At 37.9% G+C, this 137440-nt stretch overlaps 7 protein-coding genes and 2 long non-coding RNA genes across 10 annotated transcripts; 2 read left to right on the top strand and 7 right to left on the bottom strand.

Moving 5' to 3' along the window:
• Nucleotides 1–15443: 15443 nt before the first annotated feature.
• On the bottom strand, nt 15444–16250 carry LOC133849356 (titin). Its single transcript, XM_062285421.1, has 3 exons — nt 16146–16250; nt 15883–16077; nt 15444–15810 (listed from the first exon to the last, which is right to left on the bottom strand). Exons 1-3 carry the CDS (start codon nt 16182–16184, stop codon nt 15544–15546), a joined length of 501 nt encoding a protein of 166 aa, XP_062141405.1. The 5' UTR covers nt 16185–16250; the 3' UTR covers nt 15444–15543.
• A 613-nt stretch (nt 16251–16863) lies between these two features.
• On the bottom strand, nt 16864–41532 carry LOC133849286 (uncharacterized). Its single transcript, XM_062285302.1, is given in 24 exon segments — nt 16864–17078; nt 17142–17832; nt 17891–18091; nt 18160–18719; nt 18783–18881; nt 18952–19109; nt 19534–21799; nt 21868–22059; nt 22061–22487; nt 23182–24722; nt 24988–25146; nt 25218–26351; nt 26353–26391; nt 26393–27170; nt 27248–27606; nt 27672–27882; nt 27946–28289; nt 28351–30065; nt 30150–30982; nt 31051–31294; nt 31357–31516; nt 31573–32303; nt 32366–32515; nt 41433–41532. Coding segments are annotated over 23 exon segments (12966 nt in total). The 5' UTR covers nt 32439–32515; nt 41433–41532; the 3' UTR covers nt 16864–17027.
• Nucleotides 41533–64884: 23352 nt separating this feature from the next.
• On the top strand, nt 64885–66156 carry LOC133850341 (uncharacterized). Its single transcript, XR_009895623.1, has 2 exons — nt 64885–65213; nt 65267–66156. It is a non-coding gene; the product is annotated as an uncharacterized LOC133850341 (long non-coding RNA).
• A 12471-nt stretch (nt 66157–78627) lies between these two features.
• LOC133842554 (galactosylgalactosylxylosylprotein 3-beta-glucuronosyltransferase S) lies at nt 78628–88175 on the bottom strand. 2 transcript variants are annotated; one of them, XM_062275700.1, is made up of 5 exons: nt 87132–88175; nt 80623–80895; nt 80277–80539; nt 79857–80208; nt 78628–79785 (listed from the first exon to the last, which is right to left on the bottom strand). In XM_062275700.1, the coding sequence occupies exons 1-5, from the start codon at nt 87568–87570 to the stop codon at nt 79724–79726; spliced, it is 1389 nt and encodes a 462-aa protein (XP_062131684.1). In that variant the 5' UTR covers nt 87571–88175; the 3' UTR covers nt 78628–79723. The 2 variants fall into 2 exon arrangements, with proteins under 2 accessions (XP_062131684.1, XP_062131689.1); XM_062275705.1 differs by having other exon boundaries at nt 78630–79785; nt 87210–88174.
• Nucleotides 88176–90901: 2726 nt separating this feature from the next.
• LOC133845237 (thioredoxin-2) lies at nt 90902–94354 on the bottom strand. The gene is made up of 3 exons (XM_062279640.1): nt 94194–94354; nt 91587–91733; nt 90902–91521 (listed from the first exon to the last, which is right to left on the bottom strand). Exons 1-3 carry the CDS (start codon nt 94215–94217, stop codon nt 91372–91374), a joined length of 321 nt encoding a protein of 106 aa, XP_062135624.1. The 5' UTR covers nt 94218–94354; the 3' UTR covers nt 90902–91371.
• Nucleotides 94355–95524: 1170 nt separating this feature from the next.
• On the bottom strand, nt 95525–101362 carry LOC133850743 (transcription factor glial cells missing 2). The gene is made up of 4 exons (XM_062286922.1): nt 100995–101362; nt 96869–97649; nt 96728–96818; nt 95525–96673 (listed from the first exon to the last, which is right to left on the bottom strand). Exons 1-4 carry the CDS (start codon nt 101003–101005, stop codon nt 95679–95681), a joined length of 1878 nt encoding a protein of 625 aa, XP_062142906.1. The 5' UTR covers nt 101006–101362; the 3' UTR covers nt 95525–95678.
• A 10024-nt stretch (nt 101363–111386) lies between these two features.
• On the top strand, nt 111387–113376 carry LOC133842973 (carboxylic ester hydrolase). The gene is made up of 3 exons (XM_062276306.1): nt 111387–112321; nt 112383–112596; nt 112653–113376. Exons 1-3 carry the CDS (start codon nt 111416–111418, stop codon nt 113291–113293), a joined length of 1761 nt encoding a protein of 586 aa, XP_062132290.1. The 5' UTR covers nt 111387–111415; the 3' UTR covers nt 113294–113376.
• An 8001-nt stretch (nt 113377–121377) lies between these two features.
• Nucleotides 121378–127971, bottom strand: LOC133850467 (uncharacterized). Its single transcript, XR_009895633.1, has 3 exons — nt 126430–127971; nt 121882–122148; nt 121378–121783 (listed from the first exon to the last, which is right to left on the bottom strand). It is a non-coding gene; the product is annotated as an uncharacterized LOC133850467 (long non-coding RNA).
• Nucleotides 127972–129018: 1047 nt separating this feature from the next.
• On the bottom strand, nt 129019–131933 carry LOC133846460 (esterase E4). Its single transcript, XM_062281459.1, has 3 exons — nt 130541–131933; nt 130034–130484; nt 129019–129976 (listed from the first exon to the last, which is right to left on the bottom strand). The coding sequence occupies exons 1-3, from the start codon at nt 131670–131672 to the stop codon at nt 129751–129753; spliced, it is 1809 nt and encodes a 602-aa protein (XP_062137443.1). The 5' UTR covers nt 131673–131933; the 3' UTR covers nt 129019–129750.
• Nucleotides 131934–137440: the final 5507 nt, after the last annotated feature.

Below are 137440 nucleotides of genomic sequence, written 5' to 3' on the forward strand. Positions count from 1 at the left end.
TGCTCCGACTCCCTTTCATCCATAAACTCCATCCGCAACATCAACAACAATAATCTATATCCCTCAACTATCAGAACCCTATTGACCAAATCCGCCCCCAAACTAAAAATACTATGGATACCAAGTCATTGTGGAATTGTAGGCAACGAACTAGCCGACAATGCGGCTAAAAACACATTAAAAATGCCCCTACACTACACTCCCAACCTTAACACAACAGACATTAACAGATTCCTTTCTACAGAGCTAAACAACAAAATAAAACATAACATATTACTCTGCAACACATGGTACCAACAACTCAACACCAACCAAATACACACAAACACCTACTTAAAAAATGTAAATCAAATCAATATCACTCGCAGAGACCAAATTAAAATCCTTCGTCTTAGACTTGGTCACACAAGATTCTCATTGCAACACTACTATAACCCTGATAACATACTGCCTTGCCCTAACTGCCACTCAACAAATGATCTTACCATCCCACACATCCTTACAAACTGCACAGCAACCTCACATCTCAAAAACAACATCTTTCAAAACCTACAACCTATATCCATCCTCCAAAACCCAACCCCAGAAAATATAATTAAAATGGTTGAATTCCTTATAAAATCTAATACATATCAGCTTCTCTAACAATAACATTAATAATAACAAATAAACAAATGTAATTATGTAAATATGTAATTATGTAAATATGTAAATACTAAGCTGAAGGCCTTTGCTGCCATTGCTTTAATAATAGTGTTAGTATTAATTTTAATTATAGCTAACATTTATATAATAATAATAATCATTAGGTATATTTTTAGTATTTTTGCAGTATAATTGGTATATTTTGAGAAAAATACCGCAAAATATATTTCTTTTATTCAAAATGGGTAGCGGGTATCTCACAGTCGAGTACACTCGACTGTAGCTTTCTTACTTGTTGTATATGGTAAAGTTAATTGTTGCAATGACTTCAATTATTATACTAAGTATTACTAAGTAGCCTCTGTTATGGCCTCTCTTAGTCATCCTTCTAGTTTCTTTCATATTCTGGTTTGCTTTTATACCCATTATCCATAGGGTAAAAGTGTATTATAACTTGGTGCCTGCAGAAAATGTATGTAAGAGGCAGAAAGAGTTATGTCCGACCCCATATGGATCTTAGTTGCTTTGGCTGACAATCTAGTATATTTGGAATGTAGTACTGCATAAGTATACAAAATATACTATACAGCATGTTTTCAGTATATTTGTGACATATTAATTGGTATATTTATTGAAAATGGCTTTCTATAGCTTTCTTACTTGTTTTAAAGTTATACATAGTAATATACTTAATATAACCTTCGTTATATTTTATTATTTTTGCGTTATATTAATACCGTAATTTATTGCTCTTATTCAAAATATTTAGCGGGTATCTCACAGTCGAACATACTTGACTGTAACTTTCTTACGTGTTTTTCATATTCTGGTTTATTTTATTTTGTTAAACTACTTGTCGCCATTATTACCCCATCAACATACAGTATATACAAATAGAATCCCTCAGAGCAGCCAGTTATATTTTCTGTTGATAACTTAACGCTGTTGACAGATCTGTTTGTCCTTGCGTTTTTGTATTAGTTTTCATGGCGCCAAAACTCATAAAAAATTATTATTAGAAATTTCCACAGCCAGTCGAAAAAGTTTGCCAAAAATAAAATCCTCAAGCTTAGGATGGAGAAAGTAAAGAAATATGTATATTATTGCTGTGTTAGTCTCCCATTGCGCTCGTTTTGGCCCAATATCAATTACCAAGAGCAGAATCCTGCCGCGTGAAGTCCAGCGAGGCTGGGAAAACCATAAAAGAGTAGCAGGACGAATGGCTTTAGTTTATCTCATTTTTCTTCTCTACTCTCTAAATGGTGATGCAATAGATTGGTGTGTGTAGTATGAGTTGTCGAAAATACGACAATGGAATTGTTGTTTGGTCTAAAAGCATAATAGACAGCAAGAGCAGCTCTTCGGCCGAGGACAGACATCTTTCTTCAATTCTTATTCAATTGCGCGTATGCAAAATCAATTTAGCAATCAATTTGAACTCAAATCAATCATCGATTGTGTGCGCTATTTGAATCCCTTCCGATTCAAGCAACATGTAAGGTCAAAAACAACGTTCAACATCAATTAGGAAATCAATTTTGTGGTTTTCTTGTGTCAGCGCAGTCAGTTCACAATTAGATCCCAGTAACAACATTCAAGGTGCTTGTGCTAGGTAGGTCAACTTACCATGTGCACAGGCTATAGAATTTGTATTTGTCTGCTGGATAGACAAAGGGAAAATTGAGATTTAGAACTCACTTGATTTACAATCATCATTGAAATATTTCATTTAAATTCCGATTGCAATTTATTGAAACAGAAGGGGAATTCGGCGAGCAACTTGCCGTTGCGAAGGACATTGAAACCAAATTACCAAAACTTTTTGCAACAAAAACAATTGCAAAAATTAATTAAATATTTTAGAAGGTCTTTCTGCAGTGTTTCCGTTATTTTTTCGTCTCTCTCTCTCTCTCGCTCTGTCTGACTTTCATAGAAGGACATTTATGGCTATGCGCAAAATATATTTGTGGTAAGCCAAGGGTATTAAAAGGCTATAATTTATGAATGTTAAACTTATTTGCAAAGGTTAACAGGACTGATTAAAGCATATACAAAAGCCACACAGTACATATGTATGTATACCAAGGTTTATATGCATAAAAAACTAAACGCACAAAGACAGAACTGTACAGAGTATGAGGTTAAACAGGCTCTCGTTCTTATACATTATTTAACTGAAAACCACATGTTGTGTGGGTAAGTCCGACTCTTTGACATATGTGTGTATGTGCATAAACAATATGCTAAAAGGAAATCGCTTTACCTTTGATATTTACTATTAACTTGTTGATTTAAGTGTACTTAAGGTTAATTATTGATAGATAAATGAGCAAATCTTTATGCGAGTGCTAAAAGATTTATTTCAATATTCCAACCATGTATGTCTTTAGGTTTTCTAATTTGTATTGAATTGGCGGGTGATACTAGACTTAAGCGGTGTAAATTGTATCAGAAATAAACCGAATCAAGGGAGAAAGCTGCAGTTTATTTGGATAGCCTTCAAAAGACGCAAATGCCAATAAGTTCCTTGTAACTATTTCAGTCGGATTCTTTTGGTTGAATGCCAATGCCAATGATGTGAATGTTGCTTATTTTAAAGCCACAAAGCTGCGAAGCGTCTATAAGCAAAAAAAAAAGAAAAATAAGCAAAACTTAGCATACTTTTAAGCGGGTGGCAGCGTTGCGTATACGCAGCGTGCAATTTATGACACTGACTGTGGCAGTTGTTCAAGTACCAGCTACACTGTGTACATAAACATACTATGTGTATGATTATAAATATATATAACATTCGTGTGTGTATATAAATTTGTTCGTACACGCTTGCAAAAGTATTTGAAATATACACACACAAATACACACACACGGACGCGTGAAGTAAATGTGCGTGCCAGCAAGTAGCTCAGCTATGGCACGTACTAAAACGAGCGTGTAACTAGCAGGCGAGTGTAGGATGTGTGATTTGTATGAGTGCTTGTATATGTGGATGTGTGTCTGTATGGGTGAATGGTAAGTGGGAGTGCAAGCGTGTGTATGGGAGCTGCCAAATCAACAGCAAAGCAAAGAAATGCCAAGCACAAAACGCGGCAACAGCTACGAAAGGCGACTGGCAAAGGTCACGAACACAACCTTTTGATAGCTGTGACTGCAGCAAAATCACCAGCAACAGCAACAGCAACGGCAACAACAGCAGCAGCAGCAGTGGAAAAATATATTTCTCTTACTCGCTGGCTTTTTTTCTCCTTGCATCAGCGATTTTCACTCATCGCTGATAGTTGAAACGCCTGACTGGCTCACTGGAGGCTGCTGATGAAGGTAAACTGCCTCAGCACCCCACAGCCAAACAGAACCCCTGCTGAAGGTCACAAAAACGACAGCGGAGAACATTTTAAAGAGCCAAAACTTTGGCTCTTGTGGTTTATTTTTTGCTGCTTCGTTGCCTTCTTCTCATTTATAGAAGGCAAAATCATAAGCATTGATTAGTTACGCACTGGCGAAGGCCCAAGGGAGAGGAGGAGGCGGACACAGTTCAGCTTGGCCCGACACAAAGCGAAGCGCATAAAAATAAGTTCAGCATTTTTATTATTTTTTTTGTCATCAGAGCTAAGAGCATAAAACCAAAATGTCGGTAATGAATGTGACCGAGCCCCTCTCTAACAGTTTCTTATTATTTGTTTAGTTCTTTCAAGGAATTATCTCAGTCTTAAAACTTACGTTTCGTAAGTAACAACACAAGACAAGTTAAAGACGAGTTGCTCTTGGAAACAAAATAAACTACTATTTATAATATTTTGGAAAGCATTCATTCTGAATATGAAAGCAACGTAGTATATTTTTCACATGTAGACATGCAAACTAATGAAGTCCTCTAAAATTCTTACTAATAGTTTAAATTAAATATCTCTTTATTATACCCATTACCCCTGGAATTGAACGGTATTATAACTTTGTGCGAAACTATAAGAGGTAGGCTTTTTTTTTTCGCCAGCACTTTTATGTTTGCACGCAGATAAAACTTGTATACAATTTTTTCACGCTCACTTCCGTCAATCAAATCAAAAAATAAACGTATAACAAGCGTAATTTTAAGCTCAGAGAAGCTGGGTCCAGTGATTTGAGATATTCAAAAAAAAATTGGTGCCCATTGCTTTAAATCGTTTGCCCATGTTTGCCCAGGAAAAATTTTTTTTTGCCCACCCTTAGTTTCGAAATTATGAAAAAAATTTTTTTTTCGAAAATTCAAAAATTTTTTTTTTCAAAATTTTTTTGCGGAAATCGCTTTAAAATCGTTTGCCCATGTTTGCCCATCTTTTAGTTTTTCGAAAAAATTTTTCGTTTTCGAAATTTTGAATTTTGAAAAATTTTGACATTTTTTCGGCATGAATGACTCAAACTCGATCGCCCACACCTCGAAATTATGAAAACTAAAACTCTACAACGGTAGCCTCAAGTGTTTTCAAGTCTGCCCATATCTCAAATTTCAAAATTTTGAAAAATTTGAAGGTTTTCAACTTTTTTGATTGCTCATACAAATTCATCGTTTGCCCAACTTTCAAAGTCTCAAATTTTTGCCAAATTTCAAAATTTTTCAAATTTTTTTGACTTTTTCAGACTGCCCATTCGCTATTTTCGTTTGCCCACCCTTTAGAATTTCAAAATTTTGCCGAATTCCAAAAATTTTCATACTTTTTTGATTTCAGCCTATGGCCCATACAAATTCATCGTTTACCCAATTTTCAAAGTCTCAAATTTTTGCCAAATTTCAAAATTTTTCAAATTTTTTTGACTTTTTCAGACTGCCCATTCGCTATTTTCGTTTGCCCACCCTTTAGAATTTCAAAATTTTGCTTAATTTAAAAAATTTTCATACTTTTTTGATTTCAGCCTATGGCCCATACAAATTCATCGTTTGCCCAACTTTCAAAGTCTCAAATTTTTGCCAAATTTCAAAATTTTTCAAATTTTTTTGACTTTTTCAGATTGCTCATTCGCTATTTTCGTTTGCCCACCCTTTAGAATTTCGAAATTTTGCCGAAATCCAAAATTTTCATACTTTTTTGATTTCAGCCTATGGCCCTAAAATTCATCGTTTACCCAATTTTCAAAGTCTCAAATTTTTGCCAAATTTCAAAATTTTTCAAATTTTTTGACTTTTTCGACTGCCCATTCGCTATTTTCGTTTGCCCACCCTTTAAATTTCAAAATTTTGCCGAATTCCAAAAATTTTCATACTTTTTGATTTCAGCCTATGGCCCATACAAATTCATCGTTTACCCAATTTTCAAAGTCTCAAATTTTGCCAAATTTCAAATTTTTCAAATTTTTTGACTTTTCAGACTGCCCATTCGCTATTTTCGTTTGCCCACCCTTTAGAATTTCAAAATTTTGCTTAATTTAAAAAATTTTCATACTTTTGTGATTTCAGCCTATGGCCCATACAAATTCATCGTTTGCCCAACTTTCAAAGTCTCAAATTTTTGCCAAATTTCAAAATTTTTCAAATTTTTTTGACTTTTTCAGACTGCCCATTCGCTATTTTCGTTTGCCCACCCTTTAGATTTTCAAAATTTCGCATAATTCAAAAAATTTTCACACTTTCAAATATGGGCAAACGATGAATTTGTATGGGCCATAGGCTGAAATCAAGAATGTATGAAAATTTTTGGAATTCGGCAAAATTTTGAAATTCTAAAGGGTGGGCAAACGAAAATAGCGAATGGGCAATCTGAAGAATTCAAAAAAATTTGAAAAATTTTGAAATTTGGCAAAAATTTGAGACTTTGAAAGTTGGGCAAACGATGAATTTGTATGGGCCATAGGCTAAAATCAAAAAAGTATGAAAATTTTTGGAATTAAGCAAAATTTTGAAATTCTAAAGGGTGGGCAAACGAAAATAGCGAATGGGCAGTCTGAAAAGTCAAAAATTTGAAAAATTTTGAAATTTGGCAAAAATTTGAGACTTTGAAAATTGGGTAAACGATGAATTTGTATGGGCCATAGGCTGAAATCAAAAAAGTATGAAAATTTTTGGAATTCGGCAAAATTTTGAAATTCTAAAGGGTGGGCAAACGAAAATAGCGAATGGGCAGTCTGAAAAAGTCAAAAAATTTGAAAAATTTTGAAATTTGGCAAAAATTTGAGACTTTGAAAGTTGGGCAAACGATGAATTTGTATGAGCAATCAAAAAAGTTGAAAACCTTCAAATTTTTCAAAATTTTGAAATTCTGAGATATGGGCAGACTTGAAAACACTTGAGGCTACCGTTGTAGAGTTTTAGTTTTCATAATTTCGAGGTGTGGGCGATCGAGTTTGAGTCATTCATGCCGAAAAAAATGTCAAAATTTTTCAAAATTCAAAATTTCGAAAACGAAAAATTTTTTCGAAAAACTAAAAGATGGGCAAACATGGGCAAACGATTTTAAAGCGATTTCCGCAAAAAAATTTTGAAAAAAAAAATTTTTGAATTTTCGAAAAAAAAAATTTTTTCATAATTTCGAAACTAAGGGTGGGCAAAAAAAAATTTTTCCTGGGCAAACATGGGCAAACGATTTAAAGCAATGGGCACCAATTTTTTTTTGAATATCTCAAATCACTGGACCCAGCTTCTCTGAGCTGTAATTTTAATGTAAGAGTTGCGACAATAAAATACTATGGTATCTATGATTATTATTATTATTATTATTTAAGAAATACTTTTGTGTGGTCAAAAACACCTACAGAATTTTTAAGGGTCTTTGTTTCTTTTGTATATTTTGCACTCTATGATATATTTTAATTGGTATTATACCAATAGACAAAAAAACATAGCCATTGGTATATTTAAATATTTTTGCGTTATATTTTAGTGATATATTTTAGGAATAATACCGCAATTTCTTGGTATCGAGTAGCTCACACTCGAGCACACTAAACTCTTGCTGTCTTACTTAATATAACATAAATTGATTTAATATATAATTAAATTTTTACAATACAAAATTTCTTAAGAATAAATCTTTTGTGAAAGTGAAAAGCAAATACAGGTCATAATTCGAGTTTGAGTTCATTGCTCGAAAAACCTGAAGATAGGCGTAGTGAAAGTTGGTTAGACGTTAAATTGAACGCCATTCCGGACGCAAGTATTTACTAGTGACTGGAAAGTTTTAACCCAGAAAAAAACCGCAAGACTCGGTTTTGCCTTTAACATCTATATATATTTAAACCGCATGCAAGGGCTGCGTGTCATTATGGCTCACATTTATCTTGTGCCGAATAAACGAAGATACGAAGATACGAATACGTGTCTGGCATTTTCAAGGTTGCATTTTAATTCCATCGCACCATGGCAACAAGCATACGCACATCTAATTTGGCTCACACGCACATGCAGACGCAGAATACATATACTTCATATGCAAATATCTAAATGATAATACCGCACTTCATATTGGAGGCCCTTGATGTGGTTGAAATGGGATATGAAGGTCTTATGTGCCCTTCATATAACAGCATATTTAAATATGGCAAACACGTAGTTTGCCAAACCCTAACGTATTAAGCAAATACATGCAAAGGACAAATAATAATGATAAAATGCAAAACAGAAACAGAAACCGAAAAAGAAAGGAATCAGAAATGGAAAGGGAAATGAAAGTAGAGTCGTTTTGACAACAGACAACAGTAACGTGGCGCCAGATTTTCAACAAGGAACTGAGTGGGCTTTTGAAAAACTTCGAGCGAAAAACAAGTTTGGTAAATGTCCTAAAAGATAATAATTTATAGATGCGTAACACAGACACTACAAATAACATGTGAGTTCTAGTCTCTAAAAACTTTTGGAAATCCATAATATTGTTCTATAAATCGGTGTAACTGTCCAATTATTTTATAACAAGTGAGAAATCTACCGTCGAGTGTGCTTGACTGTGGGATACCCGCTACCGGTTGTCAATAAAAGCAAATCAGTACGGAATTAATTTTACAATATACCAAATTAATATACAATACCACAAAAATATTAAAATATACCAAAGTCTATATTTGGAATATTTATATAGTACTTCATTCAAAATATACCAGATTGTCACCCAAAGCAACTAAGACACGTGGTAATTAGGCTTTTTGCCCATTCAACAAGCCCGTGCTTGGTATCGCTGGGCCACTTGATGGTACTGCCGTTAGTACGTCAACGTCCAAATAAATAAATAAATAAACAAATAAATAAAAGTATTTCTGAAATAACTTACATTTATTTGATCACATTCAAATTTTTAGAAATCTTAATAGCTTTATTTATTATTGTAAGTACGATTTGCGGGACGAAAGTGGACGTGGCAAACATTTTATCTGCGTGCAAACATAACAAATGCTGTGGTTTCTAAGATGTTGAAGACATTGACTGTTGACGCTGATCAATAATATATATATACTTTCTGAGGTATATATATATTATTGCTTGTAACGTACTTTTCCTGGAGACACACAGTGTGAATACCTTTCTACCCTATTGGCAGATGGAACCATGCTTATTAAAATCATGTTAGCTTATAAATGATGACCAACCATTTAGATGAAGAAGTAGTTCATTGCATACAATCATCTATCTGCTCATACTATCTACATACATATTGCGATATATGTATATAGTATTATACGCATAAGATATGTATTTCATATGCAGAAACGAGACTCAAACATTTTATCCGCCGCTTCTAGTGGCTTTATCCATTTCAGTTTATGACGTATTTATTGTAATAAGTATACGGAAAGGAAACCATTTCGAATCGCATTAAAAAAAAGCATTGCTTAATTCTAGCCTTTATGGTGGGCTATGCTTGCAGTTGTTTTCGCTTGGCATAATTTCAATAAATACTGTCCAACTTTTCCAACGATGTGCCAATGATAAAGTGCCAAATGGGAAATGGGCGTTGGGGCGTAGACACATATACACAGATATATATTTTGTTTATCCAAGGGCTCAAGAGCCTTTGCCTTTGTTCTGCGACTGCACCTTCGTTGCTGTCTTTGTTGCTGTTATTTTTCTTTTTATCGAAAAACTCTCGTAATGATTACGAGCCAGCCAGCTGTTTGCCATGCCACGCGCCATGCCCGAAAATTTTTATCTTTTGCTCTGTTGGGTGTTTTTTCTCTTTTCTTCCCTTTAGATGGCGTGTTGGGCGTTAGGCGTTAGACGTTTGGCGTTGACTGTGAGGCATTGTGTGCTGGGAATCGAGCCGATTCGAGTCGAGTCGAGTCGAGCTTTGGGCGGCTTCAACGGCTGTTGAGCAATTTTGGGTCTTAACCTTGACTCGCTTACGGCATACACGAGCGCGCACACTCAATGTGGGCGTGGGAGCGCCATCTTGACGAATGCTGCCTGTTGTCACTGGGCTTCGACGTCTAATCTTATCTGTTACACTGGGTTCCAGCTGCCTACTGTTTGTCTCTCAATGTGTATACCCAAACGCCGTTTAAGGTCGCCTTCTGAAAGTCATTTAAAATTATGTACATCAAGTGAAAGCAGGAAGAAAAAGCTAGAGCTTCTGCCCCGCCAGAAAGTCCACCTCCAAAAAAAATTATTTCTAATTTAGTCCACGCGACTTTTATGACTTTAATGGCCTACCACTTTTGGCATCTTTCATACTTGAAGGCTCCCTTCGCCTGTTGACTGTCGCCTGGGGATTTGTCATTAGGTATTATTGTTGTTATTCTTACTCTTCCTCATTCTTGGGGCCTGTCGCTGATTCGTGCTTAGGATCTAGTAACTTGTCCGACTGCCTTCGAACCACCGCATAAATATTTGCACATTTTTATGGTGCTTCTTGATGTGCTTTAAGCTGCAACATCGTGGCTATTTATAGTTTGTTTTTTATGACAACATAAGGAAATGGCTTCAACTTTTTATACCCGCTACCCATAGGGTAGAAGGGTATTATAACTTTGTGCCGGCAGGAAATGTATGTAACAGGTAGAACGAGGCATCTCTGACCCTATAAAGTATATATATTCTTGATCAGCGTCAACAGTCGAGAAGATCTAGCCATGTCAGTCTGCCCGCCTGTGTGTCCGTCCGTCCGTATGAAACACTGGATCTCAGAGAGTATACGAGATAGAGCTATAATTTTTTTTTTCGACAGCATTTGTTATGTTTGCACGCAGATCAAGTTACCATTTGGTATATTTTTAGTATTTTTGCAGTATATTCGGTATATTTAAAGTAAAATACCGCAAAATATATTTCTTTTATTCAAAATGGGTAGCGGGTCGAGTACACTCGACTGTAGCTTTCTTACTTGTTTTACAGTGGCGCAAAGAATTTTCTTTAGCATAATAAAAAGTTTGATCAACAAAAGTATGATTTATCAAAAAAAGTCTGGCTCCGAGGCAATGTAGAGATTGACTTAGAAAAAACAACATATTCAAATTCATAAAAAAAGGATTACTCACACAAAAATGCAATGAAATAACTGTAGAATTCAAATTAAAATGAACATGAATTAACATTTACCATATCATCCTGAAATTAGCTATATTTTATACGAGTATAAGATATATATTATATAATAAAATAAAAATCAATAAATAAAATGTTGATTATTGAAATGTATAAGGCATACATAGAAATTTGTTTATCATAACGAACTGACACCCCGATCCATGACTTACCAATCTAACACACACGCTTTCAAGATTGTAAGAAAAGTCTAAAGAGAAATAAATTGGAAATTTCACAAAATATTTTACGAAATGTTATCTCGCTACACATAACTCAAGCTCAAACTATTCATAAGAGATACTTTTAAGCAAGAACTAATGATTGTGTCCGATGCTAAAAAAATAATTAAATACCTCCTGAGGAATTTGATTTCTCTTGATTAGCAAATTAATATTGACATTGTTTACAAAATATATGTATTTATTTTTTTTAATGATATGATGATATGATATGTCATATAGATACATATATACATTAATGGTCATAATTTAATATTTATTATTTTAATAATGATTGAAAAGAAATTTATATACAAAAACATTTGTTATTTACTTTATTCGTTAAATATAATATTCAAATAATTATAAAAATTTAGAAAAATTGTGATTCTCAAACACTTTTTTAAAACCACTCAAAATAAGGTGAATTATTCGTGGTCACTAAAATAGATAACTTTAGGCATTTTAATTTTTTATATATAAAAGTTTTAATTTCTAATTTTAATTTTTGGTTGATATTGATATTTTGGAAACAAAATAATTTCTTTAATGAGTACTGCCTCCTTTGTTAGTAATAACTTCATATATTCTCATATATATTATACTACATATATGTATATTTTATAGCTTCAGTTAATTGTTCCTTATCTTCGTCTTGTTTTCCTCCTTAGCATATCTTCCTTATTAGCCAACCAAACATTTTCAATTACGCTACGATCTTGCGAAAACGGTGGCAATGCCATGATATTAACGTTCAGACTCGAATAAGCGGAGTAAAAGACAGATTTTCAACGCAATTCGGTTCAATTTGTACAATGATTTGAATTTTGGAATTATTCTTAAATAGTTAATCTCCCGTATCAGTTTTCTAGTTACTACAAATATTTGCGCACAACACCTTATGTATTTATTCGCCAATAATTCAGGCAAAATTAAGGAAAGAATTCCAGGCATTCACAATACATTTTTAGTGTATGTCAAGATTATAAAATTATGTTTTCATACGAATATTGAATGTTGAGTAGAGAAAAAAGTGCACAATTATGGAAGCAAAGGGAATCGATAATTTGAAATGCCATAAGAGAACAACTTCAAGTCGGTGAATGTGAAGAGGATGGTGGGAGTAGAAAGAGCAATCGCTGCCCATCAAAGGACTTTTTGCATTCACACCACTTTACAGTTCATTAGGCAGCCGACGCGTACGAACTGTATCTTAAATCTAGGCGAATGAGTATCTGTGAGTTGGTCGACAAGGTAGGAAGCGGAAGGATGGGAGAGCGAGGGAGGTGTCGTGTGTCTTTGTGTGAGATGATGTCGCTTTGACATGTTTAAAAATAGTATTGGAAAAATATGTAGGTATGAAAAAGGAATATTGTTGAGCGAAAGATTTCTAGGGAAAAAAGTGAAACATAATAATTAATACGCTTAACTCAATGAGCAATTAATTAATTTAGCGTTAATAATATTTAGCGATATTGCTGCTAGCTAGCAACGTGGAAGGCGACTGGTTTAGGTAGAATACATTACCATGCACAGTATATTGCTATTTTTATCAATAGCAGGAACAACAACAATGTCAACAACACGAGCAACAGCAACGACATCCATATTCGTCTTGTGCCATCTCCTTCAAGGAAGTTTATCAAAGTTGAGACTGTGCTTGGTCTCAACTTAAGGAGAGCCTGTGTCTACCTGGCAGGCAGTTGACACATATGGCATACCCACACTATACAAATCCATATTGTGTTTGTGTAAGTGAGTGTATACATGAATAGCTGGAGAAAGAAATTTACTTCATTACAGTTCAACACACAACGCAATCATGTTCTGCTGTCTGTTTGCCTGCCCCTCCGTTTGTCTTCCTAGCTGCCACTTGCTGTCGATACGTTTGACTATTTGACTGGCAAGCTTCCGTTTCACTTTGCTGTTCTTATCTATCAGACTCGCAGTTTCCTGCTGGAAAAGTTCCACAACCGTCATAAATTTCAGTGGAATGGCGCGTGCAAAGCTTCTGGCACAAAATCAATTAACTTAAATTAATTCCACGAATTATTTGCGTTGTAAAAAGTTTTGCCCAAATAAACATGTGCCACAAATTTCTCATCTCATATCGCTTTCTGTGTTTTTTTCCTGTGACTCGTAATTTTTCCCCAAGAGCTTAGTATTGTAAATCTGTTTGCTAGACTTGCCACTGAGGCATAAGCTCATTGGCTGAGAGCTTTTGCGAGTCCTGTAATAGAAAATGGTCTGACAATTTAATTTGTACTTTACGTACACCTCAATCTCACCTCAAAATCACAGCCTGACCCTATCTATCTGCAATGTGAAAGGCAAATTAGAACAGCTGGTTTAGGGTATATTATTATTATTATTATTATTATTATTATTATTATTATTATTATTATTATTATTATTATTATTATTATTATTATTATTATTATTATTATTATTATTATTATTATTATTATTATTATTATTATTATTATTATTATTATTATTATTAAACTTACATTAACAAAACAATACATAATTTGAGAGTTTCACTTTAAGAAATCTGCTCTCGCTAATTATCTTAAATCTCGATAAAACTAAAATAAGGATAATTACATTTTTTTTTTTTTTAGATATAAGGCGAAATGTTCTGGCATAAGAGCACCATGTGTCACTTTTATAAAAACGGCTGATGGCTACACTTCCACAACTGTTTGGCAGTTACCGTTACCGACCATAAATTGTGGCCTTAAATTTAAGCCTCGTGATACACCTCAATTTTTTTTGATGAAATGGAGAAGTCCAAAAAATTTATTGAACGAATGATAACAAATTTATTAAAAAAATTCGGATTTCTAAACGAGCATGCATTATTTTACATCTAGGTCAAAATGAAATCCAAATTTAATGAATTTGTTGATTTTGCATATATGTTTCACAAGGCGTTACAAAAATATTTGATATGCCATATCATCAAAGAAAATGCTTTTATTGCTTAGTGGCTGTGTATTAATATACATTTTTATTTATATATTAAAATAAAATAAAATTCAAAATTGTGCCAACTTTTATACTCAATTATAAATAAACTCGAGTGCATCCAAAATATGCTACATTGCCAAAACTTCATGAATTTATTAGTGTACTTAATGTTTGTAACTTATTTTGTGTTTCTTCAGGTGAATGACTTAAAAATTTAATTTTAAAGCACGTAGGCAAATATAGCGGATGCAGAATATTGCTTAAGTATATTGAGCGTTGGAAAATGTGTATAGATTCCATAGATTGCATTAAGCATTATGAAGACTGAAATTACAAGATTATACATATACCTATGAAGCATGGCTCCCATTTTACGGAGATGAAAACATCGCGCAATTGTTTAGATTGAAAACAATAAACGATTCGCAGTCATCATCAAGGACATAAGGGATATTTAACATAGCTGCACAAGTTAAGGTAGAGAGAAGTGTGAGGAATCTCGGGGGCTCGGTTGAGTGTGCGCACATTTCAAGCACGTCATCGGTTAAAGGAAAACATAGCTGTAGCCATGGATGAGGTAGGCAGTTGGACAGTGAAACAGTCAGAACGTCAATCTGCCAGGATTTAACAAAGTTTAACGAACCTGCCAGTACACGCCTATGTATGCGGGTGTACTCGTATCTGTGAGGGTGAGTTTCGGAGAGTGTAAGCACCTTGGCGCACCGTTGCTTGCCACTGTCTTGTGGTAATGCCTTCATTGAAAATATCCCCTCACAACTTTTATTATCCGATTTTCCACGGCTATTGAAGCTTGAAAGCACTTTGCAAAGCTTTTTCGTTAAGTTTCGGTTACTGCTATATGGTTTGTGTATTGACTTTGCTATGAGGGACTTTTTTACACGAGCAATATTTTTTAGATGGTGTTGTCAAGTTGGGTATGGAAATACATGTGCATGCACGCGTACAATATATGGACATTTAAGAGCTCGATTCGAGAAAGTTTAATGCAGTTTAAAAGTTGCAAAATATTGTTAAAATCATTTCTCAGTTCATCTAGTGTTATCATTAACCTAGAATAAATGTTAGATTCAGCAACTTCTGTGAGCAAGAATTTTTTAAAAATCCCATTAAAACAAGTGTACATTTTGCTTTAATAATACAACGAATTTAATACTTGTTAAACGTAACTAGTTATATATAAATCTTTATGCTCTTGCTCACCAATTTGAAACTTTACCAGCCATGCTGCTTATGTAGGACATGCTTGTAAATAGTAAAGGGCACGGGATAAGGTTTTGGCACTGGTATCTTAATGTGCTTAATAACTTCGACTGGATAAGGTTTCTCAATTTCCACGGGGTATGGCTTTTCAACGGTGTATGGTATTTTGCGCTCCGTTATTTCGGGTACTATTTTGTAGACGGGAACTTGTATTTCCTGCTGGACAGGCACATGCACCGCATAGGGTTCGGGGATTGTGAGTTTTATCACATTGGGTACCTTAACGTTAAGTTGGAATAGAAATCTTATATTTGGATTTCACGTGACGGCAACCGAATTAATTCACATTACCTGAACTGCCACTGGATGGGGGATTGGCAGTGGCACTTTTTCAATCACATGGACCGGCACATGCTTCGATATTTCTGAGTATGTGGTAGGTGTTTCGTGGTGTTGCTGATGATAATTTCCTGCGCCTCCACCTTCGTAGTGGCCTTCACCGGAGTGCTCTGAAGCGTAGCTCAGGGTCAAGCTGCAGATCAACATCTAGACATATGAATCGCAAATTTAAGAGTCTGTCATGCTAGGCAGAAGATAGATTCAATTGCACTTACAAGTAACAGCATTTTAGTTGACGATAATTTATGATTCATTAATGTTTAGGTCCTCTCGCAATGGGTTTCCGTTGAGCAATGCAAGTGGTTGCAATCTGTCAGCTAGCTTTTATAGTCACCTACAGTTTGACCAAAAGTGAAAGATTTCGCAATTGCAATTGGTCAGTTGATGTAACCATAACATTGAAATAGAAAGTATTGCATTACCAATGGAATCGCATAATTTCCATTGTGCTTTTCCAAGCAAATGTTATAACAACAAATCGGGCTCAAGTGGGATATCAAGTGTAGCCCGCTGTTTGCTGTCTGCAGTCTGCAGTCCGCAACCTGCTGTTTGCCGACTGTTGACTGTTTACTGCTGTCTGCCCATTGCAGGCAAAGTGAATGGGCCTGGCCTAGCTTTGGGGTTAAGGTTGTAACACGTACTTGAGTTCTGCTATCGCTTCCGTCAACCGTAGCCCGCGCAGGCGAAAAAAGTGATAGTCGGTAACGCTCCAGCTCCACTGCAGCCAGTCGGACCACTTTTAATGTTCGTCGAGATTTGCGCAAACGAGCTTAAGACATGCCTAAGATATGGGTGGTACTTGTATCCAAGCCATGGGCTGGGTCGTAGGCACAACAAACAATCAAAAACAGGTTAGCTCTGCCCTGTCACACTGTGCTCAAGAGACTAAAATTGCGGCAATACCGAACATAGAATTAGTTATGAAGTGCAATTTCCGCTTTAATGACGAAATAGCTTTTTGATCTCCTCTTATGGCTTTCGATTAATATTTATTTATACAAAATGTGATTCAAATTATTTAGAAAAGACTTTACATTTCGTTGGAGATGACTTAACTAACTAACTAATTGCATCTAAACTAAACTCATGCAATATGCTTAGGCTTCCTTGTCTAGTTCATCATCTCCTTCCCAGTTGTCGAAATCATCCTGGAAGTGAACATCATTTAAATCTCATATGTACTTTAAATAGTTGTATAATTCTTCACTTACGTATTCGTCCTGGCTGCCCCTCTCTTCGGGTACATCTGGGGGGGAGCACACCAAGTAAGACACTCCTGAGTTGTGGCCAGAACACTCACAGGTCTGCGCGCTTATGGGCGTAGCACTTTGGGCCACACGCTTGGCAAATATGGTGGCAAAACGCAGAATAGGATATTTGCGCTCTGGCGACAATTTGCGGGCACTGAATACAGATCCATTTGTTTCCAAGGCCAGAGGCGTGCAGCGTCCCAAATTGCTCCTAGACATGTGCGCTTGCGTTCGTGCCTCGGCATTGCCCTCGGGGAAGCGCTTGGAGTAGACGACATGCTTATCCATGCCAAAGAAGTGACGCAGTTTCTTTTCGCGCTCAAAATCGAATTCGGTGTCAGCCAGAATGTGCAGATTGACGCCTTCCTCCTTCATGAACTGCAGAATGGAATTGTAATCGAACCGCGTGTCCTTTGCTGCACAATTGCTGCATGAAAGCAGAATAAAGGTCTTCGACACGCCTGGACGGAAATTCAAGCGTGATGCCTTTGATATGGCAGTAAGAATATCATTGCTGCTGCCATTGCCTGTATTGATGTGATCGAAGTAACTGGCCAACTGATCAGGCTTCGATGTGAACACATTCCGTTCAAAGAATATACTGCGGGGTTTGTCAAAGGGCTCAACGCCACCAAAAGCCATCACAGCATAGCTAAAATACGATTAGAATTAGAAGAGCCTTGCACTTAAATTATCACATTTATACCTACCGATTATTAGTCAGCTTGGCTGCCTGCAGTTGTTCCTCAATGCTGGAAACAACACTCATTATGCTCTTGGACACCTTGAGATTGGCATTACAAGGCTTGGCCTCCACAATGAAGACGACGTCGCTGCTGTTCGGAATATCTGAGCCATTTAGATTAATGAATTGACCCTCTGGTACGTAGGATCCATTGCTCAGTTGGCAGCTAAAAATGGAAGCAATATTATAATTTGAATTGACTGGCATAGAAAAATCGAGTAATTATTCACTTACAACACACACTGATCCGGAACTCGCATTGGCACCTTAAGCGCAGTGCAAGCCTCGATATAGGCCAATGCAGCTGAACATGCACCTTTCACAGCAGGATGACCAGGCCGAATGCTCTGCGACTTGCTACCCAGGTCAAGACACATTTCGTAAAATGGTGTTGGATCTACGACAGCACTGCAAGCGGACAAAATTCTCGTTCGGAAGAAGTTGTTGCACGTTGAGGTCACATCTGAGGTAATCTTTTGAATTGGAGGCAACTGCTTGGGTTTGCAGTGTTGCAGACTCCAAGAGTCTGTGAACTCTTGTGTCTGATTCGTAATGAGCCGGTTCGACATTGTGTACTCATCATAGGGTTCGTTGTTGAGCGTGCCCAGCAGACCAGCCGTCCTGGCAAAATACCAACCACTGACTTCGAACCAGCAGAGATCGAACTGAACATTACAGTGCAGACTGAACTGTGTATCTGAGACAATCGATAGTATATCCAGGTCTCGGTAGATGGTAACCGCGTCTAGTTTCAGTGGCAAAATCGGCTGTGGATTGCCATTAACACTGATGTTCTGTGAATGAAATAAATTATTAATTGTTTGCATGCATAAGTATATCGAGGGAGGTCTACTTACATCGGTAGCCAGATCGATTTCAATGAGTTGTTTATTGGCAATGAAGGTCAGCTTACGTGCGGGAAGAAGACCAGTGTCGCGGCTTGACTTCGATTGTGTCTAAACATAAATGGGCGTGCATTTAATTTAAAGAATGCTCATAGGGTCTGGTTAACAAAAATGTACTTACCGAAGGCTCCAGAAGCAGCGTGAAGTTGCGCTTGAAAAAGTCGTGGGCCAACAAATAACTACATTGCGCTTGAGAGAGTTGATCCATATTCAGATTAAGTCCTACAAATCGCTGATCAAAGGTCATATAATGCCTGGAATCAATGAGCAGAGCTCGAGCTGCAAAATAGGTGTGTAGAATTAGACTCAACAAAATAATAATGTATGATGATTGTCCTATCATAAATATTCTCACACGCATGAGATCACAATTTGAAATGCGTCTGATGCTCGAGATGGCTTTTCAACCTTACTACTAGAATCAATCGACTGCTTGATGAGATGGTTAAAGTATAGTTATATCTATTTTATTTTATTGTAAGGATGGAAAGTAACTAACACCGGGGAACGTAAATTTTTCGTTTTTTTTTAGTAGTCATCAATGGATAATATCTGTTTAAATATATTTATAATACTTATAAGAATATATTCTGCATTTTCAAGACGCTAGGAAATCATCTAGGCAAATAACTGTACGTTGCGAAATGTGACATAAAAGTGTTTCTGAGATTTCTTGGAGTTTTAAATAAATGAGCATACTTACAGTAATAAGGCGGCAACCAGGTCTTGGGATCCAAGTGAGCTCGCATGTTGTACAACTTCATGATAATTGTAGAATTGGTCTCGCTTAGGAAGCTTTGGATCTTTGAGAGCATTTTATATTCGGGAATCTCCTCGAATTTGGGCGTCTCATTGAATGCATGCCAGGACATAGGCAGCTTTTGCTCCAAATCAATAATACCAACCTCTGGATCAAAAATAAACTTGGTCTTTGCTTCTCTGTACATATCCGCAGTTTCTAGAGCATTCAGAGCATAGTTGCGGAGTTTATTGCGCAACAATCCGTAGAGTTGATGGATGCGATATTCAAGTTGCAGTTCATCGGCTATCCATTCCAAACGCGCTACAATTTCGTTGTATTTCTGAAGGACAATTTGCACATTCTCGATCTTTTCTAGTTGCTTGATCTCGTTCCAAATTTCGGTGAGCACTTCGTTAAGTTCAGCACCAAACGGCACCAGCTTAAAATATTTCTCCTTAATGAAGTTCCATGCCAACGTAGAGTATTTCTTAATATTAGTTATGGCATCGTTAGCTTGGAAATCTCTATACAATCGCTCGGCATCTGCTGTAAAGCTAGAGACCTTATTGAAGTAAGGAGACTCGGCCAATTCGTTTGTGCGTTTGTAAATGAAATCAAAAACCTCCTTGCTTAGATCCCATGCGGTGGTCTCCATAAAACTTATGATCTTGAACAAATGCGGCTCGAAGCGTTTGAGGACATTCTTCCAGTAGGTTTCAGCCAGATGCCAGGACTTGTGCCACAAGTTCTCAATGTATTTAATAAACTTGATGTGCAGATCCTTGACAAACTTGTCATACTTCTCTATACCCTTCTCCATTAACGATGAAATGTAAGTTAAGCTTTCGCCATGGAAAAAACGACTGATCGCATCGAGAACATTGTTGTACGTCTTTTTAATGGTATCTATTAGCCAGACAATGCTTTCGCGTAGCGCTTTTCCAGAGTCGCCCATGGCCTGCCATAGCTCAGAAAAGATTTTGGGCAAAGACTCAATGTGATCTCTGATCGCTAGTTCATCTAATATGGTCAGTGTAAAGTTAACTACATTTTTGATATAGAAATCATTGGCCTCGTACGACTGATTGACAAAAAGTCGCAGGTCGTTCAGATCATCTTCCAATACGCTTAATTCGCTGATATCGTCAATAAATCTACTATTATATTCCTTCGCCGTTCTCCAAATGACGCCTATCGATTCCGTAGACTCGGTGTAAACAGATTTGATCCAGAAATCAATGCCATCGGAGAAGGAGCCATAGATCGCGTTACCGAAGCCATTGATCTTTGTGCGGATATCATTTTTGATTTCGGGACGCCAGTGGAAACGACCCGTAATTAGGCGTGAGTGATTCATTTTCAAATAGGAGCTAACATCAATGATGCGTATCTCCTCATAGTTCCGCCAGATGTCCAGGTAACCACTACGCGTGTCGGGTATATAGCCGACCATTTGCAGATTCTGACTGGCATCCTCGGTGAGATTGAAGTCCATACGAGCAAGACGCCTGGCGATGTCCACGTAAATGTAGCCCGTGTGATTCGTATCGGGCGTATCCCAAATTGTGGCATTAAGACCATAAATGGGATACTTCGTGGTAGGCAGCAGCCAGAGACGCGATGTGTGATATGGCGATTGGCGCTCGTACTCCAGCTCCCGTTTGTTGAGATCCAGCAGGGCAAGGAACTTACCATATCGGGGCGAATAATCACGTTTATAATGCGCCGTTGATTCAGTTTTGTAATACGAGGGACGCGCGGCCAAGGTGCCGTTTAGTTCGATATCCAGTTCCGAGGCTGGATGATATCCATAGAACTTAAATGTATAATTCGTATGACCCAGTTCAGAGTATAAATCCTTTAGCTGGGTACCTAGCGTAATCAGTTGCTCGGGACTGTCTGAGTAGTCGATGGTTAGATGAGTTCTAAGCAATTCCTTTGTGCCGCGATAATAGACAGCTTTGCAATTTATATCTTTCTCTAGATATGGATGTGTCACTCTTAGGCCAAATGTTTGATGATCGCGATCTCCTGCTTGCAATGGCTCTAATGCCCATCGGAAGTTACTTGCAATATTTCTGGACCCATCCTTGGAGTTTGTGCCAGCCCATTTAAATGCCAAATCAGCATTAAAGTTATTGTCCGTGAGGTAATAGCAGCCAGAGGTGGTCAGATTGCGATTTGGATAGAAGAGTTCTAGGGCAAAGCGCTGCGACTCATTGGCATGCTGTGGTTATAGAATTAGTTTAGAACCTTAGCAGATAATCAGAAAAAAAAAGAAAGAAAAGTACTTACCGTACTGAAGTTGCCCAGTTCTAAGTTATAGCCTATCCATGCCGTTTCGGATAACTCGATCTTGGCGTGCTGACGAACAACCCTTGGACTGACATCTTCGAACTTCGTAGTAAAGACAACAGCGCGATTAGGATGAATAACCACCATCTTGAGCTCCTGGGCCGTTCGAGTGCTCAGAGCATGCAGCTCCCCCGGTCAGATTGAAGTTTTTCGTGTTGCGCAACTCAAAGACTTCGATGTGTTTAATGTCTCGTACTCCAAGCGGATTACTCATATCCTGCGTGTTCACATAATGAATCCCAAGTGGCTTCATATCGTTCTCCAGTGTAATGTCCGTGGTCTCCTTGTTAAAGGGATGCTTCTTTTGCTCCACACGTTTGTACTTGCCATCGAGAACCTGCAGCTTGTTGTATATAACCTTCAAGTTACCGGAATCCAAATTGGGACGCTTCTGCAGTCCATAGGAAACATCAGCGCGATGGCGAGATGTCAATGGAACTTCAATTTCGATTATGCCATTCAGATTGTGTTTGGTATCGTCGCTATTGTAGTTGCTATCCAGCTTGAAGAAGGCACTGTCCTTAGGCCAATTGCAGTTTATAAACCGATAGCTGCGACCACTGTATTAGGAAGAGTCAGCAAAGAAATAAGGATGAGTCTAAAATAAAATAGGGTCGCAGTATGCACAAGTATTAAAGCTACAGTTCGCCGTCGTCGACATGATGGAAATATTACCAAGATATACGATATTAGAAACCTATTTAATGACACCAAAATAAATGTATGAAATTCACCTTACTTGTAAAGTCGGAAAACAATAAATCTGCAAACGAGTGTGGTGGCGAGTCAGTTTTACAACACTCATTTTTAATAAAAGCAAAACTGTGCGACTGCGGCATTATAGTTAAAATAAACCAAATCCCGGATAAATACTCAAATATACCAAAAGCTATATGTGGTTTAATGTTATACTGTTGCATTCAAAATATACAGTAGAGAACAAAATATACCAAGTTTTTAAATGTGTATCTGATCGCAACCAAATTGTGGGTTGGTATTGTGTAAACATAAAATCTTTGCATTTTTTTTGTTCAATTCAATTTCAATGTCGATATCGAAATATAAGATAAAACATGATGAGTTCGTGGTTTGACATAAGCCACATTAAAGAACGTATGTATGCCATTCAATGAAATAAGCGAAAATATCAATTTTGATGAAGATGACAATGATATATAATATATATTTTGTGGACAGAAAAGGAACTCCTCCATCCACTGTTTAGTTATTGTATAATTTGTATGTAAAACGTACTTTTTGGTGGAGAAATCAAAGTCTGTTTTGAACCAGGTCAGATTCAGGAAAGGTGTACTTGTATTGACAGCACCATGCATATTGGTGTGGGAGTTAAAAGAAACATCCAAATCGGCGATGCGGCGACTCTCCGGATAATCAAGAACACACACCAGATTGTAGAAGTCAGAGTTGGGCTTGTCGAAGTTTCCTCTTAGCTTCAGTGTATGCTCCTCTTTGAACTGAGGCGTTTTCAACTTGGCCAGGAACTCCCTGCGTCGTCCTTGTTTGTTTTCCATTACAAAGTCTCCTTCGATAACAGAAAGATTCTGTTTTTTTCCCCATTCGAGATGGCCCAAAGCATTTAGATTGTTTGTGACATTGCGGTAAGACAGACGCGATAACAGCTTGTTCTCGGCCTCCAGAGTCTCGTAGCCGATCTCAATGAAAAAGTTGGGTGTTTGCAGCTGTTTGCTTACAAGGTTGCCACGATAATTACAATTCACTTCATGCCTGTCGCCCACTGGCAGCGGCAACTGAGTGACCAAAGCAAACTCCACGTCATCCGAAGATTTTTTATGGAGGCTGCTATTAAAATCGAAAGTCCATTTGGAGTCGACACTCACATGTCCAGCTGATTGTAGTTGGAGGAAGTTTTTGCCAGGATTCAGGTATTTGGCACTGGCCAGCAGAGTGCGTGGCTGAGCGCCAGGTCGCTCCATGTAGGTGTCCAGCTCCATTTGCCAGGTCTCTGCCAAAAGCGGGGACCAGCTAAAGCTGCTGCGACCAGTGTGATTGCCAAATCGGTATGATCCACTGACCTTGGATCCCTCAGCACGCAGACCCAGCTCAGAATGCAGATGAACTGAGTCAATGCCCAGCTTCCTCCACGGAGTCACCAGATTTACATCGCCCACCAGACGTCCCTGGTCTATAGGTTTAAGATTACCATAGAAATTTATATGAGAAATTTCCGGCACGGAGCTCTCCACGAGGACAGAGAAGTCCATGGCATTATTGCTGCCTATGCTGTATCCACCAGAAATCTGACACCGTTTACCGCTTTCAATGGCATCGAAGGAGAAGCGCAGCTTCTTAGCATCCGCCTCCTGTATATTCAACTCAATTACGCCATCCGCTCCTCCGGCTTTGGGCTCAACACGCAACTTAGTTTGCATCGGTATGCCATCGGTCATCAGTATGGCACCCGAGATGCCATAGGTGGCCATGTTGCGGTACAAGTTGCCAGATACATCATATCGCCTTGGATCTCTTGCGCTGCGTACAACTGTGCCGTGCATCGAGATGTTTCTGTAGTTCTGCAAGGGCGTCCAAACTTCAATGTTGAACACATCATTCCTCTTGTTGGCTCGTGTACCGTAGGCGATGGTCTCGCCTTCCTGATTCAGGAAAGTAAGATCAAAATTTAGCTGGGGATTAGGTCCTTTTGTTGCCAACGCCGAAGTGGATGCCAGTTTCAATGGCAGCATAGTAGTTAATACTTTGCCATTAATGTTGAAATAATTCTCCGGATTTGTGTGCCAGTCCGTTTCAATGTGCAACTATTAAGATAACAACAAAATAAAAATAGTATTTATTATAAAAAAAAAAACTATTACATTTTTTCGAAATTTTCAAAGAATTTCTATTATTATTTAATACAAAAATTCATTGAATTGGATTTGTAATCCAAAAGTTGCGCATTATTTTTTCCTTTCAATTTCTATTTCACAAAATAAAAAACAAAGAAGAAAAACAGCTAAGAATCATTATTTATATTATTAGATATTAGAAATTTAAAAATATAAATAAAAATATAAATCTTACGTGATTGAGGTTTCCATTGTCGTCGACTTCAAATCTAATGTCGACAACGTTATCTACGGCCGAATAGTCCTTCTTAAAGTACAAATTGCAGGCATAATGAGGTACGACGTGTGTATCCAGCAAGAAGCCCACAGAGGTTTCCAGGAAGTTGTCCTCATTCTGCATGACAAAAAAATATAAATTTACTATTAAAATAAAATTTTGATCAGCACAGCAATCTTTTTACAAACCTCCACTGATGCAGCTATCGATAAATGAGTATGAGCTGTTGTTGAGCTGATGTTTCCCTTATACGTGTTCTTGTCATCCATCTCGATGTGAGCTCGAAGTTGGATCTCAGGTAACTGTGCATAGGGCGTGATGAGCGTCAGTTCCACGTTATGAGCCTGTGGCCTTACATTATCTACGACTTTAGTATAGTTGAGCTCAACTCCCAATTCAGTAGTTACCGCTAATTTATCGCGGACCATAAACTCTATGCGGTTATAAAAGAAATTAAAGTACAAATCGACGTGGTACTCAACAATGCACTTTAAGTCCTTGGCGATGGCAAAGGGAGAGGTCACTGTGAGCACATTTAGAATATTGATATAGTCTGGATAGTACAAGCGATCCCTGAACTCAACTCTGCCCTGAGGCAGATCCACATTGCCCACAATGAAATACATATCAAGATTCTCCTGTACGTCAACCTTTCCCACAATAGTTGGCCATACCAAAGAGTCCAATTCGAAAGTAGTCAAGGAGGACAGGTACTCTTCATCGTCTTCTTCCTCAATTCTTGGTGGCTGGAAGTCATCATCGAAGTGCATGTCAAGCTGCATCTTCTGGCTGCTCAGCTGATTGACCAGCTTCAACTTGGGCTGCTTATTGAGCTTAATTCCGAGCTTGTAGTTCGATAGCTTTCCATGCATCTGCACAATCAAGGACTCCCTATACAAAATCTGCAATATGAAGCCATTCTCTTCGAAGCCAGCCAGCGGTGTGAACACCAGATACGAATATTGAAAATCGGTCAAATTATTCATGTACCAGACTCCTGTGAAGCCCAGTGTGGAATTGTTCCAGATGCCACGCATGTCAACTCGATCTGTGTGGAACTTGGCTAGGACGGCTGCTTGCTGGAAAGTCTCAATGGGCGTGGCAATGCTTAGCTTGACATCAAAGTCCAGCAGACTCTTAATATCAGCCAGAGCTTCTACGCCTAATGCGACTGTCGGCGCTCGGACCTCTGCGACAGCATGACGCTTCTTCTCATTGAGGCCGAAGCGACCATGAATAGATTGGAACTTCTCCAGAGGCGTTGTTATGTTGATAGTTAGCATATTGTCCGTTACTTTCCTCACATAGCCATCCATGGTTAGGGGTAAACTCACGAATGTCGAACGCAAGGGAAGCAGCTCCCCTGCACCTCTCGTTTGTCATTCAGCATAAACATGGCCACCAGACCTCCCTTGCGATAGCCTTCGAAAGGACTAACGAGAGACATTGTGCCGGAGACATTGTGATAGCCCTGAGTGCGTACTACATCCCAGTTGGACTTGATGCTATACGTGTTGAAGGTCTCGTTCTGCTTGTAACGCAAATATAAATCGGTGTCGTATTTCTTGACATCCTGCGAATGCTGCACCTTTATGTTAATTGTGGGAATATCTTTGATGGTACTGTTGATGCCAAGCCGCACATCGAAGCTAATCAGCTGGTCTCGTATGTCGTGATCACTCTTAAATCCCAGCTCCAGCAACTGATCGTCAGCCCAGGCAAGCGTTGAGTTGATCAGAATCAAATTATTCAAATTATAGACTCCTGTGCGCAAACTGTTGGAACGCCAGCCATTAAAGGGAGTATTTAGCTCAGCGTGTACCCAATTGTGGAGCGTCTTACCGGGCATAATGCCCGCATCATAGCTGAGCTCAATAACTTCTGTGATGCTCCAGGAGATGTGCCCCTTGCCATAATATTTAGGACCACCGGTAAATGCGCTAAAGCCACAGTTAATTGTGCGTTCCGGGTAGGTTACCATGAGGTTGCCATCATAGTGCTTATTGCCCGGACTATTGTACTCGAGTAATAGACCCAAGCGTTGGCTGGGATCACGGTTAGCATCCCATTTCAGCTCCAGCGACAGTTCCTTGCGCCTGTTAATGTTCAGTAGTCCCAATTGAATGTGAATGTCACGAATTCTAAACAGAAGTTCAGAGGAAATGCAGTTTAGCTTATTGAAATTTCAGAATATTAATATCAACTCGACTGTACTTACTTGTCAATGTGCATCTCGAGCTGCAATAGCTTGGGTTGCTCAGAAAGCAGTTTGGAAGTGATCCAATAGTCCTTCTCCTTGATTTTTAAGCGCACTTCAGCATTGGAGTTGCGATTTTGCTCGTTGGATTGGTATTGCATAGTCAAGCCATATGGATCCTTGCCGTACTTGGCCTGAACATCGTAGAAGATCACCAATTGATTTCGTCTATATACGATATTAAGTTGGGTTGCGTCAAATGATGGACTCTCCACGATCAGTTTAAGGTGATGCAAAGCTTGAAGTTGAGTGCTACGGTCCTTGTAGTTACCCTTGATTGCTATTGAATGACCCGTGAACCAAGAGCCATTGACATATATCTAAGAAAAGAAGAGTGTCATTAAAGGCGTAGGGTAGAGTTTACTAATTATGGAGTTAAATTAACCATATAATCCTTAGTGGCCTTTTCGTTGACCCTTAAACTGAAAGTACATGAATTAAAGTCCGGCACGGATACATTCATATAGGCGTCGACAGCAAAGAGATTTCTATGGGGCAAATGTACTGAGAACAAACCCGTTATCTCCTTATCGGGCGCATACTTGAGTCCCACAATGAAAGTCTGTTCAGGTCCATTTTTATTGCGTTCGTCATGGCTGTGAAAGCCAAACGAAAAAAATAAGTTTTCAAGTTACAGCATCGATTATTTAGATACTTACTTGACCATAATGCGATAGTCAATCTTCGATCTGGGCAACTTTAGCTCAAGGCTAGCACGGGTCTGCGTTTCTCCTAAAGTGAAGTCATCGGAGTGGGAGCGTGCAAAGACTACTCTGACCAGGCTTGTGTAATTGGGGTTACTATAGTCCGGTGCATTATTATACGTGATAGCTCCTTCAGTATGACCCTGCAAGCTGAGCCATGTGACATTCGAGGCAAAGTTCAGTTTTGGATACGCCGTTGTCCTCAGTTTCATGTTGCCTCGGTACTCGGTTTTCGAGTTGACACCATGATTCATCAAGCGTCCGGCAAAGTTGATTGTCTCGGGTTTGTTCGCCTCAAACTAAACAAAATGGGTAATAAGTAAACTTAAATCAATTGCATATAAGTTATCGTTCACATACCATGTAATTGATTGTAATATTAGTTGAGGTCGTCACTTCTGTCTGTATAATGTTGCCCTTGATCAGAGCTTGCAGCTTCTTCGTCTCAAAAGAGAGATCTACGTCGTGCTGCTTCACACCATTCTTCTCATTGATTTTGATCACACCAATCAAGCCAGTAATGTTCACTCCATTAACTGACAGAAGCATGCGTGGCCTAAATAGCACGGCTGTATTATCCTGGAAGCGTCGTAGCTCCATTGCCAAGTCAAGTGATCGATTGCGATTATTGTCGAGATAGACATCGAGGCGTCTATAGTCAGGATTGCCATCATAGCTAAGCCCTGCGGAGGTGCGGCTTTCACCACGTTCAAATGCTACCGACGCGTTGAAAGCACCGGGAACGCTGGTCATGTTGGCAACCAGGAGTCGAGGCACTTTTGAGCCCGGTGTGTTGAATACCATAGTAAAATTGTTATTGTCCGGCTCCTCCTGATCCCAGTTGTACTCGAACACAAACCTCTTGGCCGACAGATCGGATTTTTTTAGTATCAGACTCAGATTAAGTGGGCCAGTCAACAATAAACTGGGATAAGCCTCTGTAGCATTGCTCAAATCCGGCACACTATAGTGCGAGCACATCTGCAGTCCAATTGCCTGGTCCAGCACTTCCCAAGTACAGGTAGAATTAGCACTGCGTTTCTCAATGCCTGCCTGGGGCAACTCTGTATCTCGTTTGACTACGATTAACTCGGAGCGTGCGCTAAAGATTTCGTTCTTGTCTTGTGGCAGGTTGAAGGAGAATGAAATAAGATTGCGACCGCGCATCTTTAGGTTGGCTTCCACCTCCGAGTTAGAATACAAATTACTCTTGACTTTGATACCCGACTGGCCCCAAAACATATCCGTCTGCATAGTTGTTATGACGTCCACCGACACTGAGGGCTTGAACCGCCCCTGCACATCAAAATGCCAGTCGGCATCGAGTTTGTCCAGATTGCCAGCAATGCTCAGGTCAACGGAAGAGGCACCGAAAGCATGTATAGCCAACGGCATACCCACCGCCAGGGGTACACTGTAAGATGCATCGAGAAACAGGCTCGACTTGCTGTAACTGAATGGCTTACCGGATAGCAACTTCTTTGCCTGCTGGAGGGGACTCAACTGTGTGGCCAGCAGTACCACCTCGGCCATGGACTCCACATTATAATATCGCAAGTCGTTGCCAAAGATCCGCATTCCAAACTGGGCCCGAGGATTGTTGTAGTCATAGTTCAGCTTATAGCCCAATTGGTCAACGTTGCGATCGATTGTTTGTTTCCTTGTTTTTGCAGTTGTTTCAGCATTACGCTTAGAACGCTGGGATCGCTCGCCTTCAGATTCGTCCTCTTCGAATACATATTCTGTATCTTCCTCATCTTGAGTGGTGTCCACAACTTTACGCTTCAGCCGCAGATTGTCAAGACTGAGCAGATTCTCCAAGGTGTCATCTTTCTCCGCGCTCTCATTACCCAACCAACGATTAAGGAACGATAACTTCTTTTGTAGTAAATCACTATTTAACGGACCCTTGGGACCGAAGACACTGCCGACCAATTCCTCGAAGCCTTCGGCACGCGCATTAAATTCGAAGAAGTTGACAGATTGGCCGAAAAGATCAGCGGTGAAATTAAGGCTCACATGGCGTGGCAGATACGAATCGGTGCCGAATATCAGATTAGCATCAGTTGTGGTTCCTAATAATAAAAAAACATAACGTAAAATATAATTATAATATTATTAATGCAGTTAAATACGAAATCTAAAACAAGATTACATACCAAAATTGTATTCGTCAAAGAACAAGCTGTGTTCATAATTGCGGGAGAACTTGCGTATGTCCATCTTGAACTTTTCCGATAATTCATCGTTTAGCAGCAGACCCTGAGCTTCAATCCGCACTGGCGAATTGGACTTTGCCAAATTTGTAAGATGCGACCAAACAAAGGAACCAACCTGATTGATTTCCTCGCTCTCGAGTATGGATTTAATTTGAGCTACAGATATGTAGTCAGGACAGCGCATCGTCTGCAGATAACTGAAAATACGCAACTCCGAGTTACGAGTGTAGTCTCCATAGTAATCCAAGAAGAACTTGCGATGTCTTTGGCAATTGACCCGTCTAAAGGAGAATATGCTCTGCAATCGAATGTTTATTGGTACCGCATTATCGTTGATGATCGACTGGAGCTGTATGGCGAAGTCATTGGTCATTATGCCAATGTTCCCCAATCCTTTGAGCAGTACTGTCAAACGTTCATGTTGTTTCCGGTCGCCGCGATACCTTTTGAACTGGCTGAGAAATTCAGTTTCCAGCAGATTTATGATCTTTGCGATCCTGAGATTCTCCTCGCAATTCTCGTGATGCCTGCAATAGCTGTGTACCACAGCCGTGGATCCCAAAGTGTACTCAGGATCTAGTTTGTTTCGCGCATAGTCAAGAATAGTGTAAAAAGTCTCCAGCGTCTGCTCATCGGGACGTGTAATGAAAGACAGTGATGCCATCCAGTTGTGCGCCATTTGCTTTGAAAGTTTTTCATTGACGATTTGATCGCGCATTACTTGATACGAGGCAGTGCTTCCAATGTAGGGCAGCGATTCAAGCACGTGATTTCTGCAGTTGATAAGCAGAGGTGAAGAAGCTTATTAGATGTCCTTTAATAAGTTCATTGCACTACTTACTTGCCCTGAGTGCAAATACCAGCTGAACGCTGCAGTAGCACCGTCAGTGTCTTGTAGTCCAGGCTCTTTGTAGCTTGCAGAAAGTTTGTGAACGCATCGATGAACTCTCGCTTTATATTGCGTAGCCCAAGAGCACACATATTCTTTAACAGTTCATGGGCAGCCGTTATCTGATCATGAGTAGGCTTCACAAGTGGCGTATGGTCAAAGATGAGCGGTGAACGACGTTCGACCATCTCGACATCTACAGAACGTAATCAGAACATTGTCATCAAGGAAGAAAGTCAACCAAATCCCAATACTTACTCTGCTCAAGAAACTCGCTAATGCTATAGTCGTTGCTGCCTGTGAGTAGCAGGGTGCTTTGCGAGGTGGTCAAGGCGCCGGAGCTGCCGTTTGAGAAGGGGACAAGTAAATGTGTCTCAAGGCAGCTGATCTTTTGGTACACACTCTTGTCGATAGTCAGCTGCAATAGAGAAACCAATTCAGACTGTTGTAGAACTAAGAGATAAACTAACTTACATTGCAGTAACTCTGCGAATTCAAAATTGGCAAAATGGTCTTGTCATCGCGGAAGGTGTACGGCGTTGTCTGCAGCACAGACTGTGTGGAATAACGACGTCGGCAAGTGGCAATGTCCTTGGTCTTTCTTATCGTCACATAGACGCTGTCCGTGTTCTCCAACTCATACTGTACACGACATTCGCCGGATACATCCGTTTCAGTGGTGTTGAAGTCTACATCGAAACGCAACATTGTATTTTGGAAGCTTGACAATATGCCCTTCTTGAAATTAAGAACCCAAGACGTTTCCTGCTCGGTGGGACACACCTCGCCTATCAGTCCATCGTGAAAGGCAAAGCGCAGAAGGTTCTTTGTCAAGTCAGCTGACATTTCGTTGGACTTTGGATGCAAATTCTCAAATTCTGAAACTTCACTCGAACTACTGGGCAAATTGTCATAGTAATCATATTCATCTTTTGTTTGGCTCCCGCTGCCGGATTCGTTAGATTCTTGAATCGTGTCGTAAAGTTTAACACCATTAATACGCAGATAGCCTTCACAGTCCTTGGGAAAGAATATCTCCACATCGGCTTTTAAGAACAGATCAGAGGTATTATCTCCAGAGCCTGCGAATTCTGTGCGCAACGACACCTCATAATCATATTTATATAATTTAGAACCATAATCGAATTTCGTGGATGACGTATCACATTGTGGGCGACCGCAGACTCGTGGATCTTTTAGTGGATCTGTGTGTAAAACATATTCGTGGAATTGTGCAGAATTATAACTATATATAACTTTTACTTACTTTCCCGTGCCGCCTCATTTTGTGCTATGATCAGTACAAGGAGCAGCCACAAGGCTGATAAAACTGGATTCATGGTTCTTATGCTGGTCTTGGCTGATCAGTATAGTCAAGACTTCGATGATATAGGAAAAAAGCCAAGCATAGCTCGAACTATAAATATTAAAAAATTCTACAATTATTTAAAAAATTTTGCTATATTGCATAGAATCTGTTTCGTAATTAAATTGCATTAATGAGTTATAAAATTACGGTCTAAATTGCAAATGTCGTTGCTAAAGAGTTAATTTTATGGATTCGCCTTTAATTACTTAAAATTGTGCAATTGATTCGTCAAAGCTATGCGGTAACCAAATTAAACAAAAGCCACTACTGACTTTGCTGACAAAGCCAGAGATTTGGAATTCTAGTCACAAATTTAGCAGTGTGGAATATATTAAAATCATTGCTCTTTTTGTAATATTTGCAAAATGATTTTGCGCTCAAATAAGTTTTATACTTGTTGGACTTGGCTGTGGCTTGGCCAAGTTGCAATGTCGATGGCTTCTTTGAAGCTTAACATATGCATGCGGGAAAGGGAGTGACAGTGGGAGTTTTCCAAGTGAGCGAAAAGCAAGAGGGGAAAGCATTCGCCCATTATGGTAACGCCTTTTGCGTATTCCCCTTTTTGCCACAGCAAAGCCACAGCAAATCAATTGAATTTCCACTTGATTCAACATAAAATACACACACAGAAGAAAGCAAAAGGAAAAAAAAAACTAAGAAATCCCTGAAACAAACAAGTAAAATTCAAACCAAAACCGAAACCCATACAACGAGCAGCGAGCAGTTCTCCCATCATTAATTCCAGCAATAAAGTGGGAACAGATCGGCATGTTTGACTGAAGGGAAATGGAGGGGAAGTGCGAGGTGGGTCGTAGCATTACGATTGATGCCAACTGTTGTTTGCATTTGCATTTGATTTTAGAACAGGAAAAAATAGTTAACGCTTTTTTTCGCTTCTCTCTCGGTCTTTCATTGCTTTTGTTTTGTTCTCTGCACTTTGCATTGCATATAAATCGCTGCTGCAGTTGTGGTTGGGTCTGAGCCTGACTCTGGCTCTGGATACGGCTCTGAATCTGGTTCCGGTTACTGCTTGCTTCTGGGTATTTGCTGACAATGATTACCGGCGCTGCAAGGAGCAGCAAAAGCACTTAACACTTTTTTGCGCGCTCGGGGTGCAAATACACAAGAAACACAGATGCAGATACAAATACATATACATATGTATGTATGTATATGCGACATTTACACGTTTGGGTGGGCAAGTGTGAGTGCTAGTGCCTGTTTATAACACATATCAATTGTTTCTTGCTTGGAGCGGGTCAGGGAATCCTGTCAAAATGCTTTGTTCGGCTGTCACAAATTGAATTGCATTTGGTTCGCTCTCATTCCGAGGGGTAAATAATGATTGCAAATCATGCTGGTGACGCATTTGACACCAAATTGCTTTTCCGTGTTTGTTTTATGGTTAGAATGATAATGATAGCTTGTCGTAGAGTTCAAGAAAATTTTATTAGGTAAGCTAGTCACTTGGCTTTTGATTTTATAGGTGTAAGATTAGATTGTGCGTATAATCAAGAGACACTATATGTGACTAAAAAAGGGATGAAAAACTTTTTTGTTGTAATGTTACTTAAAACTCTGTACACAGATTGAATACAATCAATTTAAGAAGTATTTACACATTGATTTCATCAAATTCAAAGGAACAAGAGTGAGTTAAATGCATTTTACCTTCCTTGAATTCTTCATGTTGTTTCAGATCTCAAAAGTTGTACAATAGCAAAACAAACTAATCTATTTTTAATGCGTCAATTAATTTTGAAGGTGCTTTGTTTTTTTTAATTACGGTACATGTAAAGTGAAAGATGCGAAATGTGCAATACTGATTGCAATGAAAACTGAATAAGTTGACTAACTATCACAAATATGACCAAATTCCCCAAAAAGCAATGCAAACGTTCAGTGCGATAACTAATTCATTTGCAAACACCTACATTCATATATGTCATATATGCTAATCAAACGCTAGAGTTTTACAGTGTTTCGAATTGTGCTTTGAAGTGATAAGCTTGCCTCACTTGCAGATAGTGTTGTAAAAGAATATTAGTCTGACCTGCTTATTACGACTACTTTTACTTCTTGAAAATGTGTAATTACAAATGTGTTTAATGTTAGTAATGAAATAAACAACTGGCAACTTACGTGTAAATAAAAGGATGCCGGCGGCATTTTGTTGTAGAACAAACTATTAATTAAATGTGTGTGCAATAGTGAAGTGCCTTTTTTTATTGCACTACAGAAAAACGTAATATGAAAACAATATTACTAAGACGCTATTGTTTCTATTGTCTATTGCATTATCTGCCTGCTGTCAGGGACCCCAATACAGGTTACGCCTTCCACCTGCCGCTCCCCCCATAGTACAAAGCCGATAAGCAGCTTAACCAACGCGCGTGCATTCAGCCATAGTATTGTATGTGTGTGTGTATGTGATTTGAGCACAGTGCCGATGGTCACCACCAATTTCAAATTTGCTGAGGGCTTAATACACTCTTCATGCAATTATCATGGCGGCGTGCTTTGAGTATGTGGTCTATTATTCTCTTCGATATTTTATTTATCGATGACGATAAGAGTTCTTTCTTTCGCACGTCTTGTTTTGACGATTACTCGTTACTTGCATGCCAAGCACTCGGCCTAACCCAAAAATATCTCTTTGATTTGTTGTCCTTCTGATATTTAGTATGGGATTAGCATCGGCTTAAGTGCCGTTCTCAATGATTTATGGTTAAGTCGGTCTTACTAAAAGTAATCAATAAGAACAAGACTTAAACAAAAATCGTAACGTACTAAGCTCCGATCGAACCTGGTCGCTTTTAATGAAACTCAAATATATAAGTTTGCCTTTGGGCCAAGTCAAAAGCCCAACCGGCATTTGTTTTCATATTTCTCGGTGCTATACTTTCACACATTCAAACATTTTTCCGACCAGGCACACATCTTTGTATAAAATGCAATTTTCAAGTGAAGGTGAAGTTGATGTTGAGCTGCGAACTGCGAGTTGTTTGCTTGCTTCGGGGAAGGAAGGTAACGAAGGCACTCGAAGGATGGGGCCAACTCTAAAGTTCACACAGGTAAGAACTTTACCAGATTGTTAGCGATTCTAAAAACAAGAAGAATAAGTGCAAGATGCACAGACACCGCTCTCGAAATACGCTACAATAAATTTTGTAAGTGTACTATAAATTCTATTCTTACTTATCATATACATACTATATTTCAAAGGCAACGTATAAAACTGCTTCGTTCTGTACTATATATGTTATTAAGAACGTATGTACATTCAAAAATTAAAATATTTTCTTGATGTCTTGTTGAAATTTGTGTCGAATCATGATGCCTTTTAGTCAACATCCGCCATCGAAAGAGTATGAAAATGTAAAAATTTTTATAGTAACATAAATTCTGAACTAAATGCAATTACGTTTGCTCCAAGAACTTGCAATGTGGTGAGAGGGGAAATGCAATATGGGGAGTTTACCACAATGGCGAACCATTAAAGATTTTTCTTGAATATCAAGAGAGTCACATACTCGTGTAGCTTCCAGATGTCGTGACCTTAGTGACGGCACTCAAATCTAATAACAAGGTATGCGAATAGAGTTACACACATAGTCGTATGCAAACAACATCGGCATCGGTTCCCAATCAAATTTTAGTTGTGAAGCTCCAAGAAGTTGAGCAAGCATTGCTGCATTAGATCTTTCTAGCTTTATCTCTATGTTAACGCCTATTGAAAATTAAAGTGCTATAGCAACAGAAGCAACAAAAGCAATGCCAACACGCATTTTATTGCATACATTTGCGAAGTTGTTGGTGCAACACTGAACCTCCATTCTCCAACTTATTTCTTTTGCACTGTTGAAGGCGCAGTAACAACACTATAAAAAATAGTGAAAAATAGGCTAGCGATGTGCGTCTGGAGCGGTTTCTATTACTTTTTCAGAATATTCTGTTATTGGTAGCAGCCTGTTTCCCCCTTCGATGGTGCGCCTTGTTATTGTTGGCGCTACACATTTGTTTTCGTTGGTTCTCCACTACAGATGACTGGCTGAATGGCTGACTGGCTGGTTGGCCCTAATGGCTTCCAAATGGGCGCCATGTTTGGTCACTGCCTCCGCTTACTTTCCCAGCCCTAACCCCCTCTCTCTTTCCCCAGTTCTACCTTAACAGCGCCTGCATGTATGCAATGCATTTTTTCATGTTCGATAAAGACAAAAGGCTCTAGGGCGTAATTTTAGGTGCATATGTGTGTGTCGATATATGTGTGTGTGTGAATAAGAACAATGAACGTTGCAGGAGCGGCAGAGCGTATGGCATCGCATTCCCGCTACCCAGGCGAGAAATTGCAAAATTGAAAATTATGTGTATCACTTGAAAAATGGCTAATAAACGAGATTAAAATTGCCAGCAGCGTGATTTTCAGCTGCTGTTTCAGCTTGCAAGCGAATACGAATGCATCCAATGCGAAATTGCCAAGAGAGTGAAAGAAATGCTTCTGAGTTACGAAGCATAGTGCAACGCATTTCGCATTGGCATCTGTGTCCAATTACAGTTAAGAAACTGACATTACGGCAGACACTTTAGTACCATACTTACAGTAGACGTCTGCAGCGAGTCGGTTTCTAACAGATTCTTTTGTTATAATCCAATTACCTAAATGGGCTCGAGTTTCAATACAATTGAAAGTGAATTATGGGAAGCAGTTCTGGCAAGGAGGGTAGGTGATACTGCCAATAATAACAGACTTAAAATGGGAATTAATCTTTATCAGATTTGAGAGATCACTGCAAAATATTCCCATATTATTTTTTTATAATTTTTCAAAAATGTATTTCATTTTATTTTTGCTTAAGTTGTTTTTTTAATTAAAGAAATTCCTATTTCATTTACTTTAAGTCTGCACTTGCATTATTTCAATTAGGATGTGGAACAATTGAAAAAGTTAAGTATAAATGGAGCAACTGTAATTTGGGCTTATAGTTTTGTTAATTACAATAGCAATGAGAATTAAACTACCATACCAAACGTGCGGTAAGGACTGAGAGACAAACACAAACCACATGAAACTAAAGGAGCAAAAATGCTTTAAATATCTAAAAAAGTAAGCAGACGAACGACAACAAGAGCGCAACATGGTGAAAAGGCAGGTAGTTTGGGACGATTTAAGCCAAATAAAAGCCAGCACCGAGCCAGACAAACTGCTAGACCCCAAGGAGAAAAAGGAAGAGAAATTGAGAAAAAGAGCTACAAGGCGGTAGTGCGAGTAAAGTCGAGAGGAAGCAGAAGTTAGCCAAAGTGGTGTAAAAAGTGCACACTAAATGTTTGGGAACACCTTGGCCCAGGCGCCAAGAGGCAAGAGCAAGAGTTCTTCTGGCCAACTGCATGTCCCAAATGGGAAGCAATGTCAGAAGAGAACTTTTTAGTTCTCAAATAAATTTACATACCAGCTTTATTACCTTTTTCTCGATTTCTTCGTGTGGTTGCTGATCGCTGCAAATGTGTGAAGGAAACTTGGCATCGAAATCTAAGTGTGCATTGCAAAATTATGCAAATGTTGACTTTCTATGATTGTACTGCGTTTAACAACAGTGCGTATGTGAATTGTGTGAGTTGTGGAAAGTGTTGAAGGGGCACAGGCAAAGAACTCCCTTGCCGCAATGAACTATGCACAACTAAGCCATTGCCTTGTTAGCTAATTACACTCCAGAGTGTATATCTTTCTCAGTCTCTTAGTAGGTGCAGTTTAGTTTAATCATATGTTCAGACTTATTATAGTAACTGGTATCAGCCTTAAGCTCATTTTCAGTCAAGTGTTAAGCAAGCATATGAAATTGAGTTAATGTCTGTGCAAATTTGCAAAATTTAAAGGATTTAATAGGTTATTTGAACCAGACATTTCGTTTGTTAAGGCTTTTACATAACTTATTTATGGCTATGTCTCCATATGTAATTATGTTGCACATAAACTTGTACATTTTACATAGCTAACAAATAATTGTGTGGTTTGTAAAAGGAATATGGAATAGGGAAACCGAAATATAGATAAACAACAAATTCAGAATTGTAAACTTTTATAGAAATTTGTCGAGCGAGGTTATAAAAACCGAGTCGTTTTTGGTATAAATTCATTTTTAGTTTAATCCATAATATAAAGTTATATTATTAAGTTAGAGATTCCAAATTTTCCTTGTTTTTGGACTCTTTAAAGCACTTATATCATTATCCTTGAGGCTCACGCATGGTGTCTTTAAGAGTCTCTTTAGTTTCGGGCATGCGGCTCAAATCAAACGTGACAATAATCGCTTTGCAATAAATCCGCAACTCAGCTGGTTTGAGCTCAGATTCCTGCTCCACATCTCTATCTCACGTCCTTTTAGTAAATTCACAGTTAAGTCCATCATTCTGTCTTCCCTAAGCATATTTTTATATGCCACAGAAGTGTTGCCAATATCCAGCTAGCTCACTCTCCCTTACTCTCAGTCTGCTTAGCGAAGATTGATGTGCTTAGAGCTGACAACATTGTCGAGGTGCGACAACCGCAAATTATGTCAGAGGTCGACGAAAAAAGTGTGAAAAAATTACAGCAAATGGGATGACTTTTGGGTAAAATGGAAAGTAACTGATCAACAATTTTCTCTGTTGCTCATGATATTAAATAGCTTAAACACACGAAAATAAGGAATGTTGCATATTTCTGTTTCTTGGGGTGCTAGTTTTTGTATCTTTGGCTGACATTTTGCATTTGTCCCAAAGCAAGTGTACTAAAAACACTCACTTGGGAGTCAGAGTAATCGTTTGAAATAAGAAAACGAAGAACGTTGTGTGCAATACAATTGTAAGTTTAACAATCATATGCAGCGTAGAAGGAGAAACGTGAGAAAATTGATGCTAAGACAGAAGTTCTGGAGGTTCTGTTGTTTTGTCTCCATTTGCGCGTACATTTTTTTTTCAAACTTACATAAAGTGAACGAGTTTCTCAAATAGATATAGTTTGCTGACAAATATATGTATGTAGACTGCAGTTGACAGGAGCTTAAAAGGGTGCAAAGTATTTTGGCAGAAACTATCTTCCTCGCAAGCTGCTATCATAACTTATGGGTGGCACGTGTAATTTTGAAAACTGTTGAAGTTTAGTTGGTGAAATCATATTATATAAGGCATGTCGACATATTTATTAACAGTAAGTAAACGCAACTCCATTTATTCTTAAAAATGTATCCTTTTAAAAGAGTCTGTATCATGAAGTACATATCTCAGGAAATAATTTATGTACTTTGTTTGTCTAAATATACTTGACAATTTATAATCGAGTAAAATTTATTTTAAAATTCAAACAACAAAATGAAACAAGTAAGAAAGCTAAGAAAAAATCCAACCCACTTGACTGTGAGATACAGTACAAAACAGTACGTTATTATTTTTAAAATATACCAAATTCATTTATCGCAAAAATACTAAATATATAATATAATTATATATTTTTGGTATATCGATATAGTACAACATTTAAAATATACCAGATTGGAAGCCTAAGTATTAGTTTTTGACCGAACGTGTATTACATAACAATATTTTCCATTTTTTATCGCAATCAAAAATTGCATCGCTTGTTATTTGATTTTTATGAAAAAAGAAGAATATGTCTCTTAGTCTTTGCAATCTAGGTGTTCATATGGACGGGCACACATGGATATATCGTCTCGTCTATTGACGATTATCAAGAATATATACCCTATAGGTCGAAGATGCCTACTTCCGCCTGTTCCATTCGTACAATTTTTGAGGCACCCTGTGGTTAGCTGGCATAAAAAACCTAATTTCTCGAACAAATGTAAAGAATAAAAAATATACGAAAATAATCCAAGTAAACAATAGAAAAAAAATAAATCATTTTTTATATTAACAATAATTGTATATTATTAGCAATTTTGCCATTGCTTGTATTGCAGTAAACTTTTCACAGAATAAATTCTATATATTTATATAATAAGGATTATACAAATAAATTAAGTGTTTTATTTGCAAAAAGTTTCTAGAAATCAATGAATATAATCCGAGTATAATTCAATATTTTTGAATAGCAATAATATCAGTATTCGCATTAAAATGTTTAATAGCGCAGCAATATTATTTTATATATTTCACTTAGCTGATTTTGCGTATATACAAGACAGATTCCTTATCACATAAAACATTAGCACGTTTCCCAGTTTACTCGCGTTTCAGTTGACAGTGCAGATAAAAGACAATTCACAATAACATTTGAATGAAATATTCTCTTTTTGCACATGATTATAAAAAAAATGTAAAATTGTTGCAAGAGATAATTGAATATTTAATCATATTCCTGTCTGTGTCTCACTCTCACTCGTTGGTTTGCATACACAGACAATTTCTTATCACACACTGAGAAGACGCATAACGACTAAACTGAGATTGATAATTTTATTTTTATAAAACTTGTTGAACTTATGAACTCTCTTATCAGCAGCCTTAGATTTTTTCCAACACGTACACGTTGAATCTTTTTAAAAAATGAATTTTAGTTTCACAAGTGGCACGTTTTTTCTCAATATTTGAGGTTAATTTCCACTATTTTCTAGAAGTATCCTCCATTTTGTTATACATTCTTATGTATTTTGTTGAACTTATTCATTTGAGTAACTTCAGTTCACACAATTTCAGAGCACAACACTCTTAAGCAGGCTTCGCCAATTATTTCACTTTCGAATGCATTTTGTAAGAGATGCAAAAAGGCAAAATGCTCTAATGGGGATTGAAAGCACTTCCGCTACATTTGGTACACGATTGTGATTGTTATGGATCTGGTGCCATTTTGAATGGATGCCAGGTAACAGTTAACGGTTACACGTAAACTGTTGGCACTCGTCGTTGGTTGTTACGAACAATGCGACGGCGCAACAGGATAAAATACTAGAACGCAATTGCAAATTATCCTTACTTCCGGTTGACGCGACGCAAGCCCCTTGTTGACTTCTTAACTCTTTTATAAAATCTGAACTACAACCGCTCGGTACGAAGCGGCAAACACGAATGAGACTCTGGTTTTCCTCAGCGATAGCGGATGCTGTCACTGAGCATCGTCCGTAGCCGTGTCGATGTCGATTTGTGCCGAGCCGAGCCGAGCCGAGCTAAGTTGAGCTGAGGCGAGCTCCAAGCTCATGGTCGGCATATATAGTAGTAGAGATAACAGTTCTCAACTCTTGACAGTCGATGTCCATGGTCGAGCATCTTTTTGGTTTCGGCTTTCATTTTCGTACTGGGCTTCGGTTTCAGTTTCAGTTCAGTTTACATGGCGCCTCGTCGTGAATGAACAAAACTAAAGTGAAGAGCTGCAGCCTCTTGTGTGAGTATGAATGAAAATGGCTGTGCGTATATCAAATGCATGCCATGTGCCATTCTAATGGCTGTCAGTTCGTATTATCACTGACTTTTCCCATATCTACATATATCTCTCTCTGGCCATGCCCAGCAGCTGTCCATATATCAAAGAGTGCCACAAGCAGCAGTAGCAGTATCTGTTGAGGCTGCTGCGCGGCTTCTATATTTTGATTTGATTTGATTTCGTTCGGTTTCGGTTTCGCCTTGTTTTTGTTGTGCGTCAACTGACGTCCGTTTTTGCTTATCAGTTTTGGACTTTATGCTATTTGATTTACTCAGTCTAGTCTCTGTCCCTCCGTGCTATGCACGTATTTATTTTGTAGTAAAATCAACAATCATTCACTCAACCAACCACAGATTAAAGCCAGGCAGTACTGGCACATCTACAATGATAAATAGAGTTATATTCGCATATGAGGCTAACAAACTATTGCGGAAACTAATTTTGTCAGAGTAAATCAGTTTGGAAATTAATATTTTCCTAACACTTTCAGACTAATGCTAAGGAGAAGATAAGCTATTACATATATGTATACGTATGTATATTCAGGAAATTAACTTAATAACTTAATGATTTTTTAAGATATCTTTTAAATACAAATTAAGAAGATGGCAATTTTATTATTTTTCGAATATTTCAATTGTGTTGTTATTAAAATTGAAAGTTATTCAGTTGGTAGTCAGTTTAAAACAAGACATTTTTGGGTGATTTACAAATGTATTGCTCTAAAATCTATGAATGAATATATGTTGTTTTAAATTTATATTGTAATATGTGTAATTTGTTCGTTGGCCTATTATTTTTATATTTTTTGACCATAACAGCAGATTGATTTTCAGTCAGACTATTGATAAACCTCACTTTCCTCGCAGCCTAACAAAATAACGCAATCAGCACAAATTTCTTATTTATAATAGTGACACGACGTTTTTTGTGGTGCTGGCGAACATAAATAAAAACTATTCGTATCGAATATAGAGTTACATTTAGTTCTAAAGCAAAAACAAAGAGTGGCAACCCGACTTTCTGTTGACATGAATAGAAAAACGTACCAAAAATATAAAACGAATATTAGATCCGAATAAGGACAACATGAACAGCTGTTACTAGGAGGGGAGAAGGAAAAGTCACCAGGTTCTTCCTCTTGTTGTTGATGATATCCCTTGTAACGGCTGTCGTAACCTTTTGTTTTTGCTTTGTTCCATTGATTCTGACTGCTTTAAAAACAACTTACATTATTTCAGTATTCAATAAAAACACGCATAAATTGAATGTATGACGAATAAAAAATATACTCTACAAAAAAAATTATTGTGATGTGAAATGAAATGTTCATTGGAGTTCGAGAGCCGTTTGCAAAAAACGTAATTATTTTAACTCAATTTTTGTAAATTATCCACCTTTCAAGTGTTGATGTCGTAGGGTATCTATTTAAATAAAAACTGTTGTCCTTGCACAAAACCAACCAGATTATTGATTATAAAAAAATGTGACTCAATGACTCATAGAACTTTGGCCTTAGATCTATCTTCAGTTTATTTTATTTATTTATTTTTTATTTGATATGTAAATAAGTTGTGGAAAAAGTTGCACAAATTTAAAATGGATTTCTTGGGTCAGGTGTAAGAGAGTCCTCTGTCTTCATTCTTGAATGTTGGCTGTCGACTTACGAGTGAGAAGTAACTGTCTGATGTCTGATTCTGAGCAACTGTTTTGTTGCACTTAAGTCAATAACATAAATGCTTAAGAATTTTCCCCTGTGTTGTCGGTTGCACATTTCAAGCATATATGTATGTATGTATATGTATAAATGGCAGAAAGTTGGAAAGAAATCTTTTGCCTTTCTTTAAACTCATACACCCAGGGCATCTTGTAAAGTTGTAAAATATATCGCTTGGCTTGATTTTCGGGGAGAAAGTTTAACTCGAGTGTGATGAGTTCAGTTGCGGGTAGCGACATTTGCCTCAAGTGATTGTAAACTTTAGAATAGACTTTCAAAGCAGATCAACAAATGCTTTGCAAAATTACTGGAAATGTTACTATAACGTACTTTGTAGAATACAAATCAGTAGTAATAATCGAATGTAAAATATTCAATATAATAATAAATGAGAATGTAATGTAATGTAATGTAATAACAATAGCTAATATTTTTAAAATAATGAAAACAATACATATTATCTTGAACAAATTGCACTGGGTTTTGATGCACAAAAGATATATACATACTATATATGTATCTTAGATAGCATTGTATATAATCTAATATATTTAGTAAATTAACATTATTGGTTTATCGCTGGCCTTCAACGACTTTGAGCATGTCTATTAAAATGGAGCTCTTCTTACCAAACATCAAGTTACCCAAGTAGAAAATTGGCTGCAGCAAATTGCCAACTGCTCATAATATTTTTGCAGAATTTTCTCATTTGTGGTAGGACAAGCGACATCAGTAGGAGAGGAAAGCGTAAACCAACATGGCAATAATTAAAACACAGCAACACCAACCACAACAGCAACAACAAATACTCCGAAAAGAGAACAACTATTTATCTAGCCAACGTCGTCGTCGTCGTCGCAGTCGCAGTCGCAGTTGCTGTTGCAGTCGCCATGTGCTGTCATAATAAAACACGCAGCAGAAACCGCCACCGACAAAAATTGCAAACAATTTAAGCAACTACAGAAAAACTATATAAAAAAAAAAGATGCCACTAAATAAATAACTGGAAAATAAACGCGAAGGGTAAAAAATGTTAACCGCTTCAAAACATACAAAAAATGAAGAAAAAATCGAGAAGAGCAGAAAATATAGTTGAAAAATCGCAGCACTTGTAATGAAAGAAGTTTTAAGCTCGGCACTGTGAGCTGAGAGCTGGGTGCCAGCCGAATAATAGAGCAGCGAAAAAATAATAAACTCATAAATAGTGTGACAAGCTGAAGAAGAAAACGAAATGAAAGGAGAGAACGACCAACAAAATGAAAGGACGAGGACAAATTACTGCAACAGCTGTGACAGCTTTTCGGCAGCGCGAGGAGGGCAGCGATGAAAGGAATAAACGCCGGATCAGAGGCAACTGATGAAAGATTTACGAAAGCTTCTCCAATAAGAGCAAAATACAAAATGCAACTCTAAGCTTGTGACTGCATGACTTCGGAATACTCTGCAACTTACAAATGAATACAAATAATTAAATATAATAAAGATAGTTTACAGTCTGACATATTCATTGTATTATTCTCCAACAATACCCATTTTGCATGAAAATGAAACATTTATAAGACTAAAAGGAAAAATCGAATTAGCCTGATAAATATACCTAAATATAAATAAACTTAAAAAAAAAGTGATAGCTAACATATATTTAGTTGATTCTGATATACATATGTATATTTCGTAGATGCTGTATGGAAATACAATTCCTGTTGGTACAAAGCTGTAGTACCTTTATAATCTGTGGGTCTCGAGTATAAAAATTGTAAAAGAACAGGGAATAGCCAAGGATAGGACGATGAGGATTTGAAAAATTAATATGGCTGCCGCTTAGGCGTGCTGCCAACTTATTTTCGGGTATATCGAGAGAAACTCTAATCAACGCCAACGCAACAAATTGTTGCATCAAAGTCGCTGACATTGTTTTAATTTGTGAAAATTCACTTCGTCTGCTCTTTTCTAGTATCAAATGTCAAACTTTCAGGAGTATCTAGGTTTTTGAGGGTTTACAGCCTGTCTCTGTTTCTTTTTATTACGAATGTGCAGCTTCAGCTTCCGAGCATTTGACTCGCAAAACTTTCAGCTTGGAAATCTTTTTTGTTACATTTTCTCCTTTTTAGATGTTGCGGTTGAGATCCTTGGTGCAGTTTTTGACAATTGAAAAGTTTTGCATTGGTACGTGTTGCTTTTGGACAAAAACTTTTTTAATGAATATGCGAAAGAAGGCGTACACTGTGGAGAATATTTATTTGTAGACCTTTACAAGTATGAACAAATAAAAACGTCAATTAATTTATCATAACCTAAAAGTAACAGGCAGATGGATGTAACATATCTTCGAGCCCAGTGAGAAAAAAAATTGTATACCCGAAACCCATAGGAGGAGAAGGGTATTATAACCTTGTTCCTACAAGAAATTTATGTAACAGACAGAAGGATTTAATTATGGTAACCGTCGTCGCATGCAGACGTGTATTTATTGTGCTCCGGGAAAAAATATTCAATAAGATCACATAAGTGCAGTGACTGGTTTAAAAAATCTACAATATCGCGAAAAGACGCTCTTTGCGATGAAATCGCTAATGTTTATATTGATTGATTAATTAATTAATATAAATCATAACAATTAAAACTCTAATTAATCAATCTCGATTACAATGAGTCAAAACGACATTCGTGCACAACGTCACCGTGAGCAAGACGAGAGACGGCTCTCACAACAACGAAACAACGCGTACTTCTCTTTTAAAGCGACCGAATATAATGCAAGCTCTGATCAAGTGCGGTCAATTACCCCCAACTCGACCGAATTCTTAAACGTAGAGAGTAATAGAGCGCGCTCATGCTCTCCCTCGCTACCATCGATGTCTCTGCAGCCTAAGAGCGCAGTAACCAGCACCGCAATTTCGCTGACAACGTCAACCGTAACAACAACAACAACCGCAACTGTATCGACAGCGCGTTTAACGACATCATCAGCTAGCAGCGCAAACATTACTAAGTCTGTCGCTGCGCTGCCCGAAAAAAAGAACAAAAACAATGAACCTATTAAGCCGGCTGTGCAGACTGGTATGGATCGCTACATTCAAATTAAAAGAAAGATGAGCCCTCTAAATTCTCAACGCAAAATAACCCGTGGCAATGCTAGCCTAGCTGCAATAGAAACGGACATGAACTCGAACCGATTCAAAATCTTGGCAGACGCCTATGAGGTTGAGGCGGCCGAATCTACTGAAGTCGAGAAAAGGAAGCCAAAGCCTCCGCCTATTTATATACGAGAAAAAAGTTCCAATGTTCTCGTCAACAAAATTATTGAGCTTATTGGCAAGGATAACTTCCACATAATACCCCTTGTAAAGGGCAACATTCACGAAACAAAAGTTCAAATGAAGTCTGAAGATAATTACAGAGTATTATCGAAATATCTTACCGATAATAAAAAGAACTTTTACACGTATCAGCTTAAAAGCAGCAAGGGTTTGCAAGTCGTACTCAAGGGTATAGAATCTGAAGTAACGCCTGCAGAGATAACAAAGGCACTACAAGAGAAGGGATTTAGCGCAAAGACAGTCTTCAATATCCTTAACAGGGATAGAAAGCCGCAACCACTCTTTAAGGTTGAGCTCGAGCCAGACAATAAGCCCCTGAAGAAATACGAAGTGCACCCTATATACAATCTTCAGTTCCTGCTGCATCGCCGAATTACAGTTGAGGAACCGCACAAACGCAATGGTCCGGTACAATGTGCGAACTGCCAAGAATATGGTCATACAAGGTCATACTGTAAACTGCGCCCGGTGTGTGTAGTTTGTGGAGAGCTTCATGACTCCGCACACTGCCCAGCGAGCAAAGATGACTGCAACTCGAAAAGTGCGGCAACTGCGGTGGCAATCACACTGCTAACTATAGAGGTTGCCCAGTTTATAAGGATCTGAAAAGCCGCATTCATCAAAAAGGAATTACCGCCCGAACCCAAAATAAAACGTTGAAAGTCTCCAGATCAAACCCTGAAGTCTTCTTCTCGACTGCAGCCAGATCCTCACTAGGACCTATTAACTCTGACAAAGTGTGACATACGCAAGCGCTTTAAAATCAGGACCGGCTATCCCTGCCTCAAAAGTTCATTTCTGCAATCAGCATACCAAGAACCGAACATGGCTCAGCAACATCAATCGCCGGAGCAGTCAAAAAGCAACTTCGAAGCTATGATATGCAGCTTACAACAAAGCCTTACAGAATTTATGTCATTTATGCGCACAACTATGCAAGATTTAATGCGAAACCAAAATCTATTGATTGAAATGCTGGTTTCACAACAATCCAAATAATGACTCCCCTACGGATCTCTACGTGGAACGCTAACGGCGTTTCACAGCATAAACTTGAGTTAGCTCAATTCCTACTCGACAATCAAATCGACGTAATGCTGCTTTCAGAAACACACCTTACAAACAAATACAATTTTCATCTTCGAGGATATACTTTCTACGGAACAAATCATCCAGACGGTAAAGCACATGGTGGGACTGGAATTCTAATCAGAAGCCGTATTAAGCACTACTATCATAACAAATTTGCTAAAAACTACCTACAGGCCACATCTATAAATATAAAACTAAATACCGGCAACGAACTTACACTAGCCGCCGTATACTGCCCCCTCGCTTCACTATAGCTGAAGATGAGTTTATGCAGTTTTTCAACTCACTAGGAGACCACTTCATAGCAGCAGGAGACTACAATGCCAAGCACACACACTGGGGATCTCGTCTCGTGACTCCAAAAGGAAAGCAGCTCTACAATGCCATTATCAACGCCAAGAACAAGCTCGACTATGCTTCTCCTGGCACACCAACATACTGGCCGGCAGACCCAAAGAAACTGCCCGATTTAATAGACTTTGCGATTACCAAAAACATTCCAAAAATCTGATAAGCGCCGAATGCCTTTCGGATCTTTCATCTGACCACTCGCCTATACTGTTTATTCTACTCCGGCATCCAGGAACATTGGAACAATCACTAAAATTGACCTCACAGAAAACTAATTGGATTAAGTACAGAAAGTATATAAGCTCACACATTGAGCTAAGTCCCCATCTCAATAATGAAGCCGACGTAGACAGCTTTGTTAATTCACTGGAGTCTGTACTTGTCTCTGCAGCCCAAGCTTCAACACCTCAAACCATAAATACACAAAGCAATCAAAAGAAGACAAATCTACAAATCGAGCAGCTCGTCCTCGAAAAGCGACGCTTACGTCGAGAGTGGCAATTCCACAGATCGCCATCTTCTAAGCAACGTTTAAGACATGCCTCACGTGAACTTACTAAAGCTCTACAGCAAGAAGAAGCATATGTCCAACGCCACTACATAGAGCAATTGTGTACTTCTAGTACGAAAAACTCACTATGGAGAGCTCACCCTACTCTGAGCTCACCGAAAGAAGCCGTGATGCCTATAAGAAATCCCACAGGAGGCTGGGCGCGTAGCGATGCAGACAGAGCCAGCACGTTTGCCAACCACCTTAAAATGTATTCCAACCAAATCCTGCCACGAGTGCGTTTACTCTGCCGACTTTATCAAATGAGCCTCAGCTTCAACGTGAGCCAATCGAATTTCGCCCAAATGAAATCGTTAGCATCATCAAAAATCAACTGAATCCGAAAAAATCCCCGGATGCGACCTCATAACTCCCAAAATGATCATCGAGCTCCCATATTGCGCCGTTTGCACTATCACCCAGCTTTTCAACACCATCGCAAAACTTGGCTACTATCCAATGAGATGGAAGAAGTCAATTATAATAATGATAGCAAAGCCGGGAAAAGACCACACAGTCCCCACGTCGTATAGACCTATAAGCCTACTTTCATGCTTATCTAAACTCTTTGAAAAATGCGTTTTGATTCGGATAAACACGTACCTAAGACTCCAGGAAGGAATCCCGTCACATCAATTTGGGTTTCGTGAAAAGCACGGAACAATTGAGCAGGTCAACCGGATAACATCAGAAATTCGGAACGCGTTCGAAAAACGAGAGTACTGTACTGCCATATTTTTAGATGTCTCTCAAGCATTTGATAGAGTCTGGCTAGAAGGTCTAATGTACAAGATCAAGACAATGCTCCCCAGCAACACCCATAAGCTTTTAGAGTCTTACCTTTACGACAGAAAATTTGTTGTGAGATGCAACTCTGCTATATCTGATGTTTTCACTGTTGGAGCTGGAGTTCCTCAAGGTAGTGTGCTAGGGCCAACACTATACGTCCTCTACACAGCAGACATCCCGACAAGCACACGAATAACAACATCTACGTTTGCTGATGATACAGCTATTCTTAGCCGCTCGAAATGCCCGAGGCAAGCAACTGCGCAGCTAGCTCTTCATATGGTCGATGTTGAAAAATGGCTATCAGATTGGCGAATTAGAGTGAACGAACAAAAATGCAAGCACGTTACATTCACCCTGAACAGACAAAACTGCCCGCCGCTAACGTTAAACAACACTCCACTCCCGCAAGCAAACGAAGTGACATATCTAGGAGTACACCTCGACAGAAGACTCACATGGCGCCGGCACATTGAAGCCAAAAGAACACACCTAAAGCTAAAAGCCAGCAGCCTTCATTGGCTTATCAACGCTCGGTCTCCCCTTAGCCTTGAATATAAAGTCCTGCTATATAACTCGGTACTAAAACCTATATGGATGTACGGCTCCCAATTATGGGGGAGTGCCAGCAATAGTAATATTGACATAGTCCAGCGAGCTCAGTCGAAGATCTTGAGAACCATCACCGGGGCACCGTGGTACGTTCGCAACGAAAACATACAACGCGACTTAAACATCCTACCAGTCAAAGAAGTGATCGCAGAACAGAAGGAAAAGTACTTTACCAAGCTACTGTTGCACCCTAACCACCTGGCGAGAGGTCTAACAAGGTTGAGCAACCAATCACGTCTTCGTCGTAATGACTTACCCACCCAGCGACCGACCTGAGGGACGCGCAACCAGAATGCAGTTTTAACACACTGTTAGCTAAATTTTAATGTTAAGATTCGTAAACTTATTGTTAGTCTCAAAATCTAGAGAAGATTCAATAAATAAAAGCAAAGTCCTCAAAAAAAAAAAAAGACAGAAGGAGGCAACTCCGACCCCTATTTTTAATTGGCGCCAACAGTCGAGACGATATAATCAAATTCGTCCGTTTACCCACAGGAACATCTCGATCCGAGATAAAAAATAGAAATATAATTTCTAAAAGGAGTAAACCTTATTATTTTCCACGAATATCAAGTTTGTTTTTAACGCCCTGAAAATCTAAAAGAATTGAATAGCAAGCGTAGTTTTGACGATTTTTGGTACATAAAATAATAACTAGTTAGTTGATTCCTGATAACTTGGTTGCCATCAGATACAAATTTAAAAAGTTATAAATAATTTTAAATGCCAACAATGCAACGGTAGAGTCATATTTTTTTTGTTTGGCAAATGAGTAACATCACTTGAGTAATTCCAATTGTTATAGTCACAACGTTTTATAATTAATATATACATATTTTGTTATATAAATCCACTGGACTCGACAAAAGTAAAGAGGTGTCCTATAATTAAAAAATTCTTAAAGTTAAATGTTTGTTATTAATTAATATTTTTAAAACTCAGCCTTATTCCATTCCACATACTTGTGAACTAAGGTTAAAGATTCAGCTTTGCTAGTTCTGAGCTGTGGGTTGATGAATCAGATAAATAGATATGTTAAAATAAAATTTAATTTGTTCGTCGTATTTAACTCGTATAAGTTGAATATTGAATACTTGTACAAAATGTTAAATTTTCCCCAATTTGGCAATAAAATGTATAATTTGAACACTAAAAACTTGTAATTTTGTTTTTATTAAATTAAGATACAAAGTATGATTTTTAAAGCCTAATCATGAGTCGAGTAAGTATAAAACATAGCGAAGTTCTCAGGTTAGACAAACTTACCTATATTATATGGCTGCACGGTCTGATACATAAATCACAAAAGTTAAACTGACAGATTCATTTCCTATATCGAAAATACAGCCACAACTTTAAACATTGATTTATACAATTTTCAAAACGGCGGAAATATAGTAAAATAGAGGTTGCGTCTGTCTGAATACGCATCCACAGTCTGTTTGCATATTTGCAGTCTGTTAAGACTGCAACTGGAACAAGGACTGAACTCGTCGGCGGAGTCAGAGATACAGTCGATGGCGCCGGTAAAGTTCTTAAAACAGCGCCGCTTAAAATTATTGAGGAAACGTTGCCCAAAACTACAAATGTACGACTCGTGGCATGAACCGGAGGTAACAGTTGTGAGCAGCCAATCGAGGTTGTGTGAAAACTTGGCGCAGTCTGGTGCAAAGTGCTTAAGTAGCAAATGACTGCCAAATGCGAAAAGGGAAAGAAAATGGAAAAAATCAACGTACATACGTATCCCGTTCAATGAGTTTTTAAGCTCACCCGCCGGCACAATTTCCCAGGCGGGGAAATTGTTATTAGCATCCTGTGCTAAATCAGAAACAATTGTGAAACGCAACAACTGGGAACAGTTGCCCTGACAAGCACTTAACCAGACGTGATCCATAAATAAAAACTATCTCGGTAGCAGTGACAATATTACATTACTTCATATACAAAGCGTATCTCTGCAAAGGCATTAAAGTCGCTTCTGTCAATTGCTCTGGGTCATGTGAGAGACCCCTGTCCACAGCATTAGTTATTGGTCACTTATGGCAACGACAGCTGACTGAGAGTCTTGTCGTCCCAAAGAAAATGAGTACCTACGCATGGATGGGTATGTATTAAAGGAAAAAAGTGTTGAATTAGATTCTTGTGGTGGAAATGTCTGACATTGTTTTGACCTTCGCGATATTTTTGAATATGCTTTATCAAATTGTTAACGATAGTAATCAAAATCTTAAATCTATGCGAAAACATAATTTTTAAATAAATGCGAGTCCCAATTATGTTTTTATATTTACGTGAAATTTCTCCCCCCAGTGAAGCCGTTTTCAATTTGCCCAACTTACTAGCGGTTTGTGCACACAACCCTCGACTAATTAATGTAAGCTCCCTGTGGTAACATCAAAAACTCACGCACACAACTGACCAAAAAAATGTTCAAGTACGATATGTGTGACGCTATATTGGGTATGGACTTACTTTCATCGTACATACATTATTCGCAATGTTATCGCAAACACCACAGACCATCTCTTACGAAAATAAATTGAAACAGTGTTGGCCCCATGCACACAAATACTCACATAATATGCTTAAATATTTTCCTTTTTATTAATTGCTTCAAAATAGCAGTGAAATTTGACCAGGCGGCAGCTTACATACATACATATAAACAAGTGCTTACAACTAGCTCAACAATTTGTTGTCTCCAACACTAATGCCCAATGCTAGTTACCGAACGTCCTCAAGACAAGGATATGTGCTTGCATACTATGTATGTACTATATGTATTTCTGCTTCGCATTGAGCCAGCATGCAACACTAGTTGCCAGGCAAACACTGGCATTGTTAATACAAAATAGTCATAAGTTAAATAAAAGTGGTGTACGCTCGGCAGAAAGACACCCGTTTCTTATTTTCATATTAGCTCCAAGCTGTGGTGTCATAAATATCTGAACACCACCAGTTTTAAAATGAAAGCAATAATTAAATAGTAGGAGTTTGAAATTTACACTAAAACTATGAAAATCTAAACTGGAAGCTTAAAGAGTTTTGTTATTTTCGCTGCCGTTGACTGACTAAACTAAACCACCAGACTTGCAATACTATATTGCAGCTTTATGATACGAAATTTCTATAATAATTATGTGTTGGAAATAGAATACTAGAATATTGGTGACAATAGCCGACAGCAATGTCTGGAGTCTTAATTATTCCTGTAAATATGATTGCAATAGTATAAAATTTAAAGAAATTATTCATGAAACAATTTTTGCATGGAAAAATCCTTTTGTAACCCTTATTCCGAGCCATAATTACTATAATGGATACTGTGGTTATCTGGTAATCAGATAATTATATAAAGTGGCAACTGGATTTCATTATTCTTTATTCATTTTGTATTAATATATTTTGCATATTATACTCGTTTCTTCTATTTCTCTTGAAGCGTGTTATCTTCGATAATCCTCCAATCGTTCTTTATCTTAGTTGCTATCACATTGGTATATTTATCAATATTTTAATAACTCAATACTTAACACAATTGTGAACGTGATTCAATGTACATTAAAGTATATTTTAGTATATTGATATACTATATATTCTTAGCAGCCGGCTTGATCACATTCGCATTATTTTGGTATCAATCAAAAGGGGAAATATGTAGGTATCATACATATGCATCTTACAGCCGTGCTCACTCTTACTGTAACTTTCTCACTAGATTTATTTTATTTGTTGGGTATGGGCGAAGCTTCAGGTCAAGCTGACAAGTATATGGGTATTTCCATACTGGTGTTACGTTTTGCTCATACGAAAAAACATTAGAAAATAAAAATAGAAGCGAGTGTTGCTTTTGTGCATTTTTTGTACATCTTGGTAGCGCTATAATAAGATATTAATTTGATCAAAATCGAGCGAACTAAATCAAAGTTATATGCAAATAAAGCTTTTGGCTCTATATGGCGAAGAATGAATTGGTATACACTTTTTGCAATAAAATTTTTGTCAATAATTCAAGATATAGTAGTCACTATTTATTTAATTTCAAAATATTTTTTCGACAGCACTTGTTAAGTTTCCATGCAGATCAAGTTTGTTTCAAATTCTTTCCACGCCCACTTCTCAGCAAGCAATAGTCGCGATTTTTAGTTCATTCAAAAATAACTAAACATGTTATGGTTCATACGATAGAGATCAGATCAGATACAAATTTTAGAAGTTGTTTAAAAACTACTTTCTACGGGTCTTAGTTGCTTTGGCTGACACTATAAAACAATATAAATATAGTAAATATAGCCTTTGGTATATTTGTAGTATTTTTGCGGTATATTAATTCGGTATGAATTAATGAATACCATTTTATTTCGATTTTATTCACAATGGGCAGCGTGTATATTTGCTCGTTTAGTTTTGTACAAATAAATACAATTTGGTAATAATTAAAACTACAACCTGTACTAAATTTGGCAACGTCATTTGGCAAAGGTAACAGCTTTGGAAGCTTTTATATATTTTACAAATGCACTAATCTGGAAATAATTCTCTTTGTACTACGCTTTCAATTTCCTGTTCGATTTTTGAAATTGATATTTTTAATATATGTTCAGCAATTGAAATGGAAATTATAACTGTTCGATTGGATATTAGTATGAGTTATCATTGTACTTGGATAAATGCAGTAAACGAATTGCAAATTGGGGAGAATTGAATAATTTGCGGCTTCTCATTAATGCATAATAGACTGTATTATGATGCGTGTTAATCCAATGTTTACATTGTTTATGTAACGTGATAAATTTGCATAATAAACGCACTTCAAAAAAGGTGATGGAAGCTATTTAATCTGAATGAACTGAGTGGTGAGCTCTAGTAAGGGCAAACTGATTGATTAGTGGTTTTCGCAGTGAAATAATGTTGACTTTTGGGTTTAAATTAAATCAGAATTTGGGGGATAAGATAACCGATCTATATTTTTGAATTAATTTTAATATTTGCGGAACTTATGTTTTTTTTATATGCTGGGTGAATTTTTTACATTGTATGTTGAATTGAAATTTTGTATACCTGATAACCGTGAAAGGTTACTATAACTTAGAGCCGGCAGGAAATATATGTTATAGGCAGAAGGAGGCATATCCAACCCTATAAAGATAATATATACTTGATCAGCGTCTAAAGTCGAGACGAAATACAGTTTTTTACAGTTTTTTTTTAATACAGTTTTTAAGTACAGCTTTTTTAAAGTATTCAAGTTTACAACTCCCACCTCCGCCCCGAAAATAAAAATGGATAGAACGCGTAGTTGAAAAGTTCGATTATTGCTTTCGTGACAATGTGGTACATTTTTTAAACTGGAATATTTGGAATGTATTAGTAAATCAATATATATCATATATATAACGTTCAATATATTATAATATTTTTCGGTATACTTTAAGAATATTTCTGCGGTGTTTTACTTCTATTAAAAATAGGTAGCGGGTATCTCACAGACGAGCAAAATCAACTGACGCTGAACATGTTTTTTTATTGATTCGATTCAGTAATAGTAAAATTAATTCAGTGCTCGATATGCACTCTTTGGCAATTTAACGACTCATTTAATGGGTCCTATATCATAGTCCACACAAAAGCATTCATCAATTTCTCGGGGTCACCGCAATTTGAATTGCCATTCACACGCATTGCGCCACTTCATTTTAATTAAACTGTTTGCCTCATTTTAAGCACACTCCACTCAAAGAAAAACCAATAATTTGTCTTTGCCATATTTCAATAGCAAAGCATCCATCCATCGCCGCTTCACCTCGTTCCACACAGTTTTACCCAATCGATGCCAGAAATGAAATTGGCATCGATGCTAACATTACCAATGCAAATGCATTCGACGCCAAGCGAATGCTTGGCTCTCGACTGTTGTCGAGAGACCGGTGCCTGGCTGTAATTGCTGCCCAACAATTTTATTTTAATTTTTCAAATAAGAATTTTGCACATTACTCTAAAGCGCCATTGTCACGCTCTTTAGACCTCCTTGCAATTTTAATAAAAGGAAAAAGCACAACGGACACAAAGTACTGTAAAAGCTTAAAAAAAAACAAGGACAAACAACAAGAAAGAAAGTAAACTGTAGAAGTGCACAATTTAAGGAGACACTATTCTCATTTCATTTACATATAAACATACATACATATATGTATAAAGGAATGTGTTCTGGAATCAAATAACTCCTGTGATTTACCTGTAAGAATAATGTGAGATAAATCAACTAGATACAACATTGGTTTTTTGTTCGGACAAAGTTGTTGTTGTGACATATCAGTGTAAGAACCAAACTTATGTATGTCTGGGTTTGCTCAGTTGTGCAGTCAGTGCGCTAATTAAAATTTAAACGTGCGTTCCGCATGACAGTTCATCAAAATACCAGCTGTAACTAAGTGTAACCTTCTCTTATGTTAATTCACACCAAAGTAAGAGAACGATTACGTACAAACATATTTTTTATCATAAAATTTAAACGTGCAATTAAAGTCCCATGCGCTTCTGACAAATTATCTCTCCTTTGCTATAAATATTTTGTGTGTAGGCCTATGCGGACATAAAATGCTTATTTAAAATAAGGTTTGTGCCTATAATGTCTTGCTCGTCCTAATTTTTAAAGTTGCATGTAAATTATATAATTATAAGTATTTCAAAATGGATGTAACAGGCAGAAGGAGGCATCTCCATCCCCATGAAGTATATATATTCTTGTTCAGGGTCAACAGCTGAGACGGTCTAGCCATGCAAAAAACACTGCATCTCAGAGACTATAAGAGATAGAGCTATAACTTTTATTGACAGTATAGTATTTGTTATGTTTTTTCACGCCCATCTTCAACTCAGAAATCGACAAAAATCATATAATGGTTATTATATAATAGTTGTATTTAAGATTTCTGAATATTTTTAGATAACAATTGTAGAAGTTATTTAAGAAATACTTTTGTATGCCAAAAAACGACTATTACAATCGGGTCTTGGTTGTTTGTCTGACAATCTGGTATATTTTGACCTCTATTGTCAATTTCGTGTGTAGAACTATTATTGATGTACGGTGTATTTTTTGTATTTTTATAGAACCTGATTTTATTGATTATGGCTAGCGGGTATCTCACTTTTACTTGTTTTAATTGTATGTAGTCACAATTTGGTTGTGTACTCAACTTTTTGCTCAAAGAGTATTAACTAGTCAAGCACGTATTATATAATATATTTTTGTTGCCGCAAATCTAGTCCCTGTGTCGCTGTAACATGTAATCATTGTTGCATGTAATTAGTTTTTGTGTATGGCATAACGTCCAAAATGCTACATTTTCTTCTATGTATACTTGTTTATGTGAGTATATATTACAAAAATATTAAATTTTATGCAACAACAGTAAAACTAAGATTAAGGCAGAAAAACGGTGATCGAATTATTCCATGTTATTATATTTCATTAGCGTTAATTAAAAAAATAAATTTTACTTTTTCATTAATAATACCTAAAACTATAGTTTTAAATAACCACTTTTTAACAGAAAGTTCGGGTCATTTTAATAATAATAAACATTACCCATTAGTCGTGAAGCATCTTCTGATGTTTTCATTGTTACTGTGGCTGGTAATTAATAATCAATTTTCAATTTGGTTTCCGTTTCTGTTGGTATAGTCGTCTACGTCTGATTGGCGGTTGCATATACAAAAAACCCTCTGCGTACATCCTCTCTCACACAGCTATCCTAACAATTGATTTGTTGTTCTATTTGATGTCATCAGCGTTGTACCATCAATGTCTAAACAAAGTGCCGCACAATTTGTTTGTTCGTCGCTCTTGGACCACAAATTTTGTGAAATTAACATGTGATATTCGTCGCTTAACCCTCCATTAGATTGACAGTCTGGCTTGACAGATGGCTGATTTACTTGATTATAAGAATCCGGAAATGATATCATTGTTTTAATGATTATCAATTCAATGACAATATGTAAACAGTGCTTCGGAACATCAAGGCTTTACTTATAACTTTGTGCCGGCAGGAAATGTATGTAACAGCTAGAAGGAGCTATCTACAACCCTATAAAGTATATATATTCTTGATCAGAGTCAACAGCCGAGACGTTATAGCATCGAAATATAGAAATTTTGTCCGTCAGAAATGTGATTTTATCATAAAAAACTACTAGTATATTGCTTTATAGTCCATTAGGTATACATGCTAAATTGCGGCGCCATATTACCCTTAATTAGGGAATGTCAAAGGGTACGAACTAGCAGATTACTCAAAGTATTAAGATCGAGCGACATATTTTATTTTAGAAATTATTATACATTGTCTGGAAAAATCAAACTGAGATATGTAGAAATGTTAGTTAGAGAATCTTAAAAAATTAAATAGTCAAAGTGTTTATATACTCGCCGTATCTATGTAATGTGTTTGGAAAGCAAGCCATGGAATGGACCTGTCTTTTACTGACTCATTGACCACTCGCTTAAACTGAAATCCACCCGCTGCACTCTGGATACTGCACTCTTTACTCGGTACTCTTCGCTTCTCATCTCTTATCTATCAGCTTTGTCAGTTTTTCATTTCGTATGGCTGTTGAACTTCCTTTTTTATTTAGCCTCCTTTGAATGGAGCGCATTGAAGCGCACGGTTGCCATGGCCTGCGCTTTTCAGGTGAAGACGCTAAGTGGCATGCGAGGCGTATGAGCTATCTCTGGGCATTTCTACCCGCTGAGTATGGTAGACATGTGGTTTGCATTTAAAGTTTAAGTGGCGCAAAATCAGTGCTTGTACAAACATCGCGCAATGACAGCTGCTGCAGCTGCATCGGCGATGCTGCTGAGAAGGACTCCATTTGCAACATCAATCGCAACCCCTTCCTGTTGTCAGTATTTGTTGCAATGCGCTGTCCCCATTACGTTGAAGGTAGTTGGAGTGTGAGTGTTTGTGCGGGCTTAATAAACCGTATACAAGCCGCCGGATGTTGGTTGATGCCTGGGTACAGGAGGCGTCGTCGTAAATGCCAACGGTTGAGTTTAATTAGCTTTAATGGCTTAATACTGGGAATTCCAGCTGGCCGGAGATAGAAGTTGGCCCACTTAACTCTTCAGTCAGCGTAGCTTTAAGCAGATAAACGACATATGTGTATTTCTCTTTCGATCTAAAAAATATCCATGTTATTTTAAAACTGACAACAAACTACTATCATCGAGTTTAATTAAACATTTCAAAAAGCCACTGACCCATACTAAAATTGGGCCAAGCACTAGGCCAAGCACCTTTTTGTCCTGTTCATGTACATGTGACTCCCAGTATCGACATAGTTATTCCTCCAGATGCCAGGTGGAACATATGCTAAGCATGCAAGTCGGCATTCATACCGAATAATATTTACGTATTATTGTAAACGCGTGCACATAGCAAATGTTTGCTTTAAATAATGTTTATATTTACATTTATTTTTAAAACTTATTTGTTCAATTGCGGCATGTAAAATCATATATAAGACTCTAAAACCTCACAACAGAGAACTCAGTTTCAGTTAACTCCTCTGGCTGTCAAGGGATAAGTGAATTGTTGGGATGAAATTGACGACCGTCTTCCTTATTGGTACTATTAAAAGATTCAAATTTAAAAGAAACGTCTCATAAAATTATTGTTCTGTTCCACTTTTAGGGAGCTATTTCCTTTTATGCTCTGCCAATTTATGTCTAGGCGCTCCAAAACATCGCGGCTCAATAGGGTGGGGATCATGGCCTCCTAAACCACCGAGCACGCAACCTATACAACCATGCCAACCGACGCAGCCAACCCGACCTCCATGCACTTGCTCACCCACTAAACCACAATGTACCAAACCACCAAAAAAACCCACTTGTCCAACTCGTCCACCAACAAAGCCCACATGTCGTCCAACTAAACCTACGTGTCCTCCAACGAAACCCACATGTCGTCCAACAAAACCCTCATGTCCACCAACAAAGCCCACATGTCGTCCAACGAAACCCACATGTCCTCCGACAAAACCCACACGTCCGCCAACGAAACCAACTTGTCTACCAACGAAACCAACTTGTCCACCAACAAAACCGACATGTCCTCCTACTAAACCCACATGTCCACCAACAAAACCCACACGTCCGCCAACGAAACCAACTTGTCTACCAACGAAACCAACTTGTCCACCAACAAAACCCACACGTCCACCAACAAAGCCCACACGTCCACCAACAAAACCGACATGTCCTCCTACTAAACCCACATGTCCACCAACAAAACCGACATGTCCACCAACGAAACCCACGTGTCCACCAACAAAACCGACATGTCCTCCTACTAAACCCACATGTCCACCAACGAAACCAACTTGTCCACCAACAAAACCAACTTGTCCACCAACAAAACCGACATGTCCACCAACGAAACCAACTTGTCCACCAACGAAACCCACATGTCCACCAACAAAACCAACTTGTCCACCAACAAAACCGACATGTCCTCCTACTAAACCCACATGTCCACCAACAAAACCGACATGCCCACCAACGAAACCAACTTGTCCGCCAACGAAACCAACTTGTCCACCAACAAAACCGACATGTCCACCAACGAAACCAACTTGTCCACCAACGAAACCCACATGTCCACCAACAAAACCAACTTGTCCACCAACAAAACCGACATGTCCTCCTACTAAACCCACATGTCCACCAACGAAACCAACTTGTCCACCAACAAAACCAACTTGTCCACCAACAAAACCGACATGTCCTCCTACTAAACCCACATGTCCACCAACAAAACCGACATGTCCACCAACGAAACCCACATGTCCACCAACGAAACCAACTTGTCCACCAACAAAACCGACATGTCCACCAACGAAACCAACTTGTCCACCAACGAAACCCACATGTCCACCAACGAAACCAACTTGTCCGCCAACGAAACCAACTTGTCCACCAACAAAACCAACTTGTCCACCAACAAAACCGACATGTCCTCCTACTAAACCCACATGTCCACCAACGAAACCAACTTGTCCACCAACAAAACCAACTTGTCCACCAACAAAACCGACATGTCCTCCTACTAAACCCACATGTCCACCAACGAAACCAACTTGTCCACCAACAAAACCAACTTGTCCACCAACAAAACCGACATGTCCTCCTACTAAACCCACATGTCCACCAACAAAACCCACATGTCCACCAACAAAACCAACTTGTCCACCAACTAAACCCACATGTCCACCAACGAAACCAACTTGTCCTCCTACTAAACCCACATGTCCACCAACGAAACCAACTTGTCCACCAACAAAACCCACATGTCCACCAACGAAACCCACATGTCCTCCTACTAAACCCACATGTCCACCAACAAAACCCACATGTCCACCAACAAAACCAACTTGTCCACCAACAAAACCGACATGTTCACCAACGAAACCAACTTGTCCACCAACGAAACCCACATGTCCACCAACGAAACCAACTTGTCCACCAACAAAACCGACATGTCCACCAACGAAACCAACTTGTCCACCAACAAAACCGACATGTCCTCCTACTAAACCCACATGTCCACCAACAAAACCGACATGCCCACCAACGAAACCAACTTGTCCGCCAACGAAACCAACTTGTCCACCAACAAAACCAACTTGTCCACCAACAAAACCGACATGTCCTCCTACTAAACCCACATGTCCACCAACGAAACCAACTTGTCCACCAACAAAACCAACTTGTCCACCAACAAAACCGACATGTCCTCCTACTAAACCCACATGTCCACCAACAAAACCCACATGTCCACCAACAAAACCAACTTGTCCACCAACTAAACCCACATGTCCACCAACGAAACCAACTTGTCCTCCTACTAAACCCACATGTCCACCAACGAAACCAACTTGTCCACCAACAAAACCCACATGTCCACCAACGAAACCCACATGTCCTCCTACTAAACCCACATGTCCACCAACAAAACCCACATGTCCACCAACAAAACCAACTTGTCCACCAACTAAACCCACATGTCCACCAACGAAACCAACTTGTCCACCAACTAAACCCACATGTCCACCAACGAAACCAACATGTCCACCAACAAAACCGACATGTCCACCAACGAAACCCACACGTCCTCCAACGAAGCCCACACGTCCACCAACTAAGCCAACATGTCCTCCAACGAAACCCACACGTCCTCCAACGAAACCCACACGTCCTCCAACGAAGCCCACACGTCCTCCAACGAAACCCACACGTCCTCCAACGAAACCCACACGTCCTCCAACGAAACCCACACGTCCACCAACGAAACCCACACGTCCTCCAACGAAACCCACACGTCCCCAACGAAACCCACACGTCCACCAACGAAACCCACACGTCCTCCAACGAAACCCACACGTCCTCCAACGAAACCCACACGTCCTCCAACGAAACCCACACGTCCACCAACGAAACCGACATGTCCACCAACGAAACCCACACGTCCTCCAACGAAGCCCACACGTCCACCAACAAAACCCACACGTCCTCCAACAAAACCCACACGTCCTCCAACAAAACCAACATGTCCTCCAACGAAACCGTGTGGACCTGGCGGAAAACCATGCTATGGATGCCCCTCACAGGGACCACTTTGCAAGGATCTGTTAACCAGATTGGAATCATTGAGACGTACAATCGAAAAATGTGTCTGTGGTGAAAGCTATTGGCTTTTGTAGATACATATTCCAATCATAAGGTTAAAGAGAATATAAAGTTCTTAAATATCTTATTAATTTTGTGCAACATGTTAAAAAGCTACAAAGTTTATAAAAAAGTTAAAGACATTTCCTAATTAAATGCTTCTTTTGCTTTCTTCTCAATTGCATTTTAAGGCTCAAATGGTTAATCAAAATTATTTTCAGTGATCATTTCCATTTTCCGACATGGTCATTGAGGTTTCGAAGTGCCACTAGAAGTTTTTTATTATACCCGCTACCCATAGGGTAGAAGGGTATTATAACTTTGTGCCGGCAGGAAATATATGTAACAGGTAGAAGAAGGCATCTCCGACCCAACAGCCAACAGCGCCAACAGCCGAGACGATCTAGCCATGTCCGACATGTTATGTTTCCACTTAGATCAAGTTTGTTTCAAATTTTTGCCACGCCTACTCCCACCCTGCACATCAATAAAAATCGAATAACAAGCGTAATTTTAAAGCTAGAGCGAATTTTGGTATATACATAATAACAATAGTAATTGTGATTCCTGAAAATTTGGTTGTGATCAGATAGAAATTGTTGAAGTTATTAAAGTTATTTTGTATGGGCAAAAACGCATGCTATGCTTTCGTTTGTATGTATGCGACTATGTATCTAGTAGATACTATCTACATTAGGGCGGGTCAATTTGTTCCTGTCCAAAAAATCGTGAAAATCGTCCCCCATAATCGGAATCTACGAAGAATTCTAAGAAAATTTCACCATGAAACCATGTGTCTAAAATGAATTCCTAGTCCGCGCCGTGAAGCTTAAAGATTGCACTATGAGGTACATAAGGTATTTCGAGGTATTTAAGACATTTTAATGTATTTAAAAAAAAATACGCATTTTCCAATTATGTTGGAGTCAATTCTGATTCATTTTTTTACAACAAATTTTATAATTTTTTTTTTAAATTTATTTAACTTATAATTTTTTTTTTAATTCAACAAAAAAAACCAACTAGCCATGTACTGAGCCTCATATAAGAAAGTTGGAGCAATGCGTACGTAACTTTTTAACGAAGTAAGGTATCGGTCTGAAAATTGAAATATATATTCAAAGGCAATTTAAGCAACTAAATAAAAGTGGGCGTGGCATGATAAAAGGCGGAATTTAATTTTATTTTTTATTATAAAGTTTATTTGCTTTCCAACAAGTAGGTAATTTTTGCAATTTTGTTGACTTGGAATATAACGTCATCTTATTAGAATCTCAAGTCTTTCCTTGACTCAATTTGAGGAACTTTGGAACGACTTTCTAATGTCAATGACATAACAGCATCTCGACTCTGTGGCATAACTCGTCGTGAGACATGTGTTAACAACTGCACACATCGTTCGGTGCCCTGGGATAATTTACCAATAGGGACTTATGCTCTTGCCCCACACCTACGCCACTGCTGTTGGTTGACAAGTTTTACCGCAAAATTAATTATCATTTAAATAATTTGTTATAAGAGGAATGCAAAAAAGCTTCACAAAAGCTTTAATATTACTATATTTCTAAAGCTTATCTTTAGAAAGCTTCTTATATTCTTCTTCTTATATTTCTTTGCAAGCAAATAAACTTTATAATAAAAATAAAATTAAATTCCGCCTTTTATCATGCCACGCCCACTTTTATTTAGTTGCTTAAAATGCCTTTGAATATATATTTCAATTTTCAGACCGATACCTTACTTCGTTAAAAGTTACGTACGCATTGTGTAGTGAGCGGAAAATATAGTGTAATAATAGAAGTTTCAAATTTCCCAACTTTTTTTTTTGCTGTTCTAAATATTGACGCACCCTAACTTAGTCATCTCACTATCTGCACTTGCTTATCACTGTCTTCGCAAAGCTCTTGCAAAAGCTCGGCTTACCATGCGGTGCAGTGGAGTACAGTCGAAAGTGAAGCGAGCTTAGCATTAGAGAAAAAGCAATTAGTCAAAGCAGACGTATTTATTGTCTGGCGGCCACCGAATTTTATAATCCCACGTGAATCTGCGAATTATATAATCTGGCAGTGGAAAAATACCAGATCGACCCCAAGTGAGAATATATGTGAGGATAGACGTCTATATATAAATAAATATATAAACAGTGCAGTGATAAATTTCATAATTAATACAGGTATGAAGTGTAATTAATTGTCAGTGTAGTTTCTAACCATATCTCCAATAAAGGCATAGAATCCCCAGAAATTCGGCTCATCGAGCTCGGCACTGGCGGATGGTAGCCTCTGTGGGCCACTAATGGTCCATTCAACCTCTATTACAACTATAGAGCGCCGTGTGGCCCTAGTGAACAACTATATATTGGGTGCACAAATTTGGTCGGAGATCACAACCAGATTGGCTGCCCAACGGAGTACCAAAAGACTGTGACTCTGACCGTCCCCGACATACACCCGAGATCACGGCCAAGTTTGATTTGAATATTAGCGGAGCACATACAGGCACATACGCCTGAAAACCAAGAATACACTGGATGAGTAGTGCATAGTACAACAACAGTACCACAATCCACAATGCAACAACAATAAGTTCATTTATATTGTATCAATCTTTCTGCATGCTGCTATGATTTGCTGAGAAGTTTCACGAATTACATCGTCTGTATCTTCTAGTTATTTTGTATTAAATTTGTAAACGTAAAATTAATAATTCTAATGAAAAATTGTTGAGGCATACTCGTGGATACGACAAAAAAATGAAAGAATTCTAATTTTGGTACATTTATATTAATTATCTGTATATTTTCTCATATAGTATTATATCATTATCAACACAACATTATCATCGTCACTCATCTTCGTCATGGTACCACGACCGTAAGAAAAACGACATCTGAGTAAGTTAACTTAAACAAGTAGAAGTTACAAAAGGTAACTTTAATGACACAAATGATTATATAAATGTGCCTAATTGTTAATCAAATGAAATTATCACGAGTACGTCTCAGACTTGAATTAATTTTGTAAATATTAGTAATCATATCACATATGTATGTAACAAACGGAGTATCATGAATTCTTTATTAATTAAAATTTCACATGAAGTGATTAATGAAATAATGTTTTGCTAATTTTGCTTAATATGGTCTGTCGAGTAAACGAAGGGAAGATGTCGAATATATAGAAAACTTAAATATAATTTAAAGTAGGGTAACTTATAAAAAATCGAAAGTTACCATGGTCGGGAGGGTAGAGATGAGGAACTCAACATCTAGATTCCTCTACTAGGTAATTTCTTAGAAGAAAACTCCACTAAAGCGTGTGTCGGCGCGAAAACTCTTTTATTGTTCTTTTGATTCCTATAAAGCTTTCTTTTGTATATTCCGTCTGCGTATTAACTATTTGCATGTGTTAGCGTAGCCGCAAGTGATCGAGTGAGGAAGAACCCCGACCAATCCGACGAGCTAGAACCGAGCATAGCAAGAATACGCAACCTACCAAGCTCGATCACGGACAATCAGTGCCTTCTAAAGCCTGATAAGGTTTTGGTACACTACACACAAGTAAAATTGGCGCCCAAGCGTGGGACCCGAGCAAGAAAAACATAAATATCCCACATTCACTCGTCTATTCCATCCAAAATTCAAATAGCTTAATTATAATAGGACTGGATTTTTGAGGTTCATATGGAAGTGTTTTAGAATCTGGTTTAGGAATATGCGATGTAAGTTACTACTCAGTAATTTATCGACCAAAACAGATCTAGAGACTTCTGGTGCACATTCTTTAATCTTTCACTATTATAAAGCTTTGCGTTCATTCATGATAGTATATTCTTGGATGATATTTCAATAGTAGTACTCTAGAATCACACTTTGGATCCAACGATGGCACTTAGTTCTTCGGGGTGCACGACCAAGAAGATCTAGTGGTGAACTTACTGATTTGGATTTCAAGAAAGACTGTAATGTATTTAAATAAAAAGGATCGTCATGATAAGGATTACATAATTCAGTTTATATCAGATTATGTCCATCATGATTAATTATATCACAAACTTAAAATAGCCTTTAGTTACAATAAGGGGATTTCCTTCTTAACAAATTACGCCTAGTTAATTATATTCGTACAGATTCCATTACGTTGAAAGACAGACCTAATGTTTATATGATTTTGATAAATTTTATTCAAAATGCCACTCGAACGCAGCACCGATAATATTCAAGCGACTTTGCGAGATCAAAGCCCATTTTGTGGTATTTGCAATGAGGTTTTAGTAGATACAGAACTTGTAGCTAAGACTCCTTGTAACCATAAGTTCCATGCAAATTGTATTCGTGAAGCCATAAGAGAAAAAACGGCTTGTCCAACTTGTAGTACAAATTGTACTCTCAATGTTTTGAGTTATTCAAATAACAACTTATCAGTAGAACTAAATGCAGCGGCTTCGTTACCAGCAAGTGCAAACGAATCTGAAGTAGCTAATGATAGCTTGCAAAGGCAATCTAAAGCTAAGAATTATAGAGGTAGAGGCCGAGCAACTACTACTTATTCAGGTATGACCACCAGATCATCCACAAGACGGTTGGTAGAGCCAATGTCTCAAGTAGAAATAGCTAACTATATCCAAGCAAGTATGGCAGTTCAACAAGCGCAAATGATGGAAGAATTAACATCTTTTATATCCAAAAAACTTGAAGTTAATGAACATTTATCATCAGTTCAGTCCAGTATACCACCGCAACAAGACTCTTACTCTAGTCAAGTCAGAAACAATAGTCCAGCAGTCAATACAAATCAGGGTAGAAACAGCGTACCCAGATCTGAATCTTATTCTAGTATACCTCCAGAAAAGGTATCGAACATTATTCAAAATTGGAGAATTAAGTTTGACGGGTCAAAACAATGTATACATATGGACGAATTTATCTATCGAGTTCGATCTCTTACAGATCAAAATCTTAATAGAGATTATAAAGTTTTGTGTGATCATCTACATTTATTGTTTAATGGCAAAGCAAGTGACTGGTATTGGAAGTTCCATCGTAACCATGACAACTTCACTTGGGAAACCTTCTGTAAAGAGTTTCGTGAAAGATTCGACGAAGGTGAAACAGATTTAGATTTGATGGATAAGATTAGGAAAAGACATCAAGGGGTAAATGAACCTTTTGACGACTTTCAATTTGCAATTGAGGATCTAGCAGATAGACTACAAAGGAGTTTGTCTGAAGACCAGATAGTCGATATATTGATCCGCAATTCTCAACCCAGTCTACACCATGAGCTATTGCATTTTAAAATTTCTAAAAGATCTCAGTTACGCGAGGCCGTGCGGAAGCATGAATTATTTTATTCTGATGTAAAGTTTTTAAGCCGCGAACACTTCGTTCGTACGTAAATGAGATAGCTTATAATGATGAAAGTGAGTTACAGTCAAGAGACTCTGAAATATTAGGAGAAGAAATATTAGCATTCCAGAAGAAATCTTCTGCACCAATTTGTTGGAATTGTGACAAATCTGGTCACAGGTTCGACGATTGTTTAGAGCAGCGTAACATATTCTGTTATGGATGTGGCGCTAAGGAGACTTTTAAGCCACGTTGCCAGAAATGTAATCCATCGGGAAACCGAACTGCGGACGTGTCCAAGAATCCCAAGTAAGCACGTCCGATATTGAGAATAAACTTGAATCGCAATCAATACAAGCGAAAAGAGACATTGATTCAAATGACATTACTGTCTCGACTAAAAAAATATTTAGTAATAATTCTTTTGTTCCCTACCATATAAGATTAGAGAATTATAAGAAGACTCGTGAAAGAATATTCGCAAGTTTAGATTTTATTAAACTTAATCATAAACCTAAACGGTCAACTAAACGTTTAAGACTATATTGGAAAACCATTCGAGCTAATCGTAAGAAAATAATTTCATCCATTATTTTGAGTTCGGATGAACGACTTTATTCTGAAGTAACCATTGAAGGTAAACCATATTTAGCTTTATTAGATTCCGGAGCGACAATAAGTTGCGCAGGTGGAACAGCAGCAGCAGAAATATTAGCAAATAACAAATCTAAAAGTGTTCAGGAGCCATTCTAACGGCTAATGGAACTAAAAGTAATGTGGTTGGAAAACTTATAACTGAAGTGAGATATCGTGAGAAATCTGATAGTTTGGAATTGTTTATCATTCCTGATTTAAAACAGAATGTTTATCTGGGAATAGATTTCTGGAAGAAGTTTGGATTGATTGATAAAATAAGAGCTCAAACTGAGATATGTGAACTTGATGTTGGGTCGTCTGATGCTCAAGATGAACAACCAAAATTTCATAAATTATCTGTAGAAGAAGAAAAACGTCTTCAGGCCATGATTGAAATGTTTCCGTCATTTACAAGAGAGGGTCTGGGACGCACTAGTCTAATTAAACACTCAATAGAGGTAGAAGGAACTAGGCCCATCAAGCAACGGCATTGGCCGGTCTCACCAGCTATTGAAAAATTAATGTTTGCAGAAGTTGATAACATGCTAGCTTTAGATGTTATCGAAGTCTCCAACAGTCCGTGGAGCAGTAACTGTGTGTTAGTAAAGAAAGGAGACAAGTGTAGACTATGTCTTGATTCGCGGGAGATAAATAAAGTAACAAGGCGAGATGCTTATCCACTACCACATATAGACGGCATACTAAGTAGATTGCCGCCAGCTAGTTTTATTACGGGATTGGATATGAAGCATGCTTACTGGCAAATTCCACTCGATGAGCCCTCACGGCAATACACCGCCTTTACCATTCCAAATCGTCCTCTCTATCAATATAAAATGATGCCATTCGGGTTGTGTAATGCAGCTCAAACACTTTGTCGACTTATGGATCAAGTTATACCTTCACATCTCCGAACTAGAGTTTTTGTATATCTAGATGACTTACTTATCTTATCGGATGATTTTGATTCGCATCTTATTCTACTACAAGAAATAGCGTTATGTTTACGTAAAGCTAATCTTACTATCAATGTGGGTAAATCAAAATTTTGTATGCGCGAAATTAAGTATCTTGGGTTTATCATAGGACAAGGCAGGATAATGACAGATCCAGATAAAATTAATTCTATCACAGATTTTCCCATTCCATCCTCTATAAAACAGTTGCGTCGATTTTTGGGTCTAACTGGATGGTATCGACGATTTGTCGAAAATTATGCCACCATTAGTTTTCCACTGACTGAGTTGTTGAAAGGGAAGAAAACGATTAGTTGGAATGAAGATGCCAACAAAGCTTTTATTGCACTCAAGAATTGTCTAACAGGAGCACCAATATTAATAACACCTGATTTTTCAAAAAAGTTTATTTTGTTGTGTGACGCTAGTTCATACGGAATTGGTTGTGTTTTAGCACAAGAACGAGATGGGATCGAGCTACCAATAGCATTCATGTCCGAAAAACTATCAAAAGCCCAGCGTAACTATTCCGTAACCGAACTGGAGTGTCTTGCCGTTTTGAAAGGAATAAAGAAGTTTCGTTCTTATATTGAGGGACAAGATTTTCTTGTAATCACAGACCATGCATCTTTGCAGTGGCTGATGAGGCAGAAGGATTTATCCGGAAGACTGGCTCGTTGGTCAATGAAGTTACAAGCTTTTTCTTTCTCCATTATACACAGACGAGGTTCTGAGAACGTGGTTGCCGACGCTCTTTCACGTCGCAATGAACCATCTGTAGAGGAATTCGATATCGTTAATCCAATAGTGAATTTACAAGCAGATCAGTTTAAATCTGTTGAATACTTGAACTTGATCGAGAAAATCCAGCTGAATCAAACCAAACTACCTGACCTTAAAGTTGTAGACGGATATGTGTATAAACGAACAGATTTTAACAAAGGCAGTGAGTATAAAACGACCATGTATGGAAATTATGGGTTCCCGCAGGACTTGTTCAGGAAGTTTTATATCAAGCTCATGATGCACCAGGCTCAGCACATTGTGGCATGGCAAAAACAGTAGAAATTAAAACGATACCTATTTTGGCCACGAATGGTTAGCCAAATACGGAATTATATATCAAAGTGTAATGTGTGTCACAGCACAAAAGCTCCTAATGTAGTACTAAGACCGCCTATGGGGAAACCTATGACATCGGACCGGCCATTCCAGAAATTATATCTTGATTTGTTAGGTCCATATCCCCGAACAAAGTCCGGAAACATAGGATTGTTAGTCCTAGTAGACCACCATACCAAATTTCATTTTCTTTCTCCACTTAAGAAGTTTACGGCCCCCAGAATTTGTAGTTATCTTGAGAATAATATATTTTACACATTTGAGTTCAGAAGTCATCTTAACAGATAACGGGTCACAATTTAAGTCTAGTTTATTCGAAGCATTCCTAACCAAGTTTGGTATAACACATCGTTGTACAGCCATCTATTCGCCTCAGGCTAACGCAAGCGAGCGATTGAATCGGTCAGTTTTAGCAGCCATTCGTGCTTATATTGGCAATGATCATACTAATTGGGATGCAAATCTAAGTGCCATTAGCGGAGCGCTAAGAGCAACCATGCATCGAAGCACTGGTTACTCACCATATTTCTTAGCTTTCGGTCAAAATATGATCTTAAATGGAAAAGATTATACTTTGCTTCGTAATTTGGATCTTTTATGTGATGACGTTGCAATCCAGTCACCTGATGCTTTACAATTGGCTCGACAAGACGCGAAAAATAAAATAAGTCAAGTTCATGAAGAGAATGCCAATAGGTACAACTTAAGAAGCAGAAATGTTCAACTAAATACTGGTGACGTAGTTTTTGCCAGAATTTCACTCAAAGTAATGCTGGAAAAGATTTAGTTCAAAGTTGGCACCTTTATTTATTCAGGCAAAAGTAATCCAGAAACGTAGTTCTTATTATTATGAGTTAGCAGATCTAAAAGGGAAAAACTTGGTACATTTCATTTAAAAGATATAAGAATTAAGAAATCACAATAGTAAGGCGATATCGATAATGTCTCTTAGGGTATACCCTGTGCCATTATCTGGGGTGGGGGTGTGTAGTGAGCGGAAAATATAGTGTAATAATAGAAGTTTCAAATTTCCCAACTTTTTTTTTGTTTTTTCTGTTCTAAATATTGACGCACCCTAACTTAGTCATCTCACTATCTGCACTTGCTTATCACTGTCTTCGCAAAGCTCTTGCAAAAGCTCGGCTTACCATGCGGTGCAGTGGAGTACAGTCGAAAGTGAAGCGAGCTTAGCATTAGAGAAAAAGCAATTAGTCAAAGCAGACGTATTTATTGTCTGGCGGCCACCGAATTTTATAATCCCACGTGAATCTGCGAATTATATAATCTGGCAGTGGAAAAATACCAGATCGACCCCAAGTGAGAATATATGTGAGGATAGACGTCTATATATAAATAAATATATAAACAGTGCAGTGATAAATTTCATAATTAATACAGGTATGAAGTGGAATTAATTGTCAGTGTAGTTTCTAACCATATCTCTCCAATAAAGGCATAGAATCCCCAGAAATTCGGCTCATCGAGCTCGGCACTGGCGGATGGTAGCCTCTGTGGGCCACTAATGGTCCATTCAACCTCTATTACAACTATAGAGCGCCGTGTGGCCTAGTGAACAACTATATATTGGGTGCACAAATTTGGTCGGAGATCACAACCAGATTGGCTGCCCAACGGAGTACCAAAAGACTGTGATTCTGACCGTCCCCGACATACACCCGAGATCACGGCCAAGTTTGATTTGAATATTAGCGGAGCACATACAGGCACATACGCCTGAAAACCAAGAATACACTGGATGAGTAGTGCATAGTACAACAACAGTACCACAATCCACAATGCAACAACAATAAGTTCATTTATATTGTATCAATCTTTCTGCATGCTGCTATGATTTGCTGAGAAGTTTCACGAATTACATCGTCTGTATCTTCTAGTTATTTTGTATTAAATTTGTAAACGTAAAATTAATAATTCTAATGAAAAATTGTTGAGGCATACTCGTGGATACGAAAAAAAAAAAAATGAAAGAATTCTAATTTTGGTACATTTATATTAATTATCTGTATATTTTCTCATATAGTATTATATCGTTATCAACACAACATTATCATCGTCACTCATCTTCGTCATGGTACCACGACCGTAAGAAAAACGACATCTGAGTAAGTTAACTTAAACAAGTAGAAGTTACAAAAGGTAACTTTAATGACACAAATGATTATATAAATGTGCCTAATTGTTAATCAAATGAAATTATCACGAGTACGTCTCAGACTTGAATTAATTTTGTAAATATTAGTAATCATATCACATATGTATGTAACAAACGGAGTATCATGAATTCTTTATTAATTAAAATTTCACATGAAGTGATTAATGAAATAATGTTTTGCTAATTTTGCTTAATATGGTCTGTCGAGTAAACGAAGGGAAGATGTCGAATATATAGAAAACTTAAATATAATTTAAAGTAGGGTAACTTATAAAAAATCGAAAGTTACCATGGTCGGGAGGGTAGAGATGAGGAACTCAACATCTAGATTCCTCTACTAGGTAATTTCTTAGAAGAAAACTCCACTAAAGCGTGTGTCGGCGCGAAAACTCTTTTTATTGTTCTTTTTGATTCCTATAAAGCTTTCTTTTGTATATTCCGTCTGCGTATTAACTATTTGCATGTGTTAGCGTAGCCGCAAGTGATCGAGTGAGGAAGAACCCCGACCAATCCGACGAGCTAGAACCGAGCATAGCAAGAATACGCAACCTACCAAGCTCGATCACGGACAATCAGTGCCTTCTAAAGCCTGATAAGGTTTTGGTACACTACAATTGCTCCAACTTTCTTATATGAGGCTCAGTACATGGCTAGTTGGTTTTTTGTTGAATTAAAAAAAAAATTATAAGTTAAATAAATTTAAAAAAAAAATTATAAAATTTGTTGTAAAAAAATGAATCAGAATTGACTCCAACATAATTGGAAAATGCGTATTTTTTTTTAAATACATTAAAATGTCTTAAATACCTCGAAATACCTTATGTACCTCATAGTGCAATCTTTAAGCTTCACGGCGCGGACTAGGAATTCATTTTAGACACATGGTTTCATGGTGAAATTTTCTTAGAATTCTTCGAAGATTCCGATTATGGGGGACGATTTTTGCGAAAAAAAATTGACCCGCCCTAATCTACATACTCAGGTATATTGATATGTGTATGCATGTGTAGTTTTGCAACGAAGATGAATACGACAACAATTACTCGTGGCTTGGATGTTAAGCTGATGGTGTTGCTCAATGTCATTCTGCAAAGTCTGACTAGACTTTGCTGGTATACCAAGCTCAGACATGGCGGCATATAGGCGATCTCGCCGGGGGCTATCAAATGCGGCTTTGTAGTCGACGAAGAGATGGTACGTGTCAATCTGGTTTTCGTAAGACTTCTCCAGGATTTGGTGCAAGGTGAAAATCTGGTCAACGGTGGACTTGCCAGGCCTGAACCCGCACTGATAAGGTCCAATCAGTGCTTCAGCATGGGGTTTCAGTCTTTCACACAATACGCTCGTTAGGACCTTGTATGCAACTGGAAGAAGACTAATTCCGCGGTAGTTGGTGCGCAACGTGGTATCACCCTTCTTCAGGATGGGACAGATCATGCTGAGGTTCCAATCTTCGGGCATGCTCTCCGTGAGCCATATCTTACTGATTAGTTGGTGCATGCTCCCTACCAACATATCACCGGCAGGCCGTCAGCACATGCAGACTTGTTGTTTTTAAGCCGTTGGATTGCATCCTTGACTTCGATATGACTTGGGATTGGCACTTCAATATCAGTGCCATAGATTGGGGTTCGTGGATCATAGTCTTCAGAGTCTGTGCTTGAGCCAGATAACAGACTCGAGAAGTGATCCCTCCATAACTTCAGCACGACCTCTGCTTCTGTGACAAGATTTCCATCATCGTCCCTGCACGCCACTGCACCAGTCTTAAATCCTTGGGTCAGACGCTTGACCCTCTGGTAGAAGTTACGTTCTTCATTTCTGCATCTGCTGCTCTCTATGCTCTCACACTCTCGCCTTTCCTGCTCTTTCATCTTGCGTCTGAAAAGGCGTTTTTCGTCTCTTCTTCTCGACCTGTAGACATCCACAATAGCTCGTGTCGCCCCAGCCTGCAGTGTTCTTCTGTAGGCGGCGTCTTTTGCAGCTGTTGCGTCATGACACTCCTGATCGTACCATGGATTCCTTGTTAGAGGACGCTGGAATCCAAGCACTTCTTCTGCCGAAGCTCGCAGAGAGTGAGATATGAGCGCCCACATATCGCTTATGTCTTCAGGTATTGAAGGTGCTCGGCTTAATAGCCCCAAGACGTGAGTGGAGAGTGCTTTTACTATATAGTATATTATTTTAGTATATTTTTTTGAGAATGTTACGGCAATATTTTAATTTAACGAGTATCTCACAGTCGAGCACTGTATTTTTCTTACTTGTTTTGTTTGGAATACGAATATTTTCATGATAAAACTGCTGCTAAACTGTTTATGCATAATTTTTTAAGTTTTAGATATAACCGATAATAATTCTCTAAAAAAACAGAAGTAAGAAATAATATATTCAATATATTTTATATATGCGTAATTCTCTAACCAAAAATATTGCTTGCGACACTATTTACAGTGAATAAAAAACTGAAACCATTATAAAAAATATATAATGGTTATTCTTATAGCTCTGGCTTAAAACTCTATTCTGAGCTAAGATTGTTTATTATATCGAATACATTTTCTCTCAAATAAATTTACACCAGGAAAATAGTCGAGTAATATATCGAGACACTAAATCCTTAAAAGTATTTTCAGTTAAATCCTAATGGAATTAAAGACATTAAAAGAAAGAAACGAAATTGCAATGTGAAATGGAATGGTTGAGTATCGATGTGGACAGTTACTCGTAAGCCCCTCTAAAAACACCTACGCGCACGTAGTTATTCATTCACACGTAATAGCTGTGTGACCCACATTGCAGCAATTGGTCTGCTAAAGAAACTTTGCCTCATAACTTAACATTGAAGAAGATGCATTAGCAACACGTTCGTACCATTCAATGTTGCACTACCCTCCAACAGCATACATATGTTTGTATGTACATATCTTCTCTGTGTACACGAAAATTTGTACATATGTACACAGTCTAGAACTTACTTTATATATAAATATATAACATATAATAATTTTTACATTCAATAATAAATATAGTCTTTATGATTTCTGAAAGTTTGGTTGCAATCATTAAAAAATGTCGAAGATATTAAAGAAAAACGTTTGTATGGGGAAAACGCCTACTGCAGTGCCCTATGGGCAAAAAGTCCCGAATTACGGCATTTTTACATTTTTTTTTGTGTTCTGTATTATTAAATTGACTTTATTTTTTGAATTAGAATACTTCAAGAATACTGAAACATATTTTTAAAAAAATTTAGACTTCATTGGTATTTTGTTATTTGTTCATATTTAAAGACTATGATACTCAAAAAAAAAAAAATTGGCGCGAAAGTTAGCGATTTTTTTCTGTAAGTTTTACCTTTAAATTGTAAATGAAAAAAAAAGTTTAAATATGGGATTTAATCGTCAAGGTATGTAAAATTAATTAATAGCACTAAATATTTGGTACATGTGATATATTGTCCAATCGTGCAATATGTTGTTGGTATGTTTTTAGGTCCGTGCTAGCATATGTATTTATGCTTCTGTGGAGTGTAACTTATAAGTTTAGGCTAGTCGAAGCAATTTTAAAGCTGAATGTTATTAACTAAACTGTTAACAATCAAATAGTGGTTAACATTTTTGTCCGTTTTTGCCCTATTTACGGCAATACTCAATGTTGCAGTTGTATTTACGTGTTGTCATTCAACATTGAATGATTTTGGGAGCAACAACAACCGCCAAAAATCTGTTGTGAAGCAGTTTGTTTTGCAAAATATCGATGAAAACTAATAAAGTGATGTTCAGAAAATCTTAATAATATATAAGCTTAAGCAGTTATTCGGATTGATTAACACTAATTCTCCAAAATGCAACAGAAAAGCATGCGCAATGGCTTGCATCCTCGTTCAAAATTGAGTTTCTTAAGATGATGATCCACGCGAAAAACCTGGTCTTAAACGCTTGACGTATGTATACTGAGGCAGGACCAAGGTTAAAGTCAAAATTAGCATTTGAAATAATTGAACAAACGCGATATGTGTTCTCATGCAAGGAAAAAGAGTCGCCTAAATACTATAGCAGATGTGTTTAATAGAGCATTGGATTCCGCTGACACTGCTTTCAACTATAAATCTAAATGAACGCCAAGGATTATATTATAAAAAAAGCTACCATGTTATAGCTCTTTTAGAATCTCTTGATTTTGAGCTTCCAATAACAGGGGCATGTGTAGACAATAATGATAATTAGGTTGAAGAAGGTGGACATAATGAATTCGAAATAATCAGGCTGGATTTTTTGGAGTTGTAGGAAAAGCGTTGGGAAGAATAAATTATTAACTGGACATCAAAATATGGAGTCACAAAACTTAACAAATTTTTGATTTAATTTTTCAGTGATCCAAATCAACTTTATAATGCAAATTTGCTAAAAATGTATGAATTAAATACATTTAGTGCACATTAATATATTTTAAAATAAATTTAAAAAAAAAATCCGAAACTTTAACAAATTGGTAAGGTGAGCGGAAAGCAAGGCGTGGTCGAATTGAAAAAAAAAATCCAAAATTGTTTATTTTATAAAAAATGGTAAAAATGCCGCAATTTGGCAAAAAGTCCCAAATTCATTTTTCATCATTTCGTCATTTTTATACTGCATACTGCAATGGGATCTTGAATGCCACCTATGGTATATTTTTATTATTTTTACGGTATATTAATTTGGTATGTATATTTAAAATTTAAGACCGCAATATTTTGCTTTAAATGAAATTGGGTTGCGGATATCTCACAGTCGAGGACACTTGACTGTTGTTGTTTGTTTATCAAAATGGCATAAATCAATATTTTCAAAAATCCCTACAACATTCTCTAGATATACCGATTTAGTTTATTTTTCGCCCAGTAGGTTGAAATTTACACCACTTGTACAACGTGCCACTGTGGCCCACCGAAACACGTCTCAGTGTGGGGGCTATAACATTTTATTTTGTTTTGTATTTTAAAATATATATTTCGCAACATTACGCAAGAGTTGAAAGTTACAAGGCATTTTTTAACTTAAATTAATTGGATTGAGAGAATGGTTTTTACCGCCTTAGCAGCGGTAATTGCTAAAAAAGTTCGTGATATAAACGTCTTGTCATGGATATATTATATATTTATATAGGTTCTCACATTCTTTTATGTATTATTATCTTTTATTCTTTGTGTAATAAATAAGAGATTTAGTAGTGAAATTTATATTTAGTACATAGATTGATCATTTTGTATTTGTAAAAATTATAAGTATCATAACAAAATGACGCTGGTTTGTTATTACTTACTATTTCCTTTGTATTCCAAATATCATAATTATAGGCATTTATTTTTTTTTATAAAATTAGCACTTTATTTGTATTTATTTAAAAGCTATTCCCAATATTAGTAGAATTTGTTTATCAATAGAAGGGTGTTAATAAACCCCAAAATATATAAGCATATTGCATACATATGTATATATTTTTAAACGTGATCATACTACTTTGCAATTGCTTTGCTCATTACTGAAACTCGTTCACTATGTTCCCTGATTTAGTCCAACATCATTGTGCCTTTTCCACATCTGTTATAGTTTAATGTTTCCATGACAACTATTGTTTATTAAAAATAAAGCTTTAATTTTTTTCTTAAAATCGAATTACTGACGACATAGTTTTCTTAAGATTCTTTTTACACTATTCCAAACATTTCTCTCTATATGCAATTCTAAGTTTTGCGACATTCACTAAATACATTCATTATTGCTTAAACTAATATTCGTTGTAAACGCATTATTCATATTCAATAAATGTTGATTATATCCTATCAATCATATAACACCCGCCTCCATCCACAAGTTTTCAATAATGAGCAGCTATATAATTATAACTATACGCTCAATAATAGGGTATAGTTCTGATATGAAAATAAACTGAGGCGCAGATTACACAGAGTATATATTAGCCTTAAGATTGGGCTTCATTAAATAAGAATTTTAAATGATTTTTTGCATGTTTGTTGCTTGGCAAAGAAAATTCGCATTGAAGCTTTTAAAGCTACATTTTACAACCTACACGTATATATAAAATGACTAACTATATTGTGGTTTGTCTTTTCAATGTTTAATTATGATACATTATTTTATAGTCTTTAGGTAATTTATTGATAGAAATTATGCGTGCTTATCACATTACAAACATTTGAATAAAACTAATTAACAATATTGCTAAATTTTGTTTATCTGCTTGAATATAAAATATGAGAACCTGAAGTAGGTGTAGGCAGGTTTGAACTACAAATAATTTTATAATAAAGTTAAACGAAAGCAAACTTCACAATGTCTTTAAAACTTGGGATATAAGGTTAATTTGCTAACAATCTTACATTGGACAAAAATAAAAGTTATCCATGTCAATGAGTATTCTTAGACGTTCAGTTAAAAGATTATAACTCAGCTTAGGAAATATGAATGTGCCTTCCCCTTTCCATTTTTGCTGATGGTTGCAAGAGGACCTATTAAGCAAAAAATAGAAGTATAAGAGGATATAGATAGATCAAATAGAAATCAGTTCAACTTTCCGTACCCTCAGTATCTGAGACGCTGGCCACGCCCATCGCCTTAAGCGACCGAAAGAGTGCACCTAAATTGGATCGTCCATCCAGGAATTTTTTCTCCAGGCGAACTATTGGTGCCTTTTTGCTTTTGGTCTGAGTATGCCAGACAAGTACCTCGGTGCAATTCATTCCCCTTGGCTCAATCTGATCAATGTGAAGTCCAATGCTGCGCAGGAACAAATCCTCCTCGTAACCTGGCTTGTAGGGCATATTTACATTGGGGTATAATGACATATAAGCCAGGTTAACAGCAAAACCTGCCATATCAACGGGCCATCGACGACCAGCTACCCAAGAGTCCAAAAAGGCCACAACTTTACCCTATAGGAGAGTTGTTAAACAGTTAATGGACAGCTCAAAAATAGCATGGTAGTTGTGGTTGTACTTACATCGCGCACTACCGGTCCACTGACCGCGTAGTCCGCTATCAGTCCAACAGGAAACATGGAGACACGCTGTGTCTGCCGGATTTCCGAGAACAGTCTCAGATCGTATGTATTGTCATCGTCTCCGAAATAAAGCACACCATTCGTGAGGTTGTGCTGTCGTATCCATTGCAGTGCCGCACGGCGATTTGCAACTCCCCTAGGCGCTGGCTTAGTACTCCGAAACTTATGGGGCATGGGACTGGATAAATGCGTAAACGGTATGCCTAAATAATTAGAAGAAAAGTGTTTAATATACTGAACGATCAATTTATACTTAATATGCAACTCATTCATTTTACACACATACCAATACGATTAAGCAACATATCCATATATGTATCACATCGCTCATAATCATTGGCGACCAGCCAGTGAATCCGAGGCACATGGAGGAGCGTGTGTGCCAGCCGCGTAAGCTCCGGTATTTGCTCCCGTCTTGGATATGTGGGGGTTACGAAATAGATCACAGGCAGCTGAGCGTAGGCACTGTGGGGCTTATCTTGCATGTACAAACGGCGATCTTCATGGCTTTCACTGCAGATGTGCAGCGACTCATTTAACGCGTGTGAACTTGAACTATCTGTAACAACAACAAAAAATACAGAATACAATTTAACGATTTCGCCCAAAAATATGCCATGTATTTTTAAATTTGTATTAACGTTCAAATGAACTTATTCTTTAATTGCTACACATGTTTGCAATTGACTTAGACTGCTCAACTTAGAACATTAATATTCATTTTAATGGTGGATAAATCTATTATATTGAGCTGTGATGTAAGTGATACAATATTCTTGTATTATGGCATATGTATTTTTATTTGTAAACGTCCGTTGCTTAATAAATATTTAGTTTTCAAATTAGTTCTAATGCACTATGGGGAATTTAACCAGTGTTATAGTACTAATTTATTAACTCGCAAACGATGGAACATTTGTCAATTCGTTTTTTTCTAGGGCTATATAAACTATATATTTCAATATTTCGGGGGAAAAGGACGTTGCACTTCCCCCGCCCATTTATTCTATTTACTTATTTTAGTTTAAAAAGTTTATATTAGCCTGTTATTTTTATAAAATTAAGTTTATAGCTTCAAATCGTAAAAAGAGGGCATACAACATTTTATATTGTTAAAAATAATCTTTCTTTAGTTAATAGAAAATGGTTTTTTTTTACAAATTTCACAACAGCACGTTTGCATACGGGACACTACAAGTAAAGCTGCACTGTTAATAGTTGTCCTAATAGTCATAAGAAATTGAACTTCTGAAAAAGGCGCAAATGGCAAAAACTGAAACTGAATTAGAAATTAAATACTCTATATATAAATTAAATACTCTCTATATACATGTTTATAGACACACAGTGAAACATTGTGTACAATATAAACCAGATTGTCAACCAAAGCAACCCCTAGTAAGTAGGCGTTTTTGCCCATACAAAACTATTTCTTTAATAACATCCACAATTTTTATCTGATCGCAACCAAATTTGCAGGAATCATAACTACTATAGTAATTATTGTATATAGCTTTAAAATTACGCTTGTTATTCGATTTTTTTGATTTTCGGGGGCGGAAGTGGGCGTGGCAAAAATTTGAAATAAACTTGATCTGCGTGCAAACATAACAAATGCTGTCGAAAAAATTATAGCTTTACCTCTTATAGTCTCTGAGATCTAGTTTTTCATACGGACAGACGGACGGACACACAGACGGACAGACACACAGACGGACAGACGGACATTGCTAGATCGTCTCGGCTGTTGATGCTGATCAAGAATATATATACTTTATAGGGTCGGAGATGTCTCGTTCTACCTGTTACATACATTTCCTGCCGGCACAAAGTTATTATACCCTTCTACCCTATGGGTAGCGGGTATAAAAAGATGTTAGTATTCACGGATAGGAAAAACATGAGGGACAAGCATCGAGTTGAAATTTCAATTCTAATTTATATTTACACAAATAGTATATTTCCACAAACACTGTACATACACGCTAATCTGTGAAATGATTAGAATCATTCATGTGCTAATAAAAACCCCATACAATTTGCTAAATTATGTAATGCTAATGTAGAGAATAGGAGTAATACATCTGTGTTTATATAAGTTATTTGCATAAACTTGCAATACCTAAATACAATATGATGTAATTCGATCGATGACAGCGATAAAGGCTTTAAAAACAAATATTAATATTATTCCTATATGTGTTAATTAAGGTCTTACAGATGCTGATGACACAAAAAAAGATTAAAAGTTAAGAATAGTCATTTTACAGTCTTATAGCATTTGAATTCTTCTTTAAATTTGAGTATGGAGTTTGAAAATTTCAAGGAGCGTTTGTCATTAAATATATTACAAATATCAGGTTCAATTATTTTCGTTTTATTTTAGTAGTATGTAATTTAGAATTATTAGGGAAAATGGTTAGAACAACTAATGTAGTGTATTTATGCACTCATTCAACGATAAGATAATTGATCAAAATACCAAATTCAATTAACTAATGGTATATTCGTTAGGGAATATTATTCATATAAGTTTACCTGCAATACACATAGTGCAGACAAATTAGCGTTAATGTGGGTTATAATCTGCCCCAAAAGACTATTAAAAACATCCCCTGATAAATCTATAAAGTCGAAAACATGCGACACGTACGCTAGAATATAGACCATTAGAACCACCCAAAAGAGATATGGCGCTGATGATAAGTTTCACGTGTACATTAACGTTAAAAGACATAATTGCAGTTGTTTTGTGTGGCCATCTATCAAAAGTCTTACACATTAATTACAACGGGTATCAGACAGAGCTCTTTTTTTAATAACTAATTAAGTATTGACCCAAGCGAGAATGACTCGTCTCAACATCGCATATGACACAGTGTGAGAAGAAAATCGTTGCCTGTCATGCATAAAGTATAAGATTGTTCTTAAGTGTTTACCCATACTCGAGTGTGGCCCATGAGCAAATAACTAAAGTGTAATGCTTTTAATTTTAGCGTAGTCTCTCTGAACACGCGACCTCAATTATCTCGCTATTTTGTTCTGCTTTGCCATTCATAAATGCCGCCACCGCCAAATGACTGATAAGCTCTCCCGCTAACGCTGCAATATAAACTGATTTCAGTATAGTAAAAAAACTCATTCTCCTATCTTCATACAACATCAGAAATATTTAGATACTATACATAAAATAGCATTTCTATGATTAATTGAATGCTCACGTATCTCTTGATTGCTATTATGGGAGTTATTTCCCAAATGGTTTTCAATTTGGGTTTCTTTTTCTTATCACTCATTGTCTGGTTATACCCTGTGTAGCGAAAATTAGTGTAAAAACAAAGCACACCCGACTAATGTTAATGAATATTCTTGACCAGTCGCTCTAGCAATAAGTGATGGACGATGAACTTTAATGTACTTACGCTAATAATGATTACAAGCTAAATAAAATAATCTGCTACGAGGAATTTATTATAAAGTATAGAGTATTCGGAGTGAGCCACACTTGCAGGTTAATATAACGCGTTCAGTTAATGACTAAAGTACCCACTTATGTCTGGCAATGTTTCGAACTATTGCTACTTGAACCAACAATGATTCATAATATTGTTATCAATAGGTTTTATATAACATCTCAATTGTCATAAAATATTGATTAAATAAAAAAAGGTAATAAATACTTCTTATGTTTATTCCAAAAAATTACGAGTCACGTATATTTAATCTAAACATTCTCTTTAATCATGAGGAATTGAATAATCCAATTTATATTCTTTTCCGATAAATTGCCGTAAATATTCATGTTTTCAGGAAATCACAACCATTAAAACTCTCATTTTTGCTCATTCTGCATTAGAATTTGGATAATCTGGTGCGATTTCACTACAAAGCCATTGAAAGTGTGAATGCAAGAAACTAGTGTGCTTTGCTGAATGGTGTGCAATTCGAAAAATTGCTAAATAAATATTATACAGCTACATTTGTATGTGCAATTGCAAATCACAAATATTAATCTTATAGACAACAGAAACATGGCCGTGGCGTGTCAAAAGAGCATTAACAAAAGTCAACTAAAGGGAAATTATCGTAAATTTCAATCCGAATTGAATCTGTCATTTCCCAACACCTAAATTAAATTTCTAACTGAACTATGTCGAGCAATTTGAAAAATTAAATACCAAAAATTATACATATTCAAATGATTTCAATTAAATGTTTTGTTCTTCAGCTCTTAAAGGGGAAGAAACCAATTAACTCAGCTCGAAAATCACATATGATATATAGATAGCATTGAGTGAAGGAAAAGACTCTAATTAAGTCATTTAACATTGTGACTGACGCTTCGAGAACTGTGTGAACTGACGGCTTGACTGTAGACTTTATTAACTGATTGTACAGATAACAATGAAATATTTTTATATAACATAATGATAAATAAACAATTTAAAAGTTTGCGACCTCTGTATGGGTTGGTAGGTTAGCTTTTAAATGAACACATTAAAAGAGATGAATGTCGATGATGTTTCAAGTTTCGTGATAAGGAACCCTCCATGAAGAAATTGTAAAGCTTTTTACATAATAATTACTCAAGATAATCGGCTTATCTTATCAAGTATCAGTTAATACCAGATAGTATTCAGACTGGAGTCGATCAACATTTAGAATTAAGAAGTAGGAATCTCTATCTTAAGATAACAACATTCTAATAAAAAGCTCTATGTCATTTTTTGTATTCTTTTCTTGCTTTACATTAAAAAAATGATTATACAAATTTACACTAGAATTATGGTCGAACTGACAATTAGGCTATACAAAACTCATAAAAGAAATTGAAAGGCTGTAAGTACTGTTCGTTGCATAAGGAAGCGTTAATGATTAAATAAATCATTTAAAATTAAAAGCAAAAATCGAAAAATAAAAGCATTCCGAACCAATAAAGCAATGGGTCTGGAAAGAAAGTCGATCGATATGCACCCAATCAGCCGCAACCGCAACAAATGGTGGCAAATGTTGGTCGAATAGAAAAAACGTGGAATTAGCGATAAATTACGTATAAGAAATTAAAAGCAGAGAACCGGAAAATGTGGCCTTGACATGCAGAGCAGCCACGGCTATAAAATAGCGTAGCAGTCTATCGATAAAATATTCAACAGAAAAGACAGTGCCGAGCAAATTAAGCCAATTACAGCTAAATAATAAATAGTGAAAAGCCGCGCGAAGCAACAGCTACAACAACAAACAGTTAACAAGCTAGAACAGTCATCTAACTAACTGAAAACCCCAACGTCACACCGACCACTTATGTGCATGCAATGATTACCGCAATACTTTGAGGCTCAAAGCAACGGGTGGCTACTGAGCGGGCTGAACAGACGGGTGGTTGTTACAGGGAAGAGTAATGCGAATTCGTGTAGAACTGACAGTGACTGCCAAAGAAGGCCAAGGCGAAAGTGCAAACTGTTTAGGAAAGACAAGGAAAGAGGACCAACGCGTAGTGTGTGTGAGATGTTCGGGTGTCGAGTGTTTGCTCGTTAGTCAGTCGGTTATGTGACTTGTTTTGTTATTGTTAAGCAAGCCACTTGTACATTGGACTGTACTAACCCACTTGAAGTCTCTTCATGTAATGATTTTTATATTATTTTAACACTGTCTTATTGTCTAGAAAAATGTTAGTTTTAAAGTAATTTATTTAAATTAACGTATTTATATTTTCCGCAAAAGTGAACCCCAATATAGAATTTTTAATAAGTGATAACTTTTAAGTTTTTAGTCAATGCTAATCAAGAATATATATTTTACATAGACTCATATGTATAAGCAGATTCAGATTATTTGGTATTTATTTTTACTTTCTCACTTGATACGAATATTACAATTTGCTGACTTATTTTGATAGACCCAAAATTAAATAAATAGCAAAAATAAAATTTTGTTTGATTGAGAAGAGGATTATCTTATTTAATTTAATTAAATGAATCGCACAAGAATACAATACGGATTTTTGGCAAAATTAGTTTAATAAAATTAGTATACATTTTGTGAGACACTCTTAAAACGACTTTTCTTTCTTGTCATTTAAAAATCGTTGTTTTTATTTATATTTTATAAACGCTCGTATGATTTCACCTACTTATTACTTAAATATTTATTTACTAAAAATGCGTATTCTCTTCGACAGACCTTTGTCTGTCTGTTAGACTTATTCTCGCTTTGATTTGCAATGTATCATTATTGTTTTGGTGAATTCTTATATTTATAATCTATTTGTAATAGAATAGATTATTCTATAAATGAACCAACTATATAAATATAATATGATTTATTACAATGTTTGCGACAACGGTTAAAGATCAATGAAAAGTGGTTTTAATAATATTTTGGAGTCAAATGAAATAAAGTAAAATTAAAATGATACCTATAAATATCTAAACATTTTAAAGTTAAAGGATGCAATTTTCTCCTCGGCAAAAAATCAGTGTTTGAACACTTCGTTGTCAACAGACGACACCACAGAAATGCTCATACACTGATAAGTAGTAAATTTACAAATTTTTTTTAAAAATCGACATAAAATAAAGAATGAATCAAAGCGATTGAACCGCTTACTTAAAACTGCGGGAAAGTGAAAGTCGCAGTGTGGATTCATTTTCAACCCGCAACGAAGTTGCAATGTTCAATGCACTGCGAACAGCTCTCTTTGTTCAGAAAGAATGCGAGAGTGTGAGAAAGAGAGTAAGATAAGAGGTTGTCAGATTGGGTATGAGGTCAATGGAGAGATAAAAAGATAAGGCTTACTTTGATTCTCATTCTTGGGCTTATTCGTAAGGAACTTGAATTCAGAGACTTGATATGGAAAAGGCACCCATCGCTTACCTTGACCACTGTGCGGCTCGAAGTCATCGTCTCCATCATTAAAGCTTCCGCCCAGTCCCAGTGCCTGTGAGCTGAACATTAAGTAGAAGATCACACAGAAAGACGCAATAATCAAGATTGGCAGCCAGTAGCGACGTCTACTCGGCCCAGGGCGACTCAGGCGAGGTGCCATGCCCATGCCCAATTCTGGAGTCCTATTGTTGTTATCGTAGTCAGCGAGTTGTGGATGATAGTGTAGGTTGTACTGGTTGCTGAGCATAGATGATCTGTGATCAGTGTCTACCAGCTGCTCCTGCTCTTCACAATCTTGGTCGTCGTCGGATGCGCGCAGCTCTAGTGGAAAGTAGTGGGCACTTGGCATTGTGCTGCAGCCCTAGTGGCAGCTGCTATGGCATATCAATTGCAACTGCAACAGCAACGGAGGCAACAGCAACTGCGGCAGCTGATGATTGTTGTGACGCAAACAACGGCAGAGACTCGTATGGCGACAATGCCGAACTGTGCTTGCCATTTGATCCGACTTGTGTTTTTGTTTTTGGCTGCTTCTTAACGCCGTATTTTGTATAGTGGTTTCTCTTCTCAAATCTGAATATGTTTGGCGTGAATTACACAATGATCTGTCCACTTTGCACTGCTTGGTCGCGCTTTCTTACAATGTTTTTGCTTTATTATACATATGTATGCACACTATGCACTTTGCTCGCTGTCGCCAAATTTGCCAAACAAAAGTCTATAAAAATAACATAAAAGCTAGCTCACCCATTCGCACACCCGTATTTACACTTTTATATATTACGTATACGTCGTATTTATCTATATTTTGTTTTTTGTGTGTTTGTTTTTTGCCTACTCGTTCAGCAAAAAATCGGAACTGAAAAATGTTGCTTTTTATATACGCTTCTATTATTTATTTCGGCTATTCCCACTTGCTTTTGTTGTTGCCTCAATGAGTTTGACAGCGCCACTGAACGCAGCCCAGCAGTGCTTGAAGTGAGAGAGTACTTACCATACGGCTTGCGCTCTCTTTTTTCTCTTCCATACGCTCTCTCTACTACACTCCCAGTTTTGTCTGTTGTTTAATTTTCTGTCAGTCACCACCACAGCTGGCACAGGGCTACATCATTTGGTTGTTGTCTTCGTTACCTGCGATTTGTTTTCTTATCTATCGATAAGCGCACTGTTCAGTTCGTTTTTGTAATATTAAAAAGCATTTATAATCTATTTCCACTGCACCGAAAATCTCGAAAAAAAGTCGTGTTTTCTATGATACATTCGCGAGCTACGTAGAAATATCGAACGCACTTTTTAAGTAATCACGCGATATTTTATCGATGTGACAACGAAAAGAGCTCACCAGTGGCGAGTGATGAGTCACCACTTAATAAACAGCTGATAATTAAGTGCGCCAAAGTATGAAAATAAAAATAAAACAAGAAAGTTACACTCGAGTGTGCTCGACTGTGAGATACCCGCTACCCATTTTTAATAAAGGCAAAATATTGCGGTATCATTTTCAAAATATACCGAAAATACTAAAAATACTAAAAATATACCAAATGGCATATTTGGTATATCGATATAGTATACCAAATACGGCACAATGTACCAGATTGTCGGCCAAAGCAACTAAGAGCCCTAGTAAGTAGGCGTTTTTGCCCATAAAAAGTATTTCATTAATAGCTTCCACAATTTTTATCTGATCGCAACCATAACTACTACGAGTATAGTAATTATTGTATATACCAAAACTCGCAACTCTAGCTTTAAAATTAGGCTTGTCATTCGATTTTTTTTTATTTGCGGGGGCGGAAGTGGGCGTGGCAAAATTTGAAACAAACTTGATCTGCGTGCAAACATAACAAATGCTGTCGAATTATAGCTCTATCTCTTATAGTGCTTCACACGGACGGATGGACAGACGGACATGGCATATCGTCTCGGCTGTTGACGCTGATCAAGAATATACAGTAGATTCCGGTTATAGCGACTTTCAAGGGACCGACGATTTTACGTCGTTATACCCGGAAGGCGCACTAACCGAAAGGAGCAAAACAAATTTTTGTTTTTTTTATGGTTGCCATGTTCGTAATAGGGTTTTAAGATAAAACATATTAAATTTTAAGCAAAACAAAAAAAATGTATAAATTTCATTTTTTTTTTCGTCGCAATATCCGGTTGAATTCTGAAAAATTTCGTCGGTATAAGCGGATAACGCACTAAGAGAAGGCTCTTTCATATACTTATGAAAGTTTGTATGGGGACCAACCAAGTCATCGAGTTTTCGTCGCAATAACCGGACGACACTATAAGTGGAGTCGTTATAACCGGATTCCACTGTATGTATGTATATATGTATGTATATTGGATTTTAGGGGTGGGCGAAGTAGCAAAAATTTAAAACAAATTTGATCTGGGCGACAAATATTGTGACAAATGCTTCTGAATAAAAATTATTGCTCCATCTCCAGACAGACAGATGGACATGGCTGTATCGTCTCTCTACAATACTTGTCGCGCAGATCAAATTTGTTTTAAATTTTTGCCACTTCGCCAACCCCAAAAAACCAAAGAATCAAAATGAAGATATTATAAATTTTTAGTACACACAATCATAGCTATAGTCATTATTCCTGAAGTTTAGTAGTATATCGATGAACCCAATATAATCATCGGTATAGTTAAGTATTTTTATACCCGCTACCCATAGGGTAGAAGGATATTATAACTTGGTTTCAAATTTTTGCCACGCCCACTTACGCCCCCGCAAATCAAAAAAATCGAAAACCAAGCGTAATTTTAAAGCTAGAGTTGCGAATTTTGGTATATACAATAATTACTATAGTAGTTATGATTCCTGAAAATTGGTTGCGATCAGATAAAAATTGTCGAAGTTATTAAATAAATACTTTTGTATGGGCAAACACGCCTGCTATGCTTTCGTTTGTATGTAAGCGTCTATGTATCTACATGCATAAGTTGCATAAGATTGAGCGACTGCATAAAGATTGAGTTGGCTCTGCTGGTAGTGTGCAAGGCTTGCACTGCAAGCCCAACATGTTGTGGTGTGCGGGTTGGAGTCGCGGTCGGGAATACATACATATTTTGTTTCTTTTTTTTTTAATGCGATTTAAATATTTATGGGATTTATATTTTGATATGGTAAATTTGAGAATAGTACCGCAATATCTTAATTTTACTCAAAATGGGTAGCGGGTATCTCACAGTTGAGCACACTCGACTGTAACTTTCTTACTTTTTTATTATATTAATTTGGAATATTTTAAGAATAACAACTAAGAAAGCTAAATGAGATGCCCGCAAAACATTTTTAATAACATTTGCTGGAGGTACAATGTTATAATACCCTGTTTTGGGTAGCGGATCGAGCACACTTGACTACAACTTTCTAACTCGTTGTGTGGAAATTCAAGGTTTTGAAATAAATTAATATCGGGCTAGGATATTATTTTTCTTTTAAATTGCTTCGAAACCAGTTTTCTTACTAATTGTTGTCAGCGTTAAGAGAGCGTTAAATTCATTATCATCAAACCTATACCTGTTTTATGAAATACTACTTAATTTCCAGAATACTTGTTTTCTTCTCAATATTTTCGAGCAAAGAACAAACTGGTTTAGTTGACAATACATAAGAAAGGACGAGCAAATTAGAATCAATAGTTTAACAAAGCGCATGTTTTTCACATTTATTTATTTAATTTGCTTCGGTTTGCTGTTTGTGTTGACAATGTTGTTGTTCTTTACAATGTGTTTCGCGTTACAAAAGGTATTAAATTATTAAACATTTTTTAATTAATAAAGCGAACTTTACGTTAATTGCAATTACATTAAAAGCCACCTCCTGCGCTACAGTGTTGAACACAATAAACAATTTAATGTACTTGTTCCAAATAATGCTCTACATCTTGGGTGGGTGGAAACCATGGTGCAAAAGGGATTCAATTTGATTTTCAATGATTGAGGCATGCATGTGCTGGACACGTCACTGGCAAACGTTGCACTTATGGAATACATAATAATTAGCTACATTTTCGTAAAGAAAAGTTTAGAATACGTTAAGTGAATTGTCTTTTAGTGATATTCCTGAACTTATTGTTTGTGTATGCGTTGCAGACAATCCATTAACAGGCATTTCAGGCGTTGCTTAAAGGTGCTGCGCAATAGTTTCGGCCAGTCTGTTGGCATTAGCTCCGGCGAACTGTTCAATCTTCTTGGAGTTCTTCAAGAACAGGAACGTGGGCATGCTGGACACTTCGTATTCCATGGCAATACTTTCACAGTCATCAACATCAACCTGCAAAATAAATTATTTTAGCTTTAGTTATTGTTTTTTCGTTTTTGCACAAAAAGTAAACATACCTTGAGTACAACAATCTTGCCAGTATATTGTTGGGCGAGTTCTTCCAGCTTGGGAGCAATCATCTTGCAGGGTCCACACCAGGTGGCAAAGAAATCAACAACGACCAGCTTGTCGCCTGCATTCGTCAGCTGAGTCTTGAAATCATTCTGCAAAGCAAAAATGATTTGTATTAATAATTTATTGATATTTTTAGGTATAATCTAAACAATCACTTCTAAAAAGAAGAAGGTGCTTGAGTTTCGCTCAATTTCATGACTCGCCTCATTGCATAAGCGGTCGCGTTTCACTTCAATCTATCGATTTACTTTTGGCAGCTACTGTAACACGTTTACCGTTATCAGCGGTCTAGCAACATGTGTGATAAGCACAACAACAACTGTATAGCATTAGTAACAATGTTTTAATATTACCATGCATATTTATGTGAGTTTGCCAATAGAAATGTGTGTCAATCAGTCAGTCATTCACACAATATACAACGACGATAACCCTACGGTACACAAACAAGCTACATCTGCAGCCTCACTTACTATATTTTTTTTGCAATTTAATATTTGTATTTGGACTATTTATTTACCAAAACCAACACATATAGAGAGAGAGAGAGAGAGCTGCCCACCCGACCACGTGGCCCAATGGGTATTAAGCCATTTTCTTAATTACTTTACCCTAATATGGATTAGACCTAGATAACAGCTAGAGTCACAACTAGGGACATCCATACGTCGTATGAGTGCAATAATTTATTAAAATGAATACATTGTGAAATAGCTTTTGTGCAAATTTTCAAGAAAATTGTTTAATTTTATTGCATTCTTAATTCCATATTAAATTTCAAATTAAACATGTATTATACTTATTCCACAATGCATAGAAAAAATGTGTTTTGACGTCAAGTTCAAAAATTCGATTTTCTGAACGAACGAACCAATGGTCATGTACGTGGGCGTATCCAAAATCATTGTACTTTCACTTCAACAACTATTTTAACCGGATTTTGTTGTTGTTGTAACTGGGGAAAGAACTCTTGTCACGTTTCTCTAGCTGACCTTTAATTAATTGTAGACATTTCCAGCACGACATTCATGATGGCCATGTACACGGGTTGTATTCGTACATGAAGCAAAGGTAAACAACAATGATTCATGATAATGAAATTAAGTACAGAGTGGAGGAAAACTCGTAAGTAAGTATCGACAGTTGACGCAATAAATATGTATAGATTCAAAACAAACATTTTTGAAATTTAATTCATTTGAAGACTTATATGTAATGTCTTACATTGTCATATGAGCAACAATATTAAACGATTTCATCTTATGAGCAAATTTTTACCAGTCTTGCATCAACACCCGAACTTTACAAAGATAAAGTATCATAAGATACAATTCTGAAATCTAAAACAGAATAAAAAATATCAAACACTTTCTTATGCACATACTGTTCCATTGTTTGTTGTATTTCTCAAAAATTCTGTTGCTTAATTAAAATTCTTTTAAAAGCAGGTTTGATTAGAACAAATTATCATTTTAATGCTTTGAGAATGAAACCAAAAAAAGTGTCTATCTTTTTTTAGCAAAACCGGATGTGGTTTTCTGCTGAAATGCTTCAGAATGTATTTAGATAAAGTCGTAGCTGGCATTTGAAAACAAAACGTTTCTAGAAAGTATTATGAAATCATAATTTATTGCGATCTCTAGTTCATCAAATGTCGGCTAATTACTACTTTAAATGTTTCAAAATTTTAATTAATTTATGGATCTTTTTGGTAATTCTGAATTCTGCTTTAGTGTTATTTATATAGCATATGTATATGCATGCTAGAAATCAATGATATTATGTTTTTTACAGTGTTTCTATGACATCACCATGCACGAAATAAATTTCCAAGTATTTGTTGTCGTGAATTATTTAAATTTTGAATATGATTACTACACAATATAACTGACTCAACATCTAAGAATTATAAGTTGAATAGAGGTGACTATGTCGCAAGTTTTAAACCGGTTTACTTATGAGTTGCCCGCCAAAACGATGTGTAATCTCTTACTTTCATATACATAGATATGTACATTATAAGATGTACATATGTGAATGTACCTTTAAATGTGTATGCTTCGAGTAACACCCTGTAACACCCTGTGGCTAACTAATAAACCCACGCCAACGAATCTTTGCTACTAGTGAAATTGCATAGTCATTTCCTACCTATTCAGATTGCTCTATATAGTATATATACATATATATGTATACGATTGACTTGATAATATGTACATATATCTTACAGAGAGTATTTGAAATGAGTCAAAACCTTACACTTTCTATGGCGACGAGATGGCTTTCGATTGCCCACAAGAGATGATATCATTGTCATATGCCGAGTTTTCTCTATTAAGCATTTGTATCGCCAGCACAGCAGACTGTATTTTTATATGCGACAGCGTATGGCAATGTTATCGTAATGGGATGTGTACGGCAAAAGTGGAGGGAAAGAGGTCTGCTGGTGGTGGGGTAAATTCATGTTACGCTCTTACTTAACTCGATGACACAAATAACCCACAGGAATGCCATAGATATTTCACCTTAGCTGATAGTTTATTACTTACTTCGTCCTTCACAATGTGCACCATTTTGCTGATTGTTTTTTTTAGGGATATATGAAATACAACCGGTAAAACTTATTAATTTTGCTTAATTATCACACTGCTTCACAGCACACGCAGCCGACTCGTGGGATTTTAGCGTAATGAATGCCAATGTCCAACAAGAACTCTAACTGCTCGATGTCTCTACACGCTAGCAATCTCACCACGCCAAAGAGAGCACCAGCAGCGAATGTGGTGAGTACGAATGATGACAACTGTTTGACTATCTGGCAAGGCAGTCGCTTTCGATATAGTGCGAACTTAGCAGAAGGCACGTTTCGTAATTCCCTTTATTAAATTTATTTATAGTATTTCATTCATAATATACTATTTTTTTGTTTCTTGTACAGCAGCTAAACGCATTACACTGTTGCCTGTAATGCAACACTGTGTCAATGAGCAACAGCTGATTGCATGGTTCTCTTTATTTCCGATAGATGGCGATAGCAAATATAAAGAAAATAGACGTTCAGTCGGTTTGCAGGTCTTTCTGAATTGAATCCGAAATCTGACTAATTTAATAATTAATAATTCGCATTCTTAATGAATGGGGAACACGTTATTAATATTATTAATTCTCATTGTGTTTTCTAAAATAGAAAATGACACCTCGAATGATGCTTTTGTTATACCCGCTACCCATAGGGTAGAAGGGTATTATAACTTTGTGCCGGCAGGAAATGTATGAAACAGAGAGAAGGAAGCATCTCCGACCCAATAAAGTATATATATTCTTGATCAGCGTCAACTGCCGAGACGATATAGTCATGTCCGTCTGTCCGTCCGTCCGTCCGTATGAAACACTGGATCTCAGAGACTATAAGAGATAGAACTATAAATTTGTCAAGTTTGTTTCAAATTTTTGCCACGCCCACTTCCGCCCCCGCAAATCAAAAAAAAATCGAATAACAAGCCGAATTTGAAAGAGAGTTGCGATTATAATAAGTATTATAGTAGTTATGATTCCTGAAAATTTGGTTGCGATCAGATACAAATTGTGGAAGTTATTAAAGAAATACTTTTGTATGGCAAAAACGCCTACTTACTAGGGTCGGAGTTGCTTTGGCCGACAATCTGGTACATTGTGCCGTCTATGGTATATTTTGAATAGTGTACTATATCGATATACCAAACATATCATTCGGTATATGTTTAGTATTTTCGGTATATTTTGAAAATGATACCGCAATATTTTGCCTTTATTAAAAATGGGTAGCGGGTATCTCACAGTCGAGCACACTCGACTGTAACTTTCTTACTTGTTTTAAATTCAACACGATTACAAACCAACATTTTCATAATTTATTTATGCGACAGAAAAACAATAATTAAAATACTACACATTGAAATTAAGATTTCAAAAATAAATGAAGGCTAGGCTAAGAGCTATGTATGTATAAACTATGTGATTTTATGAACTATGAGTAATGTAATCGTTAAGTACTATCAATGGGCTGTGTGTGCTGATTGTGCCTGTGCATGATGCAAATGGTGATGATGATGGTGATGATATGTAAGCGTCGGTGTTGGTGAAGCCACAGTATTAGCCACATTAGCCATAGACGCAACGCCAACGCCACCAGCGGCTGCAACGAAACCACCCGCTACCGCCATCTGTTGCTCATAGTTTGAATATTGATCATAATAGCTGCTGTAGCTGCCATGATTTAGGTTCGAGTTGCTGCTATTGCCGCTTCCGCTACCGCTGGTGATGTTCATGCCACTACTGTTAATGCTGCCGCCACTACCGCTGCCATTGCTTGGCGGTGTTGTACCCGTGTCAAAGTAGCTGACGCCATTGTAACTATTGGCGCTCTCATAATAATGTCCATGTCCATGTCCATGACTGTGGCCGTGGGTGACAGCGAACTGTTGCTGCAACTCGTAGTCTGACTTGGACTCACGATTGTAGTAGTAGTCAAAGTTGTCGTCAGCGTATCCTGCCACCGGCTGAGCCTCGACTGTGGCATTATACTTGATCGTCGGCGTTGTTTCCCCTTTGCAACCGAGTTCTGTACCGCTGCCCAAATGCTTGATCTGTGAATAGTTGATGAACTCCGGCTCCGGTGTGGCTAATTGCGAGCCGGTCTCGTAAGCTAGTTGGCAATTAGCATTGCTGTAGCCAGAGAGATTGGACTGAGTGTTGAGGCCCGGCTGATATGCGGACAACTCAGATATGCAAGTGTAGGGCAAACCAGGTGACTTGCTCGGCGCCGCAGTTGCTGCAGTCGGTGTGGCATGGTAAATGGGATAGTTGTAGGTAATGTGCTGATGGTTCACCGTAAAGACATTTGCCGATGGCTCGCACGGGGCTGACTCGGCAGTTGCCAGGGGCCAAGAGCTGTTCACATAGTTCGAGGATTGGCTAAGCTGATGGGCACGTGTTGTATCCTCCAAATAGCCGCATGTGCAGTGGCTGTAAGTTGTACACTTTCCACATGCTGCACAGAGTTGTAGATTAGATCATATTGACATTAATTTCCGGCTGCTCTTACCATTAAACTGATATATCTCCAGGGCAGAATGGGCCAGTGGATTGCTTGACGTCGTTCGCTTCAGCACCTTGTCCATGAGACTCTGTTGTTGCTGCAAAAGCAGAGAAGGAAATTACTGAATATCTTGTTTTTGAAACTCACCTTGACCTGTTTAACCAATCCCGAAATAACCGACTTCTTGGACGCAGCTACACTTGCCGACCTCGAGGAGCCCATCGATGCTGTTTTACCGGTCGTCAAGGCAACTCGTCCAAAGGCTCGCTTGGACACGCTCGAATTCTTGGGATCAGGTCGCAGATGATCGTGCACTCCTTTGGCTTGGAAGAAGATGGCATTTCCCGAATGCCGCCAGAAATGTGTTACTGGGTAACCGCAATGCCCGCGACAGGGCTTAATCTCCAGACGTCCGCCGCGACAGCTCTTGTTGGGGCAAGTCTTGCCCTCCTGCTTGCGGCGCGCCTTATCGCAGATGGCGGGTCTCAAATTGATCTTGGAACCATTGGGCAGAGTGCAGTGCTGTGAGCAGACCAGCACGCCCAGACAGCTCTTTTTCAGGATGTTCACATTGTGGTTATTGGTGTTGCGCATCGCCCAGCCAGAGATGTGCTTCTTTGCCTCCTCGTTGTGCACCGAGTAGACTAGACGCATATGCCCATCGCTCCATTCGCTGAACTCGTCGAATTCGATGTCGGCTACTTGCGGCACGATTGCATCATTTATATCCCAGTCTCGCTTCGACTTGTGCGTTGTCATCGCGGTCGAGGTGGATGTGGCGGGTAAATGGGATGTTTGACTCTGCTGTTCCTGCTGCTGAGGCTGATGCTGCTGTTGTTGCTGTGGCTGCTGATGATGACTGTGATGCTGAGGATGTTGCTCGGAGTGTGGGAGTTGTTGGTAGTGTGCCTTGAAAGTGTAGCCATTTCTGTAATAGATGCACTCAATTATTTTCTCATTTTGATAAATTATTACTCCAACTTTTCTTAGAAATACAATTTTAATTGTTAGCAGCAAAGCTTAGAACAATCAGTTGTGAAGGAAAAATATGGATTTGAAAAACTTTATATATTTATTGAATGCGAGAACATTTTTTGAACTTATTTATTGAACTTAAATCCGTAGTGAAAAGTCAAGTCCTCAATGAATTAATCTTGTTCACAACTGTATCAATTCTGTATTTATCGAATATAGAAAACTATATCTAAAAAAACCATTCACAACTAAAACAAAATAGTTTCCGTTTAGTACTTTATTTTCATATTTATGTAAAAAGATTAGATTAGATAAATTAGAAATAACAGCAATTGAAATCAATCACAATTTTCAAAGACAATCAATAAACTTGTGGATGATGTAGATGACCAAAGATACCTGTTTAAAATAGGGAAAAGTCAAAATCTTCATTGTCTTTTGGTTATAAAACTTACAAAGATTAAATAGTCTAGTTTCAGTTAAAATATAAATTTAAAAAAATTAATTATATATACTTGAAATATATATGTTGATATTTTGTTCTCTTTTTATTTTGCTGGGCATGACATACACGATTTGCAACTAATCATTAATTTTCAAATTGAGCCAAATATCGAACGTAACGAATGTACTCATGCTTATGCGGGTTCATAGTCTCTAGAGAAGCTCTTTAAACGGATACTCAACTATTTAGACATTCTTTAAGAAACTGTATGTGCATGAATGCACTTGAAAATCAACTCATCCGAGTGCTGATATCTTTTCAGACTGCTTTTTATCAGACACACAAATGGTAATACTACGATCTTAATTACGCCTCTAAACGATTCCAATGAAATCAATGGGCTTTTGCGTGGGTAACGGGGGCATCATCAAATGAAATGCTTGCTCATGCCACGCGTAACTCTTTCAGGCGTCGGATATTGATGACACGAAAGTGTCTGGTAAGACAACAGGTTCCGTTAGTTTTAGCCTAGTTAACCCACAAATAAACCAAGCTGATGTCCCTTGTAATTCGAGTGTCAGTTAAATGCGACAATCTTATTGACACTTAAAGCGCCAGCGCTCTGAGTCACTGCGATTCGTACTCCATTGGAGGAGGAGAGTCTTGGTGATCTTGGAGTCAGTGATCAGATTCACAGTCAACCGCTGTGTGGGAGCCTCACGTTTAGATTTATGCGTCAAACGTTTAGTGGGCCTCGCTCTACAATTAGCAATAAATTTGTCCCAGCTTCTCATTAAGGCGCGGGCGCCCTACGGCCTAGAAGATTTCTATTGTTTTTTTATGTGTACTGAGAAGTCAGCATGCTGCTTGGTCTCAGTCCCAGTTCAGGTCTCAGTCTCAGTCTTGGACTCTTGTCGTCATCTAACAAGTTGATACCTGAGCGCCGCTTGGTGGTCCCCACAAAATGAACCTGTTCCACGCACATTTCTCGCTTCTTGCCGCTTTGTTTTGGGTTCGTAAATCGACCGCTTGACACTTCGTAGGTCTTATCTGATCTTGATAGCGTCACTTCGTTGTTTCGATTTGACTCGATTGGATTCGAAACGACTCAAGTCGATTCGAGACGAGTCCGCTGTTTATAATAACTTTGTCACCTACAAAATATGTCTTTATACTCGCAGTATATCCACACTCGGCTTTTTCATTTGACCCTTTCACTTGGCCCAATCAGCCCCCGCGTGTTTGGCCCTTTGCGTGTGGTCTGTCCCCCCCCCGTTGGTTCTTTCGAGTGCCATTAAGATGCTCTGTTATTCGCTCTTGCTCTAGGGCTAGGCCCCGCTCAGCATGATAATAAAGCGCTTGAAATAATTTAAATATTTTTGTGAGCATTTCGTTTTTATTGTTTCTTAATGTTGTTATTGTCATCTAAAATATCTCTTCGGTTTTTTGCGTTGATTTATGAACCGCGTTGAGCTCCAATTGAGAAATTCGGAAGTAGTAACACTTCTAAGAATGTAACCAGGTTTTACATTTTTCAATATTCTTTTGACGTAACAAACAAGTTTAAATTATTACACCAAGCAATTGTTGTTGTTTGTTTTGAAGATCAAAATATAAATAATGTACATTAAATGAAAGTTAAATCAACATATTTGAAAGGATTATACAGTTTATTGAAAGTAAATCGATCCCTAATGAGCATTTCTATAAATCACAATTCGCAATTTTATTTCTTTCCTTTAAAATAATTTTAAGGCAAATTTGAAAAGCAATAAATGTTCAATTGGCACATTATTGCTTTTGATTGCTATAATGAGATTGCGCCTAAGATGTTTTGTTTTTATAATTCGATACCATAAACTCAATATGATTATATTTGCGGTAGTAAAATACAATATTTAACTGAAACTTTAGTGTATATTATGGAAAATATAATACTATATATGAATTCGTTGTTGTTTTTCTTTTTTTTTTTGTAATTTACTGTGTTATCTCGAGTACTTGTTCGTGCGTTATTTATACAGGCACTCTATATATTTCTAACCACAACCAAATGCAAACATCTAAAATTAAAATTCACATTAAAATACGCTGTGATTGTAATTTAATTTCTATTAAATATTTACATACTATAGATGAAATCATTGCAATAATATAATCCTACCTATCAAATATTTTAGTTTTGATTTCATTTTTTCAAAATTTAACAAAAGTAATTTCAAATTGAAGCATTACAGCATTGCTATCGGGATATTTTTTAAATATTTTTATATTTGAACAACTCTTATTTTTTACATTGTGAGTTTATAAAAAAAATGCCTGTTTCTATTTACATTGTATTTTTGTTTTCTTGTGTCTTAACAATTCCTAATATGTCTTGACAATTTAATCGACAATTGTATACTATGTATATTCATATTTTGTGATTGAAGCACAGACTTGATGATTGAGCGAGAGGGTTATCCGATTCGTAGAAACACTGTTTTCTTTTTATAAATCTTGCTCGAGGAATACCCTTCACACTTTCGCTAAAGTGTATATTGGCGTGTAAATTGGGTATTGAAAATAAAAAATATTCATTTTTTTATACCAAATATTTTTACTGGCTGGGTTTCTTAATAAGACGTACGTACTATACGACTATAAGGACTTTCGAAAAGGGTATAATCACAGTCGATCTGTTCGTGTTTGTCAATTATTTATAGTAGCCTGGGTATAAGAATTTCGTTATTACGTATTTCAATTGCAGCTGTTTATCAGCATTTATTTCGCTTTTGCTTTTTTCTCTCATTTCTTTTCTGGTGTCAAGGGACTGGCGTTGAGCACGCTGAGAGTCTGCATTCGATCACTTACAAAACAACCATATTCCAAATAAATGGGCTTATCCAGAGTTTTGAAGTGTTTGGTATTGCGAGTTGTTGCTTTTGCTGTTGTTGTTCTAGTTTGTCTCGACGTTATTTTTTGTATCCAATAGTTGTGCACTTCACGGTTCGCAATTCACAATTCACTGCTCAATGCTAACTGCTCATTTGGCCATTGCAAAAAACACATTGTATGCCGTCGTAAAGGCATCGTTATGACATTAGCACAATTGTATCTCAATCCAATAGATACCAAACAACAGTAACCGTCGGCTTTAGCACTCAAAGACAACGATAACGAAACGATAACGAAGCGACAACCGACGTAGACGACCTTTCACTGTGGCAACCTGTGCGCGCTATGCTGTGTGCTTGCAGCAGGGCGAAATTTACGTATCTGCCAGATACAAAAGACAAAAACAAAAACGCGTACAGCAGCACATCAACAGAGCAACTTCGGCATCGAAGACAAAAACGACGCTGGCAAAGTTTTGTCAACAATGACAATGATAGCATTGTGCCTGGCTCCACCTACAAAAACCAACAACAAGCGCTGCTGAGAGACGCACAAAGAGGCAAATGGATATCATGGATATGGATGGGACCAAGGGGCAGATGAAGAGTACATCGCCACCCGCATAAATTTGGCAAAAAAAAAACTCCACAAACGACGCGACGGCGGCTACGACGTCGGCGCATAATCAAGCAGCCAGCCAACTCCAAGAGTAATGCGCAATAGGGAGCTGCAGACACAGCCACAGCCACAGTTGAAGCTACAGCTACAGCTGGTGTAGCTGTTGCCGTTGCAAACGTATCCGTCAGATATACTCGATCTCATTGTGTATGTGTGCGCACTTCCAACACACATTCCAGTCTACGTTGATTGGTCGGATAATAAATGTGTACATTCACACACACGCAGGCACACTCGGCTCGAACTCTCTGGAGTGTGGCAAGCGTGTGCAGCAGTCATTGCTCATTATCTCTCTCCCTTTTGTTTCTCTCTCGCTCTTGCTCTGCGAGTGTGAGAGTTTTCAGGCATATTGTGGCAGTGAATTCTATTGTATCTGCAGTGTGTGCGTATTGCATTATCACTGGAAATTTAATTACTTATTTACTATTATGTATGTACGCTTATCATCCACATTGTGTTTCTTTTTTTTGCATCACAAAGAGTGAGAGACTCTTTCCATGGATTGCCTGATAATCGATATTGAATGTATAATATTTTCATTAGTTTTTTTTTAGTCTTTTCAAAATGTAAAGACTACACTTAAATTAATTATTAGTTAATTCTCTCTAACTTAAAATAATGGAATATATATTTTCTTTCTTTATTCTTTTATGCTTACGCATCTCTATTGCTAGTTTTAATAATATTATAACATCAAATGTTTTAAATTTAAATATAGGAATTAAAACCATCAAATAATTATTAATATTATGACTTAAAAGCAAAGTCCTCAGAATTTTTTTAGTGAAGTAATTTATACTAAAAATGCATTACAATATCACCTTTCTATTATATTTAAATGACCCATTAGCAACAATTTACATATAACATTAACAATTTAAAAATATTTTATTTGTATGATTCTATAATTATACTTCGATATTAAATATTTTTTTGTAATATTTCCATTATAAAGAATATATATATGTATATATTTTTAAATTTTGTACAATTGGCAAATATGTTTAATTTAATTAAAAAAAAAAAAATTACAAAATTCAAGACATTTTGAATTAAAGAGATTAATTTTATTTTCAAAGTATCGTCATGTTCTTTTGATTTGATATGTCAAAGACAGAAATTTAGTAATTATTGCACATGCCATGGTTGTTGTTCCTGAATGTCTGCAAAAGTTGCATCATAAATGGGAATATCCTTAAGGGTTTTCTCAAAAACCAATTTTAAAAGCGCCACATATGTACTACACGTTCATAGCCCTACAATTTGGAACAAGTTCCCATTAGGAGTAAAAGCAAGTGAAGAACAAGCAGAGTAATTTTGGGGAAAAAAGCATAAACAAATGAAAATAATGACATGGCCAGAAATGACTGAGAACAGCAATTGGTTGTAGAGGGAGAGCTGACGCATCGTCGCAGTCTTATTCTATCTCACTGTGTTTTCACCTGATCAGCCCGCATCGATATTTGGGGCAAAGTTACAAATGAAATAAAACAAATGAATGTGTGATGAGTCCAGTTGTTGGTAGCCAGGGCAAGTTGACTAACAATTAACCAGCAAGCAGTTAAAGTAAAACGTTCGCCTTAGACATTGCCATTGGCCGATGCAGGGAAAGTGGAATGGGGGGAAATTAAATGCTGAAAAGCACTTGCCGCGGCAAATAGGCGTTAAGGTGAAAATTGAAATTCCGTTGACAGGAAATGCCAAAGAAATGCGGAGACTACAACGACAACTGCTGTTTGCTGCTCATTGACTGTGACCCATAATTAAAAGGGCAGTACGCAGTCAACTGGGCTGATTATACGGGATTGGGCCTCAAGATGCGTACTACCAATAAGCACAAATGGCTGCCAGCCACCAAGTGGCTCTCTTACATTTACTACACATTTCAACTCTTGAATATTGACTCTTCTTGGCCTGTTGCCATCGTTGTTGTCGCTTTAACGCTCCAGCCAGCAAATTATACGGGTGACAAAAACATATTTCAACGCAACAAAAATGGTAGATATTCGTACTCACACACACACATTATTTTATAACTCGTAAATGGTTAGTTTGTTGCAGCTGCGCTCACATCTTTTTGGCTTTTCGCAATTAATTGCTCAACATTATTGTAATCATGGCTTGTTTAATGTAGATACTCTCGGTGTGGTCCCCTCCACCGGTTCCAACTCTAACTCTATATTAAACTTCAACATCACTTACAACTCCAGCAGCGCAACCTGGTTGTGCTCTAATGAGCGCGTGCTCTCCAGTTTCAGCTCCATCTCGAGCTCCGGCTCAAAAAACCAAAAAAAAAAAGCTCAAGCTGTTTCAAAAGGGCCTGTCATTGCAGACAGAAACCATACGAAAATAACAATATTACTTATTCATATACCTTAACTAGATAAAATGATTTTACTAATCTGAACAGATTTCAATATATTTTTTTTCATTTCCCTGTACTAGTAAGTTATAAAGAAATAATAGTCCGATCCAAAATTGTATTTCATAACAAAAATATTTTATTTTTATGACACTATTCATTAGTGCATTTAAAGTTCGATCATTGTAATTTGTAGTTTTTTTTATTATTTCATTTTTTGCCACAGCAAATTAATCATTTTTCTGTTAAAATAAATATGGAATAGTTTGAAATGGATTTCTAGCACCTTCGAGCAGAAATCTTATTAATTAATTAATTGTGTTATATATTATATGTAGCTGTTCATGCACTGAGAGATTTCCATGTCATATGACATGGAACATATTTAATTACGCGACGAATCTGAGTAAAGTTCTCAAATAAATATTAAATTAAATAAATATTCAGTTTAAAAAAATAAATAAATAAAGTGCAGAACAATACAGTTTTTATTTGCGAGGTGATTTTTCACACTGTAACTCATAATAGGGACTTTCGAAGACAAGCTCCGAAAAATAAGCAAAGTGTGACTTGTGGCAGCCCAACAAAGACAAAGACCAAAGGCAATTTTTCCATTTACGCAATTAATTGGTCGACACTCTGGGTGGTCTACTAATAGATTAAGGGAAATAACAACAACCACAACAGTTATATGTAGGAAGAGCCTAGGTATTTTAAAAGCGGATTAACATTTTGCTTATTGACTGATTAATATTTAACACACACGTACACACTCTCTCACACACATCACCCACCACAACGATTTGGATAGACAATTTGACAAATGTCTTTGAAAGACGAAGGCTAATGGCTTTTTGTAGAGTCAAAGTTGAAGACGATGCTCAATATGAATCCGAAATCAATATTAGATACACTGTTTGGGTGAGAGAAGAGCTTGTTTGGGAGTCAATGAGTGCGATTAGAACCCAATTATAATGATGAGTTGTACTAGTATTACATACAAAATGAGCCTCAACTTACGCTTTATGAGTAAAACAAAAGGTTTTTTGATTATAAAAATTATGACTCATAAATTTAATTTTATGACTTCTTTGGCTCACTCGACTCACACATGACAAAAAAGGCAGAAGGTGCCAAAATTATATAGCTCTGCAAGCGTAATTTGGGCACTCAAGCTTAAAGAGCTGTAGAGCCGCAGGTTTTGGCCATTTCTTCATCAAGAAAATTGGCCTCAAGTACCATACACTTTAATCAGTTAAATGAACTGTTGAAAATTTGCCACATTTGCAATATAATGATTTTAATGAAGGTTCTTGCGTCGACGATGCTCAGCACCTCGATACCATCAATACTGTCCACTGGCCACGCGTTGTATCGCTTGTTTAAACAATAAGCACGCACAAAAGACGCGACCGGAGGCAAAAGACATTTGACACTAATGCGTTTTGGGCCACAACATTTGATTATCTCACATGTCGATGGCATGTCAAGGAACTGCAGCTCTAACCACAGGCCTTATTGCAGAATCAACGGGTACGATCATCATCCTGGCATTCTTTTCATTGCCCAAAATGCAGTTAGACGCCTCAGAAACATTGACATCATACTCCATCCAAACGCTTTTCCGTTTTTATACCCGCTACCCACAGGGTAGAAAGGCATTATAACTTTGTGCCGGCAGGAAATGTACATATGTAACAGGCAAAAGCAGGCATCTCTGACCCTAAATATAGAAATATATATTCTTGATCAGCGTCAACAGCCGAGACGATATAGCCATGTCCGTCTCTCCGTATGAACACCTAGACGACAGAGATATAATTTTTTTTGACAACACTTTGTAGGCAGATGAAGTTTGTTTCAAATTTTTGCCACACCCAATTCCGCCTCCGAGAAATCAAAAAACAAGTGTAATTTTGAAACTAGAGTAGCAAATTTTATTTTATTGTTAATTTATTTATTATTATTTTTTTAAATCAAATAAAAATGTTAGTAGCTATTTAAGAAATTCTTTTGTATGAGCAAAAACGACTACTTAGTCTTAGTTGCTTTAACTAATAATCTGGTATTTTTTGTACTCTGTGGTATTTGTTTGAATGTATGACTGTATCAATAAATCTAAAATAGCATTTGGTATATTTTTAGTATTTTTGCGGTATATTAATTTATTATAATTTATAAATAATACCGCAATAATTTGCTTTAATTTAAAATTAGTAGTGGTTATCTCACAGTCGAGCACAGTCGATTGTAGCTTTCTTACTTGTTTATTTTGATTTTTATTCAATGGTATTAACAACTATATTTTTAAAGATCCATGCCTTACTGTTTTTTCACGTGTTTGTGTCTCTTGCCTTACGTCTTATCTTAACTCCATTAATGAATTTACCATGCTTACGTGCTTAAACCAGCTGAGATACTGTGATAAGATAAGCAAAGCGGTTTGACTACTGGGTGGCGTTAAAACTTTAGCTGCTTCAGCTTCATCTTAATACCCTTTTTTCATCATATAGATATAGATATAGATATAGATATAGATATAGATATAGATATAGATATAGATATAGATATAGATATAGATATAGATATAGATATAGATATAGATATAGATATAGATATAGATATAGATATAGATATAGATATAGATATAGATATAGATATAGATATAGATATAGATATAGATATAGATATAGATATAGATATAGATATAGATATAGATATAGATATAGATATAGATATAGATATAGATATAGATATAGATATAGATATAGATATAGATATAGATATAGATATAGATATAGATATAGATATAGATATAGATATAGATATAGATATAGATATAGATATAGATATAGATATAGATATAGATATAGATATAGATATAGATATAGATATAGATATAGATATAGATATAGATATAGATATAGATATAGATATAGATATAGATATAGATATAGATATAGATATAGATATAGATATAGATATAGATATAGATATAGATATAGATATAGATATAGATATAGATATAGATATAGATATAGATATAGATATAGATATAGATATAGATATAGATATAGATATAGATATAGATATAGATATAGATATAGATATAGATATAGATATAGATATAGATATAGATCAATCACCATCAATCGTGCCAATCGGCTGGCATCCCGCATGAGCATTGACTTAATCAAGTGACCAGAAGTAGCGTAGCGTCAGTTGAGGCAAACAGCAGTTCGCAATCCAGAATCCATTTGACCAACCGCACGCATGACCTACGACAATGATGAAGTCGATGTGGGCTGTGTGAAGAGAGGGGAATGGGAAGAGGAACAAAACCAAGACCAGACGTCGTCTGCCTCTCTGAACCAACTGTGTGGCAGACGCCACAAAAATGAACGGTTCATGTAGACGTTTAACTTAATTACGATTATGATTACGATTACGATTATGACGAAGGCAAGTTGTGTGAGGCGATTATACGAATTGAAATGAAAAGTGCAGGCGAAAATCAAAGGATCTGTCGATTTATTAATATTCAATTAATGTCCACAGACCTTGGCCGACAACAGGTGCTAGCGAAGCAGCGTCTTGCGAAACAATTAATTTAGAAGCTATGACGATCGTTGCAGGCCAACTTCGAAGTCGTTCAGGCACGTCGATGGCACGGGTTCAATTCTCATTTCTCAAACAGACCACGAAAAGGAAGTGGCAAAGACTGTGGCATGCAGCCAAGCAGCCAGTTCAACAGCTGCGCTTCCAGCATATGTATATGCTGGTGGCTGCTGCAAGTGGCACACATACAGAAACTGAAACTGAAACAGATTTACATGCTAGGCGCGCTGCCTCTTGTGGCACGTGCTTTGCATCCCAGAGCTAAGATGACTGCGTGCAATGGCTCTCACCTAGTCAAGGTGCAAACTCGGAAATCCAGAAACTCCCACGTTCATTTGGAAAGGCACTCGAAATTGATGCAGCCCCTCGTCTCCTCTTTAGAATAACTGCAAATGCAAAAAGGCCTCAATCACATGATCAATCATCTGTCTATCTGTCTGTCGCTCACACAAAAGACAATAACAATAACCTTTTACCGTTTGCCAATTGCTGTTTATGTCGCGCCCAAGAGAGGTTCATCAATTCGTTGATTATTGCAAACGTATTTTTGCATATGTTCATTTGATTGATACTCCTCAAAATGTTGGCTGGAGAAAAACTATTTGCAGCAGCTGTAGGTGTCAACATTGTTAAATTGTATTGACTCGAAAGTGTCACAAAGAAATTACTCTATGAAGAGAAGAAAACCAACGCTTCTTTTACTAGTAACATAGGTCATAAAAAGTTCATATCACAAGAACACCCTCATATGGTACATATGTAATCAAATTTTACCACGCCCGCCCATTTTTATAAACCGATTTACAACTATAGTTTAGTGCATTGCGAAACACCTTTTGTTGCGTGCTCAGCTGGCTCCGCTTGATGGGCACACGCGTGACTGGATGGCGCTTCAAAAAGGCCATAAAAATGTGCAAACAAATCCCGTTAATTAGCCAACAATCGCGGGCGTATTATCAAATGCAAATTGGCATAAAACAGAGGAAAAACAAATGGAAAACATACAATAAACCGAGAGTGGTCGAATCAAAAATGAAATTCACATTTATGTTACCAAAAACGCACAACAAAAGCCGCATAAATGACTAAAATCATTTGGCCCAGAACGACCTTAGAAAATAAATACTCGACATCGAATGTGTATGCGAATCCAAACCATACACATTTCATTAGTCAATGCACATTTAAGGTTGACTCTCAGTTCCCGTTCTGGGGAGGGTTGATTAGAAGCTGTGTCCCCTGACTACTAGCTAAGGGTTCAAAACAAAATTGCAAATAGAATGGGATGCTAATTTTGAGCAGGCAAACGCATCGCTATCTAATGATTATGCTCAATAAATTATATATTTTGGCACCCGAACATAGAGAGGGGCGGGAGAAGTACCAATGATTTCTATCTAGTGGATGGATAGGTAGATTGCAGGCGAGATATATAAATAGATATCAATCGGTATCAGATTCCAGCGAAAAATCTAAGATCTCTGGACCACACACGCCAGACAACCTGAGTGACAACACGCCAATATTTGCCAACTAATTAAATCCAAATTGAGAGTTAAAAACCGAAGACACTTCTACTTTTTTATTAGGAAAAAAAACCCACAAAATCACCACAGGCAGCACAGTCTTGACAGTCTGCAATATGCTACAGAGGACACTGGACAGGCGTCTTGAGGCGCGGCAGGAGTTATAAAATCACACACTTACACCAAATACTCCGCACACTATTCACACCTCACTACAACACTGCAGACACATCCTGTGGCGCTTGGTACGACCTCGTCGTCGTCGTACTCTTGGTTGTCGTCTCTCATCTGTCTGGTCATTAGTGTCTGGCCTCTACACCGGAGGCGTCCGCATTTCTGTCACCTGCCGAGCTCGTGCCTTAGCCCGAGCACTAGTCCATTGCTATAGCTGATGCTACAATTACCTGGTAATATGATGACGACGGTGACGACCACAGAATGCCTACCAACGGCACAGCTTGCCATGTTGTTTTTTATGACCAAAGCATCTCAGGGCGTGAACTAGCAGCTACATGGATGAGGCATAAAATCATCAATTATGTACACTGAGCCGTCGCAATCTGAAGCTCTGTTGCAATCAATTGTTGTGGCAGATCGCGATCTTTGCTAAGTTCTCCTCCACACATTGAACGGATCCAATGAGCTTGGACATCTCCTGCAACTTTACACTTGTGTATTTGATATGTTCGTATGTAGGGACGAGAATTATCGTTCTACGATTTTTAAAGAAGATGGAAGTTATAAATAACATAGTTTCCAATAGATCATTGAGTTTACAGCGAGAAATACAGTTTGCGGTACTTTATTTGCTCAATATTCTCCTGTCCTGTTTCGGGGTCCGTTGTTATGTTTCTGCTAAAATGTTTACTTCTAGTGGTATTTTTTTTGTTACAGGGTGTATTGAAAAATTGCATTCGTAAATTGCTCTGTTCAGTAGTTCTTCTCTCTCAATTTGCCCATTATATATTTAATTTATATCAAAACATAAGTGTAGTGGATTTAAATTTAGCCATTTCTTGTTGTCTATTATTTGGTACTCCAAAATAGAATAAAATATCATAAACATAGAGGGTTTTTTCTGCTTGAATTGCTTTTGACTTGATTACTTGCCCTTGAGGAATTTTGAAAACTTGTCTATTGCCGTTAATAGTAATACTTTCTCTGTAGAATACATATCTATATGGATTATAAGCCCTGGAAATTGTGGCATTTTTTTTAATTCTGGATTTGGTGGGTGTCGTTTTTCAATTTTGTTTTATTCAATATTATGTTATTAATATTATGTTCAAATTAAAGCGCTTCTTAGCACATATTTTGGTTAGGTGCCAACTACATTCCTGGCCAAACTATTTGGTGACCTCTTTTAGAAAGAGCAGTCGAGGAAACCTTTTCACACAGTGTAGTGAGAACTGCAGTAGCCGCCGCGAAGATACCTTTATAATGACCCAATATTAATCCAATTAGCACGCTTTTGTTTGAAACGATCATGACTTGCAATTAATGCTCTGCGAGGGAAAGAAAAGAAAGAGCAAACGGAAGAAGCAGCACACAAAGGAAACAGTTTAACGCATTCTCTTGGACAAACAGATACGGATAAGCAATAAACTAAGAGAGACAGAGGCAGAAAGGACATAAGGGGTGTGTCGCATTGTGGTGTTGGAAAACTTTATGACTTGCGCTCACCTTTTATGCTCAACCATTAAACGCTATTAACGGACACTTAAGGATCGTTTTCCTGCTCTCTTTCGGTTTTTTGGGTAGGTCAGAGACGTCCCTCGGGTGTTTAATCTAATAAGCCGCAAACACGCAAACAAGTTCACATGGGAAAATTGGAGCAATAACAAATTAATAGAGAACTAAACGTGGGTTGATTCGGTAGGTGGCAAGGAGGCAACATGCCAGACACTAGATAGCAAACAGCAGACCAGACCCCAAAGACCAAAAGCCAGGGATTCAAAAAGGTGTGTGTGGGAAGAGATCGCAAAACTCGAAAACAGCCTGTGGGTTATTTATGGTTTACACACATGTGGCTAGCAATTGGATATGGGAAGAGCTAGCAGAACAAGGAAGCATGCAAAGCAACGCCCACGTCCAACTACTTCGAGAAGATCATCAATTCACAGATTTTATGGGACATGGCTCCAATTGGGGACTATAAAAGCGAGTAGCTGCCATCGCAGACTCCACAGTCTTACTTACACTAAACTCTGAAGATGTGGTATCCTTTGGGACTGCTGATGCTGCTTAACTGGAGTCCTATTTCGTTGGCACAAAACAGCAGTGAACCCCTGTTGGGCAAGAAATGGGACGACAATGACGATGACAATACTCCCATTGGCAGCGAGAAGGAGCTTTCGGATTTAGTGATCACCACAGCTCTGGGCAAGATTCGAGGTACCATATTGCCTTCACAGGCTGGACACAACTTCTACGCTTTTCGAGGCATACCCTATGCCAAGGCGCCCGTGGAGAATCTGCGTTTCAAAGCGCCTGAGCCGATTGAGCAGTGGTTTGATATATTCGACGCCACTTTTGATGGACCCAAATGCCCGCAGCCAGGACTTTTTAGCGAGGATGTGAGCGAGGATTGCCTCAAGCTAAACATCTACTCTCGCGAATTACCCAGCGAATCAGATCCGAATCCAAAGAGGCCCGTCCTGGTGTTCATACATCCTGGTGGCTTCTATTCCCTTTCGGGTCAGAGCAAAAACTTTGCAGGTCCGCAATACTTTATGGACCGCAACCTGGTGCTAGTCACATTCAACTATCGCCTGGGCACACTTGGATTTCTTGCCACGGGAACTGAACAGGCCACAGGCAACATGGGTCTTAAGGACCAAGTGCAGCTTTTGCGCTGGCTGAAACTACACATCTCGCGTTTTGGCGGCAATCCCAATGAGATCACACTACTAGGCTATGGAGCTGGTGCTATGGCCGTCACCCTGCACATGGTATCACCCATGTCGCGAGGTCTCTTTCATCGAGCCATTGTGATGAGTGGCGCCGCAACTGGTCAATGGTCGCCACCAGAGCACCAAATGGATGTGGCAAAGAAGCAAGCGGCGTTGCTCCAATGCCCAACAGAGAACATCAATGAAATGCTCAACTGTCTTCGTGGGGTAAATTTATAAGTAAGTCCAAGTCCTCACATTCTGATTATCTGCAGTTGTTCACTTGCAGAAACATTATCTGGAATATGCGAACACGCTGCCTCACATGTTTGACTTTGCACGCAATAATCCCTTGATATTGTGGAAACCCGTCATAGAACCGGACTTTGGGCAGGAACGCTTCCTCATCGAGGATCCCGTGCGAAGCTATCAGAATGGCGATCACATGAAGATTCCCATTATAACGGGCATGACGAAGGATGAGTTCGTGGGTCCAGCCATTTGTGAGCATGTAAATCATTTCAAGACCATGAGTTCATTCAAACTCTTTTTTTGTCAGCCATCCTGCAAAGTCCGTCCCTGCTGACTGCCTTCAATGATAAGTTCGACAGCCTGGCTCCCATCTGCTTCCTGTACAATGCCAGCAACCCTCGAGCGCAGAACATCAGTCACGAGCTGAGGCAGCAATACTTTGGCCAGGAGCTCATCAGTGCCAACAGTTCGCTGACGTCGCTTGCTTCGCTCTTCTCGGATGCCTTAACGGGATTCAGCGTGCATCGATTTGTTCACCTGGCAGCAAGGACCACCAAGGTGTACTACTACCACTTCTCCTATCAAGGTACTCGCAGTCACATCCATTATCCGGAAGATGCGCCGTATGGCGTGGTGCACCACGATGATCTCATGTATCTATTTGTGGAGCCCTCAATCAGTCGCATGTTCACTGAAGATGATGCCGAGTTTCGAATAGTGAATATCATGACACGCATGTTCTCGGCCTTCGTCTACAAGGGTGATCCTAATAAACCAACTGATCTGCAACTACGTGAGATTCGCTGGAGACCATTCAGCTTCAAGAAGCGCTACTATTTGGATATTGGCAATGAGATCGTTCTGCACGAGGGTCTCAACTCTGAACGCTATGAGCTTTGGAAGCGTTTGTTTCCTCTTAATTGGCGTCGACAGTCCAAGGATCAGTGATTCATCTGAGCTGAGGGTTTTCATAGCCTTTGTATCCTACTGTACTTCGCATTGCATTTAAATTAAAGCAATTTCACAATTTATATTTTAAGTTTGAGTTTTGCTTAACATTTATTTCCCTCTTTGACTGCTGCTTCAGTTACCAGGCGATAAACCAATTGGCATAATTTTCAGTTTCAATTCCAATTTGATGTCTCTCCATAAGTTGTTTATGTTTTGTTTCTCAGTTTTCGGTAGCTATGCGTGTCATCACAGTGTGGGTGCATATATTATATCTATTAGGGCGCTCGGCGCTCTGCGCTCGATGTCGATAGCATTGGAACGAGTCCGCGTGGAGATCGCGTGCCATTCAATGCAGAGAGAGAAATTAGGAGGGAGTTGCATGAGCAGAAACAGCCGATTTTAAACAATCTACAGAATCGACAATGCGAACTCCTTAGCTCTGTTTTTACATAAAGTCTATATATTTATTTACAAAATTAATTCATTGAAGAAATATGTGCAGACTGGTATGGATCGCTACATTCAAATTAAAAGAAAGATGAGCCCTCTAAATTCTCAACGCAAAATAACCCGTGGCAATGCTAGCCTAGCTGCAATAGAAACGGACATGAACTCGAACCGATTCAAAATCTTGGCAGACGCCTATGAGGTTGAGGCGGCCGAATCTACTGAAGTCGAGAAAAGGAAGCCAAAGCCTCCGCCTATTTATATACGAGAAAAAGTTCCAATGTTCTCGTCAACAAAATTATTGAGCTTATTGGCAAGGATAACTTCCACATAATACCCCTTGTAAAGGGCAACATTCACGAAACAAAAGTTCAAATGAAGTCTGAAGATAATTACAGAGTATTATCGAAATATCTTACCGATAATAAAAAGAACTTTTACACGTATCAGCTTAAAAGCAGCAAGGGTTTGCAAGTCGTACTCAAGGGTATAGAATCTGAAGTAACGCCTGCAGAGATAACAAAGGCACTACAAGAGAAGGGATTTAGCGCAAAGACAGTCTTCAATATCCTTAACAGGGATAGAAAGCCGCAACCACTCTTTAAGGTTGAGCTCGAGCCAGACAATAAGCCCCTGAAGAAATACGAAGTGCACCCTATATACAATCTTCAGTTCCTGCTGCATCGCCGAATTACAGTTGAGGAACCGCACAAACGCAATGGTCCGGTACAATGTGCGAACTGCCAAGAATATGGTCATACAAGGTCATACTGTAAACTGCGCCCGGTGTGTGTAGTTTGTGGAGAGCTTCATGACTCCGCACACTGCCCAGCGAGCAAAGATGACTGCAACTCGAAAAGTGCGGCAACTGCGGTGGCAATCACACTGCTAACTATAGAGGTTGCCCAGTTTATAAGGATCTGAAAAGCCGCATTCATCAAAAGGAATTACCGCCCGAACCCAAAATAAAACGTTGAAAGTCTCCAGATCAAACCCTGAAGTCTTCTTCTCGACTGCAGCCAGATCCTCACTAGGACCTATTAACTCTGACAAAAGTGTGACATACGCAAGCGCTTTAAAATCAGGACCGGCTATCCCTGCCTCAAAAGTTCATTTCTGCAATCAGCATACCAAGAACCGAACATGGCTCAGCAACATCAATCGCCGGAGCAGCCAAAAGCAACTTCGAAGCTATGATATGCAGCTTACAACAAAGCCTTACAGAATTTATGTCATTTATGCGCACAACTATGCAAGATTTAATGCGAAACCAAAATCTATTGATTGAAATGCTGGTTTCACAACAATCCAAATAATGACTCCCTACGGATCTCTACGTGGAACGCTAACGGCGTTTCACAGCATAAACTTGAGTTAGCTCAATTCCTACTCGACAATCAAATCGACGTAATGCTGCTTTCAGAAACACACCTTACAAACAAATACAATTTTCATCTTCGAGGATATACTTTCTACGGAACAAATCATCCAGACGGTAAAGCACATGGTGGGACTGGAATTCTAATCAGAAGCCGTATTAAGCACTACTATCATAACAAATTTGCTAAAAACTACCTACAGGCCACATCTATAAATATAAAACTAAATACCGGCAACGAACTTACACTAGCCGCCGTATACTGCCCCCCTCGCTTCACTATAGCTGAAGATGAGTTTATGCAGTTTTCAACTCACTAGGAGACCACTTCATAGCAGCAGGAGACTACAATGCCAAGCACACACACTGGGGATCTCGTCTCGTGACTCCAAAAGGAAAGCAGCTCTACAATGCCATTATCAACGCCAAGAACAAGCTCGACTATGCTTCTCCTGGCACACCAACATACTGGCCGGCAGACCCAAAGAAACTGCCCGATTTAATAGACTTTGCGATTACCAAAACATTCCAAAAATCTGATAAGCGCCGAATGCCTTTCGGATCTTTCATCTGACCACTCGCCTATACTGTTTATTCTACTCCGGCATCCAGGAACATTGGAACAATCACTAAAATTGACCTCACAGAAAACTAATTGGATTAAGTACAGAAAGTATATAAGCTCACACATTGAGCTAAGTCCCCATCTCAATAATGAAGCCGACGTAGACAGCTTTGTTAATTCACTGGAGTCTGTACTTGTCTCTGCAGCCCAAGCTTCAACACCTCAAACCATAAATACACAAAGCAATCAAAAGAAGACAAATCTACAAATCGAGCAGCTCGTCCTCGAAAAGCGACGCTTACGTCGAGAGTGGCAATTCCACAGATCGCCATCTTCTAAGCAACGTTTAAGACATGCCTCACGTGAACTTACTAAAGCTCTACAGCAAGAAGAAGCATATGTCCAACGCCACTACATAGAGCAATTGTGTACTTCTAGTACGAAAAACTCACTATGGAGAGCTCACCCTACTCTGAGCTCACCGAAAGAAGCCGTGATGCCTATAAGAAATCCCACAGGAGGCTGGGCGCGTAGCGATGCAGACAGAGCCAGCACGTTTGCCAACCACCTTAAAAATGTATTCCAACCAAATCCTGCCACGAGTGCGTTTACTCTGCCGACTTTATCAAATGAGCCTCAGCTTCAACGTGAGCCAATCGAATTTCGCCCAAATGAAATCGTTAGCATCATCAAAAATCAACTGAATCCGAAAAATCCCGGGATGCGACCTCATAACTCCCAAAATGATCATCGAGCTCCCATATTGCGCCGTTTGCACTATCACCCAGCTTTTCAACACCATCGCAAAACTTGGCTACTATCCAATGAGATGGAAGAAGTCAATTATAATAATGATAGCAAAGCCGGGAAAAGACCACACAGTCCCCACGTCGTATAGACCTATAAGCCTACTTTCATGCTTATCTAAACTCTTTGAAAAATGCGTTTTGATTCGGATAAACACGTACCTAAGACTCCAGGAAGGAATCCCGTCACATCAATTTGGGTTTCGTGAAAAGCACGGAACAATTGAGCAGGTCAACCGGATAACATCAGAAATTCGGAACGCGTTCGAAAAACGAGAGTACTGTACTGCCATATTTTTAGATGTCTCTCAAGCATTTGATAGAGTCTGGCTAGAAGGTCTAATGTACAAGATCAAGACAATGCTCCCCAGCAACACCCATAAGCTTTTAGAGTCTTACCTTTACGACAGAAAATTTGTTGTGAGATGCAACTCTGCTATATCTGATGTTTTCACTGTTGGAGCTGGAGTTCCTCAAGGTAGTGTGCTAGGGCCAACACTATACGTCCTCTACACAGCAGACATCCCGACAAGCACACGAATAACAACATCTACGTTTGCTGATGATACAGCTATTCTTAGCCGCTCGAAATGCCTGAGGCAAGCAACTGCGCAGCTAGCTCTTCATATGGTCGATGTTGAAAAATGGCTATCAGATTGGCGAATTAGAGTGAACGAACAAAAATGCAAGCACGTTACATTCACCCTGAACAGACAAAACTGCCCGCCGCTAACGTTAAACAACACTCCACTCCCGCAAGCAAACGAAGTGACATATCTAGGAGTACACCTCGACAGAAGACTCACATGGCGCCGGCACATTGAAGCCAAAAGAACACACCTAAAGCTAAAAGCCAGCAGCCTTCATTGGCTTATCAACGCTCGGTCTCCCCTTAGCCTTGAATATAAAGTCCTGCTATATAACTCGGTACTAAAACCTATATGGATGTACGGCTCCCAATTATGGGGGAGTGCCAGCAATAGTAATATTGACATAGTCCAGCGAGCTCAGTCGAAGATCTTGAGAACCATCACCGGGGCACCGTGGTACGTTCGCAACGAAAACATACAACGCGACTTAAACATCCTACCAGTCAAAGAAGTGATCGCAGAACAGAAGGAAAAGTACTTTACCAAGCTACTGTTGCACCCTAACCACCTGGCGAGAGGTCTAACAAGGTTGAGCAACCAATCACGTCTTCGTCGTAATGACTTACCCACCCAGCGACCGACCTGAGGGACGCGCAACCAGAATGCAGTTTTAACACACTGTTAGCTAAATTTTAATGTTAAGATTCGTAAACTTATTGTTAGTCTCAAAATCTAGAGAAGATTCAATAAATAAAAGCAAAGTCCTCAAAAAAAAAAAAAAAGAAATATGAATGTATTACTTACTTTTGTGTTAATCGCATAACAAGAAAAACTTAAAAATGAACATACAGTTCGATCAGGTCAACGATCTTTTTATGGTCTTGCTGCCTGCCTTTATTTTGTTCCGATTAATTTCTTGATCCATAAAACCGAATATTATAAGAAAAGAGTATCATTACGATGATTATTCTGAAACCAATTAATACATATATTTTATAGCTTTGTTTTGTTAATGCAACTAAGTATTTAGCAATCACTATTTCTCCCTGGAGAATTCTCATGTTGAATTCGCAAAATCATATATCGAAGACGTCATTACTTTTTTTTCGGTGTACGTTCAATGTCACACACACGTGCTGAGTCGACACGGCACACAGATGTTGCTCTACCAAAAAGTTACCCATTGTTGCATTTGTTTTCGGCACTCGCAACCTATTTTCATTTTTATTGCTCTTATCGGAGTTTGGTTACGCTTGACAGCATGACAATGTCAAAAAGCGACCGCCTCATCACCATTACCATCCTCATCAACAGCAATGTCGAATTGGACTGTTTGTATCCTGCACAGACAAAGTCGACTCATTAGCATAGTCCAACACATGACGCCGCAAAGCATGTTGAGAGTCAGCGAAATAGGGAGAGACAATGCCAATTGGGAAGAGTTTTGAATTCCGACAGGGCAATGAGTCACGCCATAGCATCATCACATCGCATGCTTCCTGCGAGGGTGTATCCAGGGACGACCCAGTTTGACTCTCTGAGTGAGTGCAACATATTCGTAATATATTAATTTATGCAAATTGTCTGATAGTGCGGTTTGGCTTGTGCCTATCTACAGCAATAGATCAGTGTTGTAGTGTTGCAGTGTCGCAATGTTGCAGGGTTGCACATTTTGATCGTTTCCACTTTAGTTTTAATTGTTTGGCTTGTCATCACGGCATATGCCACATGTCTGCCCATCTACTGACCATTTTTCTAACTGTACAGCAGCCGCACGTTTCAATAATTTGTTAGGAAAGGTATTCCAATTTCCATGGAAATATTTCGTATAGTGAAACTATGAAGATTTCGATTTCCACGAAATTGCAGCGCAAATAAAGTTGTGAGTTTCCTCTCAGTCGCAGCCTTCACCACAAGTCGCTTTCCTACTTACTTCCCCACCTCTGCCCCACTATCAGATGAAGCTGGCCTTTCCCATTCCCATTTCCATTCCCGCTGTGACTACAGAACGTACGAAAAGAACGCATCCACACGATTCCGAGACTGTCTGACTACACTCTTTATTGACTGATGGAAATCGCTCAAAACAAAGCTCTATTGAAAACTTCTTGGCCACAAAATGTAATTAGATTCTCTGCCAGGCTCCAGAAAGTCTGCGTTCGTCGCAGTCAAACCAAAGACTTCTCCTAGTCGACTTCGACCACAAGCAGCTTTGCAACAACTTCCTTTTGTGGTTTCCTTGACGACACGTGTTTCGCACTAGAGATGAGAATGACCTAACAAAATACAAAGTATCAAAGCAAAATATAATGCATCATCAAAATTTCCTATAAATGCACGAATACTATAATTAAAATAATATAAATAAAAACGTAATGTTAGCTCGAGTAAACAAAGGTAGGATACTAAGTGAAAATGCAATAAGAGGTATTTGGTATTCGTATATCTTCAATGGCCAACTCAAACTACGTTGGTAAGTACGCGACACGTCCATCTCTAGCTGGAACTCCTGCTGTCAACATCAATGCGCAAGAATCTCGGGCTTACAATGAAGTTGTCTGTGCAATTGACACGCGATAAGCTCAGGCGCAGTCGAGGCACAAGTTCAGCAAGCGCGCGCAAACCAAAAGCGAAGCAATCTCTCTCTCTCTCTCTCTCTCTTTCTAGGCTTCAGACTTACATAGAAAAATTTGCAGAAACATCACAAAACTCATAAATAACAACAGCAGCAAACAGCCACAGCAATGGCAACAGTAACAATCTAGGTGCCAACTGCATGGCAGAAAGTGTCCACCAGGTTGTCTGGGTCTGGGCCAACAGAGCAAACAGTCAGTTCGTTGTCTTAGACCAGTCTTCGGTCTCAGTCGCAGTTCTCGATTCTTTTCTGAGCTTTTTCGTATCTGACCACTGACGATAATGTGCATTGCAATTCACAATTTATGACTCACTCGGGCAAGTTGCAACGTCTAGATGTTGAACTTTGTCTTAGTTGTTGCAACTATGCCAGCTATTTATTGGGTTAAGCTCAGTCAGAGGTAGATGATCGTTGGCATATGTATTTTCAGATCGTGTGGGAGTGAGATAATGTATTAATGAATGCACTTAAGTGGGTTACTCCTAAAATTTTAAATCTTCGATGAATTTTTGTAATTCAAAAATAGAAAATAAAAACATTTACTATGAAGAATTGCTACATAGACACTTATGTTTTGTACATGGTTTTCCAAAAATGCAAAAACTCATGTCCTCCGTTGTAAAACTCTTTATAAGTTATAACTTTATTGAACAATTAAATTAATTAAACTAAATTAATAAACTTGCAAAGAAAATCAAAAATTATTTCAAATTAATGTTAGTTACTAGAAGAAAAGGATATAGAGAAAGCTCTCAACAAAATATATCTAAAATTTCTTTGGAAATTCTTTGCAGACATACAAGAATAAAGAAAAATAAATTTATAGAACTTTTCAATATTTAATTTATTAATATACTTATGATGTATCTTCTTCCGGCTCACGACGTAAAGCTACACAAAGGCTCAAAAGATCTCAGCTTGTCAAGAAACCTTATCCTAGACGCAAGTCAATGTTGTCACAGCAATTCGTTCAACTAGCGACTACTTTGAGCACACTTCTACTTCTACCCGGTATACCGGTATTAAATGCAACAACGGTTGAATAACCAATCATTAGATTAGTTGAGTAATGTATGTTATATGAACATTTCAATGCATTACAATTATTAACAATTACTTGTGAGTAAAAAATTACAAAATTATATGTTTTATGATAATATTTCCAACTATGTAAATGTTGTACTAAAGATTTCAAACTGTCGAAATGCTTACAAGTAACCAAATTGTGAAACCATTTCCTCTGCTCAAATAGTTTCAGCACTTATTCATACTGATCCTATTTTTAAATAAAGCTAGATTTGAATTCTCTTAAACGTATTGTCATAAATATATTTTGTATCTAAAGATTCAGTTGCCACCTACATATACAAGAAAGCAAATTGGTAATAATTTAAGAACAAATGCATGTAAATATTGCAGTCAAACATACTCGATTTACATTTACATTTTTCCAACAATTTAAGCAGCTTTGTATAAAAATAACCACAAACATATATTCTTAAGATTTGACATATAAATCCGGGCTACTCACAACTTGCGAAATAGGTCTAGTTAGTCAGCATAGTCAAATCTGCCCAAGGGACCCTCACCCACATGTTAGATTATGTGCTACTTACTCGTACTATACAGTTAAAGAATGTATTTTCTTATCGTTCAAATATGGTTTCGAGTTTTATATTATCAAAATTTATGGAATGAGAGGTGAGTAGGGAATTTGAAATGCTTTAGCTGTTCTGAAGCAAAGGCGAAAAGAAAGTGGAATGAGGCATCCGTTTGGGGTTGATATCCTAATGGAAACACATTGATAAGCTCGCGAGAAAACCATTTGCAGCATCCTCATCATCAGTTTTAATAATTTGACCTCATCCCGTGGCGTTGCATATTGAAATATGTTGTAAGTATTTCCTGCTGCATAGCAGTGGCAGTCAATGAGGCAGCTTTTCCAATGTCGCGTGCCGATCGCAAGCTGCGCTAAAAACTCATCTCATGCTGTGGGCTGCTCTCTGACGTTGATCTGTCAGTCATCTGGCAACAGAATGATACCTCCTGTAGTCCCCTGATCCAACCTAAAACAATAATATAGTGAAGTCGCATCCCATATTGTCTCTCTTTAGTTCGTTCGAGGAATCTCTGTGATGAGTCTTCGTTCTGTCTATCTGTCTACCTTTGGAGGGAGCAATGATGTGTGACGTCTACTTTCTGTTGTCATCGAGGCATCGTATTTCACCAATAGTAGTAGCTCTTCACTGTTTATTTATGTACAGCTTTCAACTTGAATGTTGATGATGGATCGTGTTGCACGACGTCGCTTATTGACTAACTGACAGAGGGTGGCGCCCCTCACTGCACCCAGAGGGTTGCTTAATACTTGCTATACTGCTGGACAGTTTATCAGTGTTGTTCCTTAATACATAGTAATGCCTTTTAGCATCTAAAGGAAATAAGATAAATACATTAGCTATTACACGGAAACAATTATTAATAAATAAGTAGAAAATTGCTAAATAACTTAAATGAATAATAAAGCTAACATAAATTCTAAATTCTCGAATTAATCTTTTATAATTTAAATCTAGAGATCAGTGTAATTGCTCATAGTTCAGTTAGTAGAGTTGACGCGAATTCATTCTTCACGTGAACTGTGGTTAAGTGCAACTGAATATAATAAATGCTTATTAAATAATAATAATAAACGGCATAATTCGCATATTCAGTGAAATGAAAAAATAATATATTTTAGCTCTTTTCTTTAAACACCATTTTGTATTAAACTATTACATATGTATTTCCGATTTTGTTGTGTTATTTATATATTAACTTTTTTTTTAATTTCTTAAGTTTATTAATTAATTACTTATTACACAATAAGTAAATATTGGTTTGAACTTCAGTCGATTATATATTGAAGCTTTACATAATATACTTTATACATTATCGCCCCATTGTTCACATGCACATCAATTTACGTACTTTCTTTCTATATTTAAATCTAAGGCCTTGAATTGTTAAATCAATTGAGTTGATAACAGCACATTTCAATTACGCTTTAATTTGCGGTTTCACAGCATTGCTTCTGACTCAATACAGTTCGATAGCGTAAATTACCCAAAGTAGAAGCTAACATATACTCGCATATACTGATTATTTGTAAAAAGCAATGTCAGATACCCCTTTTAAGGTATCTAGCACACAGTATTCCCCGGTAAGCCCTTGCATTCCTGAGCCCGCGAGTTATTTGTTTTAATTTTGATAGATGGAGAAGTGGAGAGGAATCATATATAGGTAACGAGCATGTCAAAGATTCAAGATTCTACTGGTAGAGTCTGTCTTCAGGATGAGCTCGTGATCATGTCGATCGCTGACAAATTATTCTTCCATGTGAAAGTTGCAGTCCATGGTTTGATTGATGTTGGCAACAGAAACTAAATTGATATAAGGTTAACTGTCAACAGTTTTGGGGCCGTTTAACTAATTGCTCAATAAAGAACACATAGCTCTGACTCAGTCTGTGGTCGTCTCATCAGAACAAGTGCAGCGCGTTGAGCTTGCGTGGCATGCACCAACAGACGTTGCTATTGCTGTTGCTGTTGCTGCTGCTTAAACTGCTGCCCCAAAGCACTTCTCAGGCAGCAGGTACAGCGACTCCAGTGACTATTAATCATAAATTGTAGCACAGCAAATACAATTTCATTAATTTGTAGCAAAACACACAAAAAGCAACAAATGGAAGGAAAACCACACCCGCATGCCATTATGGAGAGTTTCCCACGAAAGCAGAAGCAGCAGCTCGTCATGTTGACCAAGGGCCAGGCCCAGAGACTATAGAGACTTTGTACCCTATACGCTATACCCTATACCCCGGAACCCCCGGATCTGACCCGACCTGGCGCCTACATTAGCGAAAGCCGCAATGGCGCTCATTTTGGAGTTAACAACGAACTCAGGTGGCTGTTCAAAAGCATATTAGCCAGTTCAAGCACGTAGCTCGGAAAATGTACAAAATCCAAAAAAAAAAAAAAAAAATGAAAACAAGGTGAAAATCCATAAAGAGTTGCCTGTTGGCAGTCGAAATTGGAGTTGGAATTGTAAGCACGAGTATCGCGGCTGCAGTTCACGTGAAGACAGCTGCCGATTCCACGGCAGCAACGTGCGCCCTCATGTTGCAACTCAGCGACAACGGCAGCAACAACGTCAACCACGTAATCAACTTACAACACATCAGCCTGGTCTCTCTACCAGTCAGACTCTCCGTTTCCCTGTCTGTCTGCCTGTCCGAAATAGTAAACATCCCTTTGTATCCTATCTATAGGCAGCGTGGCAAAGAGCCACAAGAGAGAGGGGGAATAAATTGCAACAATTTGAAGAGTATTACAACCCCCGGAACGGAACGGAACCAGAACCAGAACCAGAAACATATTGAGGGTGCTCGCTCTAATGTTTGGTTTCATTAGTCCTAAGCGACAAATCAAACAGTTTGTGGCAGTTTTTCCTCCGCGTCTTCCTCTTCCACTTTTTTAGATTTCCCGTGCGTTGTTTACACTCATTAGTTGGGTTCTCCGGATTGTCACACCCTCTCTCTGACAACTAGCATACGTTATGGAAGGGCACACAGATTTCTCTCTATAAGACGAGAGGACACGGCCTGGTTGAGGGTGCTCACTGTGGGGTGCTCATATTGCTCTTATTGTTGTTGTTACCATTAATAATCACATTTCACAACAACAGCAATAGCAACAACATGAACATTGACAGAAGTTGCTCTTGAAAAACTGCAAACAAATATTGGCTCAACTTTTGTTAGTCTGTTTGGGCAGGCAACACTTAACACGCCTGTAATTATTGGCCCATTCCGAATGAGTTCTCTGGGTGTTGTCGTCGTCTATGATGATTGTGCTTTTTATGGGTTTTCAATTGGTTCTCCGAGATTATCTACTAAACAACATTGAAGTATGGGCGTTGCACTTGATTGACTCTGTCTGTGGTATTTGATTGCTTTGAAATGGCTACCCATAAGCTATCTTGAAATGTCCATTTCGTTCTAAGTGTTTACACCATCGAGAGCATAATGATTAGTTCATTATAAAAGGAATGTTTTTCTTTTTCTGGTTTTAATAAGTCCATAATTTGTTCTTTTTTTATGGGTATTTATATTCAAAAAAAAAATAGACAAAGGATTAGCACTTGTTATGTTCGCTTAAAATGTTTTCCACGCCCACTTCTACCCCCGCAAATCGATAAAAATCGAATAACAAGCGTAATTTTCAAACTAGCGTCGCGGTTTGCGGTACACACAATATTAACTATAGTCTTTAGAATTCCTGATTATCAAATCAAATCAACAAATAAAAATTTTAGTAGTTTTTAAACTTATTAGTAAGAGCAAGCCTTCTAGGGGACTTAGTTGCTTTGACTAGCAATCTTGTATATTTGGCACTCTGTGGCATAAAAGCCTTTTTATATATTAGTTTTTTTTTTAGTATATTAATTTGGTATACTTGAAGATTAATACAGCACTATTTTGTTTTTATTCAAAATAGGTAGCGGGTATCACACAGTCGACCACACTCGACTGCAGTTTTTTTATTTCTTTCATAATTTGTCAAACGAACGCAACTGAACTTAATTTTAGAAATCTCAATATATACTTGTAGTATGTATCACTGCTAAATTACACACACTCTGAGAACTTTCAAAAAGTTTATTAAATTCATAATTTGTGTCTGGATTTCTAGGTAGAATATATTTCCAAGAACTCAGCTGATTTCGATTTCCCTTCGGCTTTCTTAAGAAATATATGGAATATCATTATTATGTTATGATTATTGTACTTATAGGAAGTGCGTTTAACACTCCTAAAAATTAAAAATAAATACAATTAATCTTTAGAAGTCCTTTCGTTATTTATGACTACCTGTTCGGGAAGTAAGTAAGCCCGATTTGTCAACCGGCTTTCAAAAATAGGAGACAAAAAGTGTAACCCTAAAGCTAGGGTGGTCCATCTTATTCTCATCAGCATAAACATTAACGCCATTATTAACAAGGGGCCAACCAACAACAAACAAACAAGCAACAACATGCATAATTATGATTGGGTCTCAGGTTCCCCAAAATCACAATCAAGTTGTCGTTCATGTTGTTGCTGTTGTTCTTGTCGCTGTCGCTGTCGCTGTCGCTGTTGTACGTTGTTGTTGTTGTTGTTGTCTGTCGCTGGGGCTTCAAACAAAAGCGACGATATCAGAATGAGCGTACAACAAAAGACACTCAAACGGCGACCACACACAATCGACACACACACAGCCTCATATGTCATGGAGTAGCCAACGATGCCGCCTGTGACAGACAGCGAGACAATGGCGAGTGGCAGGGAGCGAGTTTTTTTGGGGGCAGGTCAGAGAGGAGGCAGAGTGTGCGATACACAACAACACTAGCACTCACACTCGCACTCACACTCATATGTGAACATGTATGCATGTAGTTGTGCTCTACACTTTGTATTTGTTTATCGAATAATCAAATTGTTTATCGGGCTCAACTAAGAAGTGAAAAAAAGGCAAAACAATTAATTTGAGAGCCGTTTGATGTGAACACTTTCACCACGACCCAAAGGCATCGGGAAATGGAAGAAAGCAGAAATTCGAAATCAGAAAGCGGCAAGCGGTAAGCGGTAAGGGAGAAAACAGTCGAGTGTCCTTTTGCCTGCTTTGAAAATTACGTTTGATCTTCCTTGTTGTTGCTATCTGTTGTCTTGTTTGATTTGGGATTTGTGTGAGCCTGGAAGCCGATACAAGTGCACCCCTCCCTCTCAAGACAATCATCATTAATCACGGCAATTTTAATTTATATGTTCTTATGTATACAAATTAAATTAGGAGTTCCGACTCAACTGTCATTCCTCGTTTGATTCTGTCGCGGAGTAGGCGCCGTTTCACGTAATTAATTATTTGGAAAACTCCTAAATATACATTTGATTAAAATTTTGATTACAACTGTTTATTCTCAGAAAAATTTTAAAAAATAAGATATTACTGAATGATTTGATAAGAGAAGTAAAATTACAAAAAAAAAAGTCTAGCACGCAAATTTGGAATCTTGGGCCCCTGCATTTTTTTATGATCTTTGTTGATCAACTTGACGTTTTCGAGATTACACAAAATGCAAGGCTGTCTTTAATTACCGCTTAATATCATACAATGCCACAGTCTTTTCGTTGTTTTGCATTTCCACGAATATTAATCGATGGATCAAGGTGGCGAGCTCGAACAACCCCCCGAAAAAAAACAGACGATTGTGAAACTCGTTCCAGGCGTTCAAAATTCACTTAAATGCTAAACAAATACATATATTGTTTACAAATTTTTAAGCACGATGCGCCGGCTGTCAGTGCCTGTCTGAGGCTTCCCAGAAAAACCAACAAAGCCGATGCAGAGAGCTCTCTTCGCTCTCCACTCTCAATTTGTATTGTCATTAGCGATTATGGGCATAGTCTCATCGTGATCCTGGGACGGGGGCGTAATATGATATGTTGACAAAACGCATAAAGGAGGTGGAGAGATAGACGGACAGTCGAACATTTATATATTTCGATCGCTGACAAACCTATAAAGCATTTTCGAAACGGCGCTACTTCAAAATGTTTACTCCTTTTGCAGGCGTCCTGCCGTCCATTGTGCACTCCATAAATACGTAATCAAAACCGCAGCCGATGATGCCACAAAAAAATGATGAGGGGAGAGGGACAGAGAGAGGTAGACGGGAAAAAGGAAAAGAGCAACGATCAAGGACCACGTTTTCATTTGAAATATGTATAGTATGTGGCAGAGGCGTAGCGAAAGTGAAATCGAGACATAGTCCATACCGGCAGCTGGAACTCCTTCGCACCATCATCATCATCAAATCATCATCATCATCTTCTTGATCCTTTGACTGTGGCAGGCTCTGTTGTTAGATGGTGGCACAAAGAACCAGTCGAAAGTCAAAAGGGGCACGCGCTCGTCTGCTCGTCTGCACTTCTGCTCTTCGACTCTTCTGTTCAACCCCAGTGCCCGGACCTAGACATTGTGACTGATCGGCAACCGGGCTGCCTTTTCCCGTCTCTGGTCTAGACAAACCGCAGACATAAGTTTAATAGACTTATTGTAATTGAGTCACAAAAGCCACACTCGATATCGAATCACAACTCTTTCACCTTTTCCAGCTGCTTTACTCGAAAAGGTGTTTGGTATTTGTTGTGTGTTTGCTGTTTGTTGATTTGAGGGAATATCCAAAGAAACATAGGTAATAATTGAGCGTAATTTTGCATGTGACTCGTCACTTTAAGAACTCGTCGCAGATTTAATTAAAACTGTTCGCAAATGTTTTGCCAGTTTCATTTCACTTTTCCATTGTTATCTCCTCGCTTTGCCTCTTTCACTTTATGTTCTGTCATGTCATCTGCTTTGTCAAATTGACTTGCCCACCTTTTTGTGGCCTTTGTCCCAAAAGAGAATACGCCACAATGCGTATAGTTAAATGTTTGCTTACGAGCATGTCCGACAACACACACACTCTTATACTCTATTGCATACACCCACATGTATTTTCCGAGTGTGTGCGAGAATGTGTGGTTGATGGGCTGGCTAACAAGTTAATTTTCCATATTTTCTTTGGTAAAACTTTGTCCGAGAAACTCTACATCAAAGTCATTATGTGGTTGTCCTTGTACTCGTATTTGGTTTGTATTCCGTACTTTCGTCAGCGTGTGTGGTTTCTGTGGGCTTCTCCTCCCTGTCTTTACCCCTCTCCTTTCTTGGCTTAGCCAAAGAAAAAGTATATCATGAATGAGGCAAAGGTAAAGCTAATTTAATAATGAGCACTTAAATGGGCCACTCACATATTAAACTTATCTTAACCTTTAGTAGAATACCATGATACTCATCATATCAAAAGTTTTAGAACTAAAATTGTATGCTAGAGCATTTAAAATCGATTGTTAACTCCGATTTGTACTTTATAATGCAATCAACTCAAAATACATTATAAATTATAGTCCGTCGCATTGTTGCTCAAATGGTATAATTTCACAAGAATAAAAATAAATTGCGTCATAATTCTCAATATATAGTATACGAGTAACGTCAAGTATTTTAACAGAAATTGTGGAGGTACTTAAAAACAGTCTTATCGTATGAACGTACGTTTAATTCGCGGAAATGAAATTACTATGTAATAAGTATAATTTACATTACATTAAAGAATTTAGTATATTTTTGTTGTATTTTTTATTTTATTCATATTAATACAGTATTTTGTATATTTTAAGTTATTTGTACTTTAGTTAGTAGTTATATTTTATATTACTATTACCAATATTTTACATTATTTGAAGTTATCCCAACATTTCATGTTTGGTGTTGCTATTTAAATTAACTTCCCATCATGATATGCGAGGAAGTACATTTCCCAGTCCATTCAAAACGTAATCCCTTACCAGGGTAACGCCAGCAAATCCTCCCCCATAAACAGTTGGGCCGTAATCCTTTTACAGCCGCTGACATGTTTGAGATTTTCACGCAAGAACAATCCACTTAAATGCTGCCAATCTGAAATGTCAATAACAGCGACAGACAGACACGACAACTGGAAGCAGGAGGAGAGGCACGATGGTAGTTGTGAGGAGGAGGAGGACTGAAGGAACTGAGCTTTTGTCATGTGCGAACCTGGCAATTACAAAAATTTATCGCAACAATTACGAGTTAACGGGGGGAGAGGGGAGAAAGGGTCATCAGCTACAATTGGAAACATTTAAAGACAAATTAATGTATATTTAAGCTGCCCCAAAAGACTAATTGCCTCAAGGCGTTGGTCAACACACAAACACTCTCACACACACACACACACACACACTTAAGAACACCCAGAGAGAGCAACGAGGGAAAATCTCACGCCTTTGTTGATTAATTAATCAAAGTAAATAGCTGCCGAGCTCCGACAAGAGCAGAGTCATCATTAGTGTAATCTAAACGGCCTATTGATAAGCTTTTTCCACACCTAATAGCTACATTAATCTATGGATGAGCATGGCTAGAGCCAAGGCCAGTCCGAGGCGTCTTGGGGCAACGATAGTCGCAGCTTCGCCGCTTGTCTTGGGAAACAATTGATCCCAGATGGCAAAACGGGCGACGTAGGCTGCAGGACCCACATATGTTGTCCTGTCATTGTAGAGCAGTTGAACGCTTGTGGCATTGCAAGCTGGCCAGATACTTGAATCAGTCACGGGCTTCCTGCAATGATCGCACTTAGAAATTTTTTACAAGTTATTTCGCAACTTTACTACTCACCCTGTCGTGGCAAAGTGAACAAACCACTCTGTGATGCGTTTCATCATAAAGAGATCAGCGTGATCCTTCCTCATGATTGTACCATACCACAAGCTAGGCATAACATACTGTAGATCATCGGCATGGCCCACGCCCCGAAGAGTCATATCCTCGTTAAGCGGTGCCGAGAGACTTCTCTGACCCACATAGTCCATACGTGAGTAGTATACATTGGTGTGCTTTCGTGCCATGTCAACGAGCCGATGAACACCATGTCCAATGATGCCATCGGAAAAAATGCGTCCAAATGCCTCGATGTTGTCGCGACCCAGCTCCCGGAGTTGCTGCCCCAAATAGAAGTTCTTGATACGTTGGCTTTTTGTCGGATTATAATCGAAGAGGAAGAACTCTGGGGCATACTCATTGAAGTTCTCATTGATATCGTGTAGTAGAAGTTCATTCTCCACTTGGACTAAAGAGCAAAACTCGGTTAAGTATAAGACCCTTATATTAAAACCCATCTCTCACCTAATGTTGTGTAGTCCAGCTCGTTGGCAGTCCAGCTAGCCAGAATGGGCACCTTATTGAACTGACCCTGGTTGATGAGTGCACTAGGATGCATGGGCAAAAAGTAGTTGTCAATCTCGTAGTTCCACTTCATGTTGATAAACTTGTACTGCTCCCATTGGCTGCATACTTCAACAATGCGATGCCAGGTGACATTGCGCAGACACTCAACCATATCAAACGTGTTGTACATGGGACATGCCACCTGTCGAGCCAAGAGACGACTCCAGAACTCATTGTGTATGCTGAAGTGGTTTGTTGCCGAGCCGCTCATCATTATGGCACGATGAAACAATCCCTTTGATAGCGGCGATGCGAGATGCAGACTGACAGCCATGGACCCTGCACTCATGCCCATAATAGTCACCATCTGAGGATCACCTCCAAACTTTGAGATGTGCGCTTGCACCCACTCCAAGGCCATTACCTGATCCAGATAACCATAGTTGCCACCAATTAGGAAACCCAAGGCACCCAGGCGATAGTTGAATGCCACAAACACCACATCGTGATCCATTAGATATTGTGGCCCCGCCTCGTAGGTGCTGTGCCCACTGCCTATCTTATTTGCTCCACCATGTATGTATACGATCACTGGAAGTTGTGCCGTCAGGTTCTTGGTGAAAACATTAAGTTTGAGACAGTCCTCGCTCATCAGCAGGGTAATTCCCGTCTGGGGACAGACCAGGGAATCGGCAGTGGCCTTGAGTGTGGTATTGCCCCAGGAAGGATATGGACTGGGGGCCTCGAAGCGCAGCTCTCCGAGTGGTGGCTCTGCATAGGGTATGCCGCGAAAGGCATAAATCGCCTTCCCACTGAAGCTTTCCATTCGAGTGCCCTGAATGCTTCCCAAGGTTGTGCTTACCAACGGATCCTCATCACTCTGCCCATTGACAGGGACTAGCAATACCAGCTGTACCAGCAGCGACACCAGCAGCACCACATTATTTAGTAGGCAAGCCATTTGCAGTTCTTTCATACTACCCAAATACAGTTTCTTACTCTCTTTCGACTTCTGTGTGACAATTCGGTAAAAACGTTTTGCATCGATCTCACCCGCCGTCTCTATTTGGTTGGTGCGTTGAGCCCGCATCAAATGATTACAGTACCAACTCGAACCATAGAAATTAACCAACTGATTGTCCAATCTTGGCGAAAAACGCGCAGACTTCGCACTGCCTCTTTCTTATCGCAAGAACCAAAGCGATAAGCGATAAGCTTCTTATTGGAATTTGATTAGCGTTTATAACATTAGCGTCGTGTTGGTCTATTTGATAATAAAAATAATTCATTTGTATGACAACACAGCAGGCTGAGCCCAATTTTGGATAGTCGATAACTACTAAATATGTCTTGTTAGACCCATGTTTACTGGGCTACTGCGATAGAAAAGATTGCATACTCAAGTTAAAATATTCAAAATAAATAATAAATAATATTCTTACTTCATATTCTGGTACTTTAGTATAAGTATTTAGCTATTTAAAATCCACCAGCTAAGTAATTCAAAGAGTTAAGACGTGTGTCGAGTGGGTGTCAATAATAACTCTTGTCATTGATTACAATAAAGTGGTTCAAATGCCCTTCCAGCTGACGGAGGGCTAACATACAAAATTACCGACAAAATCTGATTGACCATCCCAAAAGATTTCTTGTAATAAAACAAGACTAAACGACTATCTTCGTAATCGAATAAAAATAAATAAGATTCTATATTAATGTTACTGCAAAACATATGCAATATCTCCTTGTTCTTGCCGAATTTAGTTTGGAAGTTCCTCGAATTCTCCCACGATTTGAGTGCTATTTGAAAAATATCTCGATGACCTTGATCATAGCTAACTTCATTTGCACAAAAAAATGTTTTCAATTGAAACTTATTGCTTCGTTGAAGTATTGAATTAGATTTCGCAGCCGTTAAAGGAATATGCCATAGAGCCCTTCCGCTGTAGATCCTACGCCCGCAGATTTTTTATTTCGAGTTTCGTTTTGATTTTTCTCATGGGTTTGCCAGCAAAACTGAAACTGACTGAGATTTAAATTGATTTCCTTATTAATGCACATCCCTCTTATAATATTCAATTAAAACAGCCCACGACGCATTTGCAGTCGCGTCTATAACATCCCATTGATTGATATAAGCCGAGTGGTAATTACTCGGGACCCTGACACTTTCCCCTTCCACGGCCCTGAAACACACTCTGATTTCTTTTGGGCAAATCTGAAAATTATGCCGGTGCTGTTGTATTTCTGTAGCTTGTGTGTCTGTGTGAAAAGCTGACAATGACCTTTCTTGAATCAATTAAATTAATTATAGCGACCGCAGTTAGGATAATTGTGTGCTCTCAAATAAACATACTGTGAATATGGAACAACATCTATGTATCTTGATCTTAATTTATTTTAAATTTATATAAAACCAATGTTAATAATAACAATGTTAATAATAAAAATGTTAATAATAATCATATTTAAATAAGTTGGTATCGAATTTGTTCAGAATATTTACAAAATCAGTCTTTTTCTTAGAATAATGATTTTCTAAAATATAAAATTTATTTAAATTAATGCAAATAGTGAAAATTTTTTGGAAATATTGTTGTTTTTATTTTGTAATTGAATTAAATCCATTTTTAAATATTTTTCAATGGAATATTTTTTTAGAACAATCAAAAACATGTAAGTTGGATACATTTTAGTGTGCTCGACTATGAGATACCCACTTCACATTTTGAAAAAAAGGTAAACAGTTGAGTATTATTCTCAAAATATACCAAATAATGTACCGCAAATATACTAAAAAAAATACCGAAGGCCATATATTTGGTATCGGAATTTAAAACAAACTAAATCTGCGTGCAAATTGGCTTGTAATGACGATAGTTTTCATTCTTGTTTTATATATTTTTTCAATTTCCATTTATGATAAGATCGTTCACCGAGGACAGCAGTGTTTTATGTGGTTTCCATCTAGTTCATGAAAGCTGAGCGCCATTATTTCACACATCGGCGAGTTGCAACATTTTAATCAAGGAAATTTAATTTTATGGTGAGGCAGTGATTGGAGGAATATGCTGAGCATTGAGGTCTGAGCGCAAAATTTCAGATACTTGAGTGTTCAACTGCGTACCGCAGCACCGCATGACGTAGATGTGGATGTATGTAGATGGAGCGTCAACCACCCGGTAGCACTCCAGTTGTTGCAAATATATGAGTGGCCTCTTGACAGACATCATCAGCAGCCTTGCAGTTGCAGGCACACACTGTGCTACTTCAACTGTTCTTGTATGTGTGTATGTGTGTGTGTTTATGTAAGTATGTGTAGCATGTGTAGAAGGTAGTATGTGTAGCTTCCAGTGGCTTGATGTTGCTACATAACACTGCAGATATGCAAAAGTTTCTCACGCATCGCGTGCAGATGTTGCGAGAATCGAGAAGAGTGGTTAACATCCTATTGAGGGTGGATCAGAAGCCACATAAAGAAGGACTATGAAACTATTAAGAAAGCAGTATCCGCCTCAACTTATGACCTTTCATAACTGCCGTGATTTTTCAGCTACAGCACATGCCACGCCTTTGGTGGCCTTCAAAGATCGATTTCAATTCATTTTTGTCAACAATTTGGCCAATTTAGAGCAGCTGCTTCCTTTCCAGGACACACTACAGAGTGCATGTGAAGCCATGCAAATTGAGATTGAAGTAGAAGTTGTATAGTTTAATATGTTTCGGATCTGTATTATTTAAATGACATTTACATGCTGAAAGGAAACAGACGCAACTCTCAAGTGACCAACATGCTGGCCCCGGGACAAAGCCAGGCCCTGTGAAACGCCTCAAGCGCAGTTCTCGATACAATTGCCTAAGAATGAGAAAGGAGGAAAACGCCAAACAACCATGGCCGCACGATAAACCACTTGAGTAATCAATCAAAGCAATATGGAACCTAAAACTCAAGCGACCTCTTGTAATAAATATTTAAAGATGAGAATTATCGCAATGGTATCGTGTTGAGCTAGGGACAGGGGCAGGAACAGGGGTCGGGGCAGGGCTAACGTTTTGCATAAACGACAGGCGAAACAATAGACCAATATCTCAAGGCACTCGATGCGTTTGCATATGCACAACCTCAATACGAAAATGCGATAATTTGAACACAAAAGTGCGTCTAATCAATACGAAAAATAATAAAGAAAACCCTAGAAAGAGGCAGATAATGAAAGCGAGAGCGAGAGAGTATAGATCTAAGAATGAGACGGACTAACTGAAGTTTCTTCCTTTGAAGATCAGCGATCATTCGCCACAAGTGAGCAAAATGCACGAAATGTGAAACAAATAACAAGAACCAAGCACGAGTACCCGAACAATATAAAGAATATACTTATATCAGGGGTTGAAAGGGTCCAGCTCTTTTGTGTTACTGTGGTATTGGTATTGTAATGAGCGTGACGTCTTATTTGTGGCAGACAAGCGAGGCACAGGAGAAGACTCACAAGAAGGGGTCGAATTGTTGTGGTGAGCTTCCTTCCCCCTTTTCAAGGCGAAACAGAAGCAAGAGTTTCACACCATTTCAACGCATGCATTGTTTGGTAAATAGGGCCTAATTTTCACTTACTTGTACTTGTTGGGTCTCTTCTCAAGTGTTCCAATCAAAAGCCTTTCCCAAAGATTGCCACACCACTTGGCTGTCCAAGGAAGGTTTTGTTGCGGTCGCAGTGTGCTTTTACGCATTCATCACAATTGAAGTTGTTTGAAAGATTGATATTTGCCATATGCTGATGGCAACTTTGTATCTGATTAAGTAGGCAGTTTTTATATTATAAAATAAATATAAATAAATATTGAATATTTGTGATGAGATTAAAAATCTAATTATTGTTTTTTATGTTTAATTTATCATTTATTTATTTATTTTATTTTATGATGTGCATAATTGTAAAAGACAATAAAAATATTTATCCGAAATTCAGAGAGTTGGCAGTCAGAATTCTAAAAGACGAAGATCAACGATACACTTTTCAATGTTGCTTTCCTGCCTCAATGAGTCAACAATGGGAATCCCAAGTGTATAAATGCATTCACTGATCTTGCATCTAATCTGCTGCCAAACAGCACTGCTAAAGCTATTCACACCGAGTTTATTCAACTGCATTTGAATGTCAATTAACTTAAATTGCTAGTTTTGACTTACAAAGCAACCAAAAACTATTAACAACTCGTCAGTCGAACACACACGCATAGCCGAATAGACCAATTAAGAGCCACACTCTTGAACTCAAACACTCACACATTCACTGAAAATGAATCCATAACAAGCACCGAGTGCATTAACCTCGACTCAAATACCATGCATTTGATTTGCATGCATGTGCGAGTATCTCTGAGATACATTTTGGACTTACACAGAGAGTCTCTCGCTTCCGCCTTCAATTGTTGGCATTGCAACTCCGCCGAACACAATTTAATTTAATAAAAATTCAGAATTCTGTTAGGGGATTTTGACTCTATTTGACTATTATTTTTGGGGTTCTCTAATTATTAATAATATTTCTTTCATTCTACTCGCTTGTGCACATAAAACGCGTCCATAAACGAAATGGCTGGAAAGCTGTTTATTCAGATCTATCCAACACATAACTTCAATTAATCTCAATTAAGAGACAAAAATACGAGTAGACTTGCCACTTTCGATCGAATGGAAACTTTTAGCTTAGGGTTCCTTCTGCTCTCATAGCCCTTTTTTTATTTTAGTGAGCGGGGCAGTGCTACCAATTGAGGGTTAAACCCTTGGTTCCATTAATTCTTATTGTAAAACTTGGCAATTGGAGTTATAAAATGGCGATCAGGCAACTTTACGAGTATTGGCATATTAGACCATAAAATAATTTATAAATGTTGTTGATATTTAAGTTGAATTCCAACATATGTTACTCAGCTCTAATGTAGGTATAAAAAAATGTATTAAGATCATGAGTTTATGAGATTGATGGTTAAGTAAATGAATTATAAGCTTCTATTTTATACTTTTACATTTTATCACTAGAAAGAAAACAATAAAATTTTTAAAAATTTCATTCCAACTTTAATTATATATTTATTCAATGATGAACATCAAATTGAAATAAAGGTTTATAAAATGTAGTAGATCCGAAATTTAAGTATTAATGAATCTTTAAATCCAATTTCAGCTGTTCACTGTACAAAGTGCAGAGCTATTAGATCAGTTAATTTTTTCTCAGGCCATTGGGTCGATTGCTAAATATTTTGCCCACAGAGTCATTTATCATCTTTGTCAAGTTTAAAATTTGCGGCCATCATTTATAAATTGCCCGATCAAAAGAGAACGCTTGAGTAAATCCATTTAATTGCCCGACGAGCAGATCCTGGCTTTAAAGTGATATCCGTGTAATATTCCGGGCGGCACCCCGTTCATTCCGGATGTGTTCGCACTCGTGTAAACATGCGTTTATCATTAGACACACCGGAAATATTGACAGCATTCGACACGCGGCACACGAGTTGCAATTGCCAGGAGCTTGCCACTTTATGTGGCATTTGATTTTTTAAAATTGCGAAAATTTCATTTCGCTTTTTATTTAACTGTGAAGTTGTGCCTAACTTTATTCCCTTGCGCTTGAGTAAACACCAAGAGGGAAGGTCCGTCCGGTAGAGGAGGGTTTGTTTCTCCTGCTGAGGGGCGCGTGTGTTGTGTGTCCTTTGTCTGTGCATCTTTGTTGTGCTCAAGTGTCGTCACCATGTCGAATCTTTTTTCCCGAACTACCTGAAATTTTAGTTTTTACCGTTTCAATGTATTTTCCTTTTATCCGTTTGTTTTTTTTTTTTTTTTGACTTGGTTTTCTTCAG

The sequence above is a fragment of the Drosophila sulfurigaster genome, chromosome 2L (assembly GCF_023558435.1).
Source record: "Drosophila sulfurigaster albostrigata strain 15112-1811.04 chromosome 2L, ASM2355843v2, whole genome shotgun sequence".
NCBI classification, from domain to species: domain Eukaryota; kingdom Metazoa; phylum Arthropoda; class Insecta; order Diptera; family Drosophilidae; genus Drosophila; species Drosophila sulfurigaster.

Bases quoted from the DNA above. Each gene is read 5' to 3' on its own strand.
- LOC133849356 (XM_062285421.1), bottom strand. From the start codon at position 16,184: ATGAATCATAAATTATCGTCAACTAAAATGCTGTTACTT. The intron at 16,078-16,145 runs GTAAGTGCAATT...TCATATGTCTAG, and splicing joins CAACTAAAATGCTGTTACTT to ATGTTGATCTGCAGCTTGAC. The intron at 15,811-15,882 runs GTAATGTGAATT...CTTAACGTTAAG, and splicing joins CCCATCCAGTGGCAGTTCAG to GTACCCAATGTGATAAAACT.
- LOC133842554 (XM_062275700.1), bottom strand. From the start codon at position 87,570: ATGCCAAGTGCCCACTACTTTCCACTAGAGCTGCGCGCATCCGACGAC. The intron at 80,209-80,276 runs GTAAGTACAACC...ACTCTCCTATAG, and splicing joins GTGGACCGGTAGTGCGCGAT to GGTAAAGTTGTGGCCTTTTT. The intron at 79,786-79,856 runs GTACGGAAAGTT...TTTGCTTAATAG, and splicing joins CAGCGTCTCAGATACTGAGG to GTCCTCTTGCAACCATCAGC.
- LOC133845237 (XM_062279640.1), bottom strand. From the start codon at position 94,217: ATGGTGCACATTGTGAAGGACGAA. The intron at 91,734-94,193 runs GTAAGTAATAAA...TTTGCTTTGCAG, and splicing joins TGCACATTGTGAAGGACGAA to AATGATTTCAAGACTCAGCT. The intron at 91,522-91,586 runs GTATGTTTACTT...TTTATTTTGCAG, and splicing joins GCAAGATTGTTGTACTCAAG to GTTGATGTTGATGACTGTGA.
- LOC133850743 (XM_062286922.1), bottom strand. The intron at 96,819-96,868 runs GTGAGTTTCAAA...CTGCTTTTGCAG, and splicing joins GATTGGTTAAACAGGTCAAG to CAACAACAGAGTCTCATGGA. The intron at 96,674-96,727 runs GTAAGAGCAGCC...AACTCTGTGCAG, and splicing joins GGAGATATATCAGTTTAATG to CATGTGGAAAGTGTACAACT.
- LOC133842973 (XM_062276306.1), top strand. From the start codon at position 111,416: ATGTGGTATCCTTTGGGACTGCTGATGCTGCTTAACTGGAGTCCTATT. The intron at 112,322-112,382 runs GTAAATTTATAA...GTTCACTTGCAG, and splicing joins TGCTCAACTGTCTTCGTGGG to AAACATTATCTGGAATATGC. The intron at 112,597-112,652 runs GTGAGCATGTAA...TTTTTTTGTCAG, and splicing joins GTTCGTGGGTCCAGCCATTT to CCATCCTGCAAAGTCCGTCC.
- LOC133846460 (XM_062281459.1), bottom strand. From the start codon at position 131,672: ATGCGGGCTCAACGCACCAACCAAATAGAGACGGCGGGTGAGATCGAT. The intron at 130,485-130,540 runs GTGAGAGATGGG...TTTGCTCTTTAG, and splicing joins GCTGGACTACACAACATTAG to TCCAAGTGGAGAATGAACTT. The intron at 129,977-130,033 runs GTGAGTAGTAAA...CGATCATTGCAG, and splicing joins GTTCACTTTGCCACGACAGG to GAAGCCCGTGACTGATTCAA.